Raw genomic sequence first — 141,818 nt, 5'->3', positions numbered from 1 at the left:
ATGTTTGAGCCCGTTATTGCAGCCACTGTGTCAGCTCGTGTCATGGAGGGTTTCCTTCTTTTTCACTGAACCTCTACTTCACCAACCATGAACTGGTCTCTCCTGATGGCATGTTCAAACTAAAAGAGATGAAGTCTCAACATCCTAGCTTCTAAGGAGAATTGTAACTGTACTTGCTCCAAGACAGATTTGTTCATTCTTCTGGCAGTCCGTGGTATATTCAATATTTTTTGGCAATAGAATTCAAATGCGTCAATTCTTCAGTCTTCCTTTTTCATCGTCCAGCTTTCATATGCATATGAAGCGATTGAAAATACCATGGCTTAGGTCAGGTGCACCTTGGTCCTGAAAATGACATCTTTGCATTTTAACACCTTAAAGAGGTTTTTTGCTACAGATTTGCCCAATGTGGTATCTTACTAAATTTTATCTAGAACTGGAGTTGTCCTTGGGAAGGCAAGAGCCATCAGAGGAAGACCATGTTGAAGAGAAGGTGTCCAATGACTCAGTGTGGTCACAGTGTCTCACCCTGGATGTGGTCTTGGAGCAGCTTGTCTCCGTCATGCTCTGGCCATTGCTTCTGTCTGTTGGGAGCACCCAGACCCATGGTCAGTGGGCTGCCTTTCGCTTGCTCGCTGTGTGACAGGCACATACTCAGCCTCCACCTGGATTATCTCATTCACGCATCCCTACAGATTGGGCATTTTGTGGAGGAAGTTGAGCAAAAAGAGGTACAAGGTCCTAGAGGAAGGGTGTGGCCAAAAGTGCACAGTTATTCCTGCCTCAGAAATATCTATGTCCTTCAGCAGTTTTTTCAGCAGATAAAGCATCCTAGCTGCCAGAATTCTTCTCTGCTTCAGCTTCATTCCTGTCCCATATCCCATTCTGCCTCTTCTCCTAGGCTTGGTTCTGTACCCCAGCTCCTCTCTCACAGATTTATTCTCTCCTCTTCACCAGGTCATTTCCCATAGGCTCACTAACATGTTCAAGAATCGTCCAATTGAAGTAATAATTGATACCCCCCCACGCACACACACATACCAACTTCTGTGTTTCTTAGACTCTAAAATGTTACGAGATGCACTTCGATGAGGAATGCTATCTGTCGATCCTGCAGGAAGGCAAGTTTGTGTGACTTGTTATGACTCCTGTTGGGTCTGGGTGTGCTGGGCTTGTAACTCTCCCATGTCAGTACACTGTTTCATAAAGTGTCCCAGCTCTGATAATCCGAATTTGCCTTGTACCTCTCCCAAAGAGTATATTTCCCCCTGTAATGTTGCTGAATAAACCAGGTCTTGAGCCTGCCACACAGAGTGAAGGCTTTGTTTTGCTCCAATGCTTGCTCAGCAAATGCCGAGAACCACAGTCCTCACCCACCACCCCTTCTTTTCCTTCCCTTCCCACCACTCCCCTGGAGGTGATCAGGGTTGCCCTGGATGTCATTACCATTCATGCTGCCAGGTCTGAGGGGCACTTCTCATCCTCAACGTTGGAAACAGCCAGCCATTTCCTGGAACAGTTTCTGGAAAACTTGCTCTGGGGCCCCCTTTCAGCCCACTGCAGATGGTATCCAAGACTAGAGTGGTAACATCTGAAGTGGAGAGAAGTAAGTGCATTCAGCATATGTTTTAAAGTTAGTGCTGACAGGACTTGCTGAGGGTCTCAGTGTGGGTCATGAAAGAGAGGAATGAATCAAAGACAGCTTTCGTTTATTTATTGTGTTTGCTTAATTGTGTAACTGATGACTGATAGGACAGTTTACCAGTTTACTCAGCTGGGGAAGACTGAGGTGGGTGCCAGTTTGGGTGTGGGCATGGGGGAATGGAAGTCCAGGCTCTTAATAAGACTTTCCATGCAATTCTGCTGCAGAGTGAAGTCTGACAACCACTGATCTGGGCGGAAATATCAAGCCTGGGGCTCATGGGAGGGATGTTTGGGACTCACGAAAGCCATGGCTTGGTTGAGACCACTAAGGAAGGGAGGGATCATCTAGAGCAAAGAGGCATCCTTAGGATAGAGCCCCAGGAAATGTGGTACATGGCGCCTATGGGCAGATCTCTCCCATCTCTGCCTGCACAGCCCTCTGCTGCTCCTTACCTCATGAGGAGTCGTCTGTTTTCTGGGCTCTTGAATCTGCACTGGCCCTATGACCCACGGGACACAACATTCAGTTCTGGGGACGCTTTACCTTCTTGGGACCATGTGAGGAAGTCCAAACTAGCCATGGAGAAAGACCGTGAGGTGAAGAGTCGGAGGTCTCCCAGACACGTGAGGGAGGCTGTTGGGACCAGCCTGCTCCCAGCCCACCCACCAGCAAATGCACAGCTGAGCCCGGCTCCAACTGTTGACCCAAAGAGCTACCGACAAGAAAGTGGCTGTTGGTTAAGCCGTTATATTTTGGGCCGAGTTGTTATTCAGCAATTGAGAACTAAAAGAGCACTACCAGCGAATGGACCCAGGAGCCCACACCAGTGGCTGAGGGGAGTTTCCTAAGCTTGGAGGCCGACTAGGAAATTGTGGCCACCTTGTAGGTCACCATGAGTTGGAATTGACTTGATGGCAACGGGTTTGGTTTCGGTTTTGGTATTTTAGTGCAAGAAAAGGCTTGAAGCCTTTTCAATGATTTAAAAGCTGCACGTGCACCAAGTGAAGATGATTGCGATGAATGATTTGTTGTGTGTAGGGGTTAGTTCACTTGTTTCAAAGTGAGGGCAAATTTACATAACATTAAAGGGCAAGTACAAGTTGTAAGTCTGATGTTCACAATCTGGTGACTACCTGTATTCTTAAAAACTTAATTCCCCCGTTTGAGAATAAAATCGCCTAAAATCAGTCAGTAAATTCACCATATCAACAGGCTAAGGCAGAAGCATCATATAATCACATCAGTCTGATATGCAGAAAAACGTGATAACAGAAAGAGCAAGTGACAAAATCCAATGTCCGTTCATGATAAAAATTCTCTGCAAACTAGAAATAGAGGAAAACTCTCTCAACTTGATGATCATCTACAAAAAACCTACAGCTAACAACATAATTTATGGTGAAAGTCTGAATGCGTTCCTTCTAAGATTGGGAATGAGGCAAGAATGTCCCCTTTCATCACTCCTTTAACATAGTGCTGGAAGTTCTATCCATTGCAATAAGGGTGAAAGGAAAGAAAGAAAGAAGGAAGGAAGGAAGGGGGGGAGGGAGGGAGGGAGGGAGGAAGGGAGGAAGGAAAGGAGAGAGAAGACAGAAACGGAGGGAGGAAGGAAGAAAGGTCATACAGATTGGAATAAAAAATTGTGTCTACTGGCAGATGACATGATTACATACAAAATTCCAAGAAATCTACGTAATAACTCCTAGAACTAATAAGTGAGCACAGCAAGGTTGCAGGTTATAAGAGCTACACAAAAATCAATCATATTTCTACACATAAAAAATGAACATGTGAAAACAAATTAAAAATATAATACAACTTAGAATCACTGCAAAGAAAATGAAATACTTAGATATAAATCCAACAAAACACATCCAGGACTTAGATGCTGAAAATTACAAAATCATGATGAAAGAAATCAAGGACCTAAATAAATGGTTTTTTATACCATGTTCATGATTGGAAGACTCAACCTAGTAAAGATGTCAATTTTGCACAAATTGATCTATATGATTATAGCAGGCTCCTATTACAGTCCTAACAAGTTCTTCTATAGACGTCCCGGTTCTACTCTGTTCTACGGGGTCACTATGAGTTGGAATTGACTTGATGGCAACATTGCTGTCAAGTTGATTCTGACTCATAGCAACCCTAGAGGATAGAGTAGAACTGCCCCTATAGCGTTTCCGAGGCTGTAATCTTTATAGGAGCAGGTTGCCAGGCCTTTTCTCACATGCAGTAACTGGTAGGTTCTAACCACTGAGCTTTTGGTTAGCAGCCGAGCATTATAACCACTGAGCCACTGAGACTTCTTCTGTAGACATAGGCAAACTTATTCTAAAATTTATATGGAAAGACACAGGACCCAGAATAGCTAAAACAGTCTCGTAAAAGAAGAATAAAGTGGGAAGCATTACTCTAACAAACATGAAGTCTTGCTATATAGCTACAGTAATCAAGACAATAGTATTGGAGGTGGGATAGACACATATATCAATAGAGCAGAATAGAGAACCCAGAAATAGACCCACTCAAATATACTTAATTGATTTTTGACAAAGATGCAAAAGCAATTCAGTGGAGGAAAGATAGATAGCCTGTAGTAAGAGAACTTTCACAGGCAAAAAAAGTAAAACTTGATCCAACCCTCACAACTCCTATAAAAAATTAACTCAAAATATACCAGAGACTTAGATGGAAAACATTAAATTATATATCTTTCAGGAAAAAAAATTTAGGAGAAAGTCTTCAGAATCTAGGACTAGGCAAAAACTTCTTAGACTTCACACCAGAATCCACAAAAGGAAAAATCGATGAATGGAACTTCAAAATTAAAAACTTTTGCTTTGGGAAAGCCCATGCGAAAAGGATGAAAAGAGAAGCTACAGGCTAAAAAAAAAAAAAAACAGGCTAGGAGGGAATATTTGCCAACCACATGTCTGACAAAGGACAAATATCTAGAATACATGAGGAGCTCTCAAGACTCAACTGTAAAAATGGCACTCTTGGTTTTGAACAGACTGAGGCCTCATTTGCCTTTCACCTCAACCACTCACTCTCTTCAGGTGCCGAATCACCACCTGCTGGAACAGGCATTTGTCCTGTTGTCTTAGGATATTCAATTCTGCTATAGAAGACAAAAAAAAAAAAAAAGACAAAAGGATGAATGAACGTCCTAAGATATGTTAAGTACCCCTTTACAGTGTTGAAAAACAAAGATGTCACTTTGATGACTAAGGTGCTCCAGACCCAGGCTATGATCTTTTCAATCCTTCATATGCATGCAAAAGCTGGACAATGACAAAGGAGGACTGAAGAAGAATTGATGCATTTGAATTGCGGTGTTGCCAAAGAATATTGCATACGCCATGGACTGCCAGAAGAACGAATAAATCTGTCTCGGAGGAAGTACAATCACAATGCTCCTTAGAAGCAAGGATGGCGAGACTTTATCTCTCTTACTTTGGACATGTCATTCAATCCCAAAAGAGGGACATTATGCTTAGTAAAGTAGAGGGTCAGTGAAAAAGAGGGAGACCCTCAATCAAACGGGTTAACAGAGTGACTACAACAGTGGGCTCAAGCATAGCAAAAATTGTGAGGTTGATGCAGGGCCAAGCAACAATTCATTTTGCTATACATGGGGTCACTGAGTTGGAGCCAACCAGACGCACCTAACAAGTAGAGCACGTGTGTCTTAAAGATAGAAGGGGATGGAAGAACCAAGATACCTAATATTCGGGAGACAATGAATGAACGTGAGGCATGTGGACACTAAGTATCCATGATCACTAAATATACCAGAGGTGTGGACACACTAGGTTTTAACTCAGCCACCCACTGGTGACACTCACTGTGTCCCCTTTGCAGCTTGGCCAGAAGAGCCTGTCCCTGAGTCTCTCCAACAAGCGTGCCATTGGCCCAGGGTACCTCCCTCCCAGGGCCCCTTTGCTTGCACCTGAACTCTGGTCCTCATAGCCACACTGCCAGCAGGAAAAACCAGCAGAGAGAAACAGGAGCTTACAGTCTCTGCTGCACTCCAGGATCAGGTGTGGCTTTTTACCCACTTACACCTATCCTAAATTCATTAACTTACCCCATTTCTTTCTCCTTCTCAATGTATGATTTAAAAATTGATTGAATAAACCGCGTGATTTGAACGTTTCGATTTGGTCTGTGAGCCCTTCTGTGCCATGACCTGGTGGTGTACTTGGAGGGCACCATAGCCTCAAGGTAATTTTCTACATATCACCTCCACTGGCCAGTGGTTCCACGCCACCTTAAGGCAAGTGTGTCCCCTACGTATTATTTTCCATCTCATCATCCTGTTTACTTCCTTCATAGCACTTACTATTGTGGGTAACTCATCTCTTGAGGATGACAAAGCTAAGCTTAAGGCCAACAGAGAAACCTTGTCTGGCTTGTTTTCCAAGGAAATGTCAGCACTTAAGATTGGGACCTACAGAAGGCTCTTGATAAATGTGTGTTGCAAACTGGAATGCCTGTGTGTGATGTCAAATGAACAATTTGGTGTTGGGTAGTATGTTTGTGAATGATAGACTCACCATACTTATATTTTAAAATGAGTTTTTAATTATATTTTTATATATTTTATTTTTATTATAATTATGTAAAATATTATTATACATTTTTGCATTATTTTAATGATAGCATTCATCGCTAGAGGTTGCGGTTCTGACCTGAGAAGCTTCACTACACAACCTCAAAGCACTTCAAGTCGCTGAGCAAATCCATCTGGTGGCATCACACTGAACTTCTAGGAAAAGACCCAGAGCTTTACTAGGGTCTTCCCTCCACTTCCGGGTCCACATCTCCTTCCACTCCCCAGCTCCTTTCCCCTCTTGCTTGCCCTCTCCCTCCATACAGGAGGCCTTTTCACTGTTCCTGGAACAGAAGATGTGCACTACCAGCTCTCAGGGTCTTCCACTGGCTGTTGCCTCTGGCGGCTCCCTTCAGTTCCTGTTCCAATCCCAGCCTCAGGAGGTCTGCCCCGACTAGCCTGTCCGACCCTGAAGCAGACAGTGTTTAACATACTGGTGTTGCCTTATGATGCCCCAGTGTGTGCAGAGTGGAGCTGCTCCACAGGGTTTTCTGTGACCTTTTGGAAGCAGATCACCAGGTTGCTCTTCTGAGTCACTTCTGGGTGGTTTTGAACTGCTAACCTTTTGGCTAATAGTTGAGCCCTTACTCGTTAAGCACCTGTTTAGCATATAAACCTCTAAAATCCTGTCCGTCTCCTGTGTACTGCTCATGGCCTTTCCGACTAGAATGGAAGCTCCAGGAGGGCACATTTCTGTCTGATGTGCTCACCCCCAAGGGCTTAGAACTATGCCTGGAACAAAGGAGATGCTAGGTGAAAGTCTGATGAATGAAAATAAATAAAAATAAAGGATTCCTTCTCCCTTTAGTCAGAGGAGGCATAGTGAATAAAGGAAAACTTAAGCTTCGACGGCAAAATAGCCAGAGAGGGTTTAAAAACAAAAAGCCCTGGACTCCGGCTCATAGTGCCCTTCCTTATACGACAGGGTAGAACAGCCCCACAGGGTTTCCAAGGCTGTAAATCTTTACCGACGCAGGCTGCCACATCTTTCGGCCCGGGGAGCGGCTGGTGGTTTCCAAGCGGCTGGTGGGTCCCAACCGCCGACCTTTTGGTTAGCAGCCAAGCGCTTAACCACTGCGCTACCAGGGCTCCTCAGAGTGTCATTTCCCACCCCTCCAAACCCTCCTGTCCCGAAGCACTAAGCTGCTAATGCAGGCCCGCATTGGAATCCTTTTCCACAAAGGTCAAACGAGCTGTCTCTGGTTTGGTTTGGAAATAAGTTACCAAGCGGGTGGAGGGGCGGGAGGAGTTGAGGGCTATCCTGTCGCAGGCTCTGAGATGCCACGGAGAAATGGAAAAGGGGTTTTGAAGGCCAAGACTCTTCAGGCTCAACAGAGGCCACCATTCTCAACAGAGGGGAGACAGTGCATAGCTGTTTCTGTTGAAATGTGAAGACAAGCCAGGTCACCATTTCTATCCGGCTCCCCACGGATACCACGCAGGCGCTGGAAGTCTTTGGGCGTGACGGTGACGCGCTTGGGCGGGGAGGTGATGGCGCACAGGCTGGTGAGCGAAGAGCCCCTCCAGGTGAGCCTCGCTTGTTCTTGTGGCGCCACCTCGGCGGGGCTCGGTCTTGAGGTCTGATGCTCCCAGGACCCGGGAAGACAGAGCGCCAACCGGCGATTCGGCGGACTCCTGGGGGGGGGGGCAGGGCTTGCGGGTCCGCGATGCTGGGGTGCAGCGGTGCCGGAGAGCAGGAGTGCTAGGGTGCAGCGGGCCCAGAGTGGAGGACGCTGGGGCGAGGTGTACTGCGATGCTGAGTGGTGCGGTACCGGGGCTCAGGGGACTGTTTAGTGCGGTTTCTCTTTGGCGCGTGCCATGGTGCCGAGGTGAGTTTTCGCGCCCTGATGCCGGGGTGAGTTTACGCGCCATGGACTGTGTGTAAATGTTAAAGCCTTGTCCTCCTTTGGAAGCCCTGGTGGTGCAGTGGTTAAGAGCTGCGGCTGCTAACCGAAAGGTGGACAGTTGGAGTGCACCAGGCGCTCCTTGGAAACTATGGAGCAGTTCTGCTCTGTCCTATAGGGTCGCTACGAGGGCGGAATCGACTTGACCGCAATGGGCTTTTTGGTTTTGAACTCCTTGATTTACATACAGTCAGTGATGTTTCCTGATTGGTAAATTCAAAACCTCTCTGCTCGACTGCGAGTTTCGCCCTATTTGTCTGTGAATACTACCCGCCTTTTTTGCGCGGGTACAGCGCGGCTCGGGGTCTCCTGCTCAGCGTGGTGCCTGCGCCTCCTTCGAGCTCAGGCTATCAAACTATTGATATTTATACATTTTATGCAGTTGATTTCTTACAGAATTGTGTGTTTCCTAGGCATAACGGCAAAGGTTTATTCTTCCTACAAGTCGAGCGTTTTCTCCTTTGTTTGATCTTTCATAAAGCCCCCACTAGGGGGCGATGGGTTACTTAAAGTCTTGGTTCCTGTTCGCCCATCGATTTAATCCAACTATTGGTTTTTTTTATTGGTTGGGATTGGTGGGTATTGTCAAAGCGGGGTGTACTGTCAAAGCCTCGCTTTTTCCTCGCCCCTTGTCAAATGCAAGGAGCCCTGGTGGCGCAGTGGTTAAGCGGTCGGCTCCTTGGTTCGAACCCACCAGCCTCTCAAGGGGAGAAAGATGGGGCAGTCTCCTTTGAAGGTTACAGCCTTGGAAACCCTGTGGGGCGGTTCTACTCTGCCCTTCAGGATCCGTATGAGTCCGGACCCACTCAGAGGCGATCGATTTGGTTTGGGGCCTCAAATGCACTTATTTTAGCCTCCTCTCTTTGTAATGTCCCTCAGCACTTCTGGATCTCTATTTTAAGGTTGTTGGCCTCTCAAACTTTTTTTTTTTTTTTAATTCTTTCCTGCTTATTCACATATTTCTATCTAAACTTTATAAACAACCATGTTGTTGTTAGGTGCCGTGGTGTCGATTTCCGATTCTTAGCGACCACATGTGACAGCAGAATTACCCAAGAGGATTTCTTAGGCTTTATCTTTTACGGAGCTGTGGTGGCGCAGTGGTTAAAGCGCTGGGCTGCTAACCAAAAGCTCGACGTTCCAATCCACTAGCCGCTGGGCGGAAGAAAGGCGTGGCAGGCAGCTTCCGTAAAGATTTACAGTCTTGGAAACCCCATGGGGCGAGTCTACTCTGTCCTATAGGGTCGCTGTGAGTCAGAATTGAATCCAGGGCGATGGGCTGTTTTGGCTTGGCTTAATCTTTAATCTTTAACAAAACACATCCCCAAGTGTATTTTCACAGCCAGGGCTGAACTGCCAACCTTTAAGTTAGCAGCTAAGGTCACTTAGCAATTGTGCCACCAGGGCTCCTACAAACAAGCATAAGCTTAATATACACATACAAACATATGGAAACCTGGTGGCCTAATGGTTAAGAACTATGGCTGCTAATCAAAAGGTCGGCAGTTCGGATCCACCAGGCGCTCTTTAGAAACTCTATGGCGCAGTTCTACTCTGGCCTATAGAGTCGCTATGAGTCAGAATTGACTTGATGGCAATGTTTTCTTTTATACATACATATGTACATATACCCATAATATAATATATATCCATATACATTGTTAAAAATAATCAAAACACACAGAAATGAAAACACAAGATTTATTCCAAGCAGTCATTCTATATGAATGCAGGGAAATCACTTGTTTCTAAGAACAAATGGTTCAAAGTTGGGTAGTTACAATGATTTTAAAAAATAATAAACTTTTGGATTAGCTCATCATGTGATAATCAATTTACAAACTGCGGGAGCTCGAGTTTCCCTGTGTGAAAAAAATGGAGAAAAATGCTCCCAAGGACTGGAGATTTCATACGAGCTTTTTTTTTTTTTTTTTTTTTAATGAATACAAGTACTTAGTGGTTACTGAGTTAGCATTAAAAAAATAACTCCTGAAAATTTGGCCTTTTACCTTTTGCAGCTATGAGACCTGTTGAGACCAAAATCAAGGAAGCACATAAAAGTCTTTTTCATTAAATTACGAGGTCATGGCTTTGTGTAAAAATGGCCTGACTGGACATCCGACCTGTAATTTTGCAAGGAGGAAGTAGAATTATGATCAACAGCCCAAGGCTGATTCCTGTGAGGCTGAGTCCGGCACGCCTCCACCCTCCAAGTGTCAACCAATTCCGACACCAACCATCTCTCCCACGGCACTCTCTACTTCTCTGCTGGGTTAGATAATTCGTTTCAATGGTCACGCAGAACTCACAGACCATACTCATTATTATGGAATTTATTAGGGAAGTAACAGGTTACAATTCAGGTTCAGGAATGCTCAGGATACAGCATTTCAATCAGGACAGCCTCTTCTCAGCATGGGAAGGCAGGCCTCTCCCTGGCCGTTGGCCCCTCTGCCTGGCTTTTGCCCTGCTGGGGCAAGTGTTACAAAGCTCTTTTAGCTGGCCAGTAGGTGCCCAGAGGTGTCTCTCCCCCCCCCCCCCCCCCCGACTTTGCAGGATGGCAAAACTGACCAATCCCCTTGTTACGTTTCCATACACCTTATTTGCACAGTCCCACCCCCACAAGGGGTTATTAGCAAGCTATCCAATCCTTGGTGGGCCACAAACACCTCCTTTGCATAGTCTCACCAGTCATTTTGGTGGGAGTTACAAAGACTATGGCTAGAAGGGCCCCTCCCAATCATTTTACAGTTGGAAACAGTCATTGACAGTTAGTCCTTCAGTAGGGCAAAGAGTCCTCAGGGTGAGGTTATTCAGATACCAGCCACTCAGGTGTGCTGCAGGTGTCCACCTGATCTGGTCAGATTCTCCAAAAATTATCTTGACTTTACCCTTTCTGGCCTCTGATAAAATTTAACTGAGATTTTTTCCTTGCTCTGAGCCTCACGTCGTATCAGCATAGCAAAACCTTTAAGGGGCTTGAGGTTTGGCCACTGTGGTTGAGTCCAGCAGTGCCTCCCCTTTACTCCACTCTTTCACACTTACAGCTTCTGCAATTACAGACTTTGCAATCACAGTTAACCCTGTTAACAATCATTACTCACAGCTGAATCATATGATCCAATCAGTATCTTCCCCCACCCTCTCTACCCCAGACCTATGAGGAAAAAAATGAATCTATTAGTAGGGATCCTCCCTTGTGCCCGGCATTCTGAGTGTAAGCACACCCATGAAAGCCTTAAGCCAGCCACATCATGCCTTTTCTCCCTCCGTTTTAGATAGCCAATTTCTAAACTTCCCGTCCCTATCAAACCAGTACTCTGAGGAGACAAACATGTGCTTTGATTGAAGAATCTTTTGTTCTGGTTGTAATTTTCTTTTTTTTAATTGTGCTTTAGGTGAAAGTTTACAGCGCAAATTAGTTTCTCGTTCAAAAATACATACGCAAATTGTTTAGTGACACTGGTTGCAGTTCCCAGAATGTGTCAGCACTCTCCCGCTTCACTTTTCCACCCTGGGTTCCCCATGTCCATTCGTCCAGTTTTCCTCTCTCTTCCTGCCTTCTCATCTTTGCTCTTGGGCAGGTGTTGCCAATTGGTCTTGTATACTTGATTGAACTAAGAAGCATGTTCCTTGACTGTGTTGTTATTTGTTCTATAGGCCTGGCTAATCTTTGGCTGAAATGTGGACTTCAGGAGTGGCTTCAGTTCCGAGTTGACATGGTGTTGAGGCCATAGTCTCAGGGGTTTCTCCAGTCTCTGTCAGACCAGTAACTCAGGTTTTTTATTTTTTGTGAATTTGAATTCTGTTCTACATTTTTCTCCTGCTCTGTCTGGGACCCTCTATTGTGATTCCTGTCACAGTGATTGGTGGTGGTAAGTGGGTACCACCTAGTTCTTCTGGGTCCAGGCTGGTGAAGGCTGTGGTTCATGTGGTCCTTTATTCCTTTGGACTAATCATTTCCTTGGGTCTTTGGTTTTTTTCATTTTCCTTTGGTCTGGAAGGGATGGGACCGATAGATGTATCTTAGATGGCTGCTTGCAAGCTTTAAAGACCCCAGACGCCACTCACCAAAGTAGGATGTAGAACATTTTCTTTATGAACTACGTTATACCAATTGACCTAGATGTCTCCTGAGACCATGGTCCCCAGCCCTCAGCCCCAGTAACTCGGTCCCTCAAGGTGTTTGGATGTATCTGGTAAGCTTCTATGACTTTGCATTGGTTAAGTTGTGCTGACTTCCCCTATATTGTGTGTTGTCTTTCCCTTCATTAAAGTTAATACTTGTCTACTACCTCACTAGTGATTTCCCTTCCCCACTCTTCCTCTCCCTCGTAACCAACAAAAATTGCTTTTTTCTCTGTGTAAACTTTTTCTCGAGTTTTTATAATAGCGGTCTTATACAATATTTGTCCTTTTGTGGTTGACTTATTTCACTCAGCATAACGCCCTCTGAATTCATCCATGTTGTGAGATGTTTTGCTGATTCATCGTTGTTCTTTATTGTTGCACAGTTTCCAGTGTGTGTATGTACCATAATTTGCTTATCCATTCATCTGTTGATGGGCACTTAGGTTGTTTCCATCTTTTTGCTGTTGTGAGTAATGCTGCAGTGAGCATAGGTGTGCATATGTCTATTCATGTAATGGCTCTTATTTCTGTAGGATATATTCCTAGGAGTGGGATTGCTGGATCACATAGTACTTCTATCTCTAACTTTTTAAGGAGGTGCCCTATCATTTTCCATACTGGTTGGACCATTTTACATTCTCACCACAGTGCATAAGAATTCCAATCTGCCCACAACCTCTCCAACATTTGTCGTTTTCTGTTTTTTTGATTTGTGCCAGTAATGTCGGGGTGAGATGGTATCTCATTGTAGTTTCGATTTGCATTTCTCTAATGGCTGGGGATCGCAAGCATTTTCTCATGTGTCTGTTAGCTGCCTGAATGTCTTCTTTGGTGAAGTCTGTTCATATCCTTTGCCCATTTTTTAATTGCATTATTTGTCTTTATGTTGTTGAGGAATTGAAGTATTCCATAGATTTTAGAGATTAGACCTTTGTCGAATATGTCATAGCCAAATTTTTTTTTCCCGATTCGTAGGTTCTCTTTGTACTCTTTTGGTCAAGTCTTTTGACGAGCTTTAGTGTTTAATTTTTAGAAGATGCCAGTTATCTAGTTTATTTTCTGTGTTTGTACATTGTTAGTTTTGGTTTATCTTCTATTTATGCAATGTATTAGGGTCTCTAGCATTGTCCGTATATTCTATTCCATGATCTTTATCATTTTAGATTTTATATTTAGGTCTTTGATCCATTTTGGGTTAGTTTTTGTGTATGGCGTGAGGTATGGGTCCTATTTCATTTTTTATAGTTGGATATCCAGTTTTGCCAGAACCATTTGTTTTAAAAAACTCTTTCCTCATTTAATGAACTTTGGTCCTTTTCAACGATCAGCTGACCATAGGTGGATGAATTTACATCTGGGTTCTCGATTCTGTTCCATTGGTCTATGTGTCTGTCATTGTACCGTATCAGGCTGTTTTGACTACCGTGGCTGTAGAGTAGGTTCTGAGATCAGGTAGCGTGGGCCTCCTACTTTGTTCTTTTTCTTCAATAATGCTTTGCTTATCTGGGTCCTCTTTCTTTTCCTTATAAAGTCAGTGATTAGTTTTTCCATCTCATTAAAGAATGCTGTTGGTATTTGGATTGGAATTGGATTCTATCTGTAGATTGCTTTGGGTAGAATTGACATTTTCACATCTTCCTATCCATGAGCATGGTATGTTTTTCCATTTATGTAGGCCTCTTTTGGTTTCTTGCAATAGTGTTTTATAGTTTTCTTTGTATAGGTCTTTTACATCCCTGGTTAGATTTATATCTAAGTATTTTATCTTTTTAGGGGCTATTATAAATGGTACGGAAACCCTGGTGGCATAGTGGTTAAGAGCTACAGCTGTTAACCAAAAGGTTGGCAGTTTGAATCCACCAGGCACTCGGAAACTCTATGGGGCAGCTCTACTCTGTCCTATAGGGTTGCTATGAGTCAGAATTGACTTGACAGCAACGGGTTTGGTTTTTGGTGTTTTTTTTTTTTTTTAATAAATGGTACTGTGTTCCTGATTTCCTTTTCAAAGTTCTCTTCCTTGGTGTATAGGAATCCAACTGATTTTCGTATGTTGATTCTGTATCCTGCTGCTCTGCTGAATCTTTCTATTGGTTCCAGTAGTTCTCTTGTGGAATTTTTGGGGTTCTTTATGTACATAGTATCATATCATCTCCAAACAGAGATAGTTTTATTTCTTCCTTACCAATTTGGATGACCTTTATTTCTTTTTCTTGCCTTATTGCCCCAGCTAGGACTTCTGCACAATATTAAATAGGAACGGTGATAAAGGGCATCCTTGTCTTGTTCCCATTCTCGGCGGAATGCTTTCAGCCTCTCTCCATTGAAAATGGTGTTGGCTGTTGGTTTTGTATAGATGTCCTTTATTATGTTAAGAAAATTTCCCTTCTATTCCTATTTCAATTGAGAGTTTTTAATCAGGAATAGGTGTTGTATTTTATCAAATGCCTTTTATGCATCAATTGAGATGATCACGTGGTCTTTTCTTTTGTTCTATTTATGTGGTGGATTACATTGATTTTCTAATGTTGAACCATCCTTGCATACTTACTATGAATCCCACTTGGTTGTGATATATTATTTTTTTGATATGTTGTTAAATTCCATTGGCTAGAATTTTATTGAGAATTTTTGCATCTATCTTCATGAAGATACTGGTTTGTAATTTTCCTTTTTGTGATGTCTGCCTGGCTTTGGTATCAAGGTTATGCTGGCTTCATAGCATGAATTTAGGAGTATTCTTTCCTTTTCTATGCTCTGAGATAGTTTGAGCAGTACTTGCGTGAGCTCTTCTCTGAATGTTCTGTAGAATTCTGCAGTGAAGTTGTCCAGGCCAGGGCTTCTTTTTGTTGGTTGTTTCTTTTATTACCTTCTCAATCTCTTTTCTTGTTATGGATCTGGTTGGAACTTTGACCATCTACATCCAAAGCAAAGTCCAGTCCAGTGCAAGCCATCAAATTGCAGCAATCTTCACCAGTTCATGGTGTTAAACACCTTTCTCTTCATTCAATTGGATTCTGGTCAGCTCAGAACTAGCTGTCCAAGCTAGGTCAATAGGTAGCAGCTGTAGACTCAGGAGTCCATACACCTTCCTGCCCTTCAGATCTGTCAGCCTCTTCTCTCTCTCATCCCTAGCTCCCATGGGCTAGGTCAACGGGCACTAGTGGAACATGTCCAAATTCAGCCCGTCTCTCTTTTTTTGGGGGGGGGGGGCACCTCCCCCACCTCCACTGATGAGTAGTCCCAGGTGGTCACCGCAAGCCATCTACTTGCAGGCTCCCTTTAACTTTCAGTCCTGGAAGGGGGTTCTTCTGATGGGCACTGGCTTTTCCTGCCTCAATGCACCCAAAGGTAAACCGCTTAATTGCTCAAAATTCAAAAAGCAAAACAGTCATTTTTTTCTGCAGATCCTTCTTTCAAATGCAAATCTTTGTAGGTCTATGTGTCTTTTCAAATGGAAAATTTCTGGGTGGGGCCCGGGTTTTCAACCTAAGGCCCTGGTACTGTATACACAGGGCTACTGCATTCAAACCAACAGCCTGTGTTTCCTTCAGGCAAATTCACTTTTAGCATATCCAATCAAGTATTGATTTAAGGCACAGTTACACACTCTCTGTTATCTATAATACCCAATATTCATTTCTATCATACATTAGTGGGAAGTGGGTTTTCGGGATCATACATTTAGATCTGCTTTACTTTTTTTTTACAACACTAGGTAGGAGAAACACTCATTATCCATAGCACATTCAAATAAACACATAACTCTTTTTAAAAGCATTCCAGTTTCATCTTGACAATCTTCCCATGCATATGCATATGGCCTTGGGCCTCTGGCTGGGTTGAACCAGTAGACCTTGGCCCCCTATCAATTTTCTTGTGTAATAAGCCTGGCTTTTGCCCCAAGCCGTTCCAGATATGGCTTTTCTCCCCTCAACTACAGCATAACATCTCTCACTTTCCTTTCAGCCATTACAGATAACAACCAAAGTAACCATCTAAGAATCAAAAATTTCATTTCCCAAGCTCCTTCGTCCTTTCTCTTCCTAAGGCCCATGCTTTCATGAGTCCAGAGCTGTTGCAACAATCCCTGATTCTGACATCAACTGTAAAAATAGCATGGTGGGGGCGTCTGACCTCTTCAAGCTTCACAAGGAGGAAGGAGAATCAGAATCAATAGGAAGAATCGTAGGAACCCAAGGCTGGTTCCTATGAGGCTGAGGTCAAACACACCTCTACTCTTCTGACCAATTCTGACACCACCCATTCCCCCCACAGCCCTCTACTTCTCTCCTGGGTTTAATAATTCATTGTAATGGCCACACAGAACTCACAGACCACACTCAGTATTATGGAGTTTTTTAGGGAAGTAACAGGTTACGATTCAGGTTCAGGAACATTCAGGATACAGTTCTTCAATCAGAACAGCCTATTCTCAGCTACGCTGCAGGCAGGCCTCTCCCTAGCCCTCGGCCTCTCAGCCCCTTGGCCTGGCCTCTGCCCTACTCAGGCAAGTACTGCAAAGGTCTTTTAGCTCTGCCAGTAAGTGCCCAGAGGCACCCCACTCCACCAGCAAACCCTGGCCCGAAGGCACTCAGCTCTCTTGCTCCATGGGCTAGGAATTCCACCACGCAGTCTCCTGCTGGTCTCTTGGTTCTGTTGCCTCTCTCTGTCTTCCATGTTACAGCTTCTTTCTCTCCCTTCAAGTCTAGAAAAACTGACCAATCCCTTTGTTAGGGTTCCATACACCTAATTTGCATGTTCCCACCCCCCCACAAGGTTGCCATGCACCGTATTTACATTACTAGCAAGCTCTCCAACCCCACTGATGGGTCGTGAGCATCTAATTTGCACCAGTCATTTAGTGGGATTTACGAAAACTACAAAAACTAAACCCATTACCATTGAGTTGATTCTGACTCATAGTGACCCTATAGGATGAGCAGAACTGCCCCCTAGGGTTTCCAAGGAGTGGCTGGTAAATTTGAACTGCTGACCTTTTGGTTAGTAACCATAGCTCTTAACCACTGAGCCACTAGGGCCCTATTAAGTAATTCACTGCACTGCAGTTTGTTATTGACTACTCTTTTCTAGCCAGAAAAGACAAATTTACAATGCTGCAGGGCAGTTCCTGGAGAAAAAGACAATACGATTTCAATTTTGTGTTCATGGGTAAGAGAAATCCCTTGAAATCAAAATAAGACATTGATTATTAAATTTTATTCATAAACAGTTAATGTCCTTGGCTGCTAACCAAAACGTTGGAGGTTCCAGTCCACCCAGCAGCACCTCAGTAGAATGGCCTGGTTATCTAGTTCTGGAAAGTCAGCCACTGAGAACCATAGGGAGCACACTCCTACTCTGACCCGCGCGGGCCCGCCACGAGTTCCGCCCTGACCCGCGCGGGCCCGCCACGAGTTCCGCCCGGACCCGCCCCGCGCGGGCCCGCCACGAGTTCCGCCCGGACCCGCCCCGCGCGGGCCCGCCACGAGTTCCGCCCGGACCCGCCCCGCGCGGGCCCGCCACGAGTTCCGCCCGGACCCGCCCCGCGCGGGCCCGCCACGAGTTCCGCCCGGACCCGCCCCGCGCGGGCCCGCCACGAGTTCCGCCCGGACCCGCCCCGCGCGGGCCCGCCACGAGTTCCGCCCTGACCCGCGCGGGCCCGCCACGAGTTCCGCCCTGACCCGCCCCGCGCGGGCCCGCCACGAGTTCCGCCCTGACCCGCCCCGCGCGGGCCCGCCACGAGTTCCGCCCTGACTCCGCAGCAACTGCTCTGTTTTGTTTTCTGTTTATACGGCTTACATTTAAATGATGGCTTAGGTGTATCTAACATCTGATTGAATTAAAGAGCACATTTAAATAAATAGCTGCCAGTTCAACTCTCTAATTGGATACAGCAGCCACAGGACGTCAGCCAACTGGAACGCAAACACCAGCCTGTCTCCTCCAGTGGGCCCTCACCGAGTCGGCTCCCGCCCCAGAGATCTCCTGAATAGAGCAGGGTTACTCACAACGATGGGAAGTCCATAAATATCACTCGCAACACTGATTTAAAAAAAAAAGACCCAAACAACTCAATAGTTAATAGAGAGTATTTTGGGTAATATTGGATAGTCATCCTTTTTCAGTAAATAGTAAATGTATAGTAAAATAGCAATAAATTAATTCCTTATCCTGATAAACACAAGTAACTCTCAAACAAAAACTCAGCATCACTGTAACCGTGAGATGCATCATTCCCGAACTCAGAAATGTGACAAGAAGTCCATATTTACCTCCAGTGTTAATTTTATTTTGGAACATTAGAGAATGTACTAAAAGATATTTCACTATTTAAAAAGAAAAAAAAAGTAGGGGCAAGTGGAACACTTTTCGGATTATTTGGTTGTAGTTAGTAGTGTTTCCAGAAGTGTGGCCCCAGTTCCAACAGCATTGTAACACTTGAGGGTGACCCTATAAGTCAGAATCATGAGAACTTGATAGAAATGCAAATTCTTGAACCCACCCCAGGCCCAGGAGTCCCTGGGTAGTGCAAAAACTTATGCTCTGGTTTACTAGTCAAAAGGTTGGCAGTTCAAACCCACCCAGAGGCACCTAGGAAGACAGGCCTAGTAGTCTGTTTCTGAAAGGTCGCCCCCTTGAAAGCCCTATGGAGCAAGTCTACTCTGCACACGTGGGGTCCCCAGGAGTCAGAATGTTTCTAAAGCAATTAACAACAACAATAACACAATTTTAAAGACCTTTATAAGGTCTCTTTCAGAAGGGGGATTTTTTTTTTTTTTTTTACATAATCAAGGACATAATAAGGTCAACATAAGCCATAAAAAAGTTTTATTTGGTAAAAGCCAGAATTTTTGCTATCGGGCAGATTACAGAGCCCTGGTGGCACACCGGTTAAGAGCTTGCCTGCTAACCAGAAAGTAGGCAGTTCAAATCTACCAGCTGCTCCCTCAAAATCCAATTCTCGTCTGTTCAATAGGGTTGCTATGAGTTGGAATCAACTCAACGGCAACAGGTTTGGTTTTTGTGGGTTAGGCAGATTACACAGAAGGTAAAGAATAACCTTTTATGACTTTTTATTAAGAGCAGACCAATAATCTAAGAAAATCTTGTCATTTTAACACACAGAAAGCCGAACTATAGTTTTGCATCAGTATAACAATTGATATTAAAGAAAGTACAAGGTCTTTTTAAAAATCTTATGTATAAACCCAACAAAACCAAGCCAGCTTTGGCCAAAGCAGATAAAATACCTTTTCCATGAATCTTTAGTGCCTTTCTATACACATTTAGTGTTTGTCCTTCACTACCTTCTTTCTCATTCTGGAACAGCCAATCATTTTACTTTAGGACGAATCTATCTTCTCTTTTCCCCTTAATCAACAAAACCCATCTCATTGCCTTGCATACAAAGTTGTACCCATCTGTGACTATTGCTCCAAATAGAGTCTCATCAGTGTATATAATAATTATAACTTTTAACCAAAGTAACTTCTGTTTCACAGAGAAAACTGGGGAGTGGAAAACTGTGAATGTTACTCACCAGCATCTTTGTGGTCCAGCAGAGCTCACGGACACACAGAATACCCAACTTTCTACAGCTAGATCCATCATTCGTATAAATACTCAAAGTTGCACGATGAATGCCCTCACTAACAGAGCCAATGATAGCCTCTCGGTAGCATACAAAAAGAAGCAAAAGCATGTAAACTTAAAATTATCAATGGTAATCAGCCATTTGGTATTTTCTTACTTAAGAATGACCTAGGTATCTGTCCAGTGACTATCCACTGTTAACTCAGTTTCGTATCAGTCTCTATTAGCTTTCTGTTGCTGCTGTAGTGAATTACCACAAACTTAGTGGCGTAAAACAACGCAAATTAATTTTCTTACAGTTCTGGATGTCAGAAGTCTGAAATGGTCTCACTGGGCTAAAATCAATGTGTAGCAGGGCTGCCTTCCTTCTGGAGGCTGTAGAGAAGAATCTGGTTCCTTGCCTTTTCAAACTTCTAAAAGCTGCCATATTGCTTCTCTGTGGCCCCATTCTTCTATCTTCAAAGCCAGCAATGGCGGGCTGAGTCCTCCCCACAATGTATCACTCTGACCTCCTCTTTTTCCTCCACCTTCCACTTTTTGGACTTTGTGATTACGTTGAGCCCACCTAGATAAGCCAGCATCCTGCTTTCGTCGAGTGGATCCTGACTCATGGCAGCCCCATGTGTGGCAGAATAGAGCTGTTCTGTAGGTCTTTTTTTTTTTTTTTTTTTTTTCTGTAAGTCTTTACGGAAGCAGGCCTTTCTTCTGCAACAGCTGGTGTGTTTGAACCACCAACTTTTAGGTTAAAAACAAACAAACTCATTGCCATCGAGTCGATTCCGACTCCTAGTGACCCTATAGGTTGGTAGTTGAGTGCAAACCATTTGCTCCACCCAGGGTCCTAATTCAGCATAAGCTCGCTATTTTAAGGTCGGTTGATTAACAGCTTTGATTCCATCTGCTACCTTTTCCATGTAACCTAATCCAGGGGTTAGGATGTGAACATTCTGCCTACCCCTCAGCCTAAGGTGTTAAGTGATCTAAACACCTTGGAAATTGTCTTCAAGTTGGCATACTACAAAACATAATTGCTATTGAAGTAAAATTTTTTTAGAATAATAAAAAAGCTTGGTTAAACACAAGATTATATTTTTCATAACCTTAAACAATGAATAGAGTTGATGCTAGTTTGTTTGATTAGTAAACCTATATAAATTTAGGAAGAACATGACCAACTAGAAATATGTATGTTTGTATTCTATTTAACAATGATAAATCAGAGAAGACATAGCTATTTTTATTAAGCCAAAATTATTAAACTAGTCTTGTTTGCCAAAGATTTACCTAACTTATTTGAACCTGAATTCTTCGAATGTTTCTGAGTTGGTTTCTGTAAGAATACTTCTTAAAAAAAAATCTAGCTCATTGAAAGTCTTAGAAGTTTAGTTTTCTCATTTTCTGGGAATTTTGAAAATGTCCTATTTACTTATATAAATAGAACATTCAGTTGTCTGTATAAGCCAGTGACCTTGAAAACCCTATGGGGCAGTTCTACTCTACCCTACAGGGTTGCTATTAAGTCAGAATTGACTCGACGGCAACGGGTTTTTATAAGCCAATGAAAATAGAGCTTTTTAATTTAAGAGATTTCATAACCACATTTGTAATGCCATCAGAGGTAGGAAACACACTGAAAAAAAAAGAGAGATAAAGGTCTTTCCCAGTTACAGACACAGTGACATGCAGACAGAGAGCAAAAACGCTTATAGCTTCAAGTCTAAAATATCAGCCATGGATCAAGAGTAAATCCAGTAACACAAAACTCAGCTGTGCAGATATTCCCTTCCCTATGGTACAAAATTCTTAATCGATTTGTTCTCAAAATAGACAGAAAGGACTAAAAAACCAAGATTCTCTGATGTCTCTCAAGAGATTAGATCTCAATAAACCATTACTCCATGTACAGAGATCATCGGGTGATCACACCACAAACCAAAATTCCCAACAGAGAATAACTTAACAGCCAAAAGCAAACACAAAATTTGTACCAAAGAAAAAAGTAGAAAGAGAAACAGAGTCAGCAAAGTTCTATTGCTGCTTTGAATTCACCTCTGGCACCAAGACAGGACACGCGTGGGCCTAAGCCACCCTCGAGATGCACTTCAGTATGACAAAGTTTACCTGGCTCTCGTGGGGAATCCATTGGGTGTCTTGGTAGAAGACCTCCAGAACTGTTAAAAGGTCATTTTCAGAAAAAGGTAAATGTTTTGGTCAGAGTGATACTTGGAGACCTGGTTGTTTAACATTAATGGCACGCAGGTGGAGGCAAGCCAAGAGGTTGGTGTCTCAGAAGTCAAGAGAAGAGAGTATTTTAAGATGAGGGGAGAGATCAGTTATGCTACTTGCTGGCAAGATCTGACCACAAGGAGGTCTTTAGGGACCTTGACGTTTCTGTCAAGCTTCTGTGGCATGCTGGGGGAGGAAGCTGGCTGAGAGAGAATTCCAGCGAGAATGGGAAGACAGGATTTAGAGTCATAGAAACAAGACTTTTGAGGCGTTTACTGTAAAAGGTGTCAGAAAAATGGGGTATCAGTTGGAAGCGTATGTTGAGTCCGGAGTAGAAGGGTTTTTCCCCTAATAACTTCACTGCTAACTTAACTGTACTCGTTAGCTTCTGGAGCCTTGAGAAGCTGCAGCTGACGATCACTTCATGTAATACACCATTCATCCTTACCTGTAAAAGCCCTGCCTCCACCCTTACAGGGAGCTGATAAAATCAAGATAGATCCAGCCTGGCTGTCACTCAAGCTAAGGAGAAAAAGAAGTTTTTAAATTTGAAATACTACAGCATGTGTGTTTGCTGATGGGAATTATCCCCTAGAAAAGGGAAAATTAACAGTGACCAGGACCAACGAGGTATGACTCCAAAATCTCAAAGAACTTTAAACAAAATATTAACACAGCTCTTTATTTCCTTAGTTGTACAAACAAATACAAGGAGCAACGAGAGCAATGAAAAGGCATTCGAGGTGGGGGCGTGCTTCCCTCGGCAGCAGCGTGGGAGCTGCATAGTGCTGGGCCTTGCACACAACCAACACAACCTCATCTATAGAATATGTGTGCCCTGGACAAGCCAGTGCCTTGGGCAGAACGTTTATATCTGAAGCTGCCTTGAATTTACAGGTGAAATACCTCTTGGAAAATTATTTTTCAGTGATATTTTTCTCCAGCCTTGGTTCATCCGTGGGTAGAAGAAACCCAAGGGGACTCACCCCGACACGGAAAACAAACTGTTAGCTTTGCATGTAATATAGATTATGGTATCCAATCCTGCCGAGGGAGGCGGGTGGACGGCAGGGGTGGTGTACACTGTTGTCGTTAGTTGCCGTGGGGTGCGGCCTCCCACTCATGGTGACTCCATGTGTTCAGAGCAGAACTGCTCCATAGGGTTTTCAAGGCTCTGACCTTTGGGAAACGGATCGCCAGGCCTCACTTCTGAGGTGCCTCTGGGTGGGTTCAGACTGCCAACATTTCGGCTAGTAGCTGAGCACACCACCAGGGATGCCCCCTAATACCCTTTTATTGTTTGTTCAGTGCTGCTCAAAGTCCCCGAGAATCACCACAAAACGAAACCTCTGCTGCCTAGAAAAGGTGAGGCCTCAGATACGGGCCAAACTCAGAGGGCTGTCTCAAGTCCGGGTCCCATTACAGAGAAAGCCCCTCTGCAGCTCCTGAGCCCCGCGTTGGAAGATCACGGTGAGTGCCTGGTGATACCCAGAGATCCACACTACAGACCTTCGGGACTGACTGGCAGGTCTGGCGAGAACTTGTCCGGACTCTCCCATCCAGGAAGGCCCCGAGAACATGAACCAGGTCACCTGGGCAGACACCGCGCTCATGCACCACGAGCCGTCCTACTCTGGCCCTGACATGGGAAGGGAGGCAGCAATGCTGTGTCATAGCCAGGCAAGGGCTGACCGCAGAAACATTGGGTTCTAGAAGGTTCTCCCAGCCATGGCCGAGGGGGAGGTGAGGGGAGAGGGGGACATGCTGACAGGAAAGGATCGGAAGCTGCGTGGGGGAGAACGAAGACGTAGGCGCTCCGAGGCCGCACCCAGCGCTCCCTGCTCCCTCCGATTACAGGTTACAAGCCAGCAGGCGACCGATTACAGGTTACAAGCCAGCAGGCGACCGATTACAGGTTACAAGCCAGCAGGCGACCGGCGAACCACCTCCATTAGGGATGGAACGCAGAATGGCTATAGGCTAGCGGACTAGCCAATCCCAATGCAGCATTCCATGGCACGCGCTTGCTCGGGCCTCTCGTCCAATCAGAACACGGCAGCCTCTATAAATACGGGTCGCTGAGGCCACCGCTCCGTGAGCGGTTCCCGGCAGCCGGGTGGTGGCCAGCTATGGCTCGCACCAAGCAGACTGCTCGCAAGTCCACCGGCGGGAAAGCGCCTCGCAAGCAGCTGGCCACCAAAGTGGCCCGCAAGAGCGCCCCGGCTACCGGCGGCGTCAAGAAGCCGCACCGCTACCGGCCGGGCACCGTGGCGCTGCGCGAGATCCGCCGCTACCAGAAGTCCACCGAGCTGCTGATCCGCAAGCTGCCCTTCCAGCGCCTGGTCCGGGAGATCGCGCAGGACTTCAAGACCGATCTGCGCTTCCAGAGCTCGGCCGTGGTGGCGCTGCAGGAGGCCTGCGAGGCCTACCTGGTGGGGCTGTTCGAGGACACCAACCTGTGCGCCATCCACGCCAAGCGTGTCACCATCATGCCCAAAGACATCCAGCTCGCGCGCCGGCTCCGCGGGGAGCGGGCCTAAGGCCTGGCAGAGGCCGTGGAGACTGCGTCTCTATCGAACCAAAGGCTCTTTTCAGAGCCACCCATCTTCTATGAAAAAGTTGCTGTAAAAATTTGGAGTTACTCAATTTTGGAGAGTTCTACTTATGCTAGTTGGAGCCCAGGTGGCGTAGCGGTTAAGAGCAAGGCTGTTAATCAAAAGGTCGGCGGTTGCAATCCGCCAGGCACTCCGTGGAAACCCTGTGGGGCAGTTCTACTCTGTCTTACAGGGCCACTGTGAGTCGGAATCTACGAGACGGCAATGGTTTTTTGTTTTTGTTTTTGTTTTTTTTTAAGCTTGTTAGACTACTAACCTAAAGGTTGGTAGCTCTAAACGCACCCAGAAGCACCTCGGAAGACAGGCCTGGTGATCTGCTTCCAAAAGGTCGCAGTCTTGAAAGCCCTGTGGAGCAGCTCTGCTCTGCGCGTGGGATTGCCAGGAGTTGGAGTCCACTCTGAGGCAGCCAGCCACAATTCCCTAAATTCCCTCTTCATCTGCCAACTAGACCACATCACACACTGGGTCTGACCATGAGAGATGTCCAGAGCCCTCCCACTGTGCTGTGTAATATGCAGGCAATGGAAGAAAATATGGAACGCTGGGTGCCAAAAAGGAGAGGGGAAGAGGGAGAGGCTGCCTTCATAATTTCTGTCAGTACTGTGTTCCCCCACCCCAAATAAACATGAGCGTTGAAAGGAGTGTTGTACAAAGGCAGCTTCCAGGTAGTCCCCAGGTTGCCATCCCTAACCCTTCCTGTATAGAAAGTGGGCCAAAGCCTCTGGAATCAGGGATAATGTGGGCCCCAGAGACAAAATGCTAGACTCATCATGTGCACAGCAGCCAGGTTTTAGGGACATTCTGATCGACGACCAAACCTACAGCTGGTTTAACAACATCGTTTTGTTAAAATAAATCTTGTTTAATAATAGGAAGTTAAGGTTGGTACTTCTGACACTCAGTTTGAGGGAAAAATCAGTTGGTGTGATAAGCAGTAAGATCCAGAGCTAATCCCTTGGGTGCCTATCTGGTGTTAGAAGGGGGGGAGTCCCCTACAAAAAAAAAAAAAATTCAGAAACACATTTACAGTGGCTGAGCAGATCCAGGCTGAAATCATTTAATATTCTATTATTGGAACATAAATATTAATATTGCAAGTCAGAAGGTCAGCCCAGATGCAAGGGGTGGGAAATGGACTCCACTTTTCATGAGGAAGAGCTGCCAGCTTTCACTGCGGAGGACATGGGTAGAGGGGGGTGGAAACATGGTGGTTTTCCCAATCTACCACGAGCTGATTCTTTTCGGAAGTTTTGAATGGTTTGCCACTTCTCAGGTACCTTGTTCCCTGGTGTGGCAGGCCATCTCTTAGAGGGCTACCTACCCCCAATGAATCCCACCTCCTGGAATTCACACCCTTGTGTAGGGGAGGGTGGGCTGGACCTAGTGACTCACTTGTAAGGAAAAAATAGAACAAAAATGATGGGATATCACTTCTGATATTAGTTTACCTGTGGCTTTCTGGCTGTCTCTTCCCCCGAGGGAGCATGTTACGGTGCTATTATCCCCGCTATAGAAGAGGCCCACACAGAGCGGCAAGGAACGGAGGCCCTCAGTGCCACAGCCCAGGGAAGAACCATAGTCTGCCAACAAGCACGTGAGAGAGCGGACAAGCAGATCCTCCAGCCCTGACAAGTCTGGAGATGACCACAACCTCATGAGAAACCAGAGTCGGAGGACCAGCTGAGCTGCCTTCAGATGCCGGCCCCAAGGAAACTGTGAAATAACAAGTGTTTGTTGTTTTCAGCCACTACGTTTGGGCAATAACTGGTTACATAGCAACGGTACCAAATACACTCAGTCACCGAAATTTATTTCCTTTTGTCATTCACTCATATTCCATATATCTATCCATCCCACTTTTATTTATATTTTCATATTTTTATTCATTTATTTGGTGCCTCTGCTAAATGCCAGGCATGGTTTTAGGTCCTGGCAACACAAAGATGTCTTTGTCCTTCTCCTCAAGGAGCTAACGTAGTGGGGCAGAGACAGGCCAATAACTAACTACCCTACACTCTGTGAAGTACTACCTGTGAAGAGGGGTGTATGACGTGGTAGGAAAGCTTAGTGGGGAGAAGCTCTGTTGGATTTGTTTATAGAGTCATGGGGCCTAAGTGTACGACTTTCAGTTACTCCTGTAACTGCTCTGGTACTACTGTCCCACTGCCCACCTGTGTCTGTTGCGTACTAAAACATGCGTGGTGTGATCTGGGAGAGAGTTTGACCACTATGAGGGAGAAAGAGGAGAGCCTTAAGCAGGATCTCAACTCTTTGTTTTCACCCAGATATACTTACAGAAAGGCATTTGTTCTCACTATGAAAAAAGGGAGATTTTTAAAAAATACTGTAGAGTCCAGAGGAAAGGCCATAGAACTTCTTTAGTTACCCAGTGTCATGGATTGAATTCTGTCCCCCCAAAAATATGTGTATCAATTTGCCTGGGCCATGATTCCTGGTACTGTGTGATTTTCCTATATGTTGTAAATCCAGCCTCTATAATGTTAATGAGGGAGGATGGGTGGCAGTTAGTGAGAAAGGACTCAACCTACGAGATTCGATTGTGTCTTGAGGCAATCTCTTGAGATATGAAAGAAAGAAGCAAGCAAAGAGACAGGGGGACCTCATACTACCAAGAAAGCTGCACCAGGAGCAGAGCACATCCTTCAGACCTGGGGTCCCTGTGTGTGAGAAGCTCCTCAGCCATGAGAAGATTGAGGACAAGGACCTTCCTCCAGAGCCGACAGTGAGAGAAAGTCTACCCCTGGAACCGACACCCTGAATTTGGACTTTTAGTCAACTTTACTGAGAGAAAATAAACTTCTTTATTAAGCTTTGTTAAAGCCATCCACTTGTGGTATTTCTGTTATAGCAGCACTAGATGACTAAGACACCCAGCAAATTTAAGAATATACATTATGAATTCAGAGTAACAGCGGTCAGGATGTTTTTTGTTTTGTTTTTATTGTAAAAATATGTATAACACAACATTTGCCAATTTAACATTTTTGGGGTGTACAATTTCATATCAATTACTTTAATCATGTTGTGCAGCATCACCCATAATCCTTGCCAAATTTCCCTTCACCATAAACACTCACTACTTCCTAAACAAGGGCTACCCCTCTTCCCCCTCCTCCAAAGACAGGGATCCTAGGCCCTGAGATCGGAGGGTGCCTGTTTGAGGAATAGCAAAGAGACTGGTGTGGTTAGAGGAGAAGCAAGTAAAAGAGAAACACACTATACTATCGGGGAGGTAACAGAGGGTTCAGTGTGGAACCTAGAGACTTATTAAGACAAGGAACAGAAGGGCCCTCAAATCTGCAAACAAAGCAACAAGAAATGGGCCAGGGCCACAGAAACAAAGCCATTCCCCAGAACAATGGGGCAGGGTATCTAAAAATAGCCTGGAAACGTCTTTAAAGCTGCCTTTGGGAAGCAGCTGGAGAAAACCAGGCCCAGGGACATGCACAGAACATCCGCCTGCAACCACTGCGTGACGTTCCACCAGGGGCAGTGAGGGGCTACAGCCCCAGCCAGGGAATCGAACCTGGGCAGTGAGAGACTGCGCAGGCGCAACACCCCATAATAAGTCCTGCTACAAATCCCAGAGGCCTCCAGGACAGGAGCCATCTTGGAAAGCTGGTGGGCACACACCGTAGTTAACATATCCCTGCCTGTGTCTATGAATAAACATGAATCTTTTCCTGCCCAAGAACTTTTAAAAACCCGGGCAAGTCCTTTGTTCTGTGAGACAGGGTAAGCATTGCTCTAGGCCCTCCTTGTCTCGACTTGCAAGCCTCTTCAATAAAACTTTTCTTGTGTGGAAAACTCAACATGCCTTACCTGCTCATTCTTGACCAGTGAGAGGCAAGAACCTTATTCAGGTAACACTCTCACTGCTGGTAACCACTAATAAACTTTGGTCTCTATACATTCGCCTATTCTTGTTATTTCATATAAGTGAGATCATACAATATTTGTCCATCTGTGATTGACTTAGTTCACTGAGCATAAAGTTTTCAAGGTTTATCCATATTGTACCATGAATTAGGACTTCATTTCTCTTCATGGCTGAGTAGTATTCCATCGCACAGGGTGGTGTTTTGAGGATCTCATGGATTGAAGGATCAGCCAGCTACACTGAGGCACCCAAGGTCACGCAGGTTCTACAGGCCCTGAGTTCATTTTCTGTTGCTGCTGTAGCAAATTATCACAAACTGGGGGCTTAGAGGGAATCCTTGGTTGGTGCAAACAGTTAAGGCACTCAGCTGCTAATTGAAAGGTTCGAGGTTTGAGTCCACCAAGAGACACCTCAGAAGAAAGCCCTGGCGACCTGCTTGCAAAAAATCAACTACTAAGAACCCTATGGAGCACAGTTCTACTCTGACACTTATGGATCGCTGTGGGTTGAATCGGCTTGACTGGTACTGGGTGCAGGGACTTAGAACAACAGAAATCTGTCCTGTCACAGCTCCAGAGGCCAGAAGTTTGAAATAAATTAATGTAGCACAATGAATCAACAATATTATGAATATTCTGGAGTTCTTTCCCTTCTTTAGAAAAACCTCACCACCAAAATGTATATAACAATATACCTATAAAAAAAATTCTCCAGGCAAGCCCCATCCTTTCTGTTCACTTCAGCATGTTTTATTTTGTATAAGCACCTTATTTCTTTCTCTTTAATTTTTTCTGCAATGTTATTAACGTTGTGAGGTCTGACCTGGTTCTGGTGGTTAGGACCAGTGGAAGAAGTACAGCATTTGTAGTCGGTATGAGAACAGAAATGCTACAGAATTGAATTGGATGAATTCATTCAATTTAGTTGGTGTTAAAGATGTCGCCGAGGCTACCACTGCTCTGCCGCAGTTTCTTCCCCGCCCCCGGCGGCCCGCCAAGCCAAGGTTTCTAACCGCGGCCCTAACTGTGGTTTGAATTTGGTGCCAGAATCCCGCGCATGTGCGGACCGGGATCTTGGCGCATGTGCAGGACCTGAGGAGCTGTGGCCCTGAACTTGACCAAGGACTTGAACCTCCCCAGAAAGGAAGATATTTTCCAGCACATCAATGTGCCCAAGGCCATTTGGAAAGCAAGAGGTCCCTTCCTTTGCAGCATTACTCAGCACCTGGATCTCCAAATATGGTCGTAGGAATGATAGAGGTTTCAGATTTCAGGCGCCAATCCCTGCGCCCTGGGGACTGGAGGACCTAAAAGCTCCCAGCTTCCTTGGGACAGGGAGGGCATGGTCTTTTCGCTGCTAGGCCCCACATTGCTCCTTGTTCGTGCAAACAATAAATTTCCACTTTGTTTCTCTTGCAACTGGTGGTGTGGTGTCAGATTATTTCAATTGGCTAATAGGACAGGACAAGAACATGACTTTGGTTACAGTGTCAGAGAAGTGCGATTTGCTAGAACAACCCTGACTCCCAGAAACATGTTCTCATGTTTCTCCTCAGGATGTAATCAATGACTGGTTTGAAGAAGAACTAGAAAACCATGCAAATAGATTAAGGGGTGTTGGGGAGTAATCCTCCAAACATTAGGCATTTAAAAGGAACTATGGCTAAGGACCAGGGGGTGACCTGTGGGGTTTACAATCAACTTTACCCAAACAGTCACTACGAGTAGAAACTGACTGAACAGCAGTGGGAGTGTGTGTGTGTGTTTTACCCAAATAATTCGGTCTTTGTCCTTGGTTCCTGAAAGATAACCTTGAAATCTTTCCAGTGATAGAAGTGTTTTTTTTTATCTATGAGGGCTCTAGATCACATCTACCTGAACCAAAAAAAAAAAAAAAAAAACCCATTGCTGTGGAGCTGATTCCAACTTATAACGATGCTACCTGAACAGACTATGCTAATAAGGTGACTCCTTATTGGGAGCTGGCCAGGCCAGAAAGACCCACTATGTTATATCAGCCCAAACTTCAGGCGGGTGTGTGGGGAGGGACCCTGGAGGTTGATTCAATCAATCACGCCTACCAGATGAGGTCCCAGTAAAGGCTGTGGATATGGAAGCTCCACGGGCTTCCTGGTTGGTAAAACACACCAATGCATGTGGAAGGTTCTGTGTCCCTTGTGGGACATGGAAGCTCCCCACTGGGAACCCTCCTGGACCTCGCCTTCTGTGTCTCTTCATTTGTATCCTTTTTGCTATAATAAAACTGTAGTTACAAGTATAAGGTTTTCCTGAATTTTGTGGGACATTCTAGCGAATTATTAAGACCAAGGGAGTGGTGGGAGCCAGGAGGTCAGAAGTGAGGTAGGCCCTGGGGACTCCATGAGCTTGTGGCTGGTATTCTGAAAGGGTAGTGGGAAACCCACAAACTGTAGCCAGCAGATGAGAATTGAGGCAGGCCTTGGGACCTCCAAGCTTGTGCCTGGTGTGTGAAGTCCTGGGCCGACTTGGCATCTGGAGGACTGTGCCCTTTAACTTGTGAGTTCCGACCTAGCTCTGAGTGGTCAGGGCCAGAGGAAGAGGTGCTGCACGGGCGGCGGGGATCAGGGCAGAAGCGGAACAGAATTAAATCGGATGAATTTTACTCAGAAGGTGTGTCAGACAACGGACAAGTCAGTTTGCTGCAAGATTCCTCGACCATGTGTCACCTCCATTAATTAGCTGCAGTTGAAAAGCTTCTAGGGCTTATTGAAACATTTAAATCTAGATCAGAAAAAAATTTCAAAGGCATCAAGAAATTTGCTTCTATCAGTTTCTACTTTAGAATTTATTTTGTTTTTACAATTTCATCATCACCTGCTAAAGGTTTGAGGAATATTTCCCAAAGTGCTGTGAAGCGCAAGTGTAGACTTTATCTTAAAAGACAAAAAGCAATAGATGTTTGCTAATTGTCCGTGAGGAACTATGAATTACCACCCACACGTATATACCCCTCACAGTTTCAAAGTTGGAAAATCTCTCTTTCAAAGAAGTAAAAAAGGAGGTGGATAAAGAAATCATTACAATTTGAGCAATATGTCTTTCCACAAATTATAACAATCTAAAATTATTAAAAGACAGCTACCCGGCCAACCAACTGGAAGAGATCCATGTTTATGCCTATTCCAAAGAAAGGTGATCCAACTGAATGTGAAAATTATAGAACAATATCATTAATATCACACGCAAGTAAAATTTTGCTGAAGACCATTCAAAATCGGCTGCATTAGTATATAGACAGGGAACTGCCAGAAATTCAGGCAGGTTTTAGAAAAGAACATGGAACTAGGGATATCATTGCTGAGGTCAGATGGATCCTGGCTGAAAGGAGAGAATACAAGAAGGATGTTTACCTGTGTTTTATTGACTATGCAAAGGCATTCGACTGTGCGGATCATAACAAATTATGGATAGCATTGCTGAGAATGGGAATTCTGGAACACTTCATTGTGCTCATGAGGAATCTGTACACGGATCAAGAGGCAGTCTTTGGAACAGAACAAGGATACTGCCTGGTTTAAAGTCAGGAAAGGCGTGCGTCAGAGTTGTATCTTTTCACCCTACCTATTTAATCTGCACGCTGAGTAAATAATCTGAGAAGCTGGACTGTATGAAGAAGAACAGGGCATCAGAATTGGAAGAAGACTCATTAACAACCTGCATTATGCAGATGACACAACCTTGCTTGCAGGAAGTGAAGAGGGCTTGAAGCACTTACAGATGAAGATCAAAGACCACAGCCTTCAGCATGGATCACACCTCAACATAAAACCAGAATCCTCACAACTGGGTCAATAAGAAGCATCATGATAAATGGGGAAAAGATTGAGGTTGTCAAGGATTTCATTATCTTTGGATCCAAAATCAACACCCATAGAAGCAGCCAGCAAGAAATCAAGAGGCATCACATTGGGCGAATCGGCTGCAAAAGACCTCTTTAAGTGTTGAAAAGCAAAGATGTCACCTTGAGGGCTAAGGTGTGCCTGACCCAAGCCGTGGTGTCAGCAGTTTGAAGCTACCAGGCACTCCTTGGAAACTCTATGGGGCAGCTCTACTCTGTCCTATAGGGTCACTATGAGTCTGAATTGACTCAACGGCAATGGGTTTGGTTTGGTTTTACATTAACAATGAAGCCCTGGTGGTGCAGGGGTTAAGAGCTCAGCTGCTAACCAAAAAGTAGGCAGTTCGAATCCACCAAGCCGTTCTGTGGGAATCCTGCGGGGCAGCTCTACTCTGTCCTATAGGGTTGCTATGAGTCAGAATTGACTCGATGGCTATGGGCTTGGTTTTTCTTTTCCTATCAACAATATCAGCTATTTATTCAACATTAATTTGGCCACAATGTGCCTTAATCACAGAAAGCTTGTGTTGTAATCTGTTCTTTAAAAAGTGCTTGTCCTACACCAAGTACCAATCCAGCAGGAGCTGGTCACCAACTGCTGCTCCAGGAAGCCTCTTGGTGCATGAAGAATCTTGACACCGATGCTCTCCATGAGCATCGTCTATACTTCAGTGAGTGCACGACATTTCACATTCTGGCGAGTGGATTCCAACGCATGGCGACCCCATGCATGTCAGAGTAGAACTGTGCTGCACAGGGTTTTCAATGCTGATGTTTTGGAAGTAGATCACCAACCCTTTCTTCTGAGGTGCCTCTGGGGGGGACTTAAACTTCCAACCTTTCTGTTAGCAGCTGAGTGCATTAACCGTTTACACTACCCAAGGTCTCTCTCTCTCTCTCTACATATAATGTATGTAGTCAAATATACATATATATATAGAGAGAGAGAGTCCCTGGGTGGTGAAAACAGTCAAGTGCTTGACTATTTTCCAAAAGGTTGGTGGTTCAAACCCACCCAGATGCGCCTTGAAAGACAGGCCTGTTGATCTGCATCTGAAAGGTCAGAGCCTTGAAAGCCCTATGGAGCCGTTCTACTCTGCACACGTGGGGTCGCCATGAGTCAGAACGGACTTGATGGCAACTAACAACAACATATACCTAATACAGTTAGAATTAAATGTGATATTGGCACTTTTCTCCAGATAACATAAAGTAACACAACACCTATTTCTAATTAAAACAGTATTTATTAAAAATAACTAAGTTAAAAAAAAAAAGAAATGCTAGAATTTCATTAAAAATCCTCCAGCTGTGTGTAACTTCCACGCGTGAGTAATAGGCGGCTTACCCCCAAACATGGAAATGACACAGCACACCAGCCTGTGGAAAGACACAGCAGGCCTCCCCATTAGGAGAGGCACCCCAGTTACATATCTAGTCTCCCTCCTCCACCTTCTGGCAAGGGAGTAAGAAAACACAGGGGCTGATGGAATTGTAGAAAGGATCTTAGGGAGACACTAATGGTTAGGAGACGGTTTGGTGTAAACGCACAATGTAGGCAGGGATTTGAATCTCACCTCTGTGACTTATTAGTTGGTGTCTTAGTCATCTAGTAATGCCATAACAGAAATACCACAAGTTGGATGGCTTTAACAAAGAGAAATTTATTTTCTCATAGTCTAGTAGGTTACAAGTCCAAATTCAGGGCATCAGCTCCAGGAGAGGGCTCTCTTTCTCTGTCAGCCTTTTCATCAATGTTCACCCGGAAAAGGAGCTTCTTCACACAGGGACCCCGAGTCTAAGGGACACGCTTTGCTCCTGGGGCTTCTTTCTTGGTGGTATGAAGTCCCCAACTGTCTGCTTGCTTCCCTTTCCTTTCATCTCTTGAGAGATAAAAGGTGGTGCAGGCCACACCCCAGGGAAACTCCCTTTACATTGGATCAGGGAGGTGACCTGAGTAAGGGTGGTGTTATAATCCCACCCTAATCCTCTCAACATAAAATTACAACCATGAAATGGAGGACAACCACACAGTACTGGGAATCATGACCTAACCAAGTTGATACACACATTTTTTGGGGCAAGGGGCATAATTCAATCCATGACTGTTGGGCTATCCCACCCAGCTAGTGGCAACACCTTGACAACCCCGGGCCTCGCAGGGCACTGGACCAGTGGTGGATGCCGATTTCTGCTCCCTTGTGTAGGCACAGCACATCATGCCCTGACTTCGTTGGTTAACAGTCCTAGTCTTTTTCTTTCCCATTGTTAATTATGATTTTTCCTGCTTCTCAGGCCTGCTTACTGCCACTGCACGGTCCCCTCCCCAGCCCCAAATGCTTGAAAACTGCAGGGCTCCTAACCACTGGGAGAAAAACCTCAGAAATGGCTGCGGGGCCCCTTCTTACACAGCTGCAGAAAGGCACACAGACTTGGGTAAAAATGTATAATTATGTTCTATTTTCCATAATCATGTAAAAACTTCAAAGTGTTATTTGCACAAATCACTCTTTGAAGACATCAGGGCTTCCGAGGTGGTTGCTCTGTCCTGTGAAATGTAACATAAACCAGAAAACCAGACAAGTTCTGGCTCACGGAGACCCCATGTGTCCACAGTACGATGGCCCCATAGGGTTAAAATAAGCCAGAAAACCAGACCAGTTCTGGCTCACGGAGACCCCGTGTGTCCACCGTAGGATGGCCCCATAGGGTTAACATAAGCCAGAAAACCAGACCAGTTTTGGCTCACGGAGACCCCGTGTGTCCACAGTAGGATGGCCCCATAGGGTTAACATAAACCAGAAAACCAGACCCGTTTTGGCTCACGGAGACTCCGTGTGTCCACAGTAGGATGGCCCCATAGGGTTAACGTAAGCCAGAAAACCAGACGAGTTCTGGCTCACGGAGACCCCGTGTGTCCACAGTAGGATGGCCCCATAGGGTTAACATAAGCCAGAAAACCAGACCAGCTTTGGCTCACGGAGACCCCGTGTGTCCACCGTAGGATCGCCCCATAGGGTTAACATAAACCAGAAAACCAGACCAGTTTTGGATCACGGAGACCCCGTGTGTCCACAGTAGGATGGCCCCATAGGGTTAACATAAGCCAGAAAACCAGACCAGTTCTGGCTCACGGAGACCCCGTGTGTCCACAGTAGGATGGCTCCATAGGGTGTTCTCGGCTGTAATCCTTGTGGTAGCAGACCACCAGGCCTTTCTTCCATGGCATCGCTGCGCAGGTTTGAACCAGCAACCCTCAGGTTAGTAGTCAAAAGCAAACCATTTGTGCCACCTGGGGACCTGAAATGTAACACGAGCCCCTAAAACTCTTTAATTCTGAGTGGTGGTGTCGCTTCCATGTTTGCCCTGGAAACAATGCTGATAGAGATACACATATCTGTCGTCTGAGGGGTTTCGGCTCTTGCAAGGATCTCTGCTCAGTCTAAAACGGGTGTCCACACTTCTTCTCTCTGCCACATGTGTAGAGGTGACAAGAGGACCCTGGCTGTATTCTCTGGAGTTGACAGAGTGTTTGTATCTTTTAAGCAAGTACCAGGGGACCTGGGGGCTCCAGACTATGTGTGTTTCAGGGATCCAGCTGGAGCTACTTCTTACCCTCAGTTGTTGGTGTCATTAGCTTCCAGGGGGTCAGCCCCAATTCGTGGTGGTCACGTGCACAACAGAAGGAAATGCAGCCCAGTCTTGCACTGTCCCCATGATTGGTTCCTAGTCTAGTCCATCTTGGTCTGAAAGCGCCACTGAAACCTATTCAGCATCAGAGCCACACCAGGTCTCCACTGACAGGTGGGTGGTGGCTGTGTATGAGGAGACAGACCTGGGTCTCCCAACTGGAAGGCAAGCATTCTACCACTGAACCAGCATGGCTTTCAAATCAACCAGGGGAGGGGGTGGCTCAGAGGATAGTGTTTTGCCCTCTATCATGGACCCTGGTCCAAGGCCATCTTTCTTCAGGACAGGGGCAGGTGGCCTACTGGAGAGAGAACTGGGTTTTGGCCATCTGATCCCCAGTCCCTGGTGGGGGTTCCCTTAGACAGGCTGCAAGCTGTTCTCAGGGAGGTGGTGGCCGGCATGGTCACCTTGGAAAAGCACTGCTCTGCCTGCTTCCAGTTCACACATCCTCCCTTCCCTGGGCCCAGCCCCTGTGGGTAGGAAAGAAGGCTTGCCCAATATGGTTCAGTAGAGGTAAAAGAGACCAAAAAGAAAGAGGAAAGTGGTAAGTAATGGCAAATCAGAAGCAACTGGGTGCCAAGTAACTCAGGAAAAGAAGATCCTCAGCCACTGGCTCCAAACCTTGCATTTGGAGAAGGGCTTTTGTAGTATAAATTATACCTATCATTGTGAGACCAAAAGGTCCTTGGTGGCAGGAGCGGTTTACACTCATTGCTAATAGAAAGGCTGGTGCTGTGGAAGAAAGCCCTGGCAATCTGCTTCTGTAAAGATTACAGTCAAGAAAAGTCTATGGAAAGCTTCTAGAGGAATTTAGCGAAGTTGCAGGGTACATGGTCAACAAACAAAAATCAGCTGGTTTTCTATACACCAGCAATGAGAAGTCTGAAGGGGAAATTAGGGAAACAATTCCATTCAAAACAGCATCTAAGAGAATAAAATACCTAGGAGTAAATCTAACCAGGTACATGAAGGACTTATAAATGGTAACTATAAAGCTCTGCTGAGAGAGATTAAAGAAGACTTAAACAAATGGGAATGTTCATGGATCAGAAGATTTAATATTGTTAAGATGTCAATACTACCCAAAGCAATCTATGGATAAAATGCAATCCCGATCAAAATTCCAACAGCCTTCTTTACAGAAAAAGAAAAACCAATCCTCAACTTTATATGGAATGGCAAGAGGCCCTGAATAGCTACAGTAATGTTGAAAGAGAAGAACAAAGTAGGAGGACTCATAGTCTCTGATTTTAAAACATATTATACAGCTACAGTAATCAGAACAGCCTAGTACTGGCATAACAGTAAACACATAGATCAACGGAATAGGATTTAGAGTTCAAAAATAAACCCACACATCTATGGTCAATGGATTTTTGACAAGGCGGCTAAGTCCATTAGATGGGAAAAGAAACATATCTTCTGTAATGGTGCTGGGAGAATCGGATTACCACACGCAGAAAAATGAAACAGGAGCCATGCCTCACACCATACACAAAAACAAATTAAAAACGGATTAAGGACCTAAATGTGCAAACTACAATCACAGAATTCTTAGAAGAACAAGCAGGGGCAGTGCTGTCAGGCCTGGCTTTTAACAATAGATTATCTAATATAATAGCAAAAGCACAAACAGCAAAAGACAAAATAAATAAATGGGACCTCACAAAAATGAAAAACTTTTGTGCATCAAAAGATTTTACCAGAAAGGTAAAAAGACAAACTACTGACTCGGAGAATATCTTTGGAAACCATGTATCCAATAAGAATCTAATAACCAAAATATATAAAATTTTGACAACTTAACAACAAAAAGACAAATAACCCAATCTTAAAATGGGCAAAGGACTTGAATAGACATTTCACTGAAGAAGGCATTCAAATGGTTACCAAACACATGAAAAGATGCTCAGCATCATTGGCCATCAGAGAGTCGTGAATCAAAACCTCAGTGAGGTACAATTTCACTCCCACTAGGATGGCAAACGGGTAGGATGGCTAAGGAGGCCTGGTGGCGCCGTGGTTAAGAGCTCAGCTGCTAACCAAAAAGGTCAACAGTTTGAATCCTTGGAAACCCTATGGGGCAGTTCTTTTCAGTTCTATAGGGTTGCTATGAGTTGTAATTGACTTGACAGCAATGGGTTTGGTTTGGTTTGGTTTGGAGGATGGCTAAAATTAAAAAAAACAAAACAGAAAATAACTAATGTTGGTGAGGATTTGGGTAAATTGGAACACTTACCCATTGCTGGTGGGAACGCCAAATGATACAGCTGTTGTGGAAACCAGTGTGGCAGTTCCTCAGAAAAGTAAAAACAGAACTACTATATGACCCAGGATTTCACTCCTATGTGTAGACTAAAAGGCTTGAAGTCAGAGACTCAAACAGAGACTTGTACACCAATGTTCACTGCAGCACTATTCACAATAGCCAAAAGGTGCAAACAACTTAAATGCCCATCAACTGGTGAATGGATAAATAAACTGTGGTACAATGGAGTACTACTCAGCCGGGAGGAGAAATGAAATCTTAATACATGCTACAATATGGATGGAGCTTGAAGACAGTATGCTGAGTGAAATAAGTCAATCACAAAAGGACAAATATTGTATGACCGCACTTATATAAAAATACAAGAAAAGGCAAATGTATAGAGAACAAAGTTTATTAGTGGTTACCAGGGGCGGGAGGAAGGGGGAAAGGGGGCTAACGGAGATGGAAATATCACATTGATTAAGGACAAGTTTGCACAGCCGATTATTGTAAGTACTGTTGATAAGTTATACACCTGTAAAAAGTTGAATTGGCAGAAGTTGTGTGATAGATATATTTAGGACAACAACAACCACAACAAAAGAGCAAGCAGCTGCTGAGGTTGCTTATGTACAAGCAAAAAACTCATGGGATTTGGCTCCTTGGTTTAGAGGTTTAGGGTCATGGTCTCATGTGACATCCCAGCTAATTCGCATAATAATGAGTTTAATACTTCTTTTCTACCTCCTAGTTTGTTGTATAGTGCATCGGGTCTTAAAAAATTGCAAGCCAGCTATCTAAGGCACAACAATTGATCTCTATTTGCCTGGACCAACAGAGAAAAAATTAGGAATAGGAGGAGGATACAGAATGTGTGGCTAACTGCCTCCATAGACAAATGTTCCCCTTTGCCATGAGACCAGAAGAACTGGATGGTGCCTGGCTACCATTACTGTAGAAGAATCCTGATCAAAGGGGGAAATGCAGAACAGAATTTCAAATTCTCACGGACTCCAGGCTTCCTTGAGCCACGGAGGGTGGATGAACCCCGGAAACTACTGCCCTGAGATAAACCAAAAATATCCCTTGATGTCTTCTTAAGAACTTTTAAGAACTATCTATCTGGGATCAAAGTGACAACAGCAACTCAAAAGATTAGATAGAAACCATAGGGGCCATTGAATTTATGTTATGGAGGAGGAGCAACTCAGAAAAAGAGGGTGAGGATGGCTGCACAGCTCGAAGGATGTAATCAGCGCCCCTGTATGATACATGCCGAAACTGTTGAAGAGGTGTGTGTTTTGCTGTGTATATTCTCAGCAACAAAAACAATAAAAAACTGGCAAACCACATAAAAAAAAAAAAAGCCTATGGAGCTCAGTTCTACTCTAACGCATGGGGCCGTCGTGAGTCTGAACTGATTTCAGGACAACGGATTTGGTAATTTTTTTTATCATGGATGTTGAGATGGCAGCCCCCACCCCTAGGCAGAGCCCCCATCCCCAGGCAGGCAGCTAGGAGAAGTGATCAGTGCAAAAAGCTTGGGGAGTGTGGGTACCTGAGTAACCAAGGGAAAATCCATTGACTTTCTTCCGTAAATTCATGGTGCTTATTGTTAGACTGAATTCAGAGCCTTTCTACATTTCTTCAGGTGAGTTGGGAACAGAGCAATGAGCATCCCCAGTCAGTAAGCACATGAGCTTCCCCAGGACAGATGCCCAAGCTATCTACCAAATTCATATTCTTCTCCTTCAGAGAACATGGTAGGAAGCCCATCTCTAACCCCTTGAAATAGGTGTGTAAAGGAGAGGGTCTTTGGCCAAAAAAAAATGAGTGCAGACGAGGCGTGACCCTTGAGAGCAGGTGAGCCCCGTCCTGGGGACTGACAACATCTCAAATGTTGGAGGCTGTTAATTTGCCTCCCTGAGCAAGAACATCCTGGAGCAAAGTCCCAGGCAACCCACAATGAACCCATAGTGAGGGTAGGTAATCACATTTGACTCTGAGCCACTGAGCTATCGGGGCTGTTTGTTATGGCAACACAATCTTGACTGATACAGCAGGCACTTTCATAACTACAGAGAAACAGGATCACAGTAGAAGGAAGTCTGGATACCAGGTCACGTAGCAGCTGCTGAGGTTCAGGCTGGAGAAGGAACAACTTGGTGGTCAGGAAAGGGGGTGTGGGGTGGATATCAAAATTGAGACCTTCAGATATTTGAAGGGCTGTTTTTATCATACAAAATGGAGCCCTGGTGGCACAGTGGTTAAGAGCTGTGCTGCCAACCAAAAGGTGGGCAGTTTGAATCCACCAGCCGCTCCTTGGAAACCCTATGGGGACAGTTCTACTCTGTTCTGCTCTGTCCTATAGGGTCGCTATGAGTCAGAACCGACTCCACGGCAACAGGTTTGGTTTGGTTTTAATATATAAAAGCAGGAGAGATCACTCTGTGTTGTTTCAAAGGGCAAAAGAAGAATCAAGGGCGAGAAGTTGCAGGGAGGTAGCTAGGCACCTCACATAAAGCAATTCTTACCAGTGGGGATTACCAATAGTGGGACTCACCATGAGGCTGCCTGTCTGTCTGCACGGGTTACTGCTTTGGCAAGGTGATCCAACCATTTAACTTTTAAGGTCCCTCCCAATACCAAGCTTTTACTATGCTATGGAAATGAAGCTGAAAAACAATATTAATTATAATTCAATGTTCTCTACATTTTACTTCATAAAATGCTGCCTTTAAATATCCTCACTGATGAAAATGACACGCAGAGGTGGTCAGGGACTGAGGATTCACGGACCAAATTCACTCGTTACGCACGTTTTTCCGAGTGTCCACCCAGCCCGCCTGTCCCAGGGGCACACAGGGACGACCGAACCAGACAAACCCTGCTTTTGTCCTGTGTTCTGTCTAGTGAGGAGGGGCAGCCACGAAGGAAACGCACACACTCCACCCCGGGGCAGGCGAAAGGGAGGGGGTCCCGGCTGCCCCCAGCACGGAGGTCCAGCTGCCAAGCCGTCCACACCCGCAAAGTCTGCACCCACTCGCCAGATCCGCGCGCCTCTGGAAATGGAGGGACAGGGCTGCTTAACGTTGCAGCCCATCTGCTCCCCGGTCCCGCAGTCTCAAGTGGGCAGGCCGCGCTGGGACTCCGGCCTCAGCAGGCTTTCTCGGGTGGGGACCGCCGGGCAGCCTCAGCCTGAGTTTCCTCATCTGTCGGCTTCCTGGGACAAGGAGTGGGGAGCAGCGCCCAGCCGCGGGCAGCCAGGGTTGAGGGTGGTGTTCCAGATGAAACCACTTCGGGGTGCTGGCAAGAACCCCACCGCGAGGGCCCCGTCCCTCCTCTCCAGCCCCGGGTCGAGACGCCAGCTCACCTCCCTGGAACAGGGCGCAGGTCAAGCGGGGGATCCCACCGCGCGGGAGCCGGGAACGCGCTGCCTCCCAGCAACTCACACCCCGCCAACGAGAAGCCTGAACCCCGAAACCTCTCCCTTGCCTGCCTGCACACATCCGGGCAAACTCCTCCCGCGCCCCGCCAACCAGACCCCTGCTTGTCCCCCCCACTCCGCTGACGCCACAAAGCTCTGCCCTTCCACCGACCCTCCCCCCGTCCCCCACCACCTCGGCCCTACAATTGGTTCGAGGGTCTCCTTCCAGCACACCCAGCTATTCCAAGCCTCGCCTCGCGGCTCTCGGTTGGCTTATTTGGCCCGGTGGGCGGTACTCGGTGCGGCCGCCAGTGCCGCCTTCCCGCTTCTGCGCGCGCTCCCCCAACACTGTGAGTAAAATCCCTTTAGGGGAGAGAGTGGACATCCCTGCCCAGGGGCCGGCTGCGGGATCACCAGCTTTCCTGCACTGCGCAGTTCTCGGCTATCAGCTCTAAATCTCATGTCAAGGTACCTGGCTCACCTCCTGCCCTTGTAAACCTGAGCTCCTTGCCTTTATTCCGCCTTTTTCTGCCTCTAAAGATGTTCCTAAATTCAAGCCATAGATCACTATGACCAGACCGATCAACTAGTTTAGCCCTTGCGTTCACGCTGAAGAAGCACTGTAGGGAACGCAAGTGGCCTGTCCAATGACATTAATCTGAAGGAGTGGACCCACTTGGGTAGGATGGCTTTCCGTCCCCCCTCAGCCAGAGGCTCCGCTCTGGGCACCCGGCTTCTGTTTACAAGGAAGGGCAATCACATCCCTGCCTACCAAACCCGTTGCCGTCGAGTCGATTCCGACTCAAAGAGGCCCTGTAGGACAGAGTAAAACTACCCCCACAGTTTCCAAGGAGCGCCTGGTGGATTCGAACTGCTGACCTTTTGGTTAGCAGCCTCAGCACTAAATCACTAGCCACCAGGGTTTCCTCCCTGCCTACAAAAAATTTAAAAAAAAATTTTTTTTTTTTTTTTTTTTTGCCTACAGTTACTGAGAATTTAGTGAGAGAGCTTATATTAAATGCTCCGCACGCAAAGCTCTTGATAAAATTAACGGATGGAAGAGGCTTTAAAATGTCTGAAAAACCATCTTTATAAACCAAAAAAAACCCAAACCCATTGCCGTGTAGTCGATTCGGACTCATAGTGACCTTATAAGGCTGAGTAGAACTGCCCTATAGAGTTTCCAAGAAGGGCCTGGTGGATTTGAACTGCTGACCTTTCGGCTAACAGCCATACCACTTAACCACTACACCACCAGGGTTTCCATAGCTATACCCAAAACCCAAACCAGTTGCCGTCCAGTTGATTCTGACTCATAGCAACCCTATAGGACAGAGTAGAACTGCTCCATAGGGTTTCCCAGGAGCACCTGGTGGATTCAAACCACCAACCTTTTGGTTAGCAGCGGTAGCTCTTAACTACTATGCCACCATCGGCTATAAGTAATTGTAAAAAAGGAAAGAATGTGTACAGTGCTTGTGGTTTAGAAATTACTTTCCAAATTTTTTATCCAATCTGGTCTTAACAACAGCCCTTTGAAGTAGGGAGGGATAATATCTGGTGTGTGCATACGTTTGAGTGTGTGTCTGTGTGTGTCTTTTACCCCACTCACGCCTCACTTCCCAATGGAAGAGTTTCTGTTTTCCTTTGTTCTGTGGGGGTTTCTTGGAAGGTATTTGTGCCTCTGGTTGAAGAGGCTAAAATGGCAAATATGAACCCCTATTTTTCACCCTCATAACATGCCCAGCACCTGGGATAAAGCCAAGGAGCTCTGTGGGCAGGGTCGGCTTGGATGCCTGAGGGGAAACTGCTCACCTCAGACTTCCTCTGGGAGGTACTTAAAGCCAAACAGCTCTCTTGGTTTCTTGCCCAGGAGCCATGGATGCTGTGGAACTTGCCAGAAAGCTTCAGGAGGAGGCCACTTGCTCCATCTGCCTGGACTACTTCACAGACCCGGTGATGACGGCCTGTGGCCACAACTTCTGCCGGGAATGCATCCAGATGAGCTGGGAGAAAGGGAGAGGGAAGAAAGGGAGACGGAAGAGAAGGGGTTCCTTCCCCTGTCCTGAGTGCAGGGAGATGTCCCCACAGAGGAACCTCCGGCCCAATCGCCTGTTGACCAAAGTGGCCGAGATGGCGCGCCAGCACCCCAGCCTCCAGAAGAGGGACCTGTGTAAGACACACCAGGAACTGCTGAAGCTGTTCTGCCAGGAGGACCAGAGCCCTATCTGCGTGATCTGCAGGGAGTCCCGAGAACACCGGCTCCACACCGTCTTCCCTATCGATGAGGCCATCCAGGATTACAAGGTGGGCTCCACCCCAGAGGGCCAAGGTATGTTGGGAGGAGAGGGCATGTGTGAGGGAGGGCAGGCTACCGAATGCTGCAATAGACCCCAACATGGAGAACAGCACTGTGAAAGCTTTCTCTTGGTTACAGGACAAAACTAGATGGGTGGTGTCTTAGTCATCTAGTACTGCTATAACTGAAATACCACAGGTGGATGGTTTAAGAAAGAGAAATTTATTCTCTTAGAGTCCAGTAGGCTAGAAGTCTGAATTCAGGGTGTCAGCTCCAGGGGAAGGCTTTCTCTCTCTGACAGCTCTGGAGGAAAGTCCTTGTCATCAGTCTTCCCCTGGTCAAGGAGCTTCTCAGGCGCAGGGACTCCAGGTCCAAAGGACATGATCTGCTTCTGGTGCTGCTTTCTTGGTGGTATGAGGTCCCCAACTCTCCGCTTGCTTCTCTTTTATCTCTTCAGACACCACAGGGAAAGTCCCTTTACCTTGGATCAGGGAGGTGAGGGCGGTGTTAAATCCCACCCTAATCCTCTCAACATAAAATTACAATCACAAAATGGAAGACAACCACACAATACTGTGAATCATGGCCTAACCAAGTTGATACACACATTTTGCGGGGGACATAATTCAATCCATGACAGGTGGCCGGGTTGGCAAGAGAGCCTGCCTCCAAGGTTATTCAGGAGTTGTCTTAACTAGCTAGTGAGCTATTACACGACTATCACAAGTGGATAGTGTCTCAGTCACCTAGTGCTGCTGTAACAGAAATACCACAAGTGGATGGCTTTAACAAAGAGAAATTTGTTTCTTCACAGTAAAATAGGTTAAAAGTCCAAATTCAGGGTGTCACCTCCAGGGGAAGCCTTTCTCTTTCTGTCGGCTCTGGAGAAAGGTCCTTGTCATCAATCTTCCCCTGGACTGGGAGCTCCTCCATGGAGGAACCTCGGGTCCAAAGGACGTGCTCTGCTCCCTGCACTGCTTTCTTGGTGGTATGAGGTCCCCAACTCTCTGCTAGCTTCCCTTTCCTTTTATCTCTTAAGAGATAAAAGGCTATGCAGGCCACACCCCAGGGAAAACTCCCTTTACACTGGATCAGGGATGTGACCTTAGTAAGGGTGTTACAATCCCACCATAATCCTCTTTAACATAAAATTTCAATCACAAAATTGAGGACAACTACAGAATAATGGGAATCATGGCCTAACCAAGTTGATACACCCATTTTGGGGGAGACATAATTCAATCCATGTCAGATGGCTTTAAAGAAAAAATGATTTTCTCACAGTTCTGGAGGCTAAAAGTCTAAAACAGGTGTTGGCCTTGTTGATTCCTTGCTTGTCAGTAGCCCTGGGCATTCTTTGATTCCATCAAGTTCCTTGGCTTGTAGGTAGTCCTCACAAGGCATCTGTCTTCCTGTGTGCATGCATGCATGTACGTTCTCACACGTGTGTCTGTTCTGGTCTGTCCATAACTCAGAAGCGATTGAGCTTAGGATACATCTACACTGGCATGGCCTCGTTGGCCATAACAAAAGAAAACCCCCATTTCCAAACAGGATCACGTGCACAGGTATAGCGGTTAAGATTCCAGCACCTATTTTGGAGGGACACAGTTCAATCCATAACACACAGAGAGGTCATAAACATATGCAGTGGCCCACAGAGACCATGCCAACATAAATCCCAGGGACATGCACGGTGACAGCGCAGTGTGGGGAGCAGACTAGGCTGCACTTCAGCACAGGGACGCACGAAATGGCCTGGAAGCACTGCGCTCCGTAGGAACGTGCCTCCCGAGCACAGCACCCTCTGGCTGATCCCGGTCTCCCGCTCAGGGTGTTGGCAGTCCCTTTCCACCCGTGTTCTACCCGCTTCTGGAACCAGGGGCATCTTAAACTGGCAGCCTCCCGGGGGAAGGTAGTTTCTTCTCGTTCACTTAACACACAACCGGCGTGTCGCTCCTATGAGAAGATCACACACCCTCGCGAGGATTCCGACCGTGGCAACCCCGTGTGCCCCACAGGGTTCTCAGTGGCTGGTTTTTTTAGAAGTAGACCACTAGGCCTTCCTTCTGAGGCACCTCTGGGTGGACCTAAACTTCCAACCTTCAGCAGCCAAGCACAGAAATACTCGCACCACCAGGGACTCCATGAGACTGTATGGGTGCCAGGAAAATGATGGGAAGGATACCACTCACCTGAGAAAGCCAACTACAGCACATTAACATCACCGAGGTTTGGGGACAGCAGGATTGCTGGCACCGCCTCCAGAGTTTCTGATTCAGCAGGGCCGGATGGGGTCCAAGAGTTTGTGTTTCTGAGAAGTTCGTGGAGCCCTGGCGGTACAGTGGTTAAGAGCTACAGCTGCTAACCAAAAGGTCGGTAGTTCGAATCCACCAGCTGCTCCTTGGAAACCCTATGGGGCAGCTCTACTCTGTACTATAGGGTTGCTGTGAGTCAGAATCGATGCCTTGCTGCTGGTCTGGTGACCACACCTGAAAAAAAGTTTTTTTTTTTTTTTTTGCTTTTTCTAACAGCCCTGGAGGCCAGAAGTTCAAATTCGGGGTGGCTGCAGAGCCATGCTCCCTCTAGGGAAAGATCTTTCCTTGTCTCCTTCCATTTCTGGTAGCTGTGGGTGTTTCTTGGTGTTCCTAGTTTGTAGGTAGATCTTCACCTGGTGTCTTCCCCCTGTGTGTGACCCTCTCTCCATGTCTATTCCTTCCTTTTATAAGACACCACTCAGAAGGGATTAGGATTGGTACCCACCCTACTTCTGTATGATTTAACTGATATCTTCAAAGGAAAAAAAAAAAAACCCAAACCTGTTGCCGTAGAGTCAATTCCAACGCATAGCGACCCTATAGGACAGAGTAGATTTTGAGGTTGTCATGGGCTCCTGTGATCTGGGTGAGAGTCAGGACCGCTTTGGGAGGTCTATCTGCCTGAGGGGGTCAAGTAAAAGGAAGAGGAAAGAGAGGAAGCAGAGCCCTGGAAGTCCAGACTGTTCTCACACTTAAAGCTCGTGAATTAACCACAGCTAAAAAGATTCTGTTTGTCTTACCCTTGACGTGGAGAGCTGTTTCACATCAGTTCCTTTGTATAACGTGTCCATGCCCAGTGGTGCCTGGGAGACTCCTGAATGTGGCGGAGCTACTGTCTCGCATCTGCTGGTCTGTCTCACCAGAGAACTCACCTGTTCACACAGAGCCCACCAGCTGTTGGCCCCAGGCTCCTGGCCACCACGTGCTCACCTTCTAGGGGACCCCCCTTAGGATGGTCTTCAGGGGGGAGAGGCTGCAGGAGAGTACAATCCAGATGGGTGGCGGGGGGGCACAGATCCACTGTCCTCATATACTGCGGTTTGTGTGTCCTGTAGGCGAAGTTGGAGGAAAACATGGAGTACCTGAGAGAGGAAATGATGAAGACTGAGGAGGCTCTGGCCAGAGAAGACCAGACTATGAAAGAATGGCAGGCAGGTGTCTGCCCCACAGGGCACACAGCAGCTGAGAGGGCAGGAAGACTCGGGGCTTGAAATAAGTTCTGACCAGGTCAAAGTGGGGAACGGTCTCCTCTACCGCCCTGTGGGTTAGGGTCAGCGAGACACCAGAGCACCCACCAGGCCTGGTGTCCACGTGGCCTTAGAGCTTGCACAAGTTCACACCATCTCAGTTTTCACAAAGATCCCTACCTTGAGGTGGGAATTACTATTTATGGATGAAAAAATGGAACCTCAGAAAGTAGACCCAAACCGGGTGCCGAGCCAGCCAGGCTATCTGAAACATGGTTAACAGGCTCTGGCATTTTCAGGGTTTTGTTACTGTGTAAGTTTCCTAGCGCTGCCATCACAACATACCATAATGTGGGCAGCTTTAAAGAACAGGAATTTATTTTCTCACAGCCCTGAAGGCCAGAAGTTCAAATTCGGGGTGGCTGCAGAGCCATGCTCCCTCTAGGGAAAGATCTTTCCTTGTCTCCTTCCGTTTCTGGTAGCTGTGGGTGTTTCTTGGTGTTCCTAGCTTGGTAGGTGGATCTTCACCTGGTGTCTTCCCCCTGTGTGTGACCCTCTCTCCATGTCTATTCCTTCCTTTTATAAGACACCACTCAGAAGGGATTAGGATTGGCACCCACCCTACTTCCGTATGATTTAACTGATATCTTCAAAGGAAAAAAAAAAAACCCAAACCTGTTGCCGTCGAGTCAATTCCAACTCATAGTGACCCTATAGGACAGCGTAGAACTGCCCCACAGGGTTTTCAAGGAACAGCTGGTGGATTCAAACCGCCAACCTTTCGGTTAGCAGCCAGAGCCCTTAACCACTGCACCACCAGGGCTGACTCTGTTTCCCCTAACAGGGTCATGTTCATAGGGACAGGGGTTAGGACTTCAGCATATCTCTTTGGGGTACATGATTCAATCCATAACAGCCAAGTGGCCTTTGCTACTGCCCACTCCCCACCTTCTCTCCTCCTCTGGCCCCTTTTCCTCCTCATTCTTCTGGGGACCTTTTGGAAAGCAGGGCTCACGACAGCTGAATGTAGAAGGACCCAGGGCAGCAACTTCTCCTGGCTGCTCTTCAGTAAGACCCAAAGAAGAGACGAGGTGACACCCCAGAAAGAAGAGGGAATAGGCCCTGGAACTCCAGGGATTGCTTCTCTACATGGAACTTTCTGGGCCTCTGTTTTTTGCCTCTAGCCCCATCTGTGTCTTTGCTACATCGACCCATGTTTGGATTTCTAGTTTCCACTTTATGTTTCCTACTTGTGGTGGGGGATGCCTCCACAGGCTTCCTCCTTTCTCCAACACAAGAAATGCTTGCTCCAGGGGACAAAAACTCTGGACATTTGCCGTTTGGGGGTTACCCAGTGGGTTACATCACAGTGATAGTGTTGGGGGACCCTTGGGAGACCTGTCTTATCCCCTGGTTCCACATATAAATCCAGTTTCGCACAAGGGGGGCTCAGGTGATCCTGTGGTGGCAGCTCCTGGGCTGGCCCCTCCAAGAACAGGCCCTGCCCAGCTGCAGTCTGTTAGGAAAAGACCGGAAGGCAGCCTGCCTAGGTGCGCATGTGAAGGTGGGGTGACACCGCCCCTGTCTCCCCAGGAGAAGGTGAGGAACCTAAGAGACCGCATAGCGATGGAGTTTGAGAAGATGTGCATCTTCCTGGCTGAGGAGGAGCAGCGCCTTCTCCAGGCCCTGAAGAAGGAGGAGGATCAGACGGCAGAGAAGCTGCGTGAGAACAAGGCCGTCCTGGCCCAGCAGAACTGCTCCCTGGAGATGCTGCTCCTGGAGCTGGAGGACAAAAGGGAGCACTCGGCACTGCAGATGCTGCAGGTGAGGGGCGGTGTCCCGGAGGTGAGGGGGCTGTGCCCGCGGGAGCGGAAACAGGCGGAGAATCATGGATCCTTTTAGAATCAGTTCCCTTGTGACTGCAGCACACTCGTGGGATCAGGGCATAGTAATAAGACAGGGTCCCCATGGCTGAGATCTGACTTGTAGGGGACACTGAACTGCTGGGGCAAGAAAGCCCCACACAGAATGGCTGAAACCCAACTGAAACATGTTCTTCAGTCTGAGTGGTGATTTCTACCTGGGGCCCCTCCAACCCCTAGGGACTGGTGGCCACAGTGTGAAGGGCTCCATGGCCAGACAGGCACACACGACTTCACTGGCAGGAGCTCGTCACGTGGCCAAAGCTGGGCAAGGCCGCTGGGGATGGTTAGACAGCTGGCCAGCAATGGGTCTGCTCCTGTGTCCCCTAGAAGATGCTGGGGCGATTTGGTCTGACAAGTAGATGACTCTGGTACATCTAAGTACAGGCACAGCCTGTATAACGTCTGTTTGAGCAATGTCCAACCACATATACGTCTGTGCTCCCATTTTTTCTTTTTAAGCAGCTCTCTTTTTATTATTGCCCCTGATAGTTTTAAAGACCCCAAATCCCCAGAGCGAAGAGCAACAACAGGGCTCCAGGGCACATCCCACCCAATGTTGGAAGCGCTCCTCTGCCTCCTCCTAGCTTCATGCACCCGCCCAGCAGCCCCGCAGTCTGTTCACCCCTGGCGCAGGGCAGAGCTCACCACAATTCCTCCGCTCCAGCTGCATTCGCGGGCAGGGGCGCTCGCCCAGCTTGGGGTGCTGGCAGGCTCCCAGCTCCTGGCAGCAGCAGCAGCGTCTGCACCAATAGGGCGGCTGGCAGCCAGGGCTGCCACAGCCAGCTGCCAACTGCGCTGCCAGCACCTGTTCACCCGCTCATGGCCTAGTCCCCAAGGCCACCTCTTCTCCACCCTGTATGCCCCCGGCCCCGTACCTGGACGTGTGCAAAGTCCCAATCCGGCTGCTGGCATAGCCCCTGCCTGGGCTGCTGCTGCACACCTGGCAAAGCTGGCCTCCTGCAGTGGATACAGCTCTGGGGTTTGTCCAGCCGGCTTCCATAAGGTTTTAATGTAATAGGTTTTACAGGGGTTGGCTCATAACTACCCCTTGTAAGGGGACTGCTTGTATATAATATCTTCACACAATGTCTAAATCGCATAACTTCCTATTTCACAGAACATATGGTGGACGTTAAGCGACGCATGACTGTATATGTTTTGACAAGAGTCGACAGTAAATATATATCTCACTGTGACTCAGACACACACACTTCTAGAAACAGTCTCATGAGACAGACTCTATGTGTAGGGTAACTATATGCCTCGGTTTGCCTGGGACAGTCCCAGTTTTATCCCCATTGTCTTGACATCCTGTGGGGTTTGTTCTCAAGTAAGATGTCCTGGTTTAGATGATAAATTATATAATCACCCTAACTTTGGGTAATATTTTGTCTACTATACTACTTCATTAAAAACCAATTTATCCACAACCCAATAAATGGATTTCATGACCACTGCAGGGCTGGGGCTTGCAGTTTGAAAAACCCCGTTTAACCCCCTCCACCTCCACTGGCCTGTCAACATGTTTTCCCGGGTGTCCAGATATGCCTCTGCCCTCCAACCTTTTGACCAACTCTGACACCAACTGTCCCTCCCACAGCACCCTCTACTTTTCTGCTGAGTTCGATAATTCATTGCAATGGCCACACAGAACTCACGGAGAATACTCACGATTATGGGGTTTATTAGGGAAGTAACAGGTTACAATTCAGGTTCAGGAACGCCCAGCATACAGCTCTTCCCCTGGGACAGCCTCTTCTCAGCGATGCCTGGAGGCACGCCTCTCTTGGCCCTTGGCCTCTGCCCTGCAAGTGTTAAAAAGCTCTGCCGATAAGTGCCCTGAGGTACCCCACTCCACCAGTAAGCCTCTGCCAGAAGGGGCTCAGCTCTGGCTCCATGGGTCAGCAAACTTAACTCTACCAAGTGCCTGGGGGCCCCCTACTCAGCCAGCAGGCCTCTTGCTGAAGGCGCTCAGCCTTCTTGATCCGAGGGCTCATGGCCCACAGTGCAGTCTCCTGCCTCTCCTGCTACGGTTTCTCTGCCTCTGCTTCTTCCTGTCTCCAGCGTTATGGCTCTCTCTCAGTCTCCTGGTTCCCGCAGCTTCTCAGTGCAGGGATTCTGCATCCAAAGGATGCATTCTATTCCTGGCTCCTCTTCCTTGGTGGTAGTGAGATCCTCTCCTTCCTCTTCTGGGGTGGCTCATTTGAAGCCCAGCGGGATGACAAAATTGACCAATCCCTTCATTAGGGCTCCATACGTCTTATTTGCATAGTCCCACTCACCCGTCTGTGTGAATCACAAAGACAATGGCGAGTAGGGTCATCTTGAGCAGTTCATCGCTCTGCAGGAGGTACACTGCCTTCCTAAAAAAGCAGGGCTGAAAGGCCAGAAATGTAAAACCATCATCTTGGGACCTCCCTCCTGATTCTAAAGAAGGCTCTAGAGCCATTCATCGCTGTTACCTGGCTTCCCTCTCCCCTCCCAAGTTGTCTTCTTGGTGGGTGAGAGAGCCAAACCTATTCTCATTCCATCCCCGCTCCACCCCCAGTTTCTTCACATCATGGCTGTATTTATCTGGGTGGGTGTATTGGTTTCACTAGGGCTGCCATAACAAAATACCACAAAGTGGGTGGCGTTTAAAAACCAGAAATTTATGGTCTTACAGCTCTGGAGGCTAGGAGTCTGAGATCGGGGTGCCGGCTGTGTTGATTCCTCCTGAAGCTCTGAGGCAGAATCTGTTCTGTGCTTCTCTCCCAGCTTCTGGTGACAGCTGGTGATTCCTGGCTCACAGAGAGATCCTCACAGGGCTGTCCTTCCTCCATGTCTCTGGTGATTCCTGGCTCACAGAGAGATCCTCACAGGGCTGTCCTTCCTCCATGTCTCTGGTGATTCCTGGCTCACAGAGAGATCCTCACAGGGCTGTCCTTCCTCCATGTCTCTGGTGATTCCTGGCTCACAGAGAGATCCTCACAGGGCTGTCCTTCCTCCATGTCTCTGGTGATTCCTGGCTCACAGAGAGATCCTCACAGGGCTGTCCTTCCTCCATGTCTCTGGTGATTCCTGGCTCACAGAGAGATCCTCACAGGTCTGTCCTTCCTCTATGTCTCTCGTGATTCCTGGCTCACAGAGAGATCCTCACAGGGCTGTCCTTCCTCTATGTCTCTCGTGATTCCTGGCTCACAGAGAGATCCTCACAGGGCTGTCCTTCCTCTATGTCTCTCGTGATTCCTGGCTCACAGAGAGGTCGTCACAGGGCTGTCCTTCCTCTATGTCTCTCTTTTCTAAGGACACCACTCAGATTAGATTAGGACCTGACCCTACTCCCTTATGACCTCAAGTGAAATGATGTCATCAAAGACCCTATTTCTAAGCAAGGTAACTCTCAGTTATCTAGTGCTGCTGTAAGAGAAACGCCACAAGTGGGCGGCTTTATTGAACAGAAGTTTATTTTCTCACAGTTGAGGAGGCTAAAAGTCTGGATTTAGGGTAAGTGGCTCTTGGGAAGCCTTTCTCCCTCTGTTGGCTCTGAGGGAGGGTCCTTGTCTCTTCAGTTTCTGTTCCTTGGTTCCGTGGTGATCTTCATGTGGCCTGGCATCTACCTTCCCTCATCTGGGCTTCCTTGGTTCTGTACCTAATCTGCTCTTTTTAGATCTCAAAAGTGAGCGATTTAAGACATATCCAACAATGATATGGCCTCATTAACATAATAAAGGAAACCCCATTCCCAAATAGGATTATATCCATCCATTGCTGTCAATTTCAACTTACAGTGACCCTATAGGACAGAGTAGAACTGCCCCCATAGGGTTTCCAAGGAGTGGAGAGTGGATTTGAACTGCTGACCTTTTTGGTTGGCAGCCAAGCTCTTCACCACTATGTTACCAGGGCTTCTTCATAAGTACAGGAGTTTATGATTTACAACACATATTTTTGGGGACAGAGTTCAATCCATAACAGTCAAATTCAGAAGTACAGGAGTTAAAAAAAAAAAAACCAAACCAAACCCAGTGCCCGTCCAGTCGATTCCGACTCGTAGCAGCCCTATAGGACTTCAGCATATCTTTTGGGGGACACAATTCAATGAGTAACAGTGGGTCAGTACCCACCCCACCTGAAATGGATAAGAAAGTACAGGAATTGCTCCAGGTCACAGGACTGTCTGGTTTCAAAGCACCAAGGGCTCCTTTCCAAACATGGCGTGGTCTCCTGAGCCCTTCCTCTTTCCTGCTCACCAGCTGGATCTCACATGCCTGACTGGGGCTGAGAGGCTGTGACGTGTGTACTGCAGAAGGCAGACCTTGGTGGGAGGACAGTGCAGAGGGCCAGGGTGGGGGTGCAACGGTTCTGGGAAAGAAACGCCTGACAGAGATGACCGAGCTGCTCTGCAAACTGATGAGGGGGGACTTTCAGAGGTTTTAAGGATGGTGGTGAGGGGAGCTCCCATGATTCCTGTCTCCATTTCTCTCACAGGATATGAATCACCCACTTGACAGGTATGTGGTCACTTGTGCTTCCCTGGAGGCAGTGGTGGGACTGGGGGGGGGGCCCTTGTCGAGCCAGAGGGGGCAATGAGAACTGTGTTCACTGGAGGATAAAGAACCTGAAGATAGAGTACCCAGCAGCCATCCCCACTGGGCTGAAGACCGTGTGCAGGGTTCCTGGGCAGATAGAGGTGCTCAAGTGTTTCCAAGGTAAGTGGGGACCTAGGGCCAGGACTGGACAACACCCTGCCCCGCCCCCCAGCCTCAGGAGCTAACCACCACACAGGGCCATAGCTCCCGATGAGTGGAACTCGTCCCGGGTCTCAGACTTCAGTGTCGGAAGTATTTGTGTTCTGTTTTAATTTTATTATCGTATTTGTATTCTGTTCTCATTGCTGCCTTTGTATACAGGTGGCTTTATTCAGGGTCCACCTCATGGGGGATGCTTTTTCCCATTAGTAAGGATGAAGCTGGTCGAGCTGCCCAAATGATGCCTCCCCTCCCCCCCATTTCCTTACCAACACCAATGTCCACAGTTGGGGTAGGGGATTAAGAATTCATAGGCTCAGTTATATGGGGGCAGAGGAATATAGTCGATGGAGCAGCCAGGCCTCTGACCTTGGCTTTGTCATCAAGCTCAAACCCAAGAGGTTGAGATAGCCCAGATGACATGCTCCCAGAGATAAGGACTCTACTTCCAAGGAAGAGACTATGAATTCTCAGGCCTGACTGCTGGTGTCAGTGGAGGGGAGAATTCTGGGAGTTAAGGGGGCTAGGAGGACCATAGGATAGAGCCCTATCCCACGTTTTCCTGCCATGTGAAGATCTGGCCACTTGCTAGGGCTCTCCCCATTTTAACCCATGGTGGCTCTGCCTTCCCTTGGTCCTGTGCTGCCTATAGTGGACGTGGTACCTGATGCTGCCACAGCGTACCCCTACCTTCTCCTGTACGAGAGCCGACAGAGGTGCTACCTCAACTGCCCACTGGACAGCACTCTCCGCAGCAAGGACAGGTTCCTTGCCTACCCCTGCGTGGTGGGCCAGACGGCCTTCTCCACGGGGAGGCATTACTGGGAGGTGGGCATGAACCTCACCGGGGATGCGCTGTGGGCTCTGGGTGTGTGCAGAGACAACATTAGCCGGAAGGACCGGGTCCCCAAGTCCCCTGCAAATGGATTCTGGGTCGTGCAGCTGTCCAAGGGGAAGAAATACTTACCCATGTTCTCGGATGCCACCCCCTTCACACTGATGGAGCCCCCCAGCCATGTGGGGATCTTCCTGGACTATGAGGCCGGGGATGTTTCCTTCTACAACGTGAATGATGGCTCACACCTCCACACTTACTCTCAGGCTGCCTTCTCGGGGCCCCTCCAGCCTTTCTTCTGCCTCGGGGCTCCTAAATCAGGCCAGATGGTAATCTCCACAGTGACCGCGTGGGTGAAGGGTTAGAGACCCAGGCAGGGAGGACAGCTGAGGATGTCCTCATATCTGTGTAAGGTGGGGTGCCTTCTGCTCGCCCATAGGGCCCATGGTCAAGGCTCATCAAGGATGAGTGCCATTAGCTGTTCAGGGTTGTTGTGTACAAAGTCCAAACATAATCATGATTAAAACAGTTAAACATTAAAAGACTGTATTTACAGATGCTTAATAGAACCTTTGAAAGTAACCTCCTAAACTTTATTACATATATGTGTATGTTGTGGTTAGCTGCCGTCGAGTGGGCCTCCACTCCTGATAACCCCACATACAACAGAACAACATGCTGCCCAGTTCTGCACCATTCCCATGATCAGACCCTTGTGATCCACAGGGTTTTCGTTGGCTGATTTTTGGACGTAGATTGGCAGGCCTTTCTTCCTAGCCTCTTTTAGTAATGGAAGCTCGGCTGAAACCTGTTCAGCATCACAGCAACATGCAAGCCTACACTAACAGACAGGTGGTGGCTGGGCATGAGGAGCATCAGCCAGGACCAGAACCTGGGTCTCCGGCGCGGGAGTTGAGAATTCTACCACTGAACCCCCACTGCCTCAAATGTATATGACGCAGTGGTTAAGCGCTATGGCTGCTAACCAAAAGGTCGGCAGTTTGAATCTACCAGGTGCTCCTTGGAAACCCTATGGGGCAGTTCTACTCTGTCCTATAGTGTCGCTGTGAATGAGAATCGACTCGATGGCAGCTGGTTTGGTTGTCATCTATGTATGTGTGTGTGTGTATATATATATATATATATAACCAAAACCAAATCCACTGCCATCGAGTCGATTCCGACTCATAGCGACCCTATAGGACAGAGTAGAACTGCCCGATAGAATTTCCAAGGAGCGCCTGGCAGATTCGAACTGCAAACCTCTTGGTTAGCAGCCATAGCACTTAACCACTACGCCATCAGGGTTTCCATATAATACACATACACACACATACCAACAACCAAACCAAACCAAACCCAGTGCTGTCGAGTCGATTCTGACTCATAGTGACCCTACAGGACAGATTAGAACTGCTCCCACAGAGTTATATACACACATACACACACAGCTGTTGTTAGGTGCCTTGAGTCAGTTCTGACTTATAGTGACCCCATGTACAACAGAATGAAACACTGCCCGGTCCTGAGCTGTCCTCACAGTCCTTGTTATGCTTGAGCCCATTGTTGAAGCCACTGTGTCATTCCATCTCGTCGAGGGTCTTCCTCTTTCGCTGACTGTCCATTTTACTAAGCATGGTGTCCTTCTCCAGGGACTGATCTGTCCTGACAACATGTCCAAAGTATGCGAGATGAAGTCTTGCCATCCTTGCTTCTAAGGAGCATTCTGGGTGTACTTCTTCCAAGACAGATTTGTTCATTCTTCTGGCAGTCCACGGTATATTCAATATTCTTCACTATCACTACAATTCAAAGACATCAATTCTTCTTCAGTCTTCCTTATTTATTGTCCAGCTTTTGCACGTATATGAGGCAGTACAGCAAACTGACAAATGGTGGATATACATATATAGTTTTTAAACCTATGAGGCACAGTCTGATCAACTTTTTATTTAGTATGCCCCCACCTGAGAATTTCTAATTCATTTAACCTAGTTTTTGGCTCCTCACTTGATTTAAACTAAATTACACTTTAGAGAGATGGTTTGCCATGTCTACTCTGTTCTTTGTCATACAAATGCTGTGTCATTCCTTCTAAGGTCTGGGTCCTTCTCCGGGAGTAAAATGAAAAGTGGAGCCTCTTCAAGCTGAATCCCTAAAAGCCCCAGCGTCCCCCACCCCCATCACTTTCTACCTCTTGAAGTTGCACAGATTCAGGGAAAGAACCCAGGAGGGGAGTAGGGAAGGTTCATTGGGGAGATTTCCCTTCCCTCCTTCAGAACTCTTCTCTTTTTTAAAGCCCACTCCTTCACAGTCCTCAAAGTTTCAAGTCCATATATACAGCCATGTGGTTTGACTTCACCCCGTGGCACGGCAGAAGAAAGGCCTGGTGATCTGCTTCCCTAAAGATTACAACCAAGAAACGCCTATGGAGCAGTTCTACTCTGGAGCACATGGGGTCTCCATGGCAACGGGTATGACGTTGCAATCAAGCTGATGCGGACTCATAGGGACCCCATGTATGCAGAGTAGAACTGTGCTCCATAGGCCTTTCTGGCTGTGAGCTTTGGGGTACAGATCACCAGGCCAGTTTTCCGAGGCGCCTCTAGGAGGGTCTGAACCACCGAGCACTTAACCGCTTGCGCCACTCAGGAACTCCAGCGGGTATAACAGTCTGAACATTTGAGTCAATGCGCTATTACCCGGACTAGGAGAGTTTTCTGTGGGGAGTCGGGGGTGACTATTCCGGAACAGCCCACCTGCGGAGTCGCTCTGGCTGAGAATCTGGGACCTTTGGGTCGCGGGGGAGGGCTCGCGGCACAGGAGAGGACCGGCCGGGGAGAAGACCAGGCACGGGGACGGGGACTCGGCCCTCCGCAGACCCGCCCTGCCCCAAACTCGCGGTTCTGCTGGGCGCCTGCGCTCAAGCACCTGAGCTTGAGCCCCCGGGCCGGCCCCATCGCTCCTGGGCGGCGGTGACACCGGGCCACCGGTGAATGACGTCCAATTATGTCCGGCAGGCCGGCCCCGTGACAGGCCTCGACCAGTCAGAGGCAAAAGCGGGTGGCTCCAAAAAAAAAAAAAAAAACCTCCCACCCAGCCGCTTCCTGCTTCCGCCGCACACTCCTCTTCCTGCCGGCGTCCGCGGGGCCCCGCGTCCTCCGCGAAGTTGCCGGCAGCCGAAGCCGCTCCCTCCAGCTCCCGGCCCGGCGCCCGGCCCCCAGCCCGGCCGCCTTCCTCTTGCGCTCCTCGGGCACCATGGCCGCCCCGGACCTGTCGGCCAACCTCCAGGAAGAGGCCACCTGCGCCATCTGCCTCGACTACTTCACCGACCCGGTGATGACCGACTGCGGCCACAACTTCTGCCGCGAGTGCATCAGCCGCTGCTGGGGCCAGCCCGAGGGGCCCTACGCGTGCCCCGAGTGCCGCGAGCTGTCCCCGCAGAGGAACCTGCGGCCCAACCGCCCGCTCGCCAAGATGGCCGAGATGGCGAGGCGCCTGCACCCGCCGTCGCCGGTCCCGCAGGGCGTGTGCGCCGCGCACCGCGAGCCGCTGGCTGCTTTCTGCGGCGACGAGCTGCGCCTGCTGTGCGCCGCCTGTGAGCGCTCCCGGGAGCACTGGGCGCACCGTGTGCGCCCACTGCAGGAGGCGGCCGATGACCTCAAGGTGGGGACCCATGGGGCGCGAGGGCGCCGGCCTGTAGAGCGTGTGTCCCGGAGGGGTCACGCGGGGCAGGAGGGTTTCAGGCAGGCACGGAGCAGGGGTGACCGCCGTCTCTGGGAAGTGCCCCAGAGCGCTGAGACCAGAGGAGGGCCGTGCGCGGGGAGACGAGAGGTGGCCGGCCCTAGGCGGCGAGGACCCTCCGCAGGAGCCCTGGAGGGAGGCCCTTTCTGAGTCATTGGAGGATTGGAGCAGGGCAGGGGCATGCGCCGATGTGCAACCCTATAACTTTCCTGCCTATTGAGAATGGGGTGGGTGCGGGGATGGGGAGAGCAGTGAGAAAGCTGCTGCTGCTGCTGCGTTCCGGGCCCCAAAGACGGTGGAAAGAGGCAGGCGGGTTCTGGAGAGGTCTAGGTCCCCGCTGCTTTGTTGAGTAGGGTACCAGGGGGTGCCTTTGCCTTCAGACTGGATGACTCAAACCCACGTTCGGCCAGAGGTTAAGTTGCTCTTGTCTTCCCGCTCCAGCATTGCCTTTCCTGAAATCCAAACAAAAGCAGGTCGTGAAGAGCCAATGGGGCCAGACCGCTGACCTTGGCCAGGGCTTGCAGCTGCCCTTGTCTAACTCACCTGCTGAAATGTTTTTTCTTGGAACCCCAGGTATTTCATACACCAGGGGTGTGTTTCAAAGTTTTTAACTGTGACATGCATTTTGCGTCCTGGCGGAATATGTATGTATGTTAAAGGGTGCGCCAAATACATAGTTTAGTCTGATATTAAAATCGGTATTTAGTCGAAGTTTTGTTACTACCATAAAACAATTCCTGAGATGCAGTAATGAGCATTTCCCTTGCTCCTAGTTTTTTGGCTGTGAAGATGGTTTAGAATCCCTGTAAGTGGTCGTATCAGGATGGATTCTAACTTGTACCAAGGTGTACAAGCCCACAAGAATGTCACATATCCTAAGTGTCAGCCCAGCACGTTTCACCCTGTCAACCGAGCTCCCAGGTTAGGGTGTGGGGTTAGGGTGCTGAAAGTCACCAGCACCTCCCAGAGGCTCCTCTCACAGACCTGATGGGAAAATGTTTCATGAAACAGTCCTTAACCCTTTTCATGCTATTGCCTAGTTTTTTTTTTTTTTTTTAAAGTTGGGGATGTCCTACCCAAGTGCTTTTACCTGCCAGCTACAGGCTGTAACTGGCAGTTTGGGAAACCCTGGGGCAGAGTTCAGACAAAGTTCCAGAAAGAGCCACCCCACTGATGGAGTCTGTCATCTCGGCAGAGCAAGTGCTGAGGAATCCCTGGCAATGTCTGACCTCCCAGGAAGGGCCCGTTCTCCCTGCCTGACCCTGTGCTGGCACCACAGACTCAGACGCAGGCTGGTTCCCACCCCAGAGAAGCAGAAAAAAAACCCAGTGTGACCCAGTGTGTGTTAGATAAAAAAGGAAATGGCCTTGGGAATCAGATTCTCTGGGGCAATGCAGGCAGGCGGCATGAAGGGACACTATCTAATCTGGGTTGAGCAGGTCAGTCCAGGTAAGAGAAAGTTTACATTCTGACCCCAGCCAGAGACATATGCACCCACAACTGAGACTTAAGGTATTAACAGTATTGGATGCATTTGGATACTGTATGTTCAATTCCGTTTTCTAGAAATGCTGTTTGTGACTCCCAGAACTGGCTAATGACCCAGAGCAGGTGGTGACTGTAGTTTGAGAAGCACTGCTGACAGGTGGCAGCCTAGAAAGGAGAATTTGGGAGATGACGGTGTGTGTGGAAGGGTGGGGGTCCGGTGACCAGACCTGTGTTCTCTAGAGGAGGCTGGCAGCAGGGTGGGGAGGGTGCCCCAAGGCTGCACATCTAGCCACCAGAGAGCGTGGGAGAGCCTGAGCTAAGGCAGTGGCAGCAGAGGCAAAAAGAAGTGGCATTAGAAAAATCCTTCGTGTGCCTGAAGTTCCTGACAGCAGGCCTGGGTCACCAGGCAGGGGGTGGTGTGCTAAACATCGGTGCCCTGTGCCCAAGCATCCTGGGTTCACATCCTGGCCCTGCCATCAGCTCCCTGTCCCGGGGGAGAGTTCCAGAACCTCCCTATACCTCTTGTCCCCTTCTGGAACTTGGCTGGATGCCTTGGGGCCTGCTGACAAGGGTCTGGGCACTGCTGGATGTGGGAGTGAGCACTAAGCCACTTGAGTCCCCATGAACATGGTTCTAGCGCTCTTGTCATAGTGACCACTGAGACCCTCCCGAGATCCAGTTCTTCCTGTGATTTTCATAACTGATACATGTGTCACCCCGTGCTGAAACTAATGGTCAGACCCTTGCAGAAAACAGTGGAATCACCAGCTCAGGCACACGTGGATCAGTCTGCTTGCTCACAGGACTCTCACCGTTCCCTTGTACGAATGAGTTGAGGGTGCTTACAACTAGGGAAGCCTAAGAATGGAACGTCAGAAGCAAGGACACACACGGATACGGACATCCTGCAGCTCGCGGAGATTCAGCGGAGCTGCTACAAGCGTAGGACATGTAGAGGGCCTGTGAATTTGGAGGAGAGATGGCTGTCTGCAGTGAGAGAGATTGCTACGGGAAGTCGGGCTTCAGCTGGGCCCTGTGAACTGACAGGGTAGGGGGCAGAGGTGAGCTTGGTGCCTTCAGCAGCCAGCTGGGAGGGGGGTCACAGAAGTTCAGAGGGGCACGTGCCCACCTTGCTGCAGGGCCCTGATTTGAGCAGGTAGAGGTAACAGCAGAGGAATCTAGCAGATGTGGTGTCATGGATTGAATTGTGTCTCCCCAAAATATGTGTCAACTTGGCTAGGCCATGATATCCAGTACTGTGTGGTTCTCTGTTTCGGGATTTTTCCTGTGTGTTATAAATCATAATCTCTGCCTGTGGTTGAAGAGAATTAGGTGGGATATATCACCCTTGCTGGGGTGTGGCCTGCACCACCTTTTATCTCTCAAGAGATGAAAGGGAAGCAAGCAGAGAGTTGGGGACCTCATACCACCAAGAAAGCAGTGCCAGGAGCAGAGCGCGTCCTTTGGACCTGGGGTTCCTGTGCAGAGAAGCTCCTCGACCAGGGAAAGATTGATGGCAAGGACCTTCCTCCAGAACTGACACAGAGAAAGCCTTTCCCTGGAGCTGATACCCTGAATTTGGGACTTCTAGCTTACTAGGCTGTGAGAGAGTAAATTTCTCTTTGTTGCAGCCATCCGCTTATGTTATTTCTGTTACAGCAGCACTTAGATGACTAAGGCAGGGGGCATAGGGCGCTGGGGTTGAGAATGGGAAAGATGTCCCATGTGAGAATGTTTGGAAGGAGAACGCTAGATTCATTGTGAATAAGGGGGGGGGGTTGGGGTTCACAGAGCTTGTGTGGTGAGAGGCTGATGCTGCCCATGATGGGGAGACCAGGGGAGAGCAGGTAAAGCTGGGGTTGTCACAGGTGGTCATGCCAATGGGAGGTATGTTACCTCCCTTGTTCTGACAAATTTTACTTTTCACCGTCACTTCTGAGCAGCACTTTCCTTTAATGTCGTTCCTGCTTGTGGTTTTTCGGACTCAGCTGCAGTTGAACAGACTTGAGTGGCTCTCTCTTGGACAACACCTGTAGGAACTTGAGTCACTCGGGACCTAGGTGGGGAGGTCAGTTGCGAATGCATGGATGTCTGGCCTGAGGATTGTCTGAGTAGAGCAGCCACAGGGACCGGGCCCAGCCTGGAGGGGGTGGGTCCTGCTGATGCAGCTGACCTGCTGCCTGCAGATTGCTAGGAAGGGGCGGAGGGTCTTGGTGCCGGTCCTCAGTCGCTGTGTGCTCTCTCCCTGCAGGGGAAGCTGGAGAAGTCGCTGGAGCATCTGCGGAAGCAAATGGAAGACGCGCTGCTGTTCCAGGCCCAGGCGGAGGAGACCTGTGCCTTGTGGCAGGCAGGTGGCTGGGTCTGCCCTGGGCTCCTGAGATCCCGGAGATGGTGGGGCGGCCGGCAGAGGCTGTGGGATGGCTCTTGGAGTGGAGGCCCCACCTCGGGACACAGGGGTCCCTGCTCACTGGACCCTCACTGTTCAAACTCCCACCCTTGGGAACCACGTAGGTAGGATTTTTCTGTGAGGTGGCATTTGCTCTTGGAACTCTGTTCATAACCTAAAACTTAGGAACCATTGCAGTCTGATAGTAGGGTGTCATTGCTATCCAAACTCTCACTGCTGAGCTTCCTCTGAATTCAGGAGCTGAAGAGAGCCAGGTAGAGATTTTGATAAAGTGCCGGTGTCCTTTGCTGTATGGATTTTTCTACTCGCTGTCCAAAACTCAGGGACCAAGAGATTGGGATAACGTGGTACCCTTGTTCTCTGAGTGCTCACCATCTCCATACAGGAGCTGCATAGATACCGAGGGAGCTCTGTGTGTGTATATGTGCCCGCGCGCGTGTGTGTGCGTGTGTGTGTGTGGCCTGTCTGAGGAGGGAGGTGTGTGAGTGTGTGTGCCCTCTCTGATGAGGGAGCTGTGTGTGTGTGTGTGGCCTGTCTGAGGAGGGAGGTGTGTGTGTGTGTGAGTGTATGTGGCCTGTCTGAGGAGGGACGCATGCATGTGGGTGGAGTTAGGTGGGGAGTGGGGAACACCTGTCTGACGAGGTGTTGTGTGTCACCTGCTGTGCAAGGCCTCACAGTGTAGGCCTTGATTGGGGTCAGGGAAGAAACCAGGGTATGGGGTGCTCCAGGCCTCAGCCGTCCTCTCCCTCCTGCAGAAGATGATTGAGAGCCAAAGGCAGAACGTCCTGGCGGAGTTTGAGCGGCTCCGGCGCTTCCTGGTGGAGGAAGAGCAGCAGCTGCTGCAGAAGCTGGAGGAGGAGGAGCTGGAGGTGCTGCCCCGGCTGCGGGAGAACGCAGCCAGGTTGGTGCAGCAGAGCGCCGCGCTCGGGGGGCTCATTGCCGAGCTGGAGGGGCGTTGCCAGCTCCCTGCGCTGGGGCTGCTGCAGGTGAGCCACCTGGTGGGGCCGCTGGGTCGGGGCGGGCCAGGAGGGAACCCGGCTCACCCGCTGGCCCTCAGTGAATGAGCCTGCACCGGGCCCTGCTTGGGGCAGGCACGGCGAGGGGTACAGCCATGATGGGCAAAGCCACACACTGGTCAGGTGAGGACCCATGAAGTGGGGTGCTGGGGTGGAGAGTGCCGTCTTTCTTTTATTTATGTATTGTGCTGTAGATGAAGGTTTACAGAGCAAATTAGTTTCTCATTAAACAATTAATACACACGCTGTTTTGTGACATTGGTTGCCAACCCCGTGATGTGTCAGCACCCTCCCCTTCTCGATCTGCGTTCCCCATTTCCATTTGTCCAGCTTTCCTGTCCCTTCCCGCCTTATCGTCCTTGCCCTTGGGCTGGTGTGCCCATTTAGTCTCATATACGTGGTAGAGCCACATGTATTATTATTTGTTTTATGGGCTTGTCTAATCTTTGGCTGAAGGTTGAACCTCAGGAGTGACTTCAGTCCTGAGTTAAAAGGGTGTCTGTGGGCCATACTCTTGGGGTTTCTCCAGCCTCAGTCAGACCAGTAAGTCTGGTCTTTTTTTCTGAGTTAGAATTTCATTCTACATTTTCCTCCAGCTCAGCCTGGGATCTTCTGTTGTGATCCATGCCAGAGCAGTCGGTGGTGGTAGTCAGCCACCATCTAGTTATGCTGCCTCGGTCTGGTGGAGGCTGTGGAGAATGCTGTCTTTCTGGTGAAGGGTGTTGTGTGGGAAAATGGAGTTAGAGTTGGCGGGAGGAGGCCGCACCTCCTGTCCAGGCCTGGGATGGGTGTTATCTTGTGGGAAGAGCCACACCCAGATGCCATACACGCCTGTCTGGGCCTTGTGCTCACCTGTAAAATGAAGGGGACGTATCCTAGCCATTTCACCACCAAAAGTCCACGTGCTAAAAAAAAAATTAGTCTTCTTCCATAGACTCAAACAAATGGCATTATTAAGTCGTGTAAATCAATACAGGAAACCCTTGTGGCATAGTGGTTAAGTGCTACGGCTGCTAACCAAAGGCCGTTTGAATCTGCCAGGCGCTCCTTGGAAACCCTGGGGCAGTTCTACTATGTCCTATAGGTTCGCTATGAGTCGGAATTGACTTGACGGCACTGGGTTTGGTTTTGGTTTTTTTGGTAAATCAGTACTTAGTCTGTCTTCACTTTCTCTAGTTCTAATCACAGACCGATGTGGTTCAGTTACTGTCTGTGTGGATCAATGGCATAGAGTGGACATTTTGCCCCATCTGTGCAGCCTGGGGGTGGGGGACATGTGATGTATTTAGGGTTTGGGGAATCTTGAGCTTGAAGTCTCCTGTTACCACTGTCCAGGGCCTTGTGTGGGACTGGCTGGCTGCGTGGTGGTGGTGGATCCAGGAATCTAGGGCCCTTTAGAAGATCAGCACCAGGGAGTCTTCCACCTTAAGGTTTGGGACCACTGGGCTTGAGACAGCGAGAAGGGAGGCAGGTGAGATGAGAGGAGAAGCATGCCCTTCTCCCTCACCTTCGTTCGCCTCTGAGTGCAGAGGAAAAGAGGAAGGAAGGCAGGCCTCCGAAACATCAGTGGGCTTCACCTCCAAAGCCCCTGTGTACTTACCCACTCTGGCCTACACCGTGGTCCTCCCCTGGACTTCCTGCCATCGGCCTCCTCCTGGTCCCAAGTGAATGTTTGTGTGCCTTTCCTGGGCCCAGACCTGCCTGGGGCTCTTTATTACTGCTTGCACCAAGTCTACACTCTGGGCGGCTCTGGGCTCTGCAGCCAGTTCTGCAGATGGTCTCCATCCTCCACCCTTGCCCATCCCTACACTGCCGCCTCTGTGTGCCTTTGGCCGGTCTCCCCAGTGGGTGGCCCTGTGGGGCCTGCTCCTCCCCTGCACTTGGGCTTTCCTTGGCAGTGCCCCCCAAGCCAGAACCCCAGGGTCTCCTTCCTCCCTGTGGGCTCTGGGTGTGCCTCCCCTGCCAGCAGGCCTGTCATCTCAGTGCCTTGGTTTTCCTGCCTGTGGAATGGGTGTGGGTGTGGCCTTCACAGGCCGTGATGAGGAGTGAGTGAGTGAATGGGTTGAAAGCTCCCAGCACAGGGCCCAGCCCACAGTAGGGGCTTTATGTGGTTGTCATGACCATTATCTGGGCCCTCATCTTGTCTGTCTGGACTTTTCACCCAGTGGATGCAGTGAATGTCTTCTCTGTATTCTGCGCTGGCACCGTGTGGCTATGAGGGCTGATGCCCTGCCTTGAGTAGCTCAGGCATGCACATTGGGGAAGGTTGCATGGTTGCTGTGGGTATGGAGAGGGTGCCTGGGGCCTCTCGGGGATGCCCCAGGGGAGGTCGCCTCGGTGGAGCCTTCAGAACTGAGCCAGTGTTTCAAGGACCGAGAGAGGCCTCCCAGCTGCTGTCCCTAGGCTTTTGAACTTGATCCAGAAACCTCTGCTGAGCCACCAAAATGGTTTGGGAACAGAGCAGACCCTCAGCAACAATCTGGAGGCAGGATGAGGGAAGAGGGCTGTTCTTGGATCCTGGAGGCACTGGGATTCGAAGTACCAGGCTGAGGGAGCCAACACAGGATGCTGATGGGGAGCTGCTCGGGAGGGAGAAGGCAGTGAGGAGAGATGTCAGACAGAGCAGGACTTTTCAGAAGATGGACCAGGCTGAAAATCGGGTCTGTCATGAAGATGTCATTTGGGGTCTCAGCCAGGTAGTCTCAGCAGGAAGGTATCTTGGCCAGCCTGCTCCTTTTTCTCTTTCAGAGCTCCCCGCTCCCTTCGGCCCCCTTCCCCCATGGCGCACATCTCTTGGTCCCTAGTTTGGTTCTGGTTCTTGGCTCCCTAGTATCCAGCCCCTCCACAGTGAACCCCTGCCTGTATCTGCCCTTGCCCAAATGATGACAGGGAGGGCTCTTCTAGCCTCCCTGACCCAGATGCCAGCATCGCCTGTTCCCGTGGGCATGCGGCTTTAGCAGAGGAGGTTGATGGATGGCAGGAGGAGGCAGGAGGCTGTCTGTGCAGGTCCATGAGATGGAGAGGGAGCCATGGGGTGGAGGCTGGATGTTCTGAGAGAAGGAGCGCCTCAGGGGCCTCCCTCCTGGGAGCAGTGGCATGTGCCGGGTGCCCAGCATGGCATCCAGGCCTTCACACGTGCTGTCTGTGGTCCTTGAGTTTATAATGAAACGAGGTCCCATGGGGCCAGACGGGCAGGCAGGAGGCCAGCAGTGCAGGAGTGAGTCAGGCAGGAGAGCTGCAGTGTGACACAGATGACACTGTGTGCCCGACTCGGACCCAGAGCTGCCCTCTATCTGCTCCGCAGCCCTCTCTGAGCCTTACTTCCTTGTCTAACTAACCCTGTCCTGACACCTGCCCCTGGCCGCCTGAGGGTAAGGCACAGCAGGACAGCAGGCCCTGGGCACTGCTGTCCGTAGGAACAGCACTTCTGGTGTGTTCACCCTTGGCCGCCTGTGTCCAGTACACGGGGTGCACGGGCCGAGACCCCGACCCTGTCTGCACACAGCCTCATGGGTGGGCCAGTGCTGTGAGCTTGGGTGGCTTCCTAGTGTCCGCCCGCTGGGTCCCAGCAGCCGCAGCAGAGTCTGGGGCCGGCTCCCATCTCCCAGCCTTGCAGTTGCAGAGTGGTTTTACTGAAAGGATGTGTGTCCACGTTGCTGCCTTGCCTGTGGTGCCCATGGTCTCTGTGGAGGGCTCTCTGTCCCCCATGTGGGGAGGGTTGGGCATGCAGGTCTTCAGTGAGTCCAGGACAGAACTGTCACCAAACCCCACAGCATAGCCTAGTCTTGTGACAACTGTAAACACCCTACCCATTCCAAATGCCCCTGGGGCAGACCCCCTCTAAAACCACCATAGGATGGGCTGTCTTAGTTACCTAGTACTGCTGTAAAAGAAATACCGCAAGTGGATGGCTTTAACAAAGAGAAATTTATTCTCTCACAGTGTACTAGACTACAAGTCCAAATTCAGGGCGCTAACTCCAGGGGAAGGCTTCCTCTGTTGGCTCTGGGGGAAGGTCCTTGTCATCAATCTTCCCCAGTCAAGGAGCTTCTCAGCACAGGGACCCCAGGTCCAAAGGACGGGCTATTTTCTTGGCTCTTGTTTGTTGGTAGTACGAGGTCCCCTTGCCTCTCTGCTTGTTTCTGTTTTATATTTCAAAGGAGATCCACTCAAGACTCAAGACATAACCTAATCTTGTAGATTGAGCCCTGCCTTGTTAACATAATTGCCTCTGATCCTGTCTCATTAAGATCATAGTGACAGAATTTACAACACATGGGAAAATCACATCAGATGACAAAATAGTGGACATTCACACAATACTGGGAATCATGGCCTCGCCAAGTTGACAGGTATTTTTGCGGGACACAGTTCAACCCATGACAGGCTTCATGCCCATCTTTTATCCGTCTGGCCAGACTCCATCAAGGCTCCACAGGCCTATCACAGTTCCTTTTCTTAGGCCTCGTGTGCCCCTTCCTGCCCAGACAGAAGTAACTTCTTCTATATGTGAAAGCCTTCCTTTTGCAGGGCACCATGGGGCTGGATAGTGTCTGGGGCTCCTGGTGTTCTCCCTCACCTTCACTCACTTGACAAATGAGTGTTGAGTCCCTGCTGTGTGCGGTCATGCTTCTGGGCACCAAAGGCGCGTCACGGGACACAGGACAAACCCCCACCTTTAAAGAGCTGACGTGCTACAGAAACAAGTAAATGCTGTCACACCAGATGCGTGTTATGGAGAGATAATATGGCCAGGGAAGGCTGTGTGAAGGGGTAGGAGGAGCAGTGTGGATGTAGGAGGTAAGAAAGGGCTGGGTGGGTGGGCCTGTGGGGCGGGGTGGGGCAGAGGACTGGGAGTCGTGAGGCCGTTGCACAGGGAGTCACGCGAGGTCACCCTGGCATTGGGTGGGGTCACATTTTGAACACAGTGGTGGCTGTGCCCTGTCTCCCCACAAGGGTGCCGTCTGAAGCCAGAGACCAGGGCGCTCAGGTTCTGTGATGACTGAGGGAGCCTGCACCGGAGCGCCCTGAGTCCTTGGAGCTGTGTGGGGACACTGCAGTCTGGGTGGGGCCTGTGGAGGCTGGGCTGCACCCCAGGAACATGCACCCCCTCCGTGCACACACCCCCTCGGTGCACACACACCCTGGAACCATCTCTCCAGTTCTCCCATCTCTAAGCAGAGACCTAGGAAGTCTCAGCCTTCTAGCCATGCTCAGGACAGGCCCAGAGCAATTTTCTGGTGCATCTGTGTTTCTGATGCCCAGGGCTTGAGGGGGCCAGGAGAGAGGGACCAGGGACCGGGTTGCAGGGAGGGACCCTTGGGACCGGGTGCCAGTGGTGGTGGTAGCACTGATGCCGCGTGTCTCTCCCCACAGGACATCAGGGATGCCCTACGCAGGTATGAGTTCCTCTGCCCCTCCCTGGGGAATCGGGCTGGGTGTGGGTGGGGGCTTGGCCATGGAGGGTGACGCCTGTGCTTCGCCCTCAGGATCCAGGATGTGAAGCTGCAGCCGCCGGAGGTGGTGCCCATGGAGCTGAGGACCGTGTGCAGGGTCCCTGGGCTGGTGGAGACCCTGCGGAGATTCCGAGGTAGGAGCTGTGGACTTCTGGCTCTGACTTCACTTTTGCCCAGGGTGTAAGGGAAGGAAGGACATGGGGGTCTGAGTGGGTGGGGCCCGGTAGCGACAGCACTGCTCATGACTCGGAGCCAGAGACTTACAGAGAACACAGGCTAGCTGGCCGTGCGCAGTGGTGCCCCGAGCCTATCTCAGGTGGGCAGGGGGCATCCGGAGGAAAGTCTGTCTTGAGTCCCCTGCAGACTGAGTGCTCGAGTCTCCTTGGTTCCTAGAGGTGAAGGCTAAAAGAAAGCAAAGCCAGGGTTTCTAGGCTGGGGTCAGGGGCGGAGAGTCAGGCCCAGAGTTTTCACCTGATGCTTTTAGGAGAGGGTCTTGAAAGATTGCATGGATGCTGGACCCCTAACCCCCATCTGGCATCCATCCAGTGTCAGAATGCCTACTTTCTTCCCAGGGTCTTCAGAGAGCTGTCCTTTCTCACTGCTGAGGGAGGGCAGCTGGGGTGTACTAATCAAAAAGTGAAGCTAAAAAGCAGTCAAGACTTTTGTGGTTATTCTGATTTGCAGCTAAACGTGGTTGGTGACATTTTTTTTTTCCCCAGTAGAGCCAAAGAGGAGGGGGAGAGCTCACTGGGAGGGTCCCCCTCCTCACCCAAAGTCCATATGGGGAAAGATTGTGAAGGTGGACAGACCTGGAAAGAAATGGATATAGGTTGTCTTGCTCCGGCTCGTTGGGAGAGGGGAAGGACAGCTTTTTCTGGGCCATGTACTGAGTACCCGTGTTTGGAGCTGCTGGAGTCACCTCGGCCTGTCTCTGCAGGGGATGTGATTCTGGATCCAGAGACTGCGAACCCAGAACTGGTGCTGTCCGAGGACCGGAGGAGCGTGCGTCGGGGTGACCTGCGGCAGGCACTGCCCGACAGCCCTGAGAGGTTCGACCCAGGCCCCTGCGTGCTGGGCCACTTGCGGTTTACCACAGGGCGCCACTACTGGGAGGTGGAGGTTGGGGAGCGGGCCAACTGGGCCCTAGGTGTGTGCAGGGAGAACGTCAACCGGAAGGAGACAGGTGAGCTGTCGGCTGGCAACGGCTTCTGGATCCTGGTCTTTCTGGGGAGCTATTACAACTCACCTGAGCGGGCCTTTGTTCCCCTCCGGGACCCGCCCCGGCGCGTGGGGATTTTTCTGGACTATGAAGCTGGACACCTCTCTTTCTACAGTGTGACCGATGGGTCACTCTTGTTTATCTTCCCCGAGACCTCCTTCTCTGGGACGCTGCGGCCCCTCTTCTCGCCTCTGTCGAGCAGCCCGACCCCTCTGACCATCTGCCGGGCAAAAGGCGGACCTGGGGATGCGCCAGTTCCCTAGCGGCATGCCTGCAGACCCCCATGTGTGCGTGATACCTCGTGGGGGCTTCGCTTTGCCTCTCACAGTCCTGTGCCCCATCTGCCTGGCTCCTTGGGAAACCTGCAGGGAAGGAAGCATGTACCTGGAGCTGATGGGCAGGATCTCGTGTGAAACATGGACTCTGATATTTCCGGAAGGTGCGCGCCAGTGTGTGAGGCACTGCCTTGACCCTCCCCATCAGGCTTTCCAGACACTTTGCTGTGAGACATCATTCACCTGTGTTTTACAGCAAGACACTCGGTCCCTGGGCAGGACTGTGCTGAGGCTTGTACAGTGTTGAGCATCCCTGCCAGACCACTCAGGGCCGACAGCCCTCGCCAACAGCCTCATCGTCACAGCCCTTGGGCCTGACCTGTGGTCCCACAGGAGCCTCACCAGCACACCGGCCATGTCGCCATGAGGGCGGGAGGCATCAAAACCTCCAGAAGCTGCTGTCCCAGCAACCTCAGGGTCGCAGCCCAACTGGCGGAGTGCCCCGCGCTTCAGAAGGACGTAGGAGGAGTCGGTCCCAAGGCTACTGGCCACTCCTGTTCTTATAAGATGAGGGGGTCGGTAAGAATCCATGACAACACTGGATGTAATTATGGTATAGCAGTTGGAGTCTTTAGGGAAGAGGTTATCTGGGAAAGCCAAAGAGCAAAAGGAAATAGGGATGGATGAAATCCTTGAACAAAGGGGCTGAGTGTGGGTACCTGTATTCAGAATGTGCAGACCACCTGGGTGCCTCCTGGTTCCCAGGTGGTAGGTCTGTGGGGTTCTGAGGCCAGACCAGGAAGCAGAGATTATACTTCACACAATGGCTTACAAACTCAGTTTTGGTTTTAGAACTGTGTGTGTCCCTGAACTTTGAGAAAGATGGCCTCGTTTTATCTTGACATATTCTTTTGCTGCATCCATCAGAAGCCAGATGCCAGTCTCTGATGGCAGTCCATCCCCGCAGCCTGAGCCCAGTGTCCTCGCCTCACCTCCCTTATTATGCCTCATCACCAGCCCTGACCTCGGGAAGGGACTTCACCTCATCATGTGCGGTTTCCTTGTTGATAGAGTGGGATGCAGTGAGGGCGACTTTGCTGGGCCAAGGTGATGACATGAGGTAATGCTCTCTGTTCAGAAACTGTTAGCCCTCATTTCCCAGGATCCTGGCTTGAACCAGGCTGGCACCAGTTTCAAAAGCAAGGTTGGGGGCTCAGAGATGCTCCAGTAATAAGAGTTAAAGTTCACTGAACCCTCCCTATACACAGGGCACTCTGCTGAGCGCTTTGCCCAGGTCCTCCCATCCGAGGATGGCCTCCCCTCTGCGCTGTCTCCTCCCTGGAGGAGGAGTGGCTGCAGAGAGCCCTGATGCGTACAGAATCCATGAGTGTGTCTTTGCTCTGAGGTTTGGGGTTTCTTCCCCCTTAAGCTTGTTTTTGTACCCTCCATTTTATTTATTGTAAGAACAGTGTTCTAACATTAAATAACTTTTAACCATTTGCCTGCAGTCCGTCCGTTGTTTTATCCCATTGTGGCGTGGAGGGCTGGCCCTGGGGAGGCTGATGCCAAGGCAAGGTGCTGGGCTGTAAAGGAGGGAGGCACAGCTCGATTCCAGTGCAGAAGCCCGGAGAAATCACAGACCGGGTGGCACTCTTCTGTGCCCCGTGCGTATTTTATACAGTTAACACAGGCGTTTTTCCTTTCCCCTCCCCACCAAAATCCTTATGACATCTCTGGTGTTGTTCCATTGTGTTTAATAGCTGTTTTGTCATTTAGTTGGTCATTTCTTCAAATCCTTTAGAGATCATTTTCTCAATTGAGCCAAGGCGTCTGAGCATTTTTAGGGCTTGGATAAATATTGCTATATTCTCCCAAGAGATCCCGTCTGTCTCTTTGTGTCCCGTTGAGGATGATGAGACTGCTGTGCTTGTTTATGCTGGAGCAGGATGACCCGTCTGGAAGTTTAAAGGTGACCACTGGTCACCCAGACAGTGTGACAGCCTCATGGGTAAGACAACAGACACAGCTGCTCTGATAGCGCTGCTGTCCACGGCACCAGCTTTAGAGCAAAGCTGGACGCAGTTAAGAGGAGTCTTCAGTAGCTCCATCACCAAGCACACAGCACTGAATTTTCCCTTTCCAGATACTCCACCCACTGTAACCACTGGGTTCCTGCGTACACTAGGCATTGTTCTAGGGGCTGGAAACAGCAGGGAGCAGCAGACATGCAAACTACTACCTGGTGGGGCTGATATCCTAGCGTGCAGACTGCTACCTGGTGGGGAACACCAGGGTGCAGACTACTGCTTGGTGGAGCCCACCTCCTAGTGTGCAGAACTGCCTGGTGGAGCCCACCTCCTAGTGTGCAGATGGCTGCCTTCTGGAGCTGACAGTGTGCAGACCACTGTTTGGTGGAGCCCACCTCCTAGTGTGCAGATGCTGCCTGGTGGAGCCGACCTCCTCGTGTGCAGAACTGCCTGGTGGAGCCCACCTCCTAGTGTGCAGATGGCTGCCTTCTGGAGCTGACAGTGTGCAGACCACTGCTTGGTGGAGCCCACCTCCTAGCGTGCAGATGCTGCCTGGTGGAGCCGACCTCCTCGTGTGCAGACAGCCACCTGGTGGGGCCCCCCTCCTAGTGTGCAGATGGCTGCCTTCTGGAGCTGACAGTGTGCAGACCACTGCCTGGTGGAGCCCACCTCCTAGTGTGCAGACGCTGCCTGGTGGAGCTGACATCCTAGTGTGCAGACAGGTGCCCAGTGGGGCCCATCTCCTAGTGTGCAGATGGCTGCCTGGTGGAGCCCACCTCCTAGTGTGAGCGACAGGTAAAAAGCAGAACAAGATAGGTCCTACACTAGCTCTGGAGAAAAAGCAGGGAAGGGAAATGGAGCGGGGGCAGGCAGGGTGGTAGCAGCAATTCCAGGGGCTTCTGACAGTCAGCGCTTGAGCCTACCACAGTCTCACAGCCCAGAAACCCTTCCTCTCAGGAGGCCCAGCAGTTCATTTGGGAGATAAGGGAAAGTGAGCAAGTAAAACAGGTAAACAGCATTTTGGGTTGTGAGCAACGCTACAAAGAAATTAAATGGGACAGCATGATGGAGAACTGGAGGGTCAGGGGAGGCAACTAGCAATACTGCATTGGTAAGTGCAGAGTCCCTAGGTGGCACAATGGTTAAATAAATGGTGACGTGCTGGATTGCTAATGGAAACGCTGGCGATTCAAACCCACCCAGAGGCACCTCAGATGGGCCTGGCAACCCCTGGAAAGGTCACAGCCTTGAAAACCCCATGCAGAAGTTCTACTCTGCACACGGGAGGTCGCCAGAAGTAGGAAGAACCCCATAGAGAAGTTCTACTCTGCACACATGAGGTCGCCAGAAGTAGGAATCGGCTGGAGGGTAAAAAACAGGAAGTATGGTAAAAAAAAAAAAAAATGTCCTCTCAGGGCACAGTGAGTTATTAATTCCCTTCCATTCTGCACTATTCTTGGGTGTGTCCACATCCTACTGTCAATGTATTTACGAGGATGGGTTAAAAATAAAGGATAATTTTGTGGTGCAGTGATTAACAAGAGCTCAGCTGCTAACCAAAAGGTCCCCCGCAGTTGGAATCCGCCAGCCGCTCTTTGGAAACCCTATGGGGCAGTCAGTTCTCCTCTGTCCTATAGGGTCGCTATGAGTCGGAATGGACTCCACGATTTTGTGTGTGTGTGTGTCCTACATATTTAGCACATTTTACTGATACAATTTTAACCCAACTCTATGAGGTAAATAACATCCCCACCGTACACACAAGATCACAGGTACAGATAGGCTAAACTGCCTGGAATAAAGACGGAATTTTCAGAACAACTTTGTTGAGGTGTAACTTAGCACAGACTTCGCTGGTTCGAAGCGTACGATTCAGCAACGTTTCAGTAAACTCACGGCGTGGTGCAATGAGCACTGTCACCCCACGGGACCCTCGTGTCCCTGAGCCCCCCCTTCCCGGCCCAGGCCCACCTGCCGGCACGCGCAGTGCAGGCTCCGGCGGGCATTGGCCCAGGGCTTTCCGAGCCGGGTCCCGCCCCACCCCTCCTACGCCGCGGCCCTGGGGCGGGGCGGGCGGCCGCCGGGCCTCTCCTGCCGCCGCGAACACTAAAGCGAAAGCCGGCCCGCGGCGCCATGGCCGTGCGTAGCCTGGCCCGGGACCTGCAGGACGAGGCCACCTGCCCCATCTGCCTCGACCTCTTCTCTGAGCCCGTGTCCCTCGGCTGCGGCCACAACTTCTGCCGCGCCTGCGTCGACCGCAGCCGGGGCGTCGGGGACGCGCCCTTCCTCTGCCCCGAATGTCGCAAGCCCTGCGCTACCCGCAGCCTGCGGCCCAATCGGCCGCTGGGGAGGGTGGCCACCGCGCTCCGGCGCCTCGGGCCGGCGCAGGGTCGCGGGGGGTCGTGCGACCTGTGTGCCGAGCACCTGGAGCCGCTGAAGCTCTTCTGCAAGAACGACCAGAGCCCGGTCTGCGTGGTGTGCGACCGGGCCCGGGAGCACAGAACTCACCACGTGGTGCCCGTGGAGGAGGCGGCGCAGACCTACCGGGTGAGCACAGCGGTCGCCGACGACCGGCCCCGCGCCACGCGCCGGTCCCTCCGCTCCCTGCCTGCCCGTGACCCACGGCGCCGGGACCCCCGGCCCCTCGGCGCCTACCTGCGCCCTGCCCCGGCCCCTCGGCGCCTACCTGCGCCCTGCCCCGGCCCCTCGGCGCCTACCTGCGCCCTGCCCCGGCCCCTCGGCGCCTACCTGCGCCCTGCCCCGGCCCCTCGGCGCCTACCTGCGCCCTGCCCCGGCCCCTCGGCGCCTACCTGCGCCCTGCCCCGGCCCCTCGGCGCCTACCTGCGCCCTGCCCCGGCCCCTCGGCGCCTACCTGCGCCCTGCCCCGGCCCCTCCGCGCCCAGTTCCATTGCCTGCCAGGAGGTACCCTCCGCGCTCGATCCCCTCCGGCCCCGCCCAGTCCCGCCTTGCCTGGAACCCTACTCTCTTGACCCAACTGCACCAAGTCCGGTTCTGCCCAAGCCGGGATCTGCCTCTCTCCCACCACCCCACCACCACCTCTGGACTTCTAGCCAGGGCCTGGCTATGTCCCCTTCTCTCTGGCCTCTGTTCAGCACTGCTCATCCCGACCCGCCGTGACTCCCCTTACTGCTGCCTAGCTCAGACTTTGTTTACCAGTACATGCACACGTACACACAGGTCCCCAGACGCCCCCGCACTTCACCCCACACCCTCTGTACCGTCCTCACACCCACCTCGACCCTACCGCCCCTAACTGCACGGGCCCAGCAGCCTGGTCCAGGTTGCTGCTCACAGAGGTGGTCAGCTCGCTTGCGGAGTGCCAGGTCTGTCATAATTATACAGACACTGATAATCTGTTTCTGCACTCCACAATAGCCCATTCACCTAACCTAGCATCAGCTGCTTGCCAGGTACCGTTCTAACTTCTTTACCTGTGTTAATGCAGCCAGTCCTCATAACAACCCTATAAGGTAGGAGTTAATACCATTTCCAGTTCATAGATGGGGAAAATGAGGTACAGAAGGGTTCCCATGTCTAATTTATAGACAGGGAAACTGAGGTACAGAAAGGTTCTTGCCTCCTGTCACACAGCTGGGATTCGAACCTAGGCAGCCTGAGTCTAGAAGAATTGCACGTTTATATGCGTTTTTCCAGCAGGTTGGGGCCCTCTTTTCCCTCCCCCGGCTCTTCGTTGAGAGAAATATCAAACCTACAGAAAAGCTGAAAAAAACATTGCACATTTAACACTGGTAAACCCTTTGCATTTTGCCATCTATTCATTCTCATTCTCTCTTTCTCGTACTTAGATTTAGGTTAAACATTCTGTCAAGAATGCTGCAGAGGTGAGGTTGTATACACTCCAAAGGGCATCAGGTCAAAAGGCCCGTGATGCCAGCTTGATGCTGTTTGACCGCTTGGTTAAGGTGGCATCTGCTTGACCTCTCCATCGTACAGTACGTTTTCCCCTTCCTAAGGAGCAAGCCATCTGTGGGATGATGCTTTGAGACAGTGTGACTATCTCCTGTTGGTTAACACCTTGTCACCCGGTGGTCTTAACAGGCATTGATGCCTGAATTGATTATTACCGTGGCACTGCAGAGTCTTCTGGTTTCATTTCCTCAACATTTATTAGCTAGCATTTTTCTGTGAAGGAGAGCTTTCCCTTCCCATCACACCCCCTTTCTTTTGACTATCAATATGGAGTCATGGATTTTTATATTAACTTAGTGTGTCTTAATCTATTACATCATTCTTCTTGATGCTCATATTGTCACAAGTTTGACCAAGGGGAGTCCCTTCTAAGCCAGTACCTGTGTCTTTCTTAAGTAATTTTGGGCCAGACCTAGAATCTGCCATATTATCTGTTAGTGGGGAATGATGTTTAGAGACCAAGATCTGGGCGGTAGGTATGCTCATTGCTGCTGAGGTTAAGCACTCAGCTGCTAACCAAAAGGTCAGTGGTTTGAACTCACGCAGTGGCTCCGTGGGAGGATAGACCTGGTGATCTGCTCCTGTAAAGATTACAGCCTAAGAAACCTTATGGGCAGTTCTGCTCTGTCATATAGGGTCTGTATGAGTCAGCATCGACTTGATGGCATACAGCAACAGGCCCTTTCAATTTGCAGAATTAGGAAATATATGTATGAAATTTTGAAATCATGAGTTCATACTGCAACCTTCAAGTCCCATTCTGCAGGGGTCTTCCGTACCTTCCCGCACAGTTTGGGGTCTTCTCCGAAGGAAGCTACGCTCTCCTTAGTACCTCTGAGCCCCAGCACTCAGTAAGTGCTTGCTGGATGAATGGATGAGCGTAACCGTAGTTTTCTTCTTTTTCCTCTGCTCTGATCCTAGGTGGAACACCTACTTAAGGAAGCATAACCTCTCTGCTGTCTCCTGCAGGGCACGTTTCCAAAGATCCTGGAAGACTTGAGGGAAAAGATGAAAAAGGCTCAGAAGCTGCAAGCTGAAAAAGTGAAAACGTCAGAAGCTTGGCAGGCAAGTGGCTGGGCCAACCTGGAAAACCTGCCCACTTAAGGGACTCATCCTCTGCCTGGTACTGGCAGCTCAGGAGGATCAGTTGGGGTAGCAGTGCTGACTAGTCAGAAAGCCCACTCCGTCAGCCACTTCGGTGGGCTGTTCGAATTGCGGCAGCAAAGCTACGGGTTAGGTTACTCACGTACTTTGAGCTTTTGCGGGAAAGCCGCTATTTGGAGAGACTTTTTGAAAAAGAAAAAAGATTGAAGCATTTGGGGGGAAAATTACATTTGAAAAATACCTTTCTTAGATTTAGGGTTAGATTACATATTCTAGGCCAGTGGCTTTGCAACATTTTTTACTAACATTCACTGTAACCAGAAATTTCTAACCCTCACCCTAAAACACACCTACATATGAAAATATGTATGTAGTTGGAGGAAAAAAGATTTTATTGAATAATCTCACTTGTATGCAGTACACATGATTTCCTATTCTGTGCTGCTGTAGTCAGTTTTGTTAAAAGTAAACACACCTGACTTCTACCCCATGGATGGATTTCATGATAACTTAAGGGGTCACTATGACTCAGAGTCGACTTGACGGCAGTGGGTTTTTTAACGGAATGACTGACGATATTGAATATCTTTTCATGAGCTTGGTAAAATGTCTGTTCACATCTTCTGTGATTTTTTCATTGGCTATCTGTCTTCTTCAGTCGTAGAGTTCTTTGCATGTCCTGGATACAAGTCTTTTATCAGATATATGATTTGCAAATATTTTCATTTTCTTAAAGGCCTCTTGAAGCTCAAAAAAAGAAAGTTTTTTTATTTTGATGAAGTCTAATTTATCCTTTTTTGTTTTCTCTGATGTAGCATGCTTTTGGTGTTGTATCTAAGACATATTTCCCTAACCCAAGATCAAAAATATTTTTAGTATGTTCTTGTCTAAAATTTAAGCCCGTTAGGAAGCTCACTCAGGGTGAGTCCCCTAGGAATGCTGTTGGAAATCTGGCAGTGGGTTTAAGTTTTAGCTCTTACTTTTAGGTCTGTGGTATCTTTTTAGGTGCTTTTGTGACTGGTGTGAGGTAATGGGCAAAATTCATCATTTTTGCATGTGTATAACCAATTTTTCCATCGCCATTTGGTGAAAATCTTTCTCCATTGAATTACCTTGGCACTTCGATTGAAAATCGGTTAACTCAATTCAGTTCCATTGACCTGTATGTCCATACTTAATGCTAGTACATACTGCCTTAATTATGTAGATTGTGATAAGTTTTGAATCGTAACATATAAGGCCTTCAGTTTTGTACTTTTTCAAGATTTTGACCATTCTCAGTCCTTTGCATTTCCATGTTTGTTTTATGATCTAATTTTTTAATATCAGGGTGAGATAGTTATCTCATTGTAGGTTTTCTTTCTTTCTTTTTTTTTTATTGTACTTTAGATGAAGGTTTACAGAACAAACTTGCTTTGCCTTAAACAGTTAGTACCCATAATGTTTTACGACATTGGTTGCCAACCCCACAGCATGTCAACACATTCCCCTTCTCGACGTTGCGTTCCCTATTACCAGTTCTGCTGCCCCCTCCTGCCTTCTCATCCTTGCCCCTGGGCTGGTGTGCCCCTTTAGTCTTGTTTTATGGGCATGTCTAATCTTCGGCTGAAGGGTGGACCTCAGGAGTGACTTCATTGCTGAGCTCAAAGGGGGCCCGGGGGCCATACTCTTAGGGTTTCTCTAGTTTCTGTCAGACCAGCAAGTTTGGTCTTTTTTTCTCTGTGAGTTAGAGTTTTGTTCTACATTTTTCTCCAGCTCTATCCAGAACCCTCTGCTGTGATCACTATCAGTGTAGTCAGTGGTGGTAGCCAGGTACCATCTAGTTTATGATCTGATTTTTAAAAAAAGCCTGCTGTAATTTTGATAGAGATTGCATTGAATCTATAGGTTAATCTTGGGAAAGTTGCCATCTTTACAATATTATTTAATCTAGGACATGGTGTATCTCTCTGTTTATTTTGGTCTTTAGTTTCGCATAGCAATGTTTTATAGTTTTCAGTGTACAAGACTTGGATTTGTTAAATTTATTCCCTAGAATTTAACTATTGGTACTATTGAGAATGGAATTTCTTTCTTAATCAGTTTTGGATTGTACATTGCTAGTATGTAGACATACAATTGATTTTTTTTTTTTCAGTGATTACTTTTTTATTTTTAAAAAATAGACTTGACGTTTCAGGTTTACAGAAAAATTATGCAGGAGGTACAGGATTCCAAATGACCCCCCACCGAGTTTTTTCTGTTATTAACATCCTGCGTTCCAGTGGTACATTTGTTACAGTTAAGGAAACAACATTGACGTATTAGTACTAGCTATGGTCTGTGGTTTACATTAGTTCTGTGCATTTTGACAAAGGCAGGATGTCTTGTCTCCATCATTATGGTATCATACAGGGTAGTCTCACTGCCCTAAAAATCCCCTGTGCTCCACCTCTTCACACCCCGCCCCGCCCCAGTTCCTGGCAACCACTGATCTTTTTACTGCCTGTATGATTTTGCCTTTTCCAGAATGTCATGTAGTTGTGATTGTACAGTACATAACCTTTTCAAATGGCTTATTTCACTTAGCAATATGCATTGAAGAGTCCTTGACGTCTTTTTGTGGCTCATTTCTTTATATCGCTGAGTAATATTCCATTGTATGGATGTACCACGGTTTGTTTCTCCATCCACCTGTTGGAGGACAGCATGGTTGTTTCCAATTTTTGACAATTATGAATAAAGCTGCTATAAACGTTTATGTGAATGTTTTGGTGTGAACGTAAGTTTTCAACTCAGTTGGGTAAATACGTAAGGAGTGTGATTATTGAGTTGTATGTATGGTAAGTCTGTTTAGCTTTGTAAGGAACTGCCCAACTCCTCTAAGCATCTGTACCATTTTATAGTCCCACCAGCAATGAATGGGAGCTCCTGTTTCTCCACGTCCTCTCCATTGTTTGGTGTCAAGTTTTAGTCATTCTAATAGACGTATAGTGGTGTCTCGTTGTTGTCTTAATTTACAGTTTTTTAATGATATATGAGGAAACCCTGGTAGCGTAGTGGTTAAGTGTTAGGCTGCTAACCAAAGGGTTGGCAGTTCGAATCTGCCAGGCGCTCCTTGGGAACTCTATGGGCAGTTCTACTCTGTCCTATAGGGTCGCTATGAGTTGGAATTGACTCGATGGCACTGGGTTTGTTTTTTTTTTTTTTTTAATGATATATGACATTGAACATCTTTTCACGTGCCTGTTTGCATTTGTTTATCTTCTTTGGTGAGGCGTCTGTTTAGATCTTTTGTCCATTTCTTAATTGGTTAATGGTTTTCTTATTGTTGGGTTTGAAGAGTATGTTGTGTATTTTGGGTACAAGTCCTTTATCAGATAAGCGTTTTGCGAATATTTTCTTCCATTCTCTGGCTTGTCTCATTTATTCACTTAACAGTGTCTTTAACAAAGCAGAAGTTTTTATTTATTTATTTTTATGGTGGTGAAAATATACACACCAAGATACTCACCATCGCAACAACTTCTGCATTTACAGTTCAGTGACATTGATTACATTTTTCTTCGTGTTGTGCCACCATTATTGCTATCCTTTTCCAAAATATTCTACCACCATTAACATAAACTCAGCTCTGCCCTAATAAAAACTCCCCCCTCCGCCCCACTCCTGGAAACTGTTAATAATCCTTGGTTTCTATATATTTCCTTGTTTCATATAAGTGAGACCATATAGTGTTTGTCCCTTTGCAGCTGACTTATTTCACTCGGCGTGTTTTTAGGGTTCATGCACATTGTTCATTTCTCCTTACGGCTGCATACCACTCCATGGTATGCATGTACCACACTTTGTTTATCCATTCATCTGTTGATGGACATTTCGGTTGTTTCCACATTTTAGCTATTGCGAAAAGTGCTGCAGCGAACACTGGTGTATAGGTTTCTGCATTTGCTTTTTCTGGGTATATGCCTAGGATGGGGATTGAGTTTTTAATTTTAATGGCATTCAGCTTCTCAATTTTTTATTTCCTTGTGCTTTTGATGTTCTTTCTAAAAAAGTCATCGCCAAACCCAAGGTCACCTAGATTTTCTCTTGTGATTTCTTCTAGAAGTCGTATAATTTTTCATTTTACATGTAGGTCTGTGATTTCCTTTGAGTTAATTTTTGCGGAGGTGTGAGGTCTCCAGATTCATGTTTTTGCATGTGGATGTCCAGCTGTCCTGGCACCATTTGTTGAAAAGATTAACCCTTTCCCATTGTGTTATCTTTACTCCCTTGTCAAGGACCAGTTAACTATATTTATGTGGGTCTATTTCTGGGCTCTCTATTGTTTCTTTGATGTATTTATGTATTCGTTTGCTTATCCTACATGGTCTCAATCATTGTAGCCTTTCCATAAGTCTTGCTATAGAGTAATATCAGTCCTCCAATTTTGTTCTTCTTGAATTTTCTGGACCTTTCCCTCCCCATATAAACTTCAGAATTGGTTTGTAAGTATTCACAAAGAACTTGTTGGGATTTTGATTGGGACTGTGTGAATCTATACATCAAGTTGAAAAGAATGGACATAATAATAATACTGAGTTTTCTATCCATGAACCTGGAATACTTTTGCATTTGTTTAGATCTTCTTTGATTTCTTTCTTCAGAGTTTTGTACTTTTCCTCCTGTAGATCTTGTACATGTTTTGAAGAAAACAAAAAGAAGAAGTGTGAGGAATCAATCTACCCCAAATTAAGGCCTGCTTATTAAGCTACGGTAACTAACACAGTGGTGTTGGTGGATGGGTAGACATATTACGTAAATCCATATTTTGTTAGATTTATATCTCAGTATTTCATATTTATTGGTGCTACTGTAAATGATTGGGTTTGGGTTACTGTAAATGATGTTCAATTTTTAATTTCAAATTCCAGTTGTTTATTACTGGTATATAGGAAAGCTGTTGACTTTCGTAAATTTTGTATCCTGCAAACTTGGTATCCCTTATTAGTTCCAGGAGTTTTTTTGTAGATTTCTTTGGGATAGTCTTCATAGACAATCGTATAATTTACAAAGATACTTTTAATTTCCTCCTTCTCAGTCTGTAGAGCCCTGGTGGTGCAGTAGTTAAGAGCTCAGCTGCTAACGAAAAGGTTGGCAGTTCGGATCCACCAGCTACTCCTTGGAAACTCTATGGGGCAGTTCTACTCTGTTCTATAGGATCACGCTGAGTGGGAATCTACTCAGCGGCATTGGGTTTGGTTTGGTCTCAATCTGTATACCTTTTATTTCTTTTTCTTTTCTTACTGCATCAGCTGGGACTTCCAATATGATGTTAAACAGGAGTGGTGAGAGGGGACATCCTTGTCTTGTTCCCCATCTTAAGGGGAAAGTATCTAGCTTTTTTACCATTAAGTATGATGCTAGCTGCAGGTTTCTGGTAGATTTAATTTATCAAGTTGAGGAAGTTACCCTCTCTTTGGTTACCCTAGCTTAATAAAAAAAAAAAAAAAAAATTTTTTTTTTTTTTTAAATTTTGGGTAGAGTGATTCCTCACACTTTATTCCTTTTTTTTTTTTTCAAACTTGTTGAAAATTCTATATCCCTATACCTTTCTTATATTAGTTTTACATTAAGTTTGTCTCTATCTACAAAAACCTTCTTGGGTTTTAATATGAATTGCATTAAACCTATAGATGAATTTGAGGAGACTTGACATCTTTACAGTGTTGAGTCTTCCAAGTAAATGAACAATGTGTCTCCATTTATTTAGGCCTTTAATTTTGTTCATCTGCACTGTTACAGTTTTCAACTATAAATTCTATGAATGTTTTGCTAAGTGTGTATTTACGTGGAAACCCTGGTGGCATAGTGCTACGGCTGCTAACCAAAAGGTCGGCAGTTCAGATCCACCAGGTTTTTCTTGGAAACTCTATGGGGTGGTTCTACTTTGTCCTGTAGGGTCGCTATGAGTCGGAATTGACTCGACGGCAATGGGTTTGTTTTTGGTTTTTTTATTCTTATGTGTTTCATTTCCTTTGGAGAAAATGGAAGTGGTGTTGTGTGTTTAATTTTGGTTTTCATGTATTTGCTGTTAATATACAGAAACGTGATTGATTTTTGTATGTTGTTGTTGTTGGGTGCCATAGAATTGGCTCCACTCATAACAACTCTGTATACAACAAAATAAAATGTTGCCTGGTACTGACTGTCCTCACAACTGTTGCTATGTTTGAGCCCATTGTTGCAGCTGCTGTGTTGATCCATCTTGTTGAGGGTCTTGCTGTTTTTTCTTGACCCTCTAGTTTACCAAGCATGATGTCCTTCTCCAGGGATTGGTCTCTTCTGGTAACATGTGCAAAGTAAGCAAGAGAAAATCTCACCATCTTCGTTTCCAAGGTGCATTCTGGCTGTACTTACTCCGAGACAGATTTGTTCGTTCTTCTGATAGTCCATGGTATAGTCAGTGTTCTTTGGCAACACCACAATTCGAATGTATCGATCCTTCTTTGGTATACAGATTTTTATACAGATATCAAATCTTGTGAATTTGCCGATCTCATATATTAGTTTTAGTAGATGGATGTATGGGTTTGTGCATGTATGTATTCCATAGGATTTTCTACATAGTGAACCAAGGCAGTATTACTCCCTCTTTTCCAACCTGGATGCCTTTTCATTTCCTTTCCTGATGGCACTGGTTGAATATAAGCAGAGGGAACAGACATGATTGTCTTGCTCCTGATAGTAGGGACATGCAGTCAGTCTTTCACCATTAAATACCATGTTTCCGTAGTTTTTCCTTAGATGTCCTCTACCGTAATGAGGAGTTTCCCTTTTATTTCTAGTTTGTTGACAAGTTTTGGTTTTTTTGTTTTGTTTTTAATCATGAATGAGTGTTGGAGTTTGTCAAATGCTTTTTCTGCATCTGTTGAGATTATTATGGGGTTTTTGTCTTCTATTAATATGATGTATTACTGTTATGTTAATTGATTTTCAGATATTAAACCAGTCTTACATTCCTGGGATGGATCTCACTTGGTTCCTTGGGTTGCAGGATTTGGTTAGCTAATATTTTGTTGAGGATTTTTTTGCACCTATATTCATAAGGGATATTGGTCTATAGTTTTCTCATCGTGTATTTTTCTGGCTTTGGGATCAGGGTAATACTGGCCTCACAGAATGAGTTGGGAAATGTGCCCTCCTTCTCTGTTTTCTGGAAGAATTTGTGAAGGATTGGTATTATTTCTTTTTAAAAAGTTTTATAGAATTCTTCAGTGAAGCCATCTGGAATTTTCTTTGTGTGAAGATTTTAATTAACTAGTTTCTTTAGTATAACAATTATCAGTGTATTAGATTTTCTGTTTAATTCAGTTTTGTAATTTTTGTCATTATAGGAGTTTGTTCTTTTCATCTATGTTGTCTAATTTTTTGACAGAAAACTGCTTAAAATATTCCCTACAGTCCTTTTAATTACTATAAAGCTGGTAATGATGTCTCTTCTTCCATTTCAGATTTTGGTAATTTGTACCTTCTCTCTCTCTCTCTTTTCTCTTGGCAATCAAGCTAACATTTTCCCTTGCAGTTATTTTTTTATTTTTTTCCTTGTCTTTTGAAAGAAACAACCTTTGATTTTATTGACTGTCTCTCTTGTTTTTCTATATTTTGTTGATTTCCACCCTGGTCTTTAAATAATTTCCTTCCTTCGCTGGCAGTGGGTTTAGTTTGTGCTTTTTTTTTTTTTTTTTTCTAGTTTCTGAAAGTTGAAACTTAGGTAATAGATTTGAAAATTTCCTTCTGTTCTAATATACTCCTTTGCAATTATAAATTTCTCTCCAAGCACTGCTTTAGCTGTTTCTCATTACTTTAGATATGCTGATCTCACTTTCATTCAGATCAAAATGTTTTCTAATTATCTTTGTAGTTTCTTCTACAAATGGATTGTTAGAATTGTGTTGTTTAATTTCCAAATATTTTAAAATTTCCCCAGTTCCCTTCTTTTGTTGACTTCTAATTAATCTCTGTTTTGGTCAGAAATATACATACTATGATTTCAGGCCTTTTAAAGTTGAGAGTTGTTTTTTCACCTAGCATGTGGCCTGTCTTCCATGATGCTTATTCTACTATTGTTGTTGAGTGTTCTATAGATGTCAGTTCGGCCAAGTTGGTCGATAGTGTTTAGTAAGTCTTCTATATTCTTGTAGTTTTTTTCCTAGTTATTCTATCCACCATTGAGAGGGGCCTATTGCAGTCTCCAAGTGTTGTTGAATTGTCTATTTCCTCATTTAATTCTGACAATTTTTTTTGCCCCTATTTTTTTTTTCAGTTGTACTTTAGACGAAGGTTTACAGAACAAACTAGATTCTCATTAAATAGTTAGTACATATATTGTTTTATGGTATTGGTTAACAACCCCATGTAATTCTGACAATTTTGTTTGATGGGTTTTGAGGCTATATTGTTGGGTGTGTGCATTGGTGATAATTGTTGCATCTTCCTCATGAATTGACCTTTTATCATTATAAAATATTCTCCTTTGTTTATAGTAACTTTTTTTTGTTTTACTCTGTTTTTTATTATATAAGTATGACCACTCCAGCTGTCTTATAGTTACTATTTGCAAGATGTATTATTTTCTATTCTTTTAATTTCAACCTATTTGTGTCTTTTAGTCTAAAGTGTGTCTCTTGTAGACACCATTTATTTTTATGTTTAGTGAGTGATAAGCTCTGCCTTTTTATTGAGTATTTAAAGTATTCTTGTTCATTGTTATTTTATGTGGTTACATATTGACCCACCATTTTGCTGGAAACCCTGGGGGCGTAGTGGTTAAGTGCTGTGGCTGCTAACTGAAAGGTCGGTGGTTTGAACCCACCAGTCGCTCTGAGGGAGAAAGATGTGACGATCTGCTTCTGTGAAGTTACAGTCTTGGAAACCCTAGGGGGGCAGTTCCGCTCTGTCCCGTAGGATTGCTATGAGTCGGAATTGACTTGACAGCAATGAGTTTGGGGTTTTCTAGGTCAATTCCTTTCTCCAGTATTGTCTCATTTCTTCCTTGTTCTTTGTGCTAGTATTATTATATATATTAAATTTTTATTATACAATTTTATAATTGTTTTTATGCAGTTGTCTTTTAAATCAGTTAAGATACAACAAAAACTTATTTATATTGTCCTTTGTATCTTCCGATGTAATTATTTTTTACCATTGCTCTTATTTTTTCATGTAGATTTCACTTTCATCTGGTCTCAGTTTCTTCCAGCCTGAGGAACTTTCTTTAATATTTTTTGTAGGGCAAGCCTACACGCTGTCTTCTGGCCTCTGTCGTTTCTAAGGAGAAGTCAGCTGCTAATCTTACTGAGGTTCCTTTGTATGTGATGAGTTGTTTCTCTCTTGCAGCTTTCAGTATTTTCTCTTTGTGTTTCACCTTCATCCATTTGTCTTGTGTTTATCCTCCTTGGAGTTCATTGAATTTATTGGATGTGTATATTAACATTTTCGGCCATTATTTTTTCAAGTATTTTTCAACCCCGTTCTCTCTCTCTCTTCACCTTCTGGAACTCCCGGTACACACATGGGAATGCATTCAGCTTCAGGGAGTTTACAAGTCTGCCTGGCGGTTGCTTTCTGTGTTTTAAAGACTTCCCATTCACCCAGGAAGAAGATGCTTGCTGAAGTCCTCTTTGATCTCTGTGTAGTCTTGCACATGCACCACACAGTGCTCTAGACCAGCGGGGAAGAGTATTATTTTATCAAGGCCTACATTGGCTATGCCATTCCCCTGACCTCCCTGTTAATTTTCTGTCTGTTCTGATCTGCCATTTTGTTTGCCGCACTAGTATTGCTGTCATGTTGGTCTTCCCTGATTGTTTGCCACTCAGATTGTTACTGTTTTTGACAGCATGCCTGGCCATGGATTTTTTTTTTTTTTTTGCACTTTGCTCCAAAGAAAGCATCTTTCTCCGCAGGAGAGCTGCCAATCCTTACAGGCTACCCTGCCCTGGTAGAACGTCTCCATCACGGAGCTGGGGTAGAGATGGGGAAAGTAAGCAGCTCCAGGCTAAAGCGCTCCCATTCCCACTGGTCTTCACGAAGTTCAATAGATTTTCTTGAATAAACGTTTTCAATTTATTATATGCTTTCGGAGTCTTTCCAGAGATGTTTGATGCTTGTTCTGACAAGTTTGTCTAGTGTTAACGTTGCTTTTCAGGGAGAGAATTTACCAAGTTCCTCACTCAGCCATTTTTAAAAGCATGGTCTGATATGAAATACCAATGGTCCCAATCATTGTTATCACTCTTAACTTTATGTGTGAATGTATGTCATATGTCTTCTGGAAATTTGCTTTGACCTTTGTATCCAGGGGACAGTCGATTATAGATCAAAAGCCATCCCAAGGGGTTAGAGATAGTCAGAAACAAGGAGGAACATTTTGATTCAGATGAAATCTGGTTAAAAACAAATGTGGAAGACTAAGTTTAAAATGAGAGATCTGGTGGGTATTTCTCCTTGGTGATGTTTGTCAGGGTGTTTTATATTTTTAATATTGGTGACCTTATCCATCATGAGGAAACCCTGGTGGCATAGTGGCTAAGTGCTATGGCTGCTAACCAAAGGGTCGGCAGTTCACATCCACCAGGCGCTCCTTGGAAACTCTATGGGGCAGTTCTGCTCTGTCCTGTAGGGTCGTTATGAGTCAGAACTGACTCAATGGCAATAGGTTTGGGTTTTTTTTGTATCCATCATGAATGTGCTCAGCTGCTAACTGAATGGTTGGCAGTTCAAGTCCACCCAGAAGTGCCTCAAAAGAAAGGCTTTATAATCGTCCAAAATACCAGCCATTGAAAGCCCTGTGGAGGACAGTTCTCTGACACACATGGGGTCTCTGTGAGTCAGGGTCAACTCAACAGCAACTGGTTTGGTTTTTTCTAACCCTCCATACATGCTGTCCATGTATTATTTTCCATAGATCATGATTAAATTCATATCCTGAGTCTTAGGACTCTTTTAATTTTCTAGCAGTGAAGTCACCTCCTTTCCTTCTGAAGGCTGCCATGTAGGTTACGAATATGTCCTTGGTTGTCTTAAGGCCCAGTTAAGATGGAGCTTCCCTCCTCTTGAGGGAGTGAATTCAGCCAGGAACATTCCAGCTACTAATCTGGCATTCAGATGAAAGAACTGAGACGACATGGCTGAGGGGCTCTGAAGTCAGAGACTAGAGACATTCAGGTGAATAGAAACCTGTAGAAAGAGGACATGACAGACAAAGCCAGGACAAGGTGAGGACAGAGGGGAAGAAATGGGAGAGAGAGAGTGAGAGTTTTGGAGATAAATTCTCCTGAAGACTGAGAGAAACCCAAAATAGCAGTGGCTTAACAAGATAAACTTTTTTTTTTTTCATTTCTCATAAATATAGGCTGACAGGGCTCGTTTGGCTACTCCATTCTGGAATACCTAGTGTCCTTCTGTCTTGTTACTCTGTCCTCAGTAGTTGGATTATACCTCATTGCTCATAATGGCAGCTCCAGCTCAGGCCATTATGCTGACATCCCAGCCAACAGGAAGGAAGAAAGGAAATAAAAAGGCATATCCATGCATTTTTGAGGACACATTCCAGAAATTACACACATCAATGCAACATTCCATTAACTGTTATTTAGACACATGACACCGTCGTTTCAACAAAGGCTGGGAGGGGTTTCTCCCAACCATCCATGTGTCTGGCCCAAAACCTAGAATGTGGTAACTATAGGGAAAACAGATTTGGGGAACCACCTACCAGTGTTTTCCATATCACCTTAAAGCCCTATTTAACATTATTTTTTCTTTAATTTAGAAAGCAAAACAAGAGGCCATGTCAGTCTTTTGTGAACGCAAAGCCAGTTGCATGTGATATATGAGCTGAGAAGCATTCATCCCTTTATCCATTAATCCAGTATTTTTTGAGAAACTTTCTTCAGTAGGCACTCTCTGAGGTTCTGTGGAGGGAGTAGGCTAAGAGTAGGGGTGGGGAAGGGTCAGATCTAGGTATATTTCTGGTATCAAAGATAAATTCCACAGTCTCCCCTGATGTTATTCCAGAGAAGCTTAAAAGATGTGGCTTGGTATTCTCCAAACTGACTCGATGGCAATACATCATTGGGTTCCTTGACTGCAGCTTCCCTGGGTGTTGATCGTGGATCCAAGTAAAATGAAATCCTTGGCAACTTCAGTATTTTCTGTTTATCATGATGTTGCTTATTGATCCCGTTGTGAGGATTTTTGTTTTACCTTGAGGTGTGATCCATACTTAAGGCCATAGTCTTTGATCTTCATCAGTAAGTGCTTAAAGCCTTCTTCACGTTCAGCAAGCAATATTGTGTTATCTGCATAACGCAGGTTGTTAATGAGTCTTCCTCCAATCCTGATGCCCCATTCTTCTTCATATGATCCAGGTTCTTAGATTATTTGCTCAGCATACAGATTGAATAAGTGAAAGGATACAACCCTGACACACACCTTTCCTGAATTTAAGCCATGCAGTATCCCCTTGTTCGAATGACTGCCTCTTGGTCTATGTACAGGTTCCTCATGAGCACAATTGAGTGTTCTGGAATTTCATTCTTCATAATGTTGCACATAATTTATTATGATCCACACAGTCGAATGCCTTTGCATAGTCAATAAATCACAGGTAAACATTCTTCTGGTATTCTCTGCTTTCAGCCAAGATCCATCTCACATCACCAATGATATCCCTTGTTCCATGTCCTCTTCTGAATCCAGCTTGTATTTCTGGAAGTCGGCTGTAAATGTACTGCTGCAACGGATTATTATTTTTTTTTGTATGATTTTTATTCTCCTTTAAGTGAAAGTTTACAAATCAAGTCAGTCTCTCACACAAAAACTTATATACACCTTGCTATATGCTCCCAGTTACTCTCCCCCTAATGAGACAGCCCTCTCTCTCCCTCCACTCTCTCTTTTCATGTCTGTTTCGCCAGCTTCTAACCCCCTCTACCCTTTCATCTCCCTTCCAGGCAGGAGATGCCAACATAGTCTCAAGTGTCCACCTGATCCAAGAAGCTCACTCCTCACCAGCATCCCTCTCCAACCCACTGTCCAGTCCAATCCGTGTCTGAAGAGTTGGCTTTGGGAATGGTTTCTATCCTGGGCCAACAGAAGGTCTGGGGGCCATGAGCATCGGGGTCCTTCTAGTCTCAGTCAGATCATTAAGCCTGGTCTTTTTATGAGAATTTGGGGTCTGCATCCCACCGCTCTCCTGCTCCCTCAGGGGTTCTCTGTTGTGTTCCCTGTCAGGGCAGTCATCGGTTGTGGCCGGGCATCATCTAGTTCTTCTGGTCTCAGGATGATGTAGTCTCTGCTTCATGTAGCCCTTTCTGTCTCTTGGGCTCGTAATTACCTTGTGACCTTGGTGTTCTTCATTCTCCTTTGATCCGGGTGGGTCGAGACTTATGGATGCATCTTAGATGGCTGCTTGCTAGTGTTTAAGACCCCAGACGCCACTCTTCAAAGTGGGATGCAGAATGTTTTCTTAATAGATTTTATTATGCCAATTGACTTAGATGTTCCCTGAAACCATGGTCCCCAAACCCCTGCCCCTGCTATGCTGGCCTTCGAAGCATTCAGTTTATTCAGGGAACTTTTTTTGCTTTTGGTTTAGTCCAGTTGTGCTGGACTAAACCAAAAAGTTGTGGGTTATCTTTCCCTTCACCTAAAGTAGTGCTTATCTACTGTCTAATTAGTGAATACCCCTCTCCCACCCTCCCTCCCTCCTGCCTCTCGTAACCACAAAAGAATGTTTTCGTCTCAGTTTAAACTATTTCTCAAGTTCTTATAATAGTGATCTTATGCAATATTTGTCCTTTTGCAACTGACTGATTTTACTCAGCATAATGCCTTCCAGGTTCCTCCATGTTATGAAATATTTCACAGATTCATCACTGTTCTTTATCAATGCATAGTATTCCATTGTGTGAATGTACCATAATTTATCCATTTATCCATTGATGGGCACCTTGCTTGCTTCCATCTTTTTGCTGTTCTAAACAGTGCTGCAGTAAACATGGGTGTGCATATATCTGTTTGTGTAAAGGCTCTTATTTCTCTAGGATATATTCCGAGGCGTGGGATTGCTGGGTCGTATGGTAGTTCTATTTCTAGCTTTTTAAGGAAGTACCAGATAGATTTCCAAAGTGGTTGTGCCATTTTACATTCCCACCAGCAATGTAGAAGTGTTCCAATCTCTCCATAGCCTCTCCAACATTTGTTATTTTGTGTTTTTTGGATTAATGCCAGCCTTGTTGGAGTGAGATGAAATCTCATTGTAGTTCTGATTTCCATTTCTCTAATGGCTAATGATCGTGAGCATTTCCTCAAGTATCTGTTAGATACCTGAATGCCTTCTTTAGTGAAGTGTCTGTTGATATCTTTTGCCCATTTTTTAATTGGGTTATTTGTCTTTTTGTAGTTGAGTTTTTGCAGTACCATGTAGATTTTAGAGGTCAGGCGCTGATTGGAAGTGTCATAGCTAAAAACTTTTTCCCATTCTGTAGGTAGTCTTTTTACTCTTTTGGTGAAGTCTTTGGATGAGCATAGGTGTTTGATTTTTAGGAGCTCCCAGTTATCTAGTTTTTCTTCTGCGTTCTTAATAATGTTTTGTACACTGTTTATGCCGTGTATTAGGGCTCCTAACGTTGTCCCTATTTTTTCTTCCATGATCTTTATCGTTTTAGATTTTATATTTAGGTCTTTGATCCATTTTGAGCTTGTTTTTGTGCATGGAGTGAGGTATGGGTCTTGTTTCATTTTTTTGCAGATGGATATCCAGTTGTACCAGCACCATTTGTCTTTTCCCCATTTAACTGTTTTGGGGCCTTTGTCAAATGTCAGCTGCTCATATGTGGATGGATTTATGCCTGGATTCTCAATTCTGTTCCATTGGTCTATGTATCTGTTGTTGTACCAGTACCAGGCTGTTTTCACTACTGTGGCGGTATAATAGGTTCTAAAATCAGGTAAAATAAGGCCTCCCACTTTGTTCTTCTTTTTCAGTAATGCGTTACTTATTCAGGGCCTCTTTCCCTTCCATATGAAGTTGGTGATTTGTCTCTCCACCTCATTAAAGAATGTCGTTGGAATTTGGATCGTAATTGTATTAAATGTATAGATCGCTTTTGGTAGAACAGACATTTTGATTATGTTAAGACTTCCTATCCATGAGCAAGGTATGTTTTTCCACTTATGTATGTTTTTTTTTTTGTTTCTTGCAGAAGTATATTGTAGTTTTCTTTGTATAAGTCTTTTACATCTCTGGTAAGATTTATTCCTAAGTATTTTATCTTCTTGGTGGCTACTGTAAATGGTATCGATTTAGTGATTTCCTCTTCAATGTTCTTTTTGTTGGTGTAGAGGACTCCAACTGATTTTTGTATGTTTATCTTGTATCCCGATACTCTGCTGAACTCTTCTATTAGTTTCAGTAGTTTTCTGGAGGATTCCTTAGGGTTTTCTGTGTATAAGATCATGTCATCTGCAAATAGAGATAATTTTACTTCTTCCTTGCCAATCCGGATGCCCTTCATTTCTCTGTGAAGCCTATATGCTCTGGCTAGGACCTCCAACTCGGTGTTCAATAAGAGTGGTGATAAAGGACATCCTTGTCTGGTTCCGAATCTCAAGGGGAATGCTTTCAGGCTCTCTCCATTTAGGATGATGTTGGCTATTGGCTTTGTATAAATGCCCTTTATTATGTTCAGGAATTTTCCTTTTATTCCTATTTTGCTGAGAGTTTTTTTTATCATGAATGGGTGTTGAACTTTGTCAAATGCCTTTGCTGCATCAATTTATAAAATCATGTGATTCTTGTCTTTTGTTTTATTTATGTGGTGGATTACATTAATTGTTTTTCTAATGTTGAACCATCTCGGCTTACCTGGTATGAATCCCACTTGGTCATGGTGAATTATTTTTTTGACATGTTGTTGAATTCTATTGGCTAGAATTTTGTTGAGGATTTTTGCATCTAAGTTCATGAGGGATATTGGTCTATAATTTTCTTTTTTTGTGGTGCCTTTACCAGGTTTTGATATCAGGGATATGGTGGCTTCATAGAATGAGTCTGGGAGTATTCCGTTGTTCTCTATGCTCTGAAATACCTTTAGTAGTAGTGGTGTTAACTCTTCTATGAAAGTTTGGTAGAACTCTGCAGTGAAGCCGTCCGGACCAGGGCTTTTTTTTATTGGGAGTTTTTTTTATTACCTTTTCAGTCTCTTCTTTTGTTATGGGTCTTCTTTTGTTATGTTTGATTACCTTTTCAATCTCTTCTTTTGTTATAGTTGTTCTACCTTTGTTTGTGTTAGTTTAGGTAGGTAGTGTGTTTCTCGGAATTCATCCATTTCTTCAGGTTTTCAAATTTTTTAGAGTACAATTTTTCATAGTAATCTGATATGATTCTTTTAATTTCAGTTGGGTCTGTTGTAATATCGTCATCTCATTTCTTATTCGGGTGATTTGCTTCCTCTCCTGTTTTTCTTTTGTCGGTTTGGCCAATGGTTTATCAATTTTGTTGATTTTTTTTTCAAATATCCAGCTTTTGGTCTTGTTAATTCTTTCAATTGTTTTTCTGTTTTCTATTTCATTTAGTTCAGCTCTAATTTTTATTATTTGTTTTCTTCTGGTGCCTGAGGATTTCTTTCTTTGCTCTCTTTCTCTTTGTTCAAGTTGTAGGGATAATTCTTTGATTTTGGCCCTTTCTTCTATTTGTATTTGTGCATTTATTGATATAAATTGGCTTCTGAGCACTGCTTTTGCTGTGTCCCAAGGGTTCTGATAGGAGGAAGTGTTTTCATTCTCATTGGATTCTCTGAATTTCTTTATTCCATCCGTAATGTCTTCTCTAATCTAGTCTTTTTTGAGCAGAGTATTCTTCAGTTTCCAAGTGTTTGATTTCTTTTCCCTGCTTTTTCTGTTATTGATTTCCACTTTTATGGCCTTACGGTCAGAGAGGATGCTTTGTAATAGTTCAATGTTTTAGATTCTGCTAAGGCTTGCTTTATGACCTAATATGTGGTCTATCGTAGAGAGTTCCATGTGCACTAGAAAAGAAAGTATACCTGGCTGCTGTTGGGTGGAGTGTTCTGTATATGTCTGCGAGGTCAAGTTGGTTGATTGTGGCATTTAGATCTTCTGTTTCTTTACTGAACTTCTTTCTGGATGTCCTGTCCTTCTCCGAAAGTGGTGTGTTGAAGCCTCCTACTATTATTGTGGAGCTGTCTATCTCACTTTTCAATGCTGATAGAGTTTGTTTTATGTATCTTGCAGCCCTGTTGTTGGGTACATAAATATTTAATATGGTTACATCTTCTTGGTATATTGTCCCTGTAATCATTATATAGTGTCCCTCCTTATCCTTTATGATGGATTTAAATTTAAAGTCTATTTTGTCAGAAATTAATATTGCTTCCCCTGCTCTTTTTTGATTGTCGCTTGCTTGATATATTTTTTTTCCATCCTTTGAGATTTAGCTTGTTTGTGTCTCTAAGTTTAAGGTTTATCTCTTGTAGGCAGCATATAAACGGATCTTGTTTTTTAATCCATTCTGCCACTCTTTGTCTCTTTATTGCTGCATTTAGTCTATTTACATTCAGCGTAATTAGGTAAGAATTTAGTGCTGTCATTTAGATGCCTTTTTTGTGTGTTGTTGACAGTTTCTTTTTCCCACTTAATTTTATTTGCTGAGTAGATTATATATTGTCCTTTCATCATATTGGTTGTTGTTGATTTTGTTTCTGCTGAGTCTTTATTTTTTTCTTGTATTTTATTTTGATGAGTAGGATAGTTTGTCTCCTTTGTGGTTACCTTACTGTTTACCCCTGTTTTTCTAAATTTAAACCTAACTTTTATTTCTTTGAATTGCTGTATCTTCCTCTCCATATGGAAGATCTGTGATTACGTTTCTTAGTACCTCTTTATTGTTTTAATGTTGTCTTCTTTTACATAATAACATTACTGTTACCCTTTTTTGAGCTTTTTTTTTTTAAAAAATCTTTTTTTGTTTTTTCGATTTCCCTGTCTGGGTTGACTTTTCATTGCTCTGCCCAGTGTTCTATTCTTGGGTTAATACCTGATATTATTGATTTTCTAACCAAAGAACTCCCTTTAGTATTTCTTGTAGTTTTGGTTTGGTTTTTTTGAATTCCCTAAACTTCTGTTTATCTGGAAATGTCCTAATTTCACGTTCATATTAAAGATACAGTTTTGCTGGATATATGATTCTTGGCAGGCAAGTTTTTTCCTTCTATATGTTAAATATGTCATCCCAGTGCCTTCTTGCCTGCATGGTTTCTGCCGAGTAGTCCGAGCTTATTCTTATTGGCTCTCCTTTGTAGGTGACTTTTCGTTTATCCCTTGCTGCTCTTAAAATTCTCTCTTTATCTTTGGTTTTGGCAAGTTCTTTTAACATCCACCTTATGTGGAGTTCGGTGAGCATCTTGGATAGATGTCTTTTCATCTTTCACGATACCAGGGAAGTTTTCTGCCGACAAATCTTCAACAATTTTCTCTGTATTTTCTGTTATCCCTCCCTGTTCTGGTACTCCAATCACTCGTAGGTTATTTCTCCTGATAGTCCCACATGATTCTTAAGCTTTCTTCATTTTTTTAAATTCTTTTTTCTGAATTTTCTTCAAATGTATTAGTGCCAAGTGATTTATCTTCGAGTTCAGAAATTCTAGCTTCTGCTTCCTCAGTTCTGCTCCTCTGACTCTCCACTGAGTTGTCTACTTCTGTAATTTTATTGTTAATCTTCTGAATTTCTGATTGCTGTTGTCTCTGGATTTTTCCAGCTTATTAAATGTTTCATTATGTTCCTGAATAATCTTTCTAATTTCTTCAATTGCTTTATCTGTGTGTTCCTTGGCTCATTCTGCATATTGCCTCATTTCCTTCCCGATGTCTTTAAGGTTTCTGTATATTAATCTTTTGTATTCTGCCTCTGGTAATTCCAGGAATGCACTTTCATCTAGAAGATCCCTCAATTCTTTGTTTTGAGAGCCTGTTGAGGTGATCATGATCTGTTTCTTTATGTGACTTGATATTGACTGTTGTCTCTGAGCCATCTGTAAGTTATTGTATTAGTTTATGCTTGCTTACTGTGTCATAGCTTCTTGCTTTGTTTTGTTTTGGTATGCCCAAATGAGTTTCTTGAGTGAGCTAGCTTGATTATTTTAGCCTTTGGAGCTCTGGTGTCCTGTCCCAAGCTGGCTAGAGCTGTTATCAGGTATATCAGTCTAGGAGTCCATTCACTTTTCTTGTATGAATTCAGCTCAGGGATCCAGGTAGCTGATCATCAAGTGTGTGGTACAGGCTCTGTCCTACAGTCTTAGAGGGGCAGGGGTGATTGGCATATATATCGGAATCTGATTGCAGCAGGGGGTCACGCTCTGAACAAGGGAGGGGGCTGAGAACCGACTCCCCGAGTTTCTCTGAGGAAAGTGTGTCCCTGTTCCCTAGAGTGTGCAGGTGGGTGGGTTCTGCAGACGGACCATGGGCACCCAATGTTTTTGGTTGTAAGGACTGGGAGGTACCAGTTATCCTTGGATTCCTTTTGCTGGTGACCGGATGACCTGAGTGGAGCTACCAGTCCTTAGGTCTCTGATGTGGGTAGTTGAGGCCCTTGTTTAATAGGCAAAGCAATGTCAAACATCAAACACCCACCTCTCCACCACACCGCTGAAATGGTTGGAGTCTGCCAAAAAGGGCCTCTTCTCCCGAAATAGGCCCACACGGGTCCATGCAGAGGGGAAAGATGCTCGAAGTCCATGGACTGTTTATGTCTGGACAGGAGCCGCTGCTGTCCGGAACTTCCCCCTGTTAGTGGAGTTGGCAAATTATCTCTTCCCCAATTGCAAATATTTTCCCTCTCCAAGGTGGGAAGATGGCTCTAGGCACTCAACATTGCCTATCTCAGGCCAGGGAATTCAGCCGCTGAAGCCGGCTTGGGGGTGTGGGGACGCAGTAAAATATACCCAAGTACTTAGCTTTTGCTGAGAGCACTGTTCTTCTCAGTTTCTGGAGGTGTGAGTAGGCTGTGTGGCTGGGCTGCTTCTCCCTGAGGAAACTGTGGCCCAATGCTAGTACCAGCCCGCTGCAGCCGCTCTGGAAATGTTGCCTGAGGGTTCCCCGCGATTCACGTCCGGTAACTCCTCTCCGCTTCTGAATGGTCTCTTCATCCGCCTGCCCCTCAGTTCATTTTCTAAGCTTGCCTTTGAAGCTCAGGGCTCCCAGCGTGTCACGAATATACTCGTTTTACTTGTTTTTTCAGGTCTTTGTTGTAAAGAGGGCTCGCTGGAAGCGTCTGTCTATTCCGCCATCTTGGCTCCGCCTCCTGCAACTGTTTTTGAATGCTCTTCAGCAAAATTTTTCTTGCACGTGGCATTAATGATATTGTTTGATAATTTCCACATTTTGTTGGATCAGCTTTCTTTGGAATGGGTACAAATATGGATCTCTTCCATTCAGTTGATAATAGTGCTTATGAAAAAAAAAATATTATAACCCCATTTTACAGATAGGGAAACTGAGGCCGGAGGGGTTAAGTTACTTGCTCATAGTGACACAGGAATAATTTTATAGAGGCATGATTCTTACCCAGACCATCTGGCCTTGAAACAAACGAGAATAATATTATTACTCTGGGCATCAGAATTTTTTCATCCATAAAAGAATCCTCTTCTTCTGGAGAAATAGGGAATCACTGATGGTAACAGCTAGGTTAGAGAACTCAACCAAGAAAGATCCTAGACTTAGAAAATATAACTGGATTCAGAAAGTGTCTTGGTTATCTAGGGCTGCTATAACAGAAATACCACAAGTGGATAGCTTCAAGAAACAGAAGTTTATTCTCTCACAGTCTAGTAGACTAGAAGTTGAATTCAGAATGTCTTCTCCAGGGGAAGCCTTTCTGTGTCTGTTGGCTCTGGAAGAAGGTCCTTGTCAGTCTTCCCCTGGATCTAGGAGCTTCTCTGCACATGTGCCTTGGATCCAAAGGATGTGCTGTGCTCCCGGTGCTGCTTTCTAGGTGGTATGAGGTCCTTATGTAGCTCTGCTCACTTCTCTAGTTTATATCTCAAAGGAGATTGGCTTAAGATACAATCTGATCTTGAAGATTGAGTCCTGTCTTGTTAACATAACTGCCACTAATCCCATGTCGTTAACATCATAGAGACAGGATTTACAACACATAAGAAAATCACATCATGTGACAAAATGGTAGACAATCACAAAATACTGGTAATCATGGCTTGGCCAAGTTGACACATATGTAAAACATATTCAACCCATCATATCATAGCAAAAGGCTTAAATCAGCTGCAAGTCCAAAATCCAAAAATTCCTCTTCATCTGCAAGATCCAGAATATAAGTTATCTGCTTCCAAAGTACAATGGCAGAGCAAGCACAAGCTAGACATTTCCATTACAAATGGGAGAGATTCGAGAGAAAGAAGGCATAACAGGCACAAGCAAGTTAGCAGAACACATTACATTAGCCCTCAAGCCTTGAAAATAATCCTCTGTTCTCTGAGACCATTTACACAATAGCCCTGCCCTCCAGACTCTAGGTACTGGCCGCACTCTCCAGATTCTGAGTGGAGGCCTCTCGGCCCTGGGCTTCAGCTCCACCTTCCAGGCCCACTGGGGCTGGCTTCAGGCACACCATTCTCCTAGTCCCATCTGAGTGGCAGCTCCACTGTTAGACATACCAGGGGCCGTGGCTCCACCCTTTGGAACTCCAGAGGTCGTGGCCATACCCTTCGAGACTGAGGCAGCTTGGCTTCCTGTGTTGCTTGTCTCTTCAGCTTTTGCTTCCTGGTTCCTTGGCCTCTTGGTCCCTCAGGCCTCTCAGCCCATGTCTGCCTTGCTGGGGCAAGTGTAGCTCCACCAGTAAGTGCCTGGAGGCACCCTACTCCGCCAGTAAACGTTAGCCAGGTCGGCAAGCCTAGCTCCACGGGTAGGTACCTAGAGGCACCCCACTCCGCCAGGAAGCCTCCTGTGCACAGGCCCTCAGCTCTCTTGCTGTGTGGGTTGGCTTCACTGTTGCCTCGTGCTGGTCCCCTGGCTCTGCTGCTGTCACTTCTCATCATCTGTGCCGTCTCCAGTGTTACAGCTCTCCTCCCTTCCTTCTTAGTCCTCGCGAGAATGTCCTTTGTTGTCCGTAATTCCACCAACAGTCTCTCCAGGGCAATCTAGGCCTTTACCGTTGTTGTTGTTGGGTGCCGTGGAGTCAGTTCCGACTTGTAGTGACCCTGTGCACAAGAGAACGAAACGCCGCCCAGTCCGGAGCCTTCCTTATAATCATTGTCATGCTTGAGTTCATTGTTGCAGCCATTGTGTCAATCCGCCTTTACCATTAGACACGTTAATATTCCTCCAGCCTCTGTCCATACAGCTTCAAAGCCACGTCCACATTTTGGGTGTCTGTTAGAGCAGCACCCTACTCTCTCGGTACCAAGTTCTGTCTTAGTCATCTAGTGCTGCTATCACAGAAATAGCACAAGTGGATGGCTTTAACAAACAGAAGCTTATCTTCTCACAGTCTAGTAGGCTAGAAGTCCAAATGCAGCTCCAGGGGAAGGCTTTCTCTGTCAGCTCTAGAGAAAGGTCCTTGTTACCAGTCTTCCCCTGGTCGAGGAGCTTCTCAGTGCAGGGACCTCAGGTCCAAAGGATGCACACTCCTGGCTAGTCTTTCTTGGTGGTGTGAGGTCCCCATGTCTCTCTGCTCACTTCTCTCTTTTATCTCAAAAGAGATTGACTTAAGACATAATCTAATCTTGTACACTGAGTCCTGCCTCGTTAACCTAATTGCTGATAATCCCATGTCATTAACATCATTCACTAAAGCCACTGCCGTCGAGTCGATTCTGACTCATAGCGACCCTGTAGGACAGAGTGGAACTGCCCCATAGAGCTCCCAAGGAGCGCCTCGCGGATTTGAACTGCTGACCTCTTGGTTAGCAGCCGTAGCACTTAACCACTACGCCACCAGGGTTTCCATTAACATCACAGAGACAGAATTTACAACACAAAGGAGAATCACATCAGATGAAAAAATGGTGGACACTTACACAGTACTGGGAATCATGGCCTAGCCAAGTTGACAAGTATTTTGGTGGGACACAGTTCAATCCATTGCAGAAAGTATTCGGAGAGTTAAAAGGCAGTCAGGGATATTTTAAATTTATTTCCAGCTGGACTTCTAGATAGACAATGCTGTGACCAGGTCAGACTGCCAGTTGGAAAGATCATGGGCTTCCTTATTTTTGTTGGGTGTGGGCCAAGGCATAAAATGTGGAGGCAGAGAACGAAGAAAATAAAGACCGGAAAGAAGAGGGGGGAGGTAATTTGTCAGAGCTAACGTGGGGGAGGGTCAAGAGAACACGTAGGAGACAGCAAGGCGGGAACAAGGATCACTTTGGAAGCCACCACTTCTAAGAGAAGTACAATACAAGCAACATTTTAAAAAAGCAAAAGGAAACAGGTGAAACTAATTTTAATAATACATTTTATTTAACATTTGTAGTTATCGTATCAAGGTATCCTCAGTATTAAGATCATTAATGAGCTATTTTACATTTTCTTTTTCGTGCTCGGTTTTTGAAATCTAACGTTTGATTTACACCCATAGCACTCTCCTTTCTAGCCAGTAGCCACATTTCAACTGCTCAGTAGCCATAATGTGGCCAGTGGCTGTAATATTTGACAGGGTGGGTTTAGAGCCTTCAGTTCAAATAGCCATGCTATCAGATTGGGTTTTAATAAAAACAAAAGGAGTAGACTCAGCTCATTCAAGGTCTAATCTGAGAGTAGAAAAAGGAGCCTCTCTGGGGAGGGAGCCAAGAATCGTTTGCTGTCAGAGAGCGGTTAAAGCTGGTGTCTCTGTGGAGTGGTGAGCTGATTAACGTGAGCTCCCTGCTCTGGGTGAGTGGGGTGATACAGATGTGCCGATTCCCTTGGTGTAAACTACTCTGCCTTGGCTGATTCCCTGACGTCACCGAATGAGGAGCTGGGAACAGATGCTCAGCAGTGGGCCACGTACAGTATGCCTGCCGTGCAGCTGCAGCGGACATAAATAACCTCAAGAGCGCAGATGGGAAATGTAGCAATTAGGAAATCATGCCTTTTGAGTATGCATTAGCTCTATTTTTAATATAATTTATGTAATTGTTCTTACTATAACTTATGTCATTTAAAAAGCTCCAGTAAGGAGTTCCTGGGTGGTGCTGGTGGTTAAGCACTTGACTAGTAGCTGAGAGGTTGGCTGTTGGAACCCACCCAGAGGCACCTTGGAGGACAAGCCTGATGATCTGTGTCCACTGCACCACCGGGGCTCCTCCAAAAGCTCACAGCCATGAAAACTCTACAGAGCAGCTCTGCTCTGCACAGATGGGGCAGCCACAAGCGGGAATTGGTGCGATGGCAGCTGACAACAAGTTTAACTGATTTAATTTCTAATAATGGTTGTTTCACAGCCAACCGGCAGAATTCCTGAAAATGTAACCATCGGCTCTTCCAGCAGGTTCAGAGAAGTGTTTTCTGTTGGTGAGGGCCTGTCTGTAGGTACCCCATGCCCCTGCTGTGGCCTGATTCTTCCCTCACCCCCAGGTGAAGGTGCAGGAGCGGAAGCAGAGGACAGTGGCCGAGTTCGAGAAGTTCCGGCAGCTGCTGGCTGAGGAGGAGCTGCGGGTCCTGCGGGAGCTGGAGGAGGAGGAGGCCGCCGTGGTGGAGGTGCTGAGGCAGGAGGAGAGCACTCTGGCTGCGCAGGGCCGCTCTGTGGAGGAACTCATCTCCGAGCTGGAGGGGCGCACTGAGCGCCCTGCCCTGGGGCTGCTCCAGGTGACACCTCCACCATGGGCAGGGGGTGGGAGGAGGAAGGAGAGGTGGGAGAGGCTGGGCTGCAGCCTTGGGCAGGTAGTACCTTCGTGGTTCCAGCTATCCTTCTTCCCTGACTTACATGGGAAGGAGGATGGGAGAAGAGCTTCCCTATGGACCTAGAAAGGAGATGCCTGGACTGACTGTGGTCAGTTGTTTTCTGGCTGTGCCCTCCTCCTCTGGCTCCAGAGCCCTCCCAGGGCCCATCTCAGGTGGTGGGACGGTGTATCACAGGCAGAGGCAGCTCTGTGCTCTTGCCCGGTGGCCATGCCCCTCCCTGCATGTGGCAGACCCAGAGTGGAGACTCCCAGCCACCCATGACCCCAACTCCGAACTTTGTGTGGTAGAACAAAATAGCGAAAGCTGAGGCAGCTACTTTCCCAGTATTTCATATGATTCAGACTTTATTTGTGGGTGATTCTGTGTGATTCCCTAAACTGTTTTTGGAGGAATTACTTTTACATAAGAATCTAAATAATTTTTTGTTGCCTGCATGATGCAAACGGTTAAGCATTCGGCTACTAACGGAAAGGTTGGCGGTTTGAACCCGCCCAGAGGCACCTCAGAAGAAAGGCCTGGCGATTGCTTCTGAAAGGTCACAGCCTTGAAAACCGTACAGAGCAGTTCTACTCTGCACACATGGGATCGGCCTGAGTCGACGTGGTGGCACAGAGCAGTCCTACTCTGCATGCGTGGGCTCGGCCTGAGTCGACGTGGTGGCACAGAGCAGTCCTACTCTGCACACATGGGCTCGGCCTGAGTCGACATGGTGGCACAGAGCAGTTCTACTCTGCACGCATGGGATCGGCCTGAGTCGACGTGGTGGCACAGAGCAGTCCTACTCTGCACGCATGGGCTCGGCCTGAGTCGACGTGGTGGCACAGAGCAGTCCTACTCTGCACACATGGGATTGGCCTGAGTCGACGTGGTGGCAGCTAACAGCAAGAACCCTTTAACGCACAGCTGGAGACGTGCTTTTGTGAATCATGTCACTATAGATGTTAACTGAAGCTGTGGGCTTGGGTGGGATTGCTCTGGGGGAGAGCTCAGTGGACCTGAGGAAGGCCACCAGGTTAGGGCTGAGTAAAGGATCCTACAAAAGGCGCTGAGGAGTAGCCAGGAGAGGCTGGAGGAGAACCAGCAGCCATTAAGGAAAAGTGTTGTGAGGGCAGAGAGGGCCCTGAGGCATCACTGCATGGTCCAGAAAGATACAGACTGAAAACCACCACTCAGTTTACAACATGGAGACCATCAGTGACCACAGCAAGAGCTGTTTAGGTTGAGCAGAGAGGAAGGAAGTCAGGCTGGAGTAGGTCAAGGTATGAGTGGGTGGTGGAGGACACAGAGATGAGAATGGACAAGTTGTACAAGACATCTGACTTTGAAGGGGAGGAAAGGGAGCCCCTGGAGGCTGGTGGGGGGTCAGCCTGCAGAGGAAGGTTGGCAAGGCCCAGATCGGGAGGTCTCTGCAGAAGCTCTCAGTGATCTTGAGGTCAGGAGAGTGGTGGTGATGGAACTGACCATTCTCTCCGCTAACCCAGCGTTTTTGTCTTCTCCACAGGGTATAGGAGAGATTCTGAGCAGGTATGTTTTCCGTAGGAGCCAAAGGGTGCTCTTCGTAAACCACGTGGTCCCTGGATCTTGCTGGCCAAAGTGGTAACAAGCCATGTCCTTCTTCTAGGATTAAACGTCTGGAGCTTCAGACCCCAAAGGTCATTTCCATGGAGCCAAAGACTGTGTGCAAAGTTCCAGGGCTGGTGGAGACCCTGCGGAGATTCCAGGGTAAGAGGCTGCGTGGGCTGTATTTTAGGAGGCCTTGGGTGGCTAAGCACTCGTCTACTAACTGAAAAGTTAGGGGTTTGAACCCCCACAGAGGCACCGAGGAAGACAGGCCTTGAAAACCCTGTGGAGCAGCTCTGTTCTGCACACATGCAGTCACCATGAGTCGGAGTCCACTTGATGGCAGCTAACAAGGGTGTATTTTGGGACCTGAGAGGTCTCAGATGCTGTGATGCCAGGGCCAGCTAGCCGGTCCTCTCTGTGCAGTGAGTCTCTAAGGAACATTTCCCAAAGATCCCAGCCTTGACCTTAGATGGAGGCCATCTTCCAAGGTTTAGGGTCCAGGGAAGCCCTTTTTTTCCTCCTTTCATTTCCCCCTTCTGTGTAGCACTTCATCCTGCTGTTTTGTCCCCATCCAGCTCTAGCCAGACATAATCAATGTCATGGAGCTTCCTGGCTCAGAGATGATGGCAACACTTGGAATTAAAAAGTAGGGACAGGGGGGCATTAGCTTCAAGGCCTTCATTATGTAATTATTAAGCGCACAGTCACAATTCACTCATCATATAGTTATTATATGCCCAGCACTAGACTAGCACCCTAGGCAGAGTGGTAGACAGTTTGTGGGGTCGTAGTTGATGCAGACAGTGAACACATGGACAGGTAGCTCTTTGTGTGTGTACTCTGAGGAGAAGCATCAGGTTGTTAGATGGGAGACCACTCACGGGGTTGGGGAAGGCCCTGCCAGGGTGGTGACCCTGGGGCAGACTTTGTTCCTGTCCCCATGGCACCTCTGGAAATGGCTCCTGAAGACTTTAGTGGCCCTCTTGATGGCCAGCCCCAGTGGCATCTTGTTCTTTTCCAAGGTTTTTATTTTGAAAACTTCATAACTTATGGAGGTGTTGGAAAAAAAAAAAAAAAAAAAGCGAACTCTGTTTATTCTCCACACCTTTCGTTTTGTCCTCACAACCCAGGGTCTCTCTACTGAACTAACTCCTGTTTTCTTTACCGCTTCCTCAGTTTTCAGGGGTGACCCCCTCCCACCAGCACTCCTGGCCTGAGCACTCGCAGTTCCAGCCCTCACTCTCTATTCTCTCCACACCCCCCGCCCATGGAAATCCCACCTTACTCTCCTGACTGTCCCCTCCCACTGCCGGTTCCAAAATCCTGTCCATCTTGTCCTGTCACTCCAGTGTCAGCTCTGGTTGCCAGGCGACCCCTGTGGCCTCTTCCCTAGACCTGTGGATGTGGTACCAAAGCATGTCCATTCTCCAGGGCTCAGAAGTCTAGAGTTCTTAGTCAGCCACCGTCTTTTCCAAGATGACCAGCCTTTGAAAGGCCAAGATATAAGTACAGCTTTACAGATGGCAGGGTGAGCCCAGAGCAGGGGGAACGAGAACCCTTTCCTGCCCATTTGGGGTACTGTCCTCCCCTCAATTTGGGAAGAAGCCTCCCTCAGTAAGTAGCTCCAATAATAAAAGGCCCACATTTATTGAGCGCTTACTGTGTGCTGACCATTGTGTCCAACTTTTCCTGTGTGTAACCCGCAGTGGTGGTGACCCTGGACCCCAAGAGCGCACACCCCTGCCTCACCCTGTCTGAGGACCAGAGGTCTGTGTTGCAGACCCGGCCCTGGAATGGCCAGCCTGGTGCAGAGGGGCTGTTCGGGGTCTTCCCGAGCGTGCTGGGCTCCGAGCAGCTGTCTGCTGGCAGGCACTACTGGGAAGTGGAGGTGAGAGACAGAGGAAGATGGCTCATTGGGGTGTGTAAAGAGGACGCCGACAGGAAGAACTCTCCCACCTGGACCTCTGGCTATGGGTTCTGGAGCAAGGGGGACCTTTTTCCTGCAGGTGTCTTCAGCCCCCAGAAAACGCCCCACCCTCGGGTTGGGGTTTTCCTAGACTATGAGGCTGGGGAGCTTTCTTTCTACAACGTGAATGAAGAATCCCACATCTACACCTTGCCTCGGGCTTGCTTCTCTGGGCCCCTGCGGCCCATCTTCATCACACCATCCTGGTGTCAGACCCGTCTGACTGTCTGTCCGAGGCAAGGGAACGAGGCCAAGGACACCCCCTCTGCTAATGGAGAGAAGCCTCTGAGGGGCTCGTTGAGGCCCCCTCTGTTTGTGTTTGGAGGTGCCCCTGCCTTAGACCTGGGTCTTCCTTCACAGCTGAACCCCTGAGCTCAGAGCAGCCCAAGAAGGAAGTGCATGCTGGAGGAAGAAGTTAGGGGATCTGACCAGCTGGGTCTCCCCATGTGGTGGATTGCTAATTCTTCACAGCTCTTTGCTGCAGATAACTCCATTTCTTCTCTTTTCTGGTACTTCTACTCTCGGTTGAGGGAGCACCATGGACTCACATATGGATCGGGGTGTGCGTCAGCCTACCCCCGTCACGGGTGGTGTTGGGTGGCTGAGGTGGGCATCCTGAGTGGGTGGGCTCAGGGAGGGTGGGGCAAGTGGATGATGAGTCCTGGTGTCATGGTAACGCCCGCAGAGTTAAGGCAATCTCAGTGCAGAGAACAGGAACCAGCTACCACAGGATACACCAGCCAGGGCCCCTCCACAGGGCTGTGTTCCATTCTATGTCCACATTCCGAGAGGAACATGGAAAGCAGAGTTTTTCAGAGGAAGGCAACCGGAGGAGAAAGGAATGGCTGCAGACCTGGGTTGTTTAACCAGGAGAAGAGAAGGGTTGGGGACTTGTTAGCTGTCGTCAGATACAGGAAGGCCTGAGCTGCCCCAGCCCTGGAGGGTTGGACCCTCACCTGTCAGTGATACTGGAGAGAGAGGGTGCAGTGTGGGGCGGGGGCTACGTGAATGGTGGGAGGCTTGTCAGTCCCAGTGCCCCTTTTCTTAACAAGGATTTCATGTCCCCCTTTACTATCAAAAATGAAAATTATAGATAACAAATCCTCCCCATAAACAAACAAAAAATCATCATGAGCCCTGCCTATAATATAAAGAAAAAATAACAAGGAAGTGTTCAGTAGTAGAATAGTGTCTTCCCATATGTTTGCTTGGTCGCAGCTGTGCCAGGAGGCGTACTGGAGCCATCAGAAAGAACTGCCTGTGAGAATTACTGAGCCACAACTGTGAGCTCTGTGTATGTGTGAACTGTAGCCACAAAGCCCTGGCTGAGGACAGAAGCACTGAGGTTGTAAATGCCACAGGCAGCGCTACCCTCCCTGAGGTGCTTTTCTGGAACGATGAATAATTCTCCGTCGCATTCCAAACTAAATGAAACAACAGTCTTACCTCAATTAACCAGTAATTGCGTTCCTTATAAAAGCCACAAAAACATTCTGTGTTTGTATATGTAGAACAGCTGGGGCTCAGATCGTTCTAAGCAGGGTTCTGCCCTAAATGGATGTCAGGAACAAGTCTGCTGTGTAGTGTTGTCCTGCTCATTTATCGGGTGCGGTGCTGGCTGCAGGTCACTCAGCGCCCCCCAGTGAATGGTGAAGCAACATACCCTCATGGGTTCTCACCACTTCCACTGAAACCCCTGGGGTTGTGATGACCTCTAAGAATCCTCTCTCAGGTATGAATGACTATATTTGTAAATACAGTTAGTATATACTTCAGGTATCAAAAGGGAACCCTACAGTTAGAAGAGACATACAAGGAACCACGCCTTCACCTCTGTGCTAGAAGATTAACCTTGCTCAAAGAAAGGTATGGCTCTTTGCCCCTGGCTCCCAGGAGGTAACCTTTAAGCCCTTGGAATATGTTGCCTGTTAAGAGTGTCTTTGTTTACCTGGAGGCCTTGGGCGACACCAAATAGTCTATACTAACAGCGTGATTTATGGTGGGAGGCTTGGGCCACGCGTATCAGTTGCCATCTGGAGGGATTATGTGGTGTCTGAACTCTGGGCACCAAGCCTTGGGTGAGCTTCCATTGTTGACAATACTCTGTGCACGTTGTCCCAGGAGAGAAGGAAGTACTGTCTGTATGACACCGCTGGGGGGGCGGGGGGGACAGCTGGAAGCTGGCACCTGGACTCTCCTGGGCCCTGCCCTGTGCTTCTTGCACCTTTGCTGATCTCATTCTGTCCTTTCGCTATAATAAACCATAACCATGTGTGTAACTTTTTGCTGAGTTCTGAGTTCTTGTAGCAAATCACTGGACCTGAGGGTGGTCTTGGGGACCCCGAACTGCATTCTCTTTTCCATGGCCTCCGCTCACACAGAGCTCTGACCTCAGGAGGCAGCATATTCTATTTTCAAACACCTCTTAGAAAGTTTGATTTTTCTCATTCTGAGATGAGCTCACTTCCACTTGGAATGCAGATTCCTTTCTGGGAAGTTGTATTTGTCAGGCCTTATGCTCCAGCTCACCCACCCCTTCCTGGGAGCCCTCTGGTCCTGCTGACTCCTGTGAAGGGAAACTGGTTCATGACCATCATTTGTAAAGTCAGTCATTTCTCAGAAAATGAAAGCTTTAAATGACAAATTAAACTTGTAAAATTATAGGAATTGAATCAAGAATTTGTAAAGAGAAAACTTTTAAATGTCAGAAAATTTTTCCCCCTAAAAACCATCCCCTTCAGTCCTAATTTGTCATTTTTATTAAAATATAAAACATAAAGAAAGCAGTGGGAAAGGGAAGAAAATAAAGAACTCTGTGCCATTAGAGTGAAGAGTAGATGGCACTTAGTATGCTTATATTTTCTGAACCCAAAGTCAGGATAGCTAACTAGGGTTATGAATACACTTAAGGGAGTCGGCTGTGGATTGAATTGTGTCCCCCCCCCGCCGGTTTTAGTCATCTAGTGCTGCTGTAACAGAAATACCACAAGTGGGTGGCTTTAACAAAGAGAAGTTTATTTCCTCACAGTAAAGTAGGCTGGAAGTCCAAATTTAGGGCATCAGCTCCAGGCGAAGGCTTTCTCTCATCGGTGTTCCCCCAGATCAGGAGCTTCTCCATGCAGGGACCCCGGGTCCAAAGGACGTGCTCTGCTCCCGGCACTGCTTTCTTGGTGGCCCCCAACTCTCTGCCTGCTTCCGTTTCCTCTTATCTCTTGTAAGATAAAAGGTGGTGCAGACCACACCCCAGGGAAACTCCCTTTACATTGGATCAGGTGACCTGGTAAGGATGTTACAATCCCACCCTAGTCCTCTCAACATAGAATTAAGATCACAAAATGGAGGACAACCACACAATATTGGGAATCATGGCCCAGTGAAATTGTTAACATTTTGGGGAGACATAAGTCAGTCCGTGGTACCCCCAAATATATGTTAGAATCCTAACCCCTATACTTGTGGAGGCGGTCCTATTTGGGAATAGGGTTTTCTTTATGCCAATAAGGCTGTATCAGTATCGTGTGTGCCTTAAACCTAATGATTTTTGACATAAAAAGAACAGATTAGGCACAGTGCCAAACAAGCCCAAATGGAGGAAAGATGATGCCACAGGAGACTGCCAGGGAACTGAGGAACAGAAGCTGAGACAAAGATTTTCCCCCAGGGCAGACAGAGCTGAATTCGAGCTTCTAACCTCTTAAACGGTGAGGAAACAAATTTCTGCTCGTTAAAGCCCCCTACCTGTGGTGTTTTTGAACAAAACCACTGTATAACTAAGATGGAGCGAAACAACATACCTGATATCGTCAGCACCCTGAAAGTGAACATGGATATACGCAAACCTTGTTCTCTCCAGTCACACTATCTTACACTCATTTTTTTTTTCTTATATATTACTGCTCTTGATTAAATTTCCTGAATAATGGTTTCTTGAAGACCCCATCTTATTCATCTCTGTTTAATCTCTTGACTGTGCTGACATGCGATGTAGCTGCTTAAAAAGTGATTGCTGAATTAGGGAACAGAACGAATGCTTCAGACGTGATGTCTGGCCCCAGTGTACCTCACTGCAAAATGGACACGTTATAAATTGGAATCCTTTACCTTGTTTGTTTGATTTTTCTAGACTGTACTAGCCTGATCTTTTTTGCTTTCAAGTTAAAACTGCACCACTTTTCTGTGCACACGAGGCCAGCCTGCAGTGACCCGGGACAAATCTAAAGTTTGGAAGTCTCAGGTGTCAACGACGTGCCCTCCAGCTCTGAAATCACTCCTACAATGGCATCCTGCTCGGCCCCTCTCCCACCTTTTTAACTCAGACCCATCCACTCTGGGCGCCTCATCCAGGTTGCTTCCCGTAGGGAGCCGTTCCCGGGAGCCCCTGGATTGCCCAGGCTTTGGGCATGCCTCTCTGCCTGGCCAACCCTAGAACTTCCTGAAGGTGCAAAACTTGGGATTATAGTCATTTATTTTTGTGAGTACTAGTACCGGAACAGGGTTAGGGGCTGTTATGGATTAAGCTGTGTCACCCAAAAATACGTGTTGTAAATCCTAACCTTTATTCTTATGAAAGAGCTTGGGTGGCTCAGTGGTTAAGAGCTTGGCTGCAGACCAAAAGGTCAGCAGTTTGAATCCACCAGCCACTCCCTGGAAACCCTATGGGGCAGTTCAACTCTGTCCTATAAAGTTGCTGTGAGTCAGAATCAACTCGATGTCAGTGGATTTGGCTTGGTTTTTATACTTGTGGATGTAATCCTATTTGGGAACAGGTTTTCTTTGTTATGTTAATGAGATCATATCAGTGTAGAGTGTATCTTAAGCCAATAACCTTTGAATATAAAAAGAACAGATGAGGCACCAAAGCAAAGAAGCCCAGATGGGGAAGATCGATGCCAGGCCACATGAAGATCTCCAAGGAATGGAGGAACAGCAGCTGAAAAGAGACAAGGACCTTCCCCCAGAGTGGACACAGAGAGAAAGCCTTCCCCTAGAGACAGCACTCTGAATTTGGACTTCTAGCCTCCTAAACTGTGGGAAAATACATTTCTGTTTGTTAAAGCCACCCCCTTGTGGTACTGCTGTTATAGCAGCACTGGATAACTAAGACAGGGATATAAAAAGGGAACAAACCACGTTCCGTGAAGCTTCTAGAGAAGCTCTACACGTTCAGGAGTAACTGCTCTAGTCTCTGGCATAACCGCTACCTTGTCAACCATACAAGAGCTGCCGCAAATGGAAGGTCATCTGCCCTACATGGCTTTTGAGTTAGAAGGGAAGATGGGGAATTTTACGTGTCTCTTAGACCGATGTTGATACATGTGACTGTGAACTTATATCTATTTTCAAGGACAATGACCTTTTTCAAACCAAGATTCCATGATTCACTGTATTCCAAGCCCCATCAGTTAAAGACGTTGACATTGATGTGGGTGTTTCTCCTCGTGTCTCCTCCTAGGAGTTGACCCTCCTTCACAGCTGTGACGAAGCCCCATGTCAGTAAAGCCAACTCTCCTTTATCATCATAAGATAAGCCTCCAATAAATGCAGCTTTTCAGTTCTGCTTAATCATGCTTTAATCTCTTATACAAGCTGACCCTCGTTTTTTCTTCTTTAAAAAAAGAAATTCCTGCCAGATACTGTTATGTCTTTGGATGATGACGGGTGTGAGCCTGCATGTCAACACTCAGAAGGCCGAAGGACCTGTCATGAGCCCGTTTTGATGACAAGAGGCAACATTCCTCCAACATCAGGGTACATCTCCCTCAGAGCAATGCTGAAACTCAAGGGTGTTTTGAAACACAGAGGGAAAAAAAAAATACAAGGATTTTCCGTCCTTCCTGCTTACCTCCTGCAAAAACATAGTCTCATCACTTCCAGTCACTCTGAAGTTCCAGAATTCAGAGGAAGGTTCATACACTGGTTATGCCAGTAAGGAGAAAGGAGTGTGAGTGAGAAGGTCGTCTAACCTCTCAGGACCTGTAGTGCCCCTTCTGGGAATGGATGGAGTTCCTGAGCTGCCTGATGCTGTTGTCCACCATTCTCAAAAGGGCAGAGGCAGGGAAAATTGGTAGCCTTCACTGGCATTGCTGCTGCGGGTCTAAGTAATTTTTGGAAGGGAGAAGGAAAAGAGGGACTGAGAAGGAGAAAATGGAAAACATGAGAGAAGTTGGAGCCACCAAGGAAGGCTGTGCCAAGCCCAGTGTCTTCATCTGGGTTCTCCAGAGGAGCAAAACCACTGAGACATGAGTGTGTATATGTGTGTGTGTGTGTGTGTGTGTACATACCAAGCCCTAGTGGCATAATGGTTAAGAGCTCAGCTGTTAATCAAAAGGTCAGCAGTGCAGACCAGCCGCTCCTTGGAAACCCTATGGGGCAGTTCTGCTCTGTCCTATACGGTCACTATGAGTCGGAACTGACTCGACAGTACGTAACGACAACAACATATACATACATGTATATACGTCTTAATATGTGTGTGTATATATGTATATTTATATGTTTATATATATAAATGAGGAAACCCTGGTAGCGTAGTGGTTAAGTGCTACGGCTGCTAACCAAAAGCTCAGTAGTTCGAATCCACCAGGCGCTCCTTGGAAACTCTATGGGGCAGTTCTACTCTGCCCTATAGGGTCGCTATGAGTCGGAATCGACTCGACAGCAGTACAGGTAGGTGACATCACAGGCTATGTCAAACTTGTTTAGGACGTGACTTCTTTCCCCAGGTTGGACTATCGGGGCCAAAAGGTCTGCATCAAGCAACAGGAGAAATGCCCCCCACAGAAGTTGTTGCCTCAGGACTTGGACAGGCAGGCTGGGTAGCTATAGCAGGTAACCTTTTATCTCAGGTCATAGGGCAAAAGCATAGCAACATGCAAGTCCCCACTGACAGACAAGTGGTGGCTGCACGAGGTGCACCGGCATTGGCGTAGGGCAAGTCGTAGGGGAGGGGGATTGATAATGTTGTCTCTCTCTCTCTCCAGGCTACCTCCCAGTGATGGATAAGGCCCTCACCCATGGGCCCCCATGATAAAGGTTTTTGCTAGATCTACTTACCAACTAGACCTACTGCTGGCTGGGTCTGTCAGCGTTTGAAATGAGATGACAAGTCATCTCTCCACATCATACCAGCTGATCTGAAGAGTTTTTCCTCTTGGTGAGGTCCCCTGTGGCTGTTTGCCAGGGAGGTGGATCTTCCCAGCGTCTGTGCCACTGTATCAGTGAGAGTTCCATTCAAGGAACAGCCAGTAGGAGATACATATTCAGAGATTTGTTGTGGGAAATTGACTCTCATGCGATTGTGGGGACTGGCTAGCCAAGTCCAAAATCTGTAGGGCAGGTGACAGGCTAGAAACTGAGGTAGGAGCTGAAGCTGTAGTCCGTGGGTGGAATTTTTTCTTCCCAGAGAAACCTCAGTTCTGTTCTTAAAGCTGTTCAGCTGATTGGATCAGGCACACCAGGTTATTGAGGTTAATCTCCCTTACTTAATTAAGTCAACTGATTATGGGCTTTCATTACATCTACAGAATACCTTCAGGGCAACACAGAGACGAGTGACTGATTAAATACTTGGGGATTGAATGTTAGCTAAGATGACACATCAAACTGACCATCAGTCACCGTGGAGGCCACCCCTGGTCCTGATGACCCAGGCCTTTGGCTTCCCCATTGTGCCTGCTCTGGTCACGGTGAGCTCAGCCCTAGCAACAGGGTGTCGAAACTTCTGCTGCTCAGGGCCTGTGCCCTGAACATAATGAACCTGCTTGTCCTGGACTGGTCCAGCCCCACTGTTAGGGATTGGATTGTGTCCCCCAAAAATGTGTGTCAACTTGGTTAGGCCATGATTTCTTGTATTGTGTGACTGTCTACCAGTTTGTCATCTGATGTGATTTTCCTCTGTGCTGTAAATCCTACCTCTCTGATGTTAATGAGGCAGGATTAGAGGAAGTTATGTTAATGAGGCAGGGCTCAATCTACAGGATTAGGTTGTATCTTGAGTAAATCCCTTTTGAGACATAAAAGAGAAGTGAGCAGAGAGACAGAGGCATCTCCTACCGCCAAGAATAAAGAACCGGGGGGAAGCGTGTCTTTTGGACCCGGGGTCCCAGTGCTGAGAAAACCCTAGACCCGCTCAAGGGAAGATTGATGACAAAGGCCTTCCCCCAGAGCCGACAGAGAGAAAAAGCCTTACCCTGGAGCTGGTGCCCTGAATTTGGACTTCTAGCTTCCTAATCTGTGAGAGAATACATTTCTCTTTGTTTAAGCCATCCATTTCTGGTATTTCTGTTATAGCGGCACTAGATAGCTAAGACACCCACTAACAGCGCACTGGGTACTTCCCTCACCTCAGAAATGGTCTGCCCTGGACTTCCCTCTTTATCTTCCCTTGAGCTCTAAACCTGGAAGAAGGCAGAATATGCACGCAGAATTCCCTCTGCACTGGAAAGATGAGGAGGAGGGAGAGAGGACCTTAGAAACAGGGTAGAGGAAGAGGTACAGGGACTTCTCTATTCTCAACCTCCGTGGGGATGGACTGCTTCTCAGATGACTTGCTTATGATATGTGTTGTCGTTAGATGCTGTCGAGTCGGTTCCGACTCATAGTGACCCTGTGAACCACAGAACAAAACGCTGCCCGATCCTGTGCCATGCTCACCATCGTTGTTATGCTTGAGCCCATTGTTGCAGCCACTGTGTCTTATGATATAAAAAATTTTTTGATATAGAGACTTTAAAACTGTATAAGGCATTGACCAGAGTAAAAGAAGCTGGGATGGGGTCCAGGCCTAGAAATCCATTTTGTATAGAAAACCTGTAGAACCTGAAACGGAACTGGTTAGGGCAGTTCTGCCTGCGAAGAACAATGTTGTTAGTTTGTTTCCAAGGAGCCTTTATGTAACCTTTACATTTCCAGAAATGAATGTCTGGTAAATATCCTGTGATCTCTGCGAACCCCCTGTGGTCAATTAACTGGTAACTAATCAACTTTTTTTTTTTTTTTAATCAACAAGACACACATATTATTAGGCAGTGACTAGTCAACAAAAACTCTGTAAACCTATGACCCCATGGTAACTAAGTCAACAAAAACTCTTAACCTACCAGCGTAAGGTCCCTGCTTCCGTTATCCCATCTTTGATAATGATGTATTAATGAATAACCAATTAGAGTTTTTCCTAAATTTACTTCTTCCTGTAGTAGTAGAGACTCCCTGACTGTAATTCAGTATATTCTGCTGGGTTTTGTGCCTGGTGCACACTGGCAGATCCCTCATTCAAATTATTATCTTTGTCTTGGCTCAATAAAAATCTCTTTTAATTCAATTTGAGTCTGGGCTCTTTTCTGCCTACCACACCATCAAAACACAGTTGCTGTGGGGTCAACTCATGGCGACCCCGTGTGTGTCAGAGCAGAACTGTGCTCCACAGGGTTTTCAGTGGCTGATTTTTCGGAAGTAGACCATTAGGCCTTTCTTCTGAGGTGCCTCGTGGTGGACTCGAAACCTCCAGCCTTTTGGTGAGCACCCGACCGTGTTAACTGTTTGCATCACCCAGGGACTCCATTTACAAGTATAGGGGTTAGAATTTTAACACATATTTTTGGGGGACGCAATTCAATCCACACTGTTTCTCCTTTCTGTGACAAGAGGCTATGGAGCTGAGACTGTTCGTTAACAACTGTTGTCTTTAGTTGCCTCTGAGTCGAGTCTGACTCAGCGATCCCGTGAGTGTGGAGCGGAACTGCTCCGTAGGGTTTCAAGACTGTGACTTTTTGGAAGTAGACAACTAGGCATTTCTCCTGAGGTGCTTCTGGGTGCGTTTTGAGCTGCCAGCCTTTCAGCTAGTAGTCAAGCGCTTAACCATTTACGCCACCCAGGGACTCCTCATTAACAATTAGCATCTTTAAATTTAGTAAACATAGTTATGTAAAAAGGCCTTCATAAAATGCTTATGCACTGATACAGTTACTGTAGTTATTCCCTTCACACCTATAAACCAAAAAACCAAACCCGTTGCGGTGGAGTCAATTCCAACTCATAGTGACCCGACAGCACAGAGTAGAAACGACCCATAGGGTTTCCAAGGAGCGGCTGGTAGATTCCAACTGCCGACCTTTTGGTTAACAGCCGAGCTATTAACCACTGCACCACCAGGGCTCCATAACTATAAACCAGGTTAATTGAATTTAAACATTAAACATATTAAACCGGTAGGTGAGCAGCTTTTTGTCCCTCCCTGTCCCTCTTGTGAGGGCCCTCTAGTATTTTTCTTCCCTCATGCTGAAGTCTCACCTATTGGCAGGTGGACAGTGAGCACAGATCCTGGTGGGTGAAGCCTGATTTCAGCCCCTTCCTGTCAAGTTACCTGCTGTGATAGACACCACTAGCTGCCCCCCAACAGCCATTCTTGCTTTCTTCCTTGAGAATCAGACCCCAATTTTTGGCTCAGGATATGGCCACCCAGCTAGAGGACTATCTTCTCCAATCACCCTACTAAGTGTGATCAGCTTCTGTGTGAGACCTAAGTGGATGAAACATATTTTAAAACAAGATGGTGGACATTGAGTGTGCATTCCTGCCCCCTGGCATGCTGACCCCATGGTTCTACTTCTTTGCTCATGACTGCCCCACGCCAGCGAGCCTTCTCCATCCAACTCTTACCCTTTAGCATAATACTGTACCTTCAGCAATACTGAGTTGCACATCTTTTCACAATTTAACGTATCTAAAACAGGGTGCATCTTACAAATGATGACGTCTTGGCACAGAACCATGTTAGAGTTGACGGCATCTTAGATTGTCGTCCTCCAATCACAGAGCATGTGATTCTGAGAAACTGGATCACTTATGTCTTTGTCCTTGGGGTTACCCACAAGTTCCTAAGGGCAGGGGCGTGTCACCGTTTTGTCTGCACAAGGCCGTGCGTGCAAGGCCATGGGTGACTGGTTGGCAGTTAAGGGACTTGGGAAATGGGAAGACTCAGGCTCAAGGAAGCTTAGAAACAAGAAGTAACAAACAGTTCTCATACATAGGAAGTTCCTCAAGCCATGATGCACTGCAGGTCAATGTGGGTTATAATAATTTCCCATTAGAGGCAGGGCTTTCAATGTTAGATATTGAGGAAGGAAAAGTGATGAGATTTTCTTGCTCCCAGTCTCAACAATCAAATATATGGCTGTTTCACAAAACCTTCCCTAAATGTGATACCCTGAGATTATTTTTTTCAATCTATGAACTCTAGTTTCAGGTATTGGTCTCATCAGCCATTAGTTACATATTGCCCTATAGAGATCTCAGGGCCCTTTGTGGTATCAATATATATAAATATGACATATCTGTGTGTGTGTTTGTGTGTAATTACATCTATACACCCAAGAACTGGGAATTTTATTTCTTTGAGAGACCCTACTTTGATATGTACACATTACTAGCTCAATACATATTATCTCTGTCTTCTGTTATCACACCATCACGTGGCATTTCAGACGAGAGCTTGACTTAAAACAGTCAATGGCCCTAAGTCTGCTAAATGGACTTCCTGTAGAGTTTCTGCTGGATGGAGCTCAACTGTCCTCCCAGATTCTGCAATGCCTGGAGCTGCAAGAATTTGGCCTATAAAGTAATAAAAAGCGCAAGTGGCTTTGAGGGCATCCCTACCACTGCCTACCTTTCAGCAAGTTTTCTGAAAAACTAGACAATATTATTTACTTCTATTTTCTCAAGACTCACTTCCTTATTTTGTAAACCATGACAATCAGGTTTCAACTCACATTACTTCTATGTAACTACTGAAAACTCTCCACTGACCCCCTCATGATGGATTCTAAGCTCCTGTGGGGCATCTCTGCATAACTCTGATGAATTCGCCTCTTCTGTCTCTGCTTCTCTCCCACTTCCTCTTCATCTAATGCCCATCACTGCTTGCCCCAGAGTTCCTTTTTGCCATCTCTACCTACCCGTCCATCTGGTAAGTTGATCGGCTCCCATGGGTTCAGTCTCTGGGGTTCAGTCTCATCAAGACCTGTCATCTGTGGTTAGGTGTGTTCCTTATGCGTATAGGTATTATTTAAAATTTTTTTTCCAAGAAAATTAATTTGGGGAAATATTGAGACAGATTTCTTTACTGATAGCCTTCTTCAAGCTATTAATATTCTGACCTCTTAGAGGAGATAGGAATTTATACCAGATCCCTAGAATGCATGGGCTGTGGGGGCAGGAATTTGTCTATCTTGTAGAACACAGTTCCTGCAGAACACAGTTCCTTGCAGATGGGGGTGCTCCGTAAGTGTGTGGAAGGACAGAAGAGAGGAGAGGTTGGACAAACCAGCACCTTTGAAAATCACAGCCCCAGCATCAGCATTTCCTCTCTTAGGTCATATCTCTAGCAGCTTCTTGAATTCTATAAGTTCCACAAATTCAGCATGCCCTACAGTTAACCTCTCCATAGACTCAGATTCCTTACTTCGCAAGGAATCACCCACCCCCAAACTTAACTGTAAGATCCTTTTATCTGTACACAGCTCGCACAGCATGTATCTAGTCATTAAACCTCCACAGTGTCTCCAGAAAACACCTACTAGGTGCGAGGTCTTCTTCTAGGCACTTGGGATATAGGGAACAAAAGAGACAAAAACCTTGCTCTGTGGAGAGAGACAGACCATTAACAAATAAATAAATTATATAGTGTGTCAGAGGGTGGTAAGTGTTACAGCAAGAACAGAGCACAAAGTCAGATGAGGAGTGCTAGGGCAGATAGTATGCCGGTTCCCATGCAGGGGCAGGGGAGGCCCCAGGGGGAGGTGGTACTGGAGAGGGCAGGGGAGGCCCCAGGGACAGGTGGTACTGGAGGGGATCACGGACGGCATCAGAAGAAGGTAGTATTCGAGGAGGTCAAGGTTCCCCTGTGGGAAACTGGTATTGGTGTACCTTCTTTGCAACCCTATTGCCATCATCCTCAAAGCCTTTGCCACTTCAAACCAAGCACTACTTGGAGCACATATCCTTTCTTTCTCCATTCCACCCACCCATATATTTTCATGAACCAGGTTCCTCCCAGTGGAATATTCCTTGTCCTTGTTTTGTCTTCTGGCATGACAGTGGGAACAGCAGTGGAGAAACTGCATTGCAACATCCCGCTTTGGGGTGAAAGTGGCAAAGTGGTATCAGCCATTTCTACCAACAAAGGCCCTGAAGGATGGAAACCCAGCAACAGGAAACCTTGCCTGAAGGGTCAGAAGGAGGCGGGAGTGTGTCCAATCCTCAAAGCTATGTAGTTATGGTTGCTGAAATGGGATAGATAAGACAGAAGTTGATGGGATACATACAAAAGACCTCCACAAGGACAAAGAGGATGATCCTCCTCACATGTACCCCAACTTGGTTGTTGGCTGCCCTCAATTCTGCCCCTGACTCATGGTAACCCCATTTACAATGGAACAAAACACTGCTCTGGACCGTGCCATCCCCATGATTGGTTACAGTTTGTAGCATTGTGATCCACAGGGTATTCATTAGCTGACTTTTGCAAGTAGAGTGCTAGGCCTTTTTCCCTAGTCCGTCTTGGTGTGGAAGCTCTACTGAAACATATTCAGCATCATAGCGACATGCAAGTCTCATGGTTGCGCTGAGGTGCATTGGCCAGGAATCAAACCCTGGTCTCCTGCATGGAAGGCAAGGGTTCTACCACTGAACAACCACTGTCTCCACTCTGACCTTACTCCCTTTAAAAAGGATGATTAGGGATGGGGCCAAGGTTTTCATGTTCCCTCTGAGGACCAGCAGCCCTATGCCCCTGTAAGCTAGAGAGAGAACCATGAGAATTTAGACATTTATGGGACTAGATGTTGGAGCCCAAGTGACCATCATCCCAGGCTCTTCTAGAGGCAAGAGGAAGCTGATGGCATTGTTAGATTTGGGAGTAGACATGGTGACCCATGGCGAGGAGGTGTGCATGTGCTTATGGGTGGGGACTGTTGGGCCATTTCAGGTGCAGACCCCAGGGGTAGTTTGTGGCTTAGGCTACAGTGGCACCACCGACAGGGTCTCCTGATTCAAACCTGGAGGCAATGCTACCCTCATGTGCCCCTTTCCTGTGGGACCCCAGAGGGATGGGAAAGAGAGCGACAGAATGCCAAGGCATTGGGCTTCCTCTAGTCATGACCAGGATCTCCGACCACTCAGTACAGGTAGGTGACATCACAGGCTATGTCAAATTTGTTTAGGACGTGACTTCTTTCCCCAGGTTGGACGATCGGGGCCAAAAGGTCTGAATCAAGCAACAGGAGCAATGCCCCCTGCAGAAGTTGTTGCCTCAGAACTCGGACAGGCAGGCTGGGTAGCTATACTAGGTAACCTTTTATCTCAGGTCATAGGGCAAAAGCATAGCAACATGCAAGTCCCCACTGACAGACAAGTGGTGGCTGCACGTGAGGTGCACCGGCATCGGCGTAGCACCGGCATTGGCGTAGGGCAAGTTGTAGGGAAGGGGGATTGATGATGCTGTCTCTCTCTCTCTCTCTCCCCAGACTACCTCATAGTGATGGATAAGGCCCTCACCCACGGGCCGCAGTGATAAAGGTTTTTGCTAGATCTACTTACCAACTAGACCAACTGCTGACTGGCTCTGTCAGCGTTTGAACTGAGATGACAAGTCATCTCTCCACAACATACCAGCTGATCTGTCAACATGGTGGACCACGCCCACCAACTGGATATATTACCTGGTGTCTTGAGGAGCTCATTCTGTAGAGGAATATGGTAGGCTCCATTACTCAGGGGAAATATCTTTTGAAGCACAAGGACTACCTGTAAAGACTGCCCCAACCTTGGAGAGAAACTTCTCCCTCTGTGGTAAAAACCTAAATAGAACTGGACTGAATTTGCAGAAGGTTCCAGGTGGCTATTGTAACCAAACGATATGGTTTGACTCTGAAGACAGTATTTTTGAGTCTGAGTGTAATGTTATCACAAAGGCAGATGAACTTGCAGAATATGACCTGGTGGTCTACTGTACACTGACTGGTTCCTATAGTTGGCACAATGGGGAAACTGCTCACTGTACAACCAGATTATGGAACCCCACGAGTGTTCCCCTTGGGCAGAGCCCGACGCAATTGCCTGGATGGACATCAAGGCTGGATTAACCTGGTCTGGCAACGGCAATATTTTGTTCAGTCGTGCTGCTAAGAGGAAGACCCTTCTGTATCACCTGCACCAAAATGTGTACTGTTCATACGATGCGATTGGATGGAACTTCACTGAACACCATGGGGACTGGGGATGTGCTGATGCCCAGATGACTAGATTCGGGGGGAGAGGCGCCCACTTGTCATCTAATCGTTGGGTCAGGGGGCCTACCTTAACCTTGGCTTTGAGAAATATAGGATTTCTCATTGTGTGTGGAAATCACCTATATAAGGGCTTTCCCCTGCAGAGACAATGTGGCCTAGGGTATATGGTCTCCAACATCACCAGAGAAGATAGTATACAATTCTCTAAAATTCCTAACCCGGGTTCTGTTACACATCACAGATATCGCCCAACAGACAACCCCCTCTTGCAAGGACACACAGTATCCTGATCTCTGGAATCGTGATTCATGACTTAAAGAAGGCTATGCATGATATGCCTATTGTTGTTGTGTACCATAGAGTTGATTCTGACTCATAGCACTCCTATAGGACCCTATATGTAAACTGCCTCATAGGGTTTCCTAGGCTGAAATCTTTATGGAAGCAGATTGCCAGGTCTTTTCTCCCACAGAGTAGCTGATGAGTTTGAACCACTGACCTTTCCATTAGCAGCCAAGGCTCCTTATAGCATGCACAAACAGTAATAAACACACATCCTTCCCCACACACACCTTTCCTGTCTTTAGATTCGTGGCCTCTCAGAAACGTGAGCAGAGCAGCCTTCACCCACTGTGACATCTGACTAAAGGGCAGGTTGCATTAATTTGACTTCATTCATTCCATCACTTATTCCAAAAATATTTATGGGGCGCTTTTTTTTTTTTATTTACTATGTGCCGCCTTCTTAGATACAGACATTCAGAATAAATAATTGTATAAGTGATTGATTCTTACTGGAAACCGTGTTTGAAGGAGAAGTGCAGCTGCTGTGAGCCCTAGAATTGGGGGCCTAATTTGGTTTGGACACATGTCAGGGCAGCTCTTCTGAAGAGCTGATGTTTGAGCTGAGACCTCATATCTCCATTCCTCTTCCTCATCTCTGCAGTTGCCTTAGATTATTGCATTGCAAAATGTTTCTAACAGAACCAAAATGTAGGAGGCAAAAGTAAAATTCCCAGTTATCATCTCCTGCTCAGTCTCACTCCTTAGGTGTCGCCACTGTTCCGTATATTATCTTCCAGCTTTTACAGACCTTCTCTCTTCTCTCTCTGTCTCCTCCTCTCACCCTCCTCCTAACCTTGTCCCCATGTAATCATCCCTCACTTGTTCTAAGTTTGTGCTTTGCCTCTGTTAAGTGGCAAACAGAATCAACAATAAGATGCTTCCTTGGAAAATCTGGAGCAAGCTGGTGGTGTGAACAGCACCACACTCCTGTTCTACTCCCCCACCCCCCCATACCCCACACACAAGCCAAGCAGAAACTGGCAGAACTAACTTTGTCAGAAAGGGGTATAGCAATTAAGCAAACATGAATCAAGAAAACACAATGTCAAAATGGTAGGAAAGCTTTGGTTTTCTCTGAGCCTCACCCCATCTCCTCCCCAGGTCAGTGCTCTCTTAAAGCTGCAGAGGCACACACTCCCAGGGAGGGAGCCTGGTCTCTGGCTCCAGAGTGAACAGAGCAGACTTTATTCTCAAATTACCGTATATCTGTTATAACATGTATGGGGGCTACATGAAGGACTGACACAACGCATGTGTCTCAGTTTGGCTCGTCTTGGAGCTCCTGCCGGGTAGAGTGGCAGGGGGCCACAACCTAAGGCTGTAACCACATGTGGTGCTAAAAAAGTGTTATTAAGGTATAAAGTAGGCATCTAAAGACTGGAAGGAGAAGCGGGGAGAGAGTTTCTTTCAGAAATTAAGGCCTTCAAAAGCACTATGTATATTGGGGAATTGAGACGGGCACATGTATGCCAGGGCAAGATGCAGGCTCAGAAATTAACTAAAAAGACCCTACGCTTTTTACCTTGGATTGATTCCTAAACTCAATGAAAGCCTGGGTAATTGTTGTGCAACCATCAGAAATCTGTTCTGGTCTTTTACTTCATTTCTTTACTTCTGTTAAGCTGATCTGTGTTCAAGGGCAAATTTCAGAGTCTCTTCTGACATTCATTTTGGTCTTTTCTTCCTTTTTAAGGACCTTTTGCTTTCTTCCAGTATGATGTCCTTGATGTCATCCCACAACTCATCTGGTCTTTGATCATTAGTGTTAGCGTGTCAAATCTATTCTTGAGATAGTTTCTAAATTCAGGTGGGATATGCTCAAGGTCATACTTTGGCTCTCATGGACTTGGTTTCGTTTTCTTCAGCTTCAACTTGCACTTGCATATGAGCAATTGATGGTCTGTTCTGCAGTCAGTCCCTGGCCTTGTTCTGACTGATGATATGGAGCTTCTCCATCATCTCTTTCCTCAGATGTAGTCGATTTGATTCCTGTGTATTCCGTTGGCAAGGTCCACGTGTATAGTTGAAGCTTACGTTCTTGAAAAAAGTATTTGCAATGAAGAAGTCATTGGTCTTGCAAAATTCTATTATGCAATCTCTGGCATCATTTCTATCACCAAGGCTATTACTTTCCAACTACCAATCCTTCATTCCCAGCTTTCACATTCCAATCACTAGTGATTATCAATGAGTCTTGATTGCGTGTTTGATCAATTTCAGACTGCAGAAATTGGTAAAAACCTTCATTTCCTTTATCTTTGGCATTAGTGGTTGCTATGTAAATTTTTTTTTATATTAACTTTTATTGAGCTTCAAGTGAACATTTACAAATCAAGTCAGACTGTCACATATAAGTTTATATACACCTTACTCCGTACTCCCACTTGCTCTCCCCCTAATGAATCAGCCCTTCCAGTCTCTCCTTTCGTGACAATTTTGCCAGCTTCCCACTCTCTCTATCCTCCCATCCCCCCTCCAGACAGGAGATGCCAACACAGTCTCAAGTGTCCACCTGATATAATTAGCTCACTCTTCATCAGCATCTGTCTCCCACCCACTGTCCAGTCCCTTTCATGTCTGATGAGTTGTCTTCGGGAATGGTTCCTGTGCTGGGCCAACAGAAGGTTTGGGGACCATGACCGCTGGGATTCCTCTAGTCTCAGTCAGACCATTAAGTATGGTCTTTTTGTGAGAATTTGGGGTCTGCATCCCACTGATCTCCTGCTCCCTCAGGGGTTCTCTGTTGTGCTCCCTGTCAGGGCAGTCATCGATTGTGGCCGGGCACCAACTAGTTCTTCTGGTCTCAGGATGATGTAGGTCTCTGGTTCATGTGGCCCTTTCTGTCTCTTGGGCTCTTAGTTGTCGTGTGACCTTGGTGTTCTTCATTCTCCTTTGATCCAGGTGGGTTGAGACCAATTGATGCATCTTAGTTGGCCGCTTGTTAGCATTTAAGACCCCAGACGCCATATTTCAAAGTGGGATGCAGAATGTTTTCATAATAGAATTATTTTGCCAATTGACTTAGAAGTCCCCTTAAACAATGGTCCCCAAACCCCCGCCCTTGCTCCGCTGACCTTTGAAGCATTCATTTTATCCCGGAAACTTCTTTGCTTTTGGTCCAGTCCGGTTGAGCTGACCTTCCATGTATTGAGTATTGTCCTTCCCTTCACCTAAAGCAGTTCTTATCTACTAATTAATCAGTAAAAAACCCTCTCCCACCCTTTCTCCCTCCCCCCTCGTAACCACAAAAGTATGTGTTCTTCTCAGTTTATACTATTTCTCAAGATCTTATAATAGTGGTCTTATACAATATTTGTCCTCTTGCCTCTGACTGATTTCGCTCAGCATAATGCCTTCCAGGTTCCTCCATGTTATGAAATGTTTCACAGATTCGTCACTGTTCTTTATCGATGCGTAGTATTCCATTGTGTGAATATACCACAATTTATTTACCCATTCATCCGTTGATGGACACCTTGGTTGCTTCCAGCTTTTTGCTATTGTAAACAGAGCTGCAATAAACATGGGTGTGCATATATCTGTTTGTGTGAAGGCTCTTATTTCTCTAGGGTATATTCCGAGGAGTGGGATTTCTGGGTTGTATGGTAGTTCTATTTCTAACTGTTTAAGATAACGCCAGATAGATTTCCAAAGTGGTTGTACCATTTTACATTCCCACCAGCAGTGTATAAGAGTGCCAATCTCTCTGCAGCCTCTCCGACATTTATTATTTTGTGTTTTTTGGATTAATGCCAGCCTTGTTGGAGTGAGATGGAATCTCATCGTAGTTTTAATTTGCATTTCTCTAATGGCTAATGATGGAGAGCATTTTCTCATGTATCTGTTGGCTGTCTGAATATCTTCTTTAGTGAAGTGTGTGTTCATATCCTTTGCCCACTTCTTGATTGGGTTGTTTGTCTTTTTGTGGTTGAGTTTTGACAGAATCACATAGATTTTAGAGATCAGGCGCTGGTCGGAGATGTCATAGCTGAAAATTCTTTCCCAGTCTGTAGGTGGTCTTTTTACTCTTTTGGTGAAGTCATTAGATGAGCGTCGGTGTTTGGTTTTTAGGCGCTCCCAGTTATCAGGTTTCTCTTCGTCATTTTTGGTAATATTTTGTATTCTGTTTATGCCTTGTATTAGGGCTCCTAAGGTTGTTCCTATTTTTTCTTCCACGATCTTTATCGTTTTAGTCTTTATGTTTAGGTCTTTGATCCACTTGGAGTTAGTTTTTGTACATGGTGTGAGGTATGGGTCCTGTTTCATTTTTTTGCAAACGGATATCCAGTTATGCCAGCACCATTTGTTAAAAAGACTATCTTTTCCCCAATTAACTGACACTGGGCCTTTGTCAAATATCAGCTGCTCATATGTAGATGGATTTATATCTGGGTTCTCATTTCTGTTCCACTGGTCTATGTGTCTGTTGTTGTACCAGTACCAGGCTGTTTTGACTACTGTGGCTGTATAATAGGTTGTGAAATCAGGTAGAGTGAGGTCTCCCACTTTCTTCTTCTTTTTCAGTAATATTTTGCTTATCCGAGGCTTCTTTCCCTTCCATATGAAGTTGGTGATTTGTTTCTCTATCACTTTAAAAAATGACATTGGAATTTGGATCGGAAGTGCATTGTATGTATAGATGGCTTTTGGTAGAATAGACATTTTTACTATGTTAAGTCTTCCTGTCCATGAGCAAGGTGTGTTTTTCCACTTAAGTATGTCCTTTTTAGTTTCTTGCAGTAGTACTTTGTAGTTTTCTTTGTATAGGTCTTTTACATCCTTGGTAAGATTTATTCCTAAGTATTTTATCTTCTTGGGGGCTACTGTGAATGGTATTGATTTGGTGATTTCCTCTTTGATGTTCTTTTTGTTGATGTAGAGGAATCCAAGTGATTTTTGTATGTTTATCTTATAACCTGAGACTCTGCCAAACTCTTCTATTAGTTTTAGTAGTCTTCTGGAGGATTCCTTGGGGTTTTCTGTGTATAAGATCATGTCATCTGCAAATAAGAGATAATTTTACTTCCTCTTTGCCAATCCGGATGCCGTTTATTTCTTTGTCTAGCCTAATTGCTCTGCCTAGGACCTCTAGCACAATGTTGAATAAGAGCGGTGATAAAGGGCATCCTTGCCTGGTTCCCGTTCTCGAGGGAAATGCTTTCAGGCTCTCTCCATTTAGAGTGATGTTGGCTGTTGGCTTTGCATAGATGCCCTTTATTATGTTGAGGAATTTTCCTTCAATTCCTATTTTGGTGAGAGTTTTTATCATAAATGGGTGTTGGACTTTGTCAAATGCGTTTTCTGCATCAATTGATAAGATCATGTGGTTTTTGTGTTTTGTTTTATTTATATGGTGGATTACATTAATGGTTTTTCTAATATTAAACCAGCCTTGCATACCTGGTATAAATCCCACTTGGTCGTGGTGAATTATTTTTTTGATATGTTGTTGAATTCTATTGGCTAGAATTTTGCTGAGGATTTTTGCATCTATGTTCATGAGGGATATAGGTCTGTAATTTTCTTTTTTTGTGATGTCTTTACCTGGTTTTGGTATCAGGGAGATGGTGGCTTCATAGAATGACTTGGGTAGTATTCCGTCATTTTCTGTGCTTTGAAATACCTTTAGTAGTAGTGGTGTTATCTCTTCTCTGAAAGTTTGGTAGAACTTTGCAGCATAGCCATCCGGGCCAGGGTTTTTTTTTTTGTTGGGAATTTTTTGATTACCATTTCAATCTCTTTTTTTATTATGGGTCTATTTAGTTGTTCTACTTCTGAATGTGTTAGTTTAGGTAGGTAGTGTTTTTCCAGGAATTCATCCATTTCTTCTAGGTTTGCAAATTTGTTAGAGTACAATTTTTCGTAATAATCTGATACGATTCTTTTAATTTCAGTTGGGTCTGTTGTGATGTGGCCCTTCTCATTTCTTATTCGGGTTATTTGTTTCCTCTCTTGTATTTCTTTAGTCAGTCTAGCCAATGGTTTATCAATTTTGTTAATTTTTTCAAAGAACCAGCTTTTGGCTTTGTTAATTCTTTCAATTGTTTTTCTGTTCTCTAACTCATTTAGTTCAGCTCTAATTTTTATTCTTTGTTTTCTTCTGGTGACTGATGGGTTCTTTTGTTGCTCACTTTCTATTTGTTCAAGTTGTAGGGACAGTTCTCTGCTTTTGGCTCTTTCTTCTTTTTGTATGTGTGCATTTATTGATATAAATTGGTGTCTGAGCACTGCTTTTGCTGTGTCCCAGAGGTTTTGATAGGAAGTATTTTCATTCTCATTGCATTCTATGAATTTCCTTATTCCCTCCTTGATGTCTTCTATAACCCAGTTTTTTTCAGGAGGGTATTGTTCAGTTTCCAAGTATTTGATTTCTTTTCCCTAGTTTTTCTGTTATTGATTTCTAGTTTTATTGCCTTGTGGTCTGAGAAGATGCTTTGTAATATTTCGATGTTTTGGATTCTGCAAAGGTTTGTTTTATGACCTAATATGTGGTCTATTCTAGAGAATGTTCCATGTGCGCTAGAAAAAAAAGTATACTTTGCAGCAGTTGGGTGGAGAGTTCTGTATAAGTCAATGAGGTCAAGTTGGTTGATTGTTGTAATTAGGTCTTCCGTGTCTCTCTTGAGCTTCTTACTGGATGTCCTGTCCTTCTCCGAAAGTGGTGTGTTGAAGTCTCCTACTATAATTGTGGAGGTGTCTATCTCACTTTTCAGTTCTGTTAAAATTTGATTTATGTATCTTGCAGCCCTGTCACTGGGTGCATAAATATTTAATATGGTTATATCTTCCTGATCAATTGTCCCTTTTATCATTATGTAGTGTCCTTCTTTATCCTTTGTGGTGGATTTAAGTTTAAAGTCTATTTTGTCAGAAATTAATATTGCTACTCTTTTTCTTTTTTGCTTATTATTTGCTTGATATATTTTTTTCCATCCTTTGAGTTTTAGTTTGTTTGTGTCTCTAAGTCTAAGGTGTGTCTCTTGTAGGCAGCATATAGACGGATCGTGTTTCTTTATCCAGTCCGAGACTCTCTGTCTCTTTATTGGTGCATTTAGTCCATTTACATTCAGCGTAGTTATAGATAAGTGTTTAGTGTTGTCATTTTGATGCCTTTTTATGTGTGTTGTTGATAATTTCATTTTTCCACTTTTTTTTCGTGCTGAGACGTTTTTCTTTGTAAATTGTGAGATCCTCATTTTCATAGTATTTGACTTTATGTTTGTTGAGTCGTTACGTTTTTCTTGGCTTTTATTTTGAGTTATGGAGTTGTTATACCTCTTTGTGGTTACCTTAATATTTACCCCTATTTTTCTAAGTAAAAGCCTAACTTGTATTGTCCTATATCGCCTTGTATCACTCTCCATATGGCAGTTCTATGCCACCTGTATTTAGTCCCTCTTTTTGATTATTGTGATCTTTTACATATTGACTTCAATGATTACCTGTTTTGAGCATTTTTTTTTTAAATTAATCTTAATTTGTTTTTGTGATTTCCCTCTTTGAGTTGATATCAGGATGTTCTGTTCTGTGACCTTGTGTTGTGCCAGTATCTGATATTATTGGTTTTCTGACCAATTTCCTTCAGTATTTCTTGTAGCTTTGGTTTGGTTTCTGCAAATTCTCTAAGCTTGTGTTTATCTGTAAATATCTTAATTTCGCCTTTATATTTCAGAGAGAGTTTTGCTGGATATATGATCTTTGGCTGGCAGTTTTTCTCCTTCAGTGCTCTGTATATGTCATCCCATTGCCTTCTCGCCTGCATGGTTTCTGCTGAGTAGTCTGAACTTATTCTTATTGATTCTCCCTTGAAGGAGACCTTTCTTTTCTCCCTGGCTGCTTTTAAAATTTTCTGTTTGTCTTTGGTTTTGGCAAGTTTGATGATAATATGTCTTGGTGTTTTTCTTTTTGGATCAATCTTAAATGGAGTTCGATGAGCATCTTGGATAGATATCCTTTCGTCTTTCATGATGTCAGGGAAGTTTTCTGTCGGCAGATCTTCAACTATTTTCTCTGTGTTTTCTGTCCTCCCTCCCTGTTCTGGGACTCCAATCACACGCAAGTTATCCTTCTTGATAGAGTCCCACATGATTCTTAGGGTTTCTTCATTTTTTTAAATTCTTTTATCTGATTTTTTTTCAGCTGTGTTGGTGTTAATTCCCTGGTCCTCCAGATTTCCCAGTCTGCATTCTAGTTGCTCCTCTGACTTCCTATTGCGTTGTCTAATTCTGTAATTTTATTGTTAATCTTTTGGATTTCTTCATGCTGTCTCTGTATGGATTCTTGCAACTTATTAATTTTTCCACTATGTTCTTGAATAATCTTTTTGAGTTCTTCAAATGTTTTATCAGTGTGTTCCTTGGCTTTTTTCTGCAGTTTGCCTTATTTCATTTCTGAGGTCATCCCTGATGTCTTGAAACATTCTGTAAATTAGTTTTTTATATTCGGTATCTGATAATTCCAGGATTGTATCTTCATCTGGGAAAGATTTTGATTCTTTTGTTTGGTGGGTTGTAGAAGCTGTCATGGTCTGCTTGTTTATGTGGTTTGATATCGACTGCTGTCTCTGAGCCATCACTAAGATATAAAAAAAAGATATAGTAGTGTTTTTTTCTATATTTGCTCACTGAGTCTTATCTTGTTTTGTTTTCTTTCAATATACGTGGATGGGCTACTAGATTGTGCTGTCTTGTTTGTTGTAGCCCTTGACTTACTTATGACCTATTACCAGCTGGTTTGGGCTGTTGTCAGATATATATGCCTGAGTCTATTCACTATTCTTGAGTAGAATCTGATTTGGGGTCATCAAGTGTGTGCTGCACCCTAACATCTATCCACCTTGAGAAGTAGTGGTGATAGTTGTGTGCACCAGATTCTATTAGCAGCTGGGGTTCACACTCCGGGGGAGGGGGGGGCAGGATGCTGACAGGCTTCCCCCAAGTGTCAGTGAGGTAGGTGTGTCTTTATTCCTATAGCACCTTGGTGGGAGGGCTCTGCAGCTGTACCTTAGGCCCCCAATGCAAGTACCTCTACTGATTGGTAGGTGTCACCCTCCTTAGACCCCTAAGGCAAGAGGCTAGGTGGTCTGGGGGGAGCTTCAGCCCTCAGTTCCCTGTTGTGGGTCAGTTAGGGCTCTGTTGAATAAGCAGAGATATCAGACCTGGGAAACTTGTTTTTCCAGTAAATCCGCTAAAAAAAATGCAGTCAGATCCCTATCAGAACTGCCTTTGCATTATAACAGCCACCTTGATCCCTCTAACGGTGAAAGCCCGATATTTGGATCATATATGCTTGGCTGGAGCTGGTTCTGTGTTTTTAGTCAAATTAGGGAAGGATTTTTGGTCCCTGGGTTTTTTGTGGTTGCTTCTCTCAGGCCAGAAGAATGGGTTAGGAAAAGACCAAAAAAAAAAAAGGGAAAAGCAAAGCTGCGGAGCCGGAGCCGTTCTCCCTCTGGCTCAGGAAATTCCAATGTTAATGAAGCTGCCTGGGTAGGGTAGGGGAGGGTTCAGAAAAACAGCAGAGAGTAGCACCCCGGAATATAGCCAAAGCTGCTTATCTTGCTTGGGATGACTCTTTTATCTGAGATTCCCAAGGGGCGTGTCGCCTATGTGTGCTGGCTGAGTGGAGATTGTCCCCAAGGGTCTGGTCTGCTGAAGCCGCGGTCAGATCCTCCGCTGCCAATCCAAAGCCCAGCATCAAGGTTCCCCTGCTGGGACGCTGTACTCCCGGCTCCAAAATCAGTCGCTGCCTCCCGGGGACTTCTCGTCCTGCCAGCCGCGTTGCAGCGCCGCCCCCGTGGACCGGCTGGGCCCCCTCCCGGGGTTATTTCAGGGGAGTAGGGCTGCTCCCGGGGTTAGTTCAGGGGAGTAGGGCTGCCCCCATGTTTGCACCGTGACCAGATGCCGCGTTCAGCTCCCCTGTGCCCAGTCCAAAGCCCAGCGCCAAGGTTCCCTGGCTGGGACGCTGCACTCCCAGCTCCAAAACCAGTCACTGCTTCCCGGGGACTTCTCCTCCCACCAGCCATGTCGCCACGCTGCCCACGCGGACTGGCTGGGCCCCCTCCTGGGGTCAGTTCAGGGAGCTAGGGCTGTGCCCCGTGTTTGCGCCATCACAGATGTCGTGTTCAGCTCCCCTGGGCCCAATCCAAAGCCCAGCGCCAAGGTTCCCCAGCTGGGACGCTGCACTCCCGGCTCCAAAACCAGTCACTGCCTCCCGAGGACTTCTCCTCCCACCAGCCACGTGGCCGTGCCACCCACACAGACCAGTTGGGCCCCCTCCTGGGATCAGTTCAGGGGGTTAGGGCTGTGCCCCATGTTTGCGCTGTCACAGATGTCGTGTTCAGCTTCCCTGCGCCCAGTCCTAAGCCCGGCGCCAAGGTTACCTGAGTGGGACACTGGCTCCAGGCTCTGAAAACAGTCGCTGCTTCCCCGTAGTTGTTCATTCTCCGTCTCTGTCACTCAGGTCCACTCTTTAAATCTGTGTTTGTTGTTCAGCGCTTGTAGATTGTCATGTATGTGATCGATTCACTTGTTTTTCCGAGTCTTTGTTGCAAGAGGGATCCGAGGTAGCGTCTACCTAGTCAGCCATCTTGGCCCCCACCTGCTTTGAATAATATAGTTGTATTAACTGGTCTTCCTTGTATGCATATGGATATTATCATATTACTGACAGCATTGTACTTCAGGATAGATCTTGAAATGTTCTTTTTGACAATGAATGCAATGCCGTTCCTCTTCAATTTGTCATTTCTGGCCTGGTAGACCATATGATTGTCTGATTCAAAAGGCCCAATACTAGTCCGTTTCAGCTCATTAATGCTTAGGATATTTATGTGTATGCATTCTACTTCATTTTTGACAACTTCCAATTTTCCTTGATTCACACTTCATACATTCCACATTCCAATTATTAATGGGTGTTTGCAGTTGTTTCTTCCCGTTCTGAGCCGTGCCACTTCAGCAAATGAAGGTCCCGAAAGCTTGACTCCATCCACGTCAATAAGGTTGACTCTACTTTGAGGAGGCAGCTCCTCCCCAGTCGTCTTTTGAGTGCCTTCCAACCTGAGGGGCTCATCTTCTGGTTCTGTATCAGTGTTCCACTGCTATCCATAAGGTTTTCACAGACTGATTTTTTTCAGAGTATATCACAGGGTCCTTCCTCCCCATTTTTCCTAGTCTGGAAGCTGCGCTGAAATCTGTCCACCATGGGTAACCCTGCTAGTATTTGAAATACTGGTGGCATAACTTCCAGCATCATAGCAAACCACCACAAACTGACAGACGAGTGGTGGAACCAAAAAATAGCATCTTAATTTGTAAAGGACGTGTACTTCGAGCACTGTGCTCTTTTAAAGAAATCTCTATGTGAGATCAAACCGACAATGGCAATTCAAAAGGTTGGATGGGAAGCTTAGGGGGCAGTGAGTTTAAGGTAATGGTGGTTGAATAATTTGGAAAAGGATACCAAGAATGGTAGCACAACTTAGAAGAATGTAGTCAGTGTCCCTGAATTGTACATGTATAAATTGCTGAAATGGTTTATCTTTGGCTATGTATGCTTTCACTAAATTTATAAAATTAAAAAAAAGAAGAAAATAGAGAAACAGAAATAATCCCTGTACAAGTCCACATAATACCAGATAGTGGATTTGCTAGATAAAGACTTTAAAATAACAGTATTAAATATGCTTAAAGAGCTAAAGGAAAACACAAATAACTGAAAAAGAAACCAGGAAAATTATACATAAAAAAAACTAGAACATCAATAAAAAGACAAAAATTATTTTAAAAAACAAGCAGAAATACTGGAGATGACAAGTACGATAACTGAAATATAAACATTCACTGGAGGAGTTCAATAACATTTAGCAGTCAGAAGAAAGAATCATCAAACTTGAAGACAGGGCAACTGAAATTATTAAATCTGAGGAGAAAAAAAAAAGGAATGAAGGAAAATGAACAGAGCCTAACGGACTCGTGAGACATCATCAAGCTGACCAACATACACATTATGGGAGTCCCAGAAAAAGAAGAGAAAGAAAAGACACAGAAACAACGTTTGAAGAAATAATGGCTGAAAACTTCCAAAATTTGACAGAAGACATGAATCTACATATCCAAGAAGCTCAACAAACTCAAAGTAGGAAAAACCCAAGGGTATCTATCTGCACTGAAAAAACCCATTGCCGTCGAGTCAATTCCGACTCATAGCGGCCCTATAGGACAGAGTAGAACTGCCCTATGGGGTTTCCAAGGAGCGGCTGGTGGATTCAAACAGCTGACCTCTTTGGTTAACAGCCAAGTTAATCAAATTCTCTAAAGCCAAAGAGAGAGAATCTTGAAAGTAACAAGAGAGAAATGAATCATCACATGCAAGATCTTCAATAAGATTAAGCACCAACTTCTCCTCAGAAACCATGGAGGCCAGATGGCAGTGTTGTTGTTGTTCGGTGCCATCGAGTCAGTTTTGACTAAAAGTGACCCTGTGTACAACAGAATGAAACATCGCCCAGTCCTGCACCATCCTCACAATCATTGTTATGCTTGAGCCCATTGTTGCATGTGTAAATCCATCTCGTTGAGGGTCTTCCTCTTTTTCGCTGACCCTCTCCTTTACCAAGCATGATGTCCTTCTCCAGGGACTGATCCCTCGTGATAACATGTCCAAAGTATGTAAGATGTAGTCTCGCCATTCTTGCTTCTAAGGAGCATTTTGGATGTACTTCCTCCAAGACAGATTTGTTTGTTCTCTTGGCAGTCCATGGTATATTCAGTATTTTTTGCCAGCACCACAATTCAAAGGGGTCAATTCTTCTTTGGTCTTTTTTATTTGTCGCCCAGCTTTCACATGCATATGAGGCAATTGAAAACACCATGGCCTGGGTCAGGTGTACCCTAGTCTTCAAGGTGACATCTTTTCAACACTTTGAAAAGCTCTTTTGCAGCCTATTTGCTCAATGCAATGCATGTCTTGATTTCTCAACTACTACTTCCACGGGTGTTGATTGTGGATCCAAGTAAAATGAAATCCTTGACAAATTCAATCTTTTCTCCATTTATCATGATGTTGCTTATTGGTTTAGTTGTGAGGATTTTTGTTTTCTCTGTGTTGAAGTGTAATCCATACTGAAGGCTGTGGTTTTTGATCTTCATCAGTAAGTGCTTCAAGTCCTCTTCACGTTCTGCAAGCAAGGTTGTGTCATCTGCATAACGCCGGTTGTTAATGAGTCTTCTTCCTATCCTGATGCCCCATTCTTCTTCATATAGTCCAGCTTCTGAGATTATTTGCTCAGCATACAGATTGAATAGCTATGGTGAAAGGATACAGCCCTGATGCACACCTTTCCTGACTCTAAACCATAAAGTATCCCCTTGTTCTGTTTGAATGACTGCCTCTTGATCTATGTATAAGTTCCTCGTGAACCCAATTAAGTGTTCTGGGATACCCATTCTTCGCAATGTTATCCATAATTTGTTATGATCCACACAGTCAAATGCCTTTGCACAGTCAATAAAACACAGGTAAACATCTTTCTGGTATTCTCTGCTTTCAGCCAGGATCCATCTGACATCATCAATGATATCTCTGGTTCCACCTCCCCTTCTGAATCCAGCTTGAATTTCTGGCAGTTCCCTGTCAATATACTGCTGCAGCTGTTTTTTTTTTTTTTTTTTTTTTTTAATAGATATAATTTTTATTGTGCTTAAGTGAAAGTTTACAAATCAAGTTAGTCTCTCACACAAAAACCCATATACACCTTGCTACACACTCCCAATTACTCTCCCCCTAATAAGACAGTCCGCTCTCTCCCTCCACTCTCTCTTTTCATGTCCATTTTGCCAGCTTCTAACCCCCTCCACCCTCTCATCTCCCCTCCAGGCAGAAAATGCCAACATAGTCTCAAGAGTCCACCTGATCCAAGAAGCTCACTCCCCACCAGCATCCCTCTCCAACCCATTGTCCAGTCCAATCCATGTCTGAAGAGTTGGCTTCGCGAATGGTTCCTGTCCTGGGCCAACAGAAGGTCTGGGGGCCATTACCATCGGGGTTCTTCTAGTCTCAGTCAGACCATTAAGTCTGGTCTTATGAGAATTTGGGGTCTGCATCCCACTGCTCTCCCGCTCCCTCAGGGGTTCTCTGTTGTGTCCCCTGTCAGGGCAGTCATCAGTTGTAGCTGGGCACCATCTAGTTTTTCTGGTCTCAGGATGATGTAGTCTCTGGTTCATGTGGCCCTTTCTGTCTCTTGGGCTCGTAATCACCTTGTGTCCTTGGTGTTCTTCATTCTCCTTTGATCCAGGTGGGTTGAGACCAATTGATGCATCTTAGATGGCTGCTTGCTAGTGTTTAAGACCCCAGATGCCACTCCTCAAAGTGGGATGCAGAATGTTTTCTTAATAGATTTTATTATGCCAATTGACTTAGATGTCCCCTGAAACCATGGTCCCCAGACCTCTGCCCCTGCTATGCTGGTCTTCAAAGCATTCAGTTTATTCAGGAAACTTCTTTGCTTTTGGTTTACTGCAGCTGCTTTTGATGATATTCAGCAAGGCAGTAGGATGACATATTTAAAGTTATCCAAAAATTCTATATTCAGAAAAACTGTACTTCAATAATGAAAGTAAAATTAAGAGATTCTCATATAAACACAAGCTGAAAGAGTTCATTACCTCTAGATCTGCCCAGGGACAGATCACCCAATACGTAAGGAAAGCACGTGTTCAGGGCATTGTTTTAGGCTGGGTTCTCTAGAGAAGCAAAACCAGTAAAGCATGTAAATCTATATATAAAGAGATTTATATCAAAGAAATGGCTCACGTGGTTTTAGAGACTGGAATGGCCCAAGTCTGTGGGTCAGGCTGGATGCTTCTTCCCCTGATACATGTAGCCGCTGGGGCTGGCAAACCCAGCATTGGTAGGTCAGAGAGCAGGCTGTTGCTCACAGGCTGCAAAGATCGACAAAATCTCAAGATCAGCAAGAAAGGCTGCAGGTAAGCTGCTAGTTCAAGACCCAAGAACTGGAGGTCGGATGAACAGGAGTCAGCTGCAGGATCCAGAGTGAGCAAAAGCCAAGAGCCTTGCCAGAATGTCCACTTATAGTTGATGCAGACCACATGCGCAAGGAAACTCCTTTTCAACTGATTGGTTACTCACAGTGAATCCCATCATGGGGGTGATCACAACATCATACAACTGTCAAACCACTGAGAATCATGGCCTAGGCAAGTTGATACACAATCTTAACCATCACAGGCATCAAAAAAAAACTGGGCCACCAGTTGTCCAAAGCAAAGACCCATAGATTCCAACCAGACAGGACACACACAAAAAAGTGAATGACACAGTAGAAGGGAACTAGCAGGGCACTAAATAAAACAACAATTTATAAATTTTGCATACAATAACAGTTACATTTTCCTTTTCATTTGGGACTGATCGGGTATAACCTCATTCAGTTCTCGTCGACCACAAAGGAATACTCCAATGGCACTATAATCACGTGACTCGTGATGTATCCTGTCCTGTGCAAATCAAACCAAAACTCCTCTTCAGATTGAGCACACTTTGTACTTGTATCTTGCTTTTTGTGATCACTCTCATTCCCATTGGGTATTAGCAGCAGCCCAATGAACTGTGAAGATGCAGTATCAAAGGATGGAAAGTGAGTGTGTAAGTTTTTAAGTATTATTTCAAGACATAAAATATAAATTTTTGTGTTAATGTCCAAATTCAAACATAAATTTTATTTTGTCAATTTTACTTGGTTTATGAATTTTATTTTTTTTAAATTTTCAAATTTATTTGCTATGGTAGAACCAAATTTAAAAAGTGACATAATACTATATCCAGGTGTAAAAATAACATGGGGACAGTGTCTGATCTCCTCTAACTTCAGCAGGGGAAGGAGAATCAAGATCAACAGCCCAAGGCTGATTCCAGAGGTCAGACACGCCTCCTTTCTCTGCCATCTTTACCAACTCTGACAACAATCGTCCTTTCCACAGCACTCTCTACTTCTCTGATGGGTCCGATAATTCATTGCAATGGCCACACAGAACTCATAGACCATACTGACTATTACGGGGCTTATTAGGGAAGTAACAGGTTACAACTTAGGTTCGGGAATGCTCAGGATACAGTTCTTCCATCAGGACAGCCTTTCCCAGCCATGCTCACAGGCATGCCTCTCCCTGGCCCTCGGCCTCTGCCAAAAGGCACTCAGCTTTCTCTCTCTGTGGGCCAGGAAGCCTACCACTCTGTCTCCTGCTGCCAGGGCTCTCCTGCCACTGCTTCTCACTGTCTTCAGGGTTACAGCTCATGCTATCTCTTGGTCTCCTGGTTCCAGGAGCTTCTTAGTGCAGGGGTCCTGGGTCCAAAGGATATGCTCTCTGCTCCTGGCTGTTCTTCCTCTGTGGTGGTTGTATCTCCTTTTTCTCACATCTGTGAAAAATTTTATAATCCAGTTCTTTTGCATTCAATTACTAATATTTTAATCACACTTAAAAATAAGTTACATCATGGGTGGCTAAGACAGACAAACACACTCACATATACATATTGAAGCATTTATAATGCATATATATAAAACTCACATATCCTGTTTGAATGCATAAACACAGGAGGGGCACCACAGATTATCAGTGTTTAGGACCCTTACACGCCTTAATCCAGCCCTGGATGTGCCCCTACAAGAAATGCTAAAGGGAGCCTTTCAAGTTGAGATGAGAAGACGCTAGACAGTAACTGAAAGACATATGAAGAAATAAAGATCTCTGTTAAAGTTAATTTCATGGGTAAATACAAAGGCAAGTGTCTTAGTCATACAGTGCTGCTATAACAGAAATATCGCAAGTCCATGACCTTAACAAACAGAAATTTATTCTCTCACAGTCTAGGAGGCTAGAAGTCTGAATTCAGGGCACCAGCTCCTGGGGAAGACTTTCTCTCTCTGTTGGCTCTGGGGAAAGGCCCTTGTTGTCAATCTTCCCCTGGTCTAGGAGCTTCTCAGTGGAGGGACCCTGGGACCAAAGGATGTTCTCCGCTCCTGGCACTTCTGGGTGGTATGAGGTCCCTCTCCTCTCTGCTCCCTTCTCTCTTTTATATCACAAAAGAGATTGACTCAAGATACAGCCTAATCCTGTAGATTGAGTCCTGCCTCATTAATAAAAAAAAAAAAATTTTTTTTTTCTATTAATAACTGCCTCTAATTCTGCCTCATTAACATTATAGTGGTTAGGATTTACAACACATGGGATAATCACATCAGATCACAAAATGGCAGACAACCACACAATACTGGGAATCACGGCCTAACCAAGTTGATAGACATTTTTGGGGGACGGAATTTAATCCATAACAGTAAGTTTTATCGTATTTTTAGTTTGTAGCTCTACTTGTTGTACCCTATGAGATGTAAGAGAAAAATGCATAAGATAATTATAAATTAATATTTTGGGGCACCCAATGTATAAAGATGTAATTTGTGACAACAATATAAAAGGAGGGCACAGTGGTGTAGAAACAGAGCTTTTTATGTTACTGAAGTTAAACTGGTGTCAGTTTAAAAGGAATTTATGTGTAATCCCCATGGTAATTACAAAAATACATATATTTTTTAATACATACAATAGGGAACCAGAAGGGAATCAAATGGTTCACTACCAAAAAACCAACACAAAAGAAGTTAGGAGGAAATGATGTACCCAAAAGGTATAAAGACAATAACAAAGGTACGCAGAGGACAAACAACAAAGTCACACAGAGAACAAATAGCCAAACAGCAGAAGTAAGTCCTTTCTTATCGGTAATGACTTTAAATGTAAATGATCAAATGCTCCAATCAAAAGGCAAAGATTGGCAGAAGAGAAAAGAAAACATGGTCGAACTAAATGCTGTCTATATGAGACCAATTTTAGATCCAAAGACACAAATAGGTTGAAAGTGAAAGGATCGGTAAAAATATTCCATGCGAATAATAAACAAAAGACAGCCAGAGTTGCTCTATTAATAGGCAACAAATAAGCTTTAACTCAAAAACTATTACAAAAAACAAAGAAAGGCATTATACCATGATAAAAGGATCAATTCATCAAGAATATATATGCACTTAAAAACACAACTCCAAAATACATGAAGCAAACAGACAGAATTTAAGGGAAAAACAGTACTACAATAATAGTTGGAGCCTTCAGTACATGACTGTTAATAATGGACATAACATCTAGACAAAATATCAATAAAGAAATAGCAGACATGAACAACACTATAAATCAACTATACCCAACAGCCAATACATAGAACACTCAACCAAACAACAGAGTACACGTTCTTCTCCAGGACACGTGGATCATTCTCCAGGACTGACCATATGCTAAGTCACAAAACAAGTCTCAATAAATTCTAAAATACTGAAATCATGCAAAGTATCTTCTCTGACTAAAAAGGAATAAAACTAGAAAGCAATTGTTCTTGTTAGTTCCTATTGAGTCAGCTCCAAAACAGTAACTGTATGTATAAAAGAATGAAATGTTGCCTGGTCCTTTGTCATCTTCATGATTATTGCTATGTTTGAGTCCACTGCTTTGGCCATTGTGTCAATCTATCTCACCAAGGGCCTCACCTTTGCTGACTCTCCACTTTACCAACCATGATATCCTTTTTTAGTGACTGGTCTTGATGACATGTCCAAAGTAAGCAAGTCAGCGTCTCATCATCTTACTTCTAAGTAGAATTCTGGTTGTATTTCTTTTAAGACTGACTTGTTCAACCTTTTAGCAGTCCGTGATATGTTCAATATTCTTTGCCAACAGCACAGTTTGAATATATCAATTCTTCTGTCTTTCATTTTCATTGTCCAGCTTTCACATGCAAATAAAGTGATTGGAAAGACCACGGCTTGAGTCAGGAGGACTTTAGTCATCAGGGTGGTATCTTTGCTTTTTAAAAAATTGAAGAAGTCTTTTGCAGCAGATTTGCCCAATGCAATTCAGGCATATCTTGTTTTATTGCACTTAGCAGATATTGCATTTTTTACAATTTGAAGGTTTGTGGCAACCCTGTGTCAAGCAAGTCTATCAATGCCGTATTTCCAACAGCATCTGCCCACTTCGTGTCTCTGTGTCACATTTTGGTAATTCTTGCAATATTTCAAACTTTGTCATTATTATTATATCTGTTATGGTGATCTGTGATCAGTGACCTTTGATGTTACTATTGTAATTGTTTCGGGGTGCCACGAACTGCGACCATATAAGACGGCGAGCTTAAAACATAAATGTTGTGTGTGTTCTGACTGTTTTACCTATCGGCTGTTCTCTCAATCTCTCTCCCTCTCCTTAGGCCTCCCTCTTCCCTGAGATGACAATATTGAAATTAGGCCAGTTAATAACCCTACAATGGCCTCTAAGTGTTCAAGTGAAAGGAAGAGTCTAACAAGTCTCACTTCAAATAAAAAGCTAGGAACGATTAAACATAGTGTGGAAGGCATGTCGGAAGCCTCTTGCACCAAACATTAGCCAAATTGTGAATGCGAAGAAAGAATTAAAACTGCTACTCCGGTGAACGCACGAATGATAAGAAAGCAAAAACAGCCTTGTTGCTGATATGGAGAAAGTTTTAGTGGTTTGGAGAGAAGATCAAGCCAGCCACAACTTTCCCTTAAGCCAAAGCCTAATCCAGAGCAAGGCTTTAACTCTCTTCAATCCGATGAAGGTTGAGAGAAGTGAGGAAGCTGCAGAAGAAAAGTCTGAAGCTAACTGAGGTTGGTTCATGAGGTTTAAGGAAAGAAGCTTCTCCATAACATAGAAGTGCAAGGTGAAGCAGCCAGTGCTGACGTAGAGGCTGCGGTAAGTTTCAGAT

General features: G+C 46.2%; 4 protein-coding genes and 3 long non-coding RNA genes across 9 annotated transcripts; 6 read left to right on the top strand and 1 right to left on the bottom strand.

The window, feature by feature from the left end:
* Positions 1-7,757: 7,757 nt before the first annotated feature.
* Positions 7,758-26,230, top strand: LOC126070701 (uncharacterized). Of its 2 annotated transcripts, none has more exons than XR_007516251.1 (3): positions 7,758-7,793; positions 22,814-23,017; positions 26,215-26,230. It is a non-coding gene; the product is annotated as an uncharacterized LOC126070701 (long non-coding RNA). The 2 variants fall into 2 exon arrangements; XR_007516250.1 differs by lacking the exon at positions 26,215-26,230 and adding an exon at positions 23,429-23,872.
* On the top strand, positions 24,003-27,538 carry LOC126070694 (histone H3.1-like). The gene has a single exon (XM_049875130.1). It carries the CDS (start codon positions 24,250-24,252, stop codon positions 24,658-24,660), a length of 411 nt encoding a protein of 136 aa, XP_049731087.1. The 5' UTR covers positions 24,003-24,249; the 3' UTR covers positions 24,661-27,538.
* Positions 27,539-43,758: 16,220 nt separating this feature from the next.
* On the top strand, positions 43,759-56,105 carry LOC126070693 (E3 ubiquitin-protein ligase TRIM17-like). Its single transcript, XM_049875129.1, has 6 exons — positions 43,759-44,187; positions 47,553-47,654; positions 49,281-49,508; positions 54,080-54,102; positions 54,200-54,300; positions 54,992-56,105. The coding sequence occupies exons 1-6, from the start codon at positions 43,759-43,761 to the stop codon at positions 55,537-55,539; spliced, it is 1,431 nt and encodes a 476-aa protein (XP_049731086.1). The 3' UTR covers positions 55,540-56,105.
* On the bottom strand, positions 50,437-52,734 carry LOC126070700 (uncharacterized). The gene is made up of 3 exons (XR_007516249.1): positions 52,273-52,734; positions 51,281-51,414; positions 50,437-50,566 (listed from the first exon to the last, which is right to left on the bottom strand). It is a non-coding gene; the product is annotated as an uncharacterized LOC126070700 (long non-coding RNA).
* Positions 56,106-58,296: 2,191 nt separating the features above from the next.
* Positions 58,297-72,279, top strand: LOC126070692 (E3 ubiquitin-protein ligase TRIM11). Its single transcript, XM_049875128.1, has 6 exons — positions 58,297-58,840; positions 62,658-62,753; positions 63,569-63,799; positions 69,206-69,228; positions 69,319-69,419; positions 70,223-72,279. The coding sequence occupies exons 1-6, from the start codon at positions 58,433-58,435 to the stop codon at positions 70,765-70,767; spliced, it is 1,404 nt and encodes a 467-aa protein (XP_049731085.1). The 5' UTR covers positions 58,297-58,432; the 3' UTR covers positions 70,768-72,279.
* Positions 72,280-74,873: 2,594 nt separating this feature from the next.
* Positions 74,874-122,355, top strand: LOC126070690 (E3 ubiquitin-protein ligase TRIM11-like). 2 transcript variants are annotated; one of them, XM_049875127.1, is made up of 6 exons: positions 74,874-75,353; positions 77,727-77,822; positions 102,483-102,713; positions 104,311-104,333; positions 104,431-104,531; positions 120,858-122,355. In XM_049875127.1, exons 1-6 carry the CDS (start codon positions 74,940-74,942, stop codon positions 120,902-120,904), a joined length of 912 nt encoding a protein of 303 aa, XP_049731084.1. In that variant the 5' UTR covers positions 74,874-74,939; the 3' UTR covers positions 120,905-122,355. The 2 variants fall into 2 exon arrangements, with proteins under 2 accessions (XP_049731084.1, XP_049731083.1); XM_049875126.1 differs by lacking the exon at positions 120,858-122,355 and adding an exon at positions 106,079-108,956.
* On the top strand, positions 111,965-115,657 carry LOC126070699 (uncharacterized). The gene is made up of 2 exons (XR_007516248.1): positions 111,965-113,166; positions 113,319-115,657. It is a non-coding gene; the product is annotated as an uncharacterized LOC126070699 (long non-coding RNA).
* Positions 122,356-141,818: the final 19,463 nt, after the last annotated feature.

This window comes from Elephas maximus, chromosome 2 (assembly GCF_024166365.1).
Source record: "Elephas maximus indicus isolate mEleMax1 chromosome 2, mEleMax1 primary haplotype, whole genome shotgun sequence".
NCBI lineage: Eukaryota > Metazoa > Chordata > Mammalia > Proboscidea > Elephantidae > Elephas > Elephas maximus.
This window is presented reverse-complemented; position numbering and strand designations above follow the sequence as displayed.

What these genes read in the sequence shown, in the direction of transcription:
- LOC126070692 (XM_049875128.1), top strand. Translation starts at nt 58,433, where the DNA reads ATGGCCGCCCCGGACCTGTCGGCCAACCTCCAGGAAGAGGCCACCTGC. An exon ending in AGACCTGTGCCTTGTGGCAG is followed by an intron (nt 62,754 to 63,568) that starts GCAGGTGGCTGG and finishes TCCCTCCTGCAG; the next exon opens with AAGATGATTGAGAGCCAAAG. An exon ending in CTGCGCTGGGGCTGCTGCAG is followed by an intron (nt 63,800 to 69,205) that starts GTGAGCCACCTG and finishes CTCTCCCCACAG; the next exon opens with GACATCAGGGATGCCCTACG.
- LOC126070694 (XM_049875130.1), top strand. Translation starts at nt 24,250, where the DNA reads ATGGCTCGCACCAAGCAGACTGCTCGCAAGTCCACCGGCGGGAAAGCG.
- LOC126070690 (XM_049875126.1), top strand. Translation starts at nt 74,940, where the DNA reads ATGGCCGTGCGTAGCCTGGCCCGGGACCTGCAGGACGAGGCCACCTGC. An exon ending in AAACGTCAGAAGCTTGGCAG is followed by an intron (nt 77,823 to 102,482) that starts GCAAGTGGCTGG and finishes CCTCACCCCCAG; the next exon opens with GTGAAGGTGCAGGAGCGGAA. An exon ending in GACCCTGCGGAGATTCCAGG is followed by an intron (nt 104,532 to 106,078) that starts GTAAGAGGCTGC and finishes TGTAACCCGCAG; the next exon opens with TGGTGGTGACCCTGGACCCC.
- LOC126070693 (XM_049875129.1), top strand. Translation starts at nt 43,759, where the DNA reads ATGGATGCTGTGGAACTTGCCAGAAAGCTTCAGGAGGAGGCCACTTGC. An exon ending in TGAAAGAATGGCAGGCAGGT is followed by an intron (nt 47,655 to 49,280) that starts GTCTGCCCCACA and finishes TCTCCCCAGGAG; the next exon opens with AAGGTGAGGAACCTAAGAGA. An exon ending in CGGCACTGCAGATGCTGCAG is followed by an intron (nt 49,509 to 54,079) that starts GTGAGGGGCGGT and finishes TTTCTCTCACAG; the next exon opens with GATATGAATCACCCACTTGA.